Source organism: Nelumbo lutea, chromosome 2, assembly GCF_056320005.1.
Source record: "Nelumbo lutea isolate HS-2025 chromosome 2, American lotus-T2T, whole genome shotgun sequence".
NCBI classification, from domain to species: domain Eukaryota; kingdom Viridiplantae; phylum Streptophyta; class Magnoliopsida; order Proteales; family Nelumbonaceae; genus Nelumbo; species Nelumbo lutea.
Window position 1 is genome coordinate 15,882,978 of NC_142685.1, and position 119,311 is coordinate 16,002,288.

Here is a 119,311-nt window from a genome sequence, read left to right on the forward strand (position 1 = left end):
TTATATATATGCACTAAGTTTAATTTCCATTGTTGTGCCAAAGAAAAAAAGTTTAATTTCCATTAAATTTCAAATTAATTATTATACAAATCCAATTAAATACACACACAATAAAGGTTGAGCTTGGGACGGCCTTGAGATTGATACAGCTGGGTTAGGTGAGCAGCTACCCTAAGGCTACCTAGCTCATTCATATGAAATTATGAATCTTAATATCTTATTAGGTACCACGCCTCCAATCTCCATGAGGACCGCATGCACAAAAAACATATATATTCCTTGCCTTTGCTGTACACATAACACAACGAAGGGAAAGTAAGTCGTCAATTCTTAGAGTTGCGTAATGATAAGCATGGTTTTTAAAACTGAATCGGAAAAACGGGGAATTAATGAGGTGGTTGGTCCTGTTTTTCTTTAAAATCGGATTTTTGTTAAAAAAACATTGATTTAATCAGTAAACTATTGATCTGAACAGTTAAATCATTCAATAGTTTTGAATATTTTTTATTTTTTATCAGAAGGAGCCATTATTACTGAACCCCTAACTGGTTCATTGTTCAGGTCGATTTTAAAAACCTTAATAATAAGAAAGATCCCTTCTTCACTTCATGGATATAGATATGTAGGTACGTTGTTAATTTAGTTTTCATGGTGATGGGTCTCATATATGGTGTGAATGCTAGAGGCCTTGAATTGCTTATTAGCCAGCCAACCCACTGGCGTCAAGTTCCAGCCATTCCTATTCCGTCAAGTTTCAGTAGTGGAATCTCTACCCTCGCACGAAAGAGACCCTATCCTTTCCGGCCCTTGCAAGATATATATATACATTAATGATCATGCGGGTTCAACAATATGAGCACTGGTGGCTGGAAAGAAATCCTGGATTAAGGGATCGTAAGAATTTTCCCATGGCTAAAATATTAGTTATCTTGCGGGCACTGTAGAATCACAGAAATGACGTGATCTTCAAGGGTAAGTCTCCAGACCCTCTAGAGGTCAGAAGACTGGCGGATAAGTATGTTTCAGATACAGAGGATTACTATTGGCTTGAGTTCCAGTGTCTAAATGATCACTCTTCTCTTTCTACCCACCAGTTCTCTTTCAACTCTCACTCGCTAGCAATAGTAGACCGGTCTTGGAACTCAAATACTTGCTATCAGCCTCTACAAGTTTGTACTTATTGTCTTATACACATAATGCTTGCATTGCAGAATATGACAACAATGTTGTGCCATTAACATCCCAGAAGCTGAAATCTGGGCAGTCATCAAAGGCCTAAGAAGACTCATTTTGTTGGGAATCAGTCAAGCTACTCTACTATCAGATGTAAAGGAGGTTCTGCTAAAGCTCAAAGGAATCACTGGAAACATTAGATGGAACGAACAGGCTCTGATGATGGAGCACAAGTATCTTCTTACTTTTTTTTGTTTATTTAAAATTAATGCATGTAAACAGGAAGGATGTTAGCCCCTCTCATGCTATAGCGATGAGGGCAAATGTATATAGAACTCAGTTTTTGATCCCCGGGGCCTCTGCCTCAGAGAGATCACTCATATTTTTGTAAAAGAGGTCTGATTTTGATGTTTCTAATGGATCCCTTGCTTAAAACAAAAAAAAAGAAAAAAAACAATATGAGCACCAGGTTGTTTCCAACCGTAGAATGATGTTGCATAGAATTTCGAGTTCACATCTCCGCCCCACAATGCCCCACAGCACATCCTGCCGTGTCTTGAGAGCATCTCTTGATGATGACATCATTGATTCTAGTACTATCATTGAGAGATGTTCCTAATACACGGCTGGAATGTGCTGTGGGGCGGAGATGTGAACTCTAGAATTTCATAAGCATGTTCCCTTTGCTCCATAAATTTGTGGAGGTTGGATTAGTTGAACAATGGTTTAGGTTGCATTTGGCATTCTTTATTTTAAGGATTTATCTCTTTTTGCAATTAAAAACTTAGTGTTTAAAGAGATATTTTAACAGAAAAAAAAATGAAGTCTTAGTACCTTTGGTAAAGCTCCACACCTGTTATACAATGCATATGGTCCTAACCATTAAATCTCTTATGCTTTTGGATTTGCTCCTCACACACAACCTCATAACACTTTCAACTGTGTATTTAGAAAATGGAATATCTCTCGACTTGTATGTTGTCATTTATTAAGTGATATTCTTAATACATAGTTGTGATGTTCTATGAAATTGGTGTGAAGAGCAAATTCGGATTCATCTCCTTAACGTTTATGAATGATGTACTCTAATCAATATCTTAGGCAAATCATGACATCTTTGGGCTGTAACATATGTATTCACTATCCTGCTTTCTATCATCTTTAGGCAAATCATAACATCTATCATCAGTGAAAGAACTATCATACTCGAAGAAGGGAGAGAAACAAATGTATTTTGAGGCATTGAAGAAGAGAGGATGATCATTTTTATTTCATCTTCCCAAACCCCTAAGAGTTTTCTTGACTTCTTATAGAGAATAATATGAACATACCGTTATATAGAGTTAATTAACTGATATATAGTTCTTCCCTATGAATTCAAATCAACCCCCCACAACGGCCCACAGTAGATCTCCGTTGCGTATTGGGAACATCTCTTGATATCATCAGGAGATGTTCCCAATACGCAACGGAGATCTGCTGTGGGACGTTGCGGGGGGCAGTCTTGTGAAGCCTGATTCGCTCTCCTTCCCTATATTTTACTATATTTTGTTTGATAGTAATAGTAAACTTTCAAAGCGGTGCTCCTCCATTTTGAGTAAAGTTTGGGAGTTTTAACTAAGTTTCTTGTGCATGACATGTAACCACAGCTGTGGGGTAAAAGAGCAATTGTAATAAATAAAAAAGACATAAATAACTAATTGGACTAACACATGTCATGCACATATAGCCTTAAAACAGCCTAGGATGTTTTTTCCAAACAGCCAAACTTTTCTCACCAAACTAGTAAATGATCCCATACTAAGTACGGGAATCAATAATGTTATATTTACAATATAGAATCAATAATGTTAAATTCATATTTATTAATATTTTAAATAATTATTAAAATTTTAATAAATATTTATTTCAAAAAATAGTTTTTCTATATAATTATTAGAATATTGATAGTTTTCTTTTGTTATGATAAGTAAAGGGCTAATGATTAATTGAGATTGATAAAATGTAGGTAAAAGCGCTTGTGGATAACTATTTTTGCATTTTTGCATTTTTAAGGAATGGGTTAAAAATGGTGATAGTGGGTTGTGGGCTTTAACAATAACTTCTCAGAAAATGCCACATATTTAGCTTTCTAGAAAAACGAGAAGGCCATGTATCTAAATGATGGGGGGTAGCCTGATAGTGGATTGTAAATTTTAACAAGAATTTCTCAAAGATTGTCACATGTCTAACTTTTTAGAAAATGAAAAGGCCACTTGTCAATGGTGATAGTGGATTATCTCCCACCCCTAAATATAACACTTCTTCAAAAATTTAATTAACCACAATATTTATGAGCACGTATGATATATATATATATATCCCACTGCATCAGCATAATTTATGATACATCACAATATTTGAATTGAATTGCATGTTTTAGCTCCCACCCAAAATAATAAATAAATAAAATAAAAGAAGGCAAACAAACAAAAAGAGCTTGATAAATTGAATTGCTGGGCAAATTCAATTTCCAATTGTAATTGATAAAAAACTTTACCAATAATTAATCTTTGGTTTGCTAAAATGATGCACTTTGGATCAACAAAAGAAAATTCAATTTCCAATTGTAATTGATAAAAAACTTTACCAATAATTAATCTTTGGTTTGCTAAAATGATGCATTTTGGATCAACAAAAGAAACTAAAGAAAGACAAAAAAAAAAGGAAATAAATTGAAGATCATTCGTTAACAAAGACAACATAGGAACGGATATACGGAGGAATAAAAGATAAGAGGATAATGAAATTGAAGCATACAGTCAACCAATCGGGGTGAAAGGTTAAGATATCTATCAGAAAAAAATCTGGTTGTCTACACTTGATAACTCGATATCAACAGGACCCTCCCCACATGACATACAGAGACTCCTTGTAATAGTATATATTATCGGCTGCATCTGCATTGCTGGGTTGAGAGGCCTTTTGACAGCCCAAGCTGTGTTGAACATGGACAGCCAAAGTTCTCTCACCTATTAGATGATCCTTGGACTAATAAATTTAGATACTAGCAATTATAATATTTGAAAAATCTGTAAACATCTTCCCTAATTAATCCAAGTTGATAAGATTGTAAACACCAAACTATTTTTGGCATGGTTTTTAAAACCGGATCGGACCGGAAAACCGGTAACCGGTCAGCCATCCGGGTTTGGTTTTACTAAAAACCAAAAAATTGAAAAAAAACGTTGACCCGGGCAATCGGATTGCTAAACCATTCGACCTGGGCAGCGGTTTGCGGGTTAATATTTTTATTTTTAATGCTTTAAATAAAAAAACAAAAAATAAAATACCAATTATATCCCACGATTTTGAATCCCAATCCCCAATCCCTTATTCGGTTTAGCCTTTAGGGTTCCCAAATTCCCTCCTCACTCCTTAGTCCTCTCAAGTCTCAACCCTCACACCCTACCATCTGTGGCAGCCATCAACTCTGGCATTTGATGGCAACACACACCGACAGCGACCAACGAGGCGAAGAGTTTCCAAGCACTTGCAGCGGCGAAGAATACCCAAACACTTGTAGTGGCGGACGGCGAACGACTTGCAGTAGTGGTAACTTGTAGTAGCAGACGACGAACAACTTGTAGCAACGACAACTTGTAGCAACGACAGATTACCCGAGCCCACCAGCGACGAATCCCTAAAGGTATAATTTTTTTCTGATTTTTTTTGTGATTTAATTGATTTTTTGAATTCTTTAGACCTACTAGAATGGTAATATATATGCTTGTTTAGTAAGCATGAATTAATTTTTCTAGAGATTTTTTTCTTTGGTAGGATTTCTAGAGACAACTTGAGATTGAAAGAAAATGACTAGTGACACTTAACTCCTTAATCCTTATTTTTACTGACTGATGAGGGATCTCTTGATTCAACTGAACCAATCAATTTTCTTTCTTTTTTTTCTTCACGAAATATGTTTTGATATGAAATTTATGTTTTCTTCTCAAAATATGTTCAGATAATTTTTTTTTGAACTGATATGCTTTTTTCTTCTAAAAAAAACAGGTGCTCATTACATATTCTTGCTTACATATTTTTTCTATAATTTTTGGAAAATTTTATATAATTTTTGGAAAATTTTATATATTTTTTGGATTTTTTTCTGTATTTTCTATATTTTCTGTATTTTATTATATTTATATTTAGATATTATTTTTTTCATATGTTGTTCTTTTTCCTATATTTTTCTATGTATTTTTTGTATTTTATTTAAAGTTTTATTTTACTTTTTATTATATATAAGTATTTTTTGTTTATTTATTTATTTATGACATCACGAATTGAACCACTCAACCCGAACGATTGAACCGCTGAATCGGAAAACGGTGCCCTGACCGATTCGGTTTTAAAAACCATGATTTTTGACACAAAAAGTCGATTTATGCAGTTACATAGAGTAAATCATTTTTCTGAAGGGTCAAGAATCAATGATTATATTTTCTTAGGAAAACAATCTACGTATTTGATGGTTAGAAACATCAATCAAGCTGCTATTTGGTTTCAGTATCCAACTTGTCTCAAATAAACAAACTACTGATACTTCAACAACGTTTATTGACGATTAGACTGATGAGGGTTCACAAATGGATGTGAGGTATGAAAAGATGGCTTTTCAGATGTCCCAAACTAGATACAATATCTGAATCTGGACTCTTGATTTTAAGGATTTCTCAGTGCGGTTTAGACGTCCATGCATCCACCCCTTAACGAGGTAAGATGATGATGATATGCAACATCGGAATCTGGACTTTTGATTTTAAAGATTCCTTAGCGGTTTAGACGTCCATCCACCCTTCAAATTATCCCATTATATGCCTTTTTATAGTCCATTCCCCTCATAATTGTTTTATTAATTCCCTAAGACTGCGTTTGTTTGCAATGTAAAAACGTTACTGTCGGTTCCATTTTGTAGATGAGATTTATATAGTAAATCAATGTAAAAGTTATATCAATATACTACTTCAATGATCCCCTTTTTTGATGCTCACATTTTTTAATAGTTCAGAAAAATTCGAAGGGTTTGGTGTGAAACTTCAATGGAGTTTTACATTGATGAGGTTTAAGCAAATAAACGTAATTCAAATGTATTTATTCCTATCCCTTACAAACAACATTCCTCACACACTGCCTCCGTCTTTTACTCTTTAGGCTCAGTTTTGGAACAATGCAAATATATAGAGTCTAAAATGGTTCATATAAATGCAAACTTTGGTTAGTTTTGCATTGGCAAATTTATTTAATTTCTTATCAAACAAACTTTTAGTTGTAATGGATGCAAACATGAATTCCAATAAAATATATGTCTTTTTTAACAAAAGCCCACATTGAATGCAAATTTATGTCTTTTTTATCATGTACATTTACATCTCATTTTGAACGTAAATATGCATTGGAAAATGTGTTCTCTGTCATTTGTCAATGCATAATTGTATTCTTGCCAAACACCGGCAAAGCTGAACCATACAATATATATATATATATATATATATATATATATATATATATATATATATATATATATATATATATATATATATATATATACTGAATTGGGGTTTACACTTTGATGAAGGAAGATTTGGCCCGACCTCATAGTTACGCAACACGTGGCAAGGGCAACAGCTCGGCACAATAGCATGCCCAAGACACGAGCACCAAGGGGAGGAACCAACGGACCGAACTCTCCTACCAGTAGTCCGAACTCCCTACTAGGAGCCCGAACTCTCCCTTAGGCCCCAAGCCACTCAAAACACAGAAGTGACAAATTGACTGGGGTCCCCTACTATTTATAGCCACAGTAATCGAGAACCAACAGTGCAGATCAGAGCCAATCCGACGGCCCGCATTCACGCTGACCGCACGTCCCCTGAGACTGAGATGTGATTGGCGCACGTCTTTCTAAAATTGAAGAAACGTTGGTGCATGTCTTTCTGAAACTAATGATGCACCGACGCACGTCTTTCTGAAACTGACGATGCGTCGCGCACGTCTTCCTACAATTGACAACTGTTAGCACACGTCTCCTCGCCGTTCAAACGGCAGCAGCACACTTTTTTCAAAATCAAAAGACTCGCGCTTTTTTGAAATTTGAAATAAGCACGCGCCGCCACGTCTGTCAGCAAACAAGCGCCTCCCGCCTTTGGGGCACGTGAGAAGCCCAAAGAACCCCGACAACGCCGCTCGCGCTATCAAGATTCGAAGAACAGGACGAATCCACCTACCACCTCGCAAACTCCCCGCGCCAGGGCAAGACCCTTGGCGCGAGGAGTGGGGGGCAATTGATGAAAAAAGATTTGGCCTAACCTCATAGTTATGCAACACATGGCAAGGGCAACAGCTCAACACAAAAGCACGCCCAAGGCGTGAGCACCAAGGGTAGGAACCAGCGGACTGAACTCCCCTACTAGTAGTCTGAACTCCCTACTAGGAGCCTGAACTCTCCCTTAGGCTCCAAGCCACTCAAAGGATAGTAACTCGAACTGGCCTGCCTTATAGCAGTTCAGAACACACATCACCGAACTGGCCTGCCTTATAGCAGTTCGGAACACACCTCACCGAACTGGCATGCCTTATAGCAGTTCGGAACACACCTCACTGAACTAGCCTGCCTTATAGCAGTTCGGAACACACCTCACCGAACTGGCCTGCTTTATAGCAGTTCGGGACACACCTCACCGAACTGGCCTGCCTTATAGCAGTTCAGGACTCACCTCACTGAACTGGCCAGAACTATGGCAATGCAGGACATACCTCCGAACTCAAGACTTCACCTCGCTCACCACTCCAGCACTTCGCCTCCAAGACACCAAACTGAACAAACTGTACCATGCCTGACCCCAAGGAAGTTCGTACCCAGGGGCGGTGCACCTGACTGACTTGGGATATGATGCTTGACGACCGCACTTCAAACGACCACCTGCCACTGCCACCTGACACCGCCATCTCCAGTTACAGAGACGGCTCCGACAAGGAGCAGTGGCAGTTCTGTCCCAGTAGAAAGGATGACGCCCAAACTGGCAGAAATAGAAGTAATCATACCCGACCTGACAGAGGCCTCGGAGTGAGTGCGCGAAGTGGTTATAAAAGGCCCCTACCCCCAACAACAAGGTATGTGAACTTTGCACCATCTGATCTTTACTTTGCCTTTGAGAGAATACTAACTTGAGCTTCGGAGTTATCTCACCGGATTCCCCCCGGAGTTCCCTCATCTTCTCCATTTCAGGCTCCCCGTTGCTCCAGTTAGAGGCGAAATCGTTGACAGTTAAGACCGGCCGGATTGCGCTCCATCACACTTCATTATCATTTGTCAATGCATAATGTGTTTTCTCTTTTTTGTTTCTCTTTATTTGATGGAACTGATGTTATTAATAAATTGTTTTTTTTTCTATTTTTCTTCTTTTTTCTCCTCATATTGAACTCATAAATTTATGGAAGTAAATACGTAAAACAATCTCTTTACAGATGTTATTACATTCATATATTCAAAAAGTTAAACTGCATTCTAAGGACAAAAAAAGCAAAGAAAAAGTTAGTTTTTTTAGGCCATGTTTGGTTCAATTCTCATTCTTACCCAAGATGAAACCCTAAAATGGACAAGGATGAGTAAAAATAGGCAGAATGAGAAAATATTACTATGAACCAAACACTTTTTTCCTAAAAATGAATTTTTTTTCCAGACTGACAAATGTCTTATGTGGCTCATTTTCATTCTTCATTAAAAAAAACCATGCTGGTATACATAAATCACCAACCTATGTCTCCAAAAGTGTTTTTGTAAAAATGAATTCTCTCACTTTTATAAAAGTGCTTTCGTAAAAGTACTTTTACTTTTTTCGTAAAAGTGCTTTCATAAAAGTACATTCTAAAAAGAATGTGGCCCATGACAAGAATTTTGTAACAATAAACTCTAATGCTATTCATTCTTGCTCATTCTGTGTGGCCTTGAGTAGTAAACCAAACATGGCATAAGAGTCTACAACCACTCTTAGATTCTCTCTCTCTCTCTCAAACATAAAGTTCAATTTTACCAAATGCCACCTAAGTTCTAAAAAGTCTTTATTTGACAACTACCCAAGAAAAATGAAAAGAATAAAGATCTCTATTTGCGTTAATGATTAGGATGGCAATTTTCCCCATTTCCCCAATCTTCGTGGGGATACGCCCCGAATGGGGCAAGGATGGAGATGATTTTCCCCCACGGGGACGGGGATGGAAAAATTTTCATCCCCGTTAGCGGGGATGGGGAGAGCACTCCCCACCCCACAGGGACCCCGATCCCCGCCTTGTGGGATCCCCACTAATATATATGTATATATGTATGCATATGTTATATATGTAAACATGTAAACATACATCCATATATTAATATTTTTTTAAATGTGGTAGAATTTTTCTAATACGATTGTAAATGTTGATTATTTTATTTTTATTTTTTTAAATAAAATAAAAAACAAAAATAAGATGATTGGCATTATAAAGAATCACAAGGAATGGGGATCCCTGCCGGGATAGGATCCCCATGGGGATAGGGATGGGGATAACCTTGTCCCCGTTAGCGGGGATGAGGATGGGGATTTTCTGGGAAAGGGGATGGGGAGAGGCTCCTTGTCCCTGCCCTGCCCTGTTGCCATTCCTATTAATGAGAATTTTGCCCCTTCAATAATTTATGAGGTAATTGGTGAGGAAAATTTTATTTAACCCCATCATCATCGAAGCCTTACCCCAATTATACACGGAATCAATAGGCTCAGTTTGGAAAGAATACAAATACAAATACATAGGTCTAAGTTTGGAAAGAGCACAAATGTAAATATATACAATGCAAATACATATAAAATAATACCAAATATAATGTTTTACACTCTACATATTTTCATTTATACTACTTCCAAACTAAGCCTAGAATGCAAAACCTTACATTTTGTATTATTTAGCATGTATTTGTTATTTGCACTCCTTTCAAACTGAGCATAAAAAAACATCTTAGAAGATCACATAGAAAGCCAATTTTTTTTTCTAACAAAAATTAATATTTTGAAACTTGACTATTAATTAATTTTAAATCTCAATACCAAAATATTTTAATCAACTATTCTTTATAGGGGGCATCTATTCTGTCATGTCCAATTTATCAAATATCATATCACCGACCCTTGATGGTAAGGGTGCGATCACTACGATGGTAACAAAATTCAAAGTTAAAAATATATAAGTGGAAAGCTTAGAAATAAATTTGGACAAACTTGTCCTTTTCTCACAAAATATCCATTTATATTACTATCCCTTTAATTAATTTATAATAAAAATAATGAGGGAGAAAATATATAGAATTCCATGCACTTTATGGAATAAAATTAATCTACACATGTCGAACATTTTGCACCATAGTTGATTCTATCAAATAAAATTGAAATTTAACTTAAAATCATAAAATTTCACAATTTTTTCTTTTTCTTTTTTAACTGAAGTTTAGTTATATGGTTGAACGAGGCATCCCAAGCAGGCGGGTCGGAGTTTTGAATTGAACGGGTGGGTCCAAATCCATAATCCACTGATAAAGTGATAAAATGTTCAATTGGATTCATAAATGGTAATGGGTGGTAAACTAGTAATATTCCTTGAATTAAACGGGTATTATTCAAGTTCCCTGCCTCCCGGGAAAAGAACCTTGAGAATCAAAATTCAAAAAAAAAAAAAAAAAAGAGAGAAAGAAAACAGAGAGAGAGAACGTTAACATTCCTTTCGGCTTTGCCATGCGTGCGACTCCCGCAGCTTCTCAATCGTCCACCCCATCCTTTTTTCCTTTTTCTGCTAGTTTTCTTTTCATTCTTTAATGTCTTCCCGATCAGCAGATTCCCTTAAAAACCATCTTTTGGCGATCGCCCAACTTTCTTCTTCATTGATTTCGAAGACAAGAATCTGTTTCTCACTCTATCCAGCTCTTTCTTTCTCTCTCAGAGATTCTCTTTTTCTATCTCTTTCTCTACCTATATTGCTTTTAACGATGCCTTGTTCCTTAGCTCTACATTCTATTATTTACCAACTTCTTGTTCCTCTTCCTCTTCTTCTTCTTCTTCTTCTTCTTCTTCTTAATTCCCTTATTGTACGGTCGAGGTTTCTACCGATCCGATACTTGGGCTTCAATTTTCATGGCTTCTTCAGGGGTGAACCATCTCGCTCAACCCTGCGTCCATGGTATGCTTCTTTTTTTTCTCGTCTTCATCATTGGTCTTATTATTGTTTCTCTTCCTTTATTTATGGTCATTTCTTTATTTGATTGATTGTATTTGCACCTTTAACATGTTTGGCAAAACGCATCAGTAATGTTGTTTCGTGGAAGTTTATTATTATTGTTGTTGTTGTCAATGAGTTTAGGACGATAACAGTACTGAAAGCGAGGTTTATACTTTATTCTCTCAGTTTGAACAAAGTTCATTGATTCAGGTTGTTATGTTTTTGAAACTTAAAGTCCAGAGTTGGCTAAGTTAGTTGTGGTAGGGACGTAATTGATATTGTTTGGCAATTGATCGGTACTTTTATTCCAAGAGTGACAACAGATTATGTTTCTCTCCATTTTCTTTTCTTCTATGGCTTTCTGAACTTTGATCATTCAAAACAGGGCATTTTGTCTCTTCATACGTTGAGAAGAAGTCTCGCCTCATGAAGTGGATTAGTAAGATATTTAAGGTGGGCTCAAAACAAGGGTCACTGAATGGACGACCTCCACGGTTCCTCGGTGAGGAAAACATGGCTTTTCATAATCCAAATAGATCCATGGTAATTTCACATGATTTTTGAATTTTATGTTGCTCCATCATTTCATTTTTATTTGTTATTAATGCTATAAAATGGTGATGATGACAATAATAATGGAAACGGGTAATATTTTTGAAGGAAAAAAACTTATCAAAAAAAATATTTTTGAAGGAAAAAAATAATGACAACGGGTATTCATTACACTGTTTTTCAAGATAAAGAGAAAAGATTTAGTCAGATCCTTTCTACCTTATGGACTTGAAAATCTTGCAATTTTTATGAGATCTTTTCCTTTTTTCCCTTTTCATTAGGTCCAAAATAACTTTTTCCATACAGTATTTCAATCTAAGTGGTGTGGAGAAATGATACATCTATGCTTCATAAAGACTCCTAAAAAAATATGATTTATGTATAAATGGATCCTACATTCTGTGTATAAATGGTTAGAGAATGAAAACCTATTCAGGGACCTCATCTAACAGCCTTGAGATGGTACCAGAGCCTGTTTGACCAAGTGGTCTAGTGTTTGATCCTTGTCACCCCCATTATAATTAATTAAAATTTCACCACAAGGTAAGGGTGGGCCTGTGCTTGTTCACGCTTCAAGCCCCAGCATGAGGGAGCATGTTAGAGAATAAAATCCTATTCAGGGACCTCACCTAACAGCTTAAGCTTTTAAGTTGAATGGTTCCTTGAGAATAACTACTTTGTTACTGTTGAAAATAACTTACTGCTCTCTCTCTCTCTCTCTCTCTCTTATTGGAGTCGGTTGTTTTCAAATAATATGACTTGATTCTGTATAAGCTTACAGGATGAACATTCCAGATCTGAACATGAGGAACTGGACCGTGCAGTTGCACTTTCTCTTGCTGAAGACTTGAAAAGACCAAATGGTAAGTCCCCATTTCCCAAAGGTGAAACTTTATTAATGAAGTTATTGACTTCAAATATGAGTTTTGCTCTCTCCCTCTCATGTTCTCTGTTGCTCATATTCCTTCTCTTTTTTTCTTTTTTCTTGTCATAACATTATAATGGATATATGATTTCTTCAGGATACAGAAGACGCACAAACAATGATGAAGATCTAGCTAGAGCACTCCAAGATAGTTTGAATATGCCTTCATATCCTCCATATGCTCCTCCACAAATTTTCCCTGGAGGATATAGGTTAGTTTCATCAAACCTTTCTTCGTTTTGTCCCTTATATTTTTATCATACTTATAAAATATAGAGTCAATTCATGGCCCGGATTAATTAATACATTTCCTAGGTACACTGAGTCAACATTTCAGAGGTCTTTTCTAGCATTAGTAACATATTTAAAAAACCATTGCAGCCAACTTGTGGTTTGGTCTAATTGAGATACTTTTCAAGCCTTCCAATAGGTTATCTGCATTTTCTACATGTACAAGTTTATCTCTGGTGCATCCCGGTTCTCACAGTTTTTTGCATGAATTGGTCAATTGCCTAGATCAGCAATGACCTGATGGAGTAATGTCTTTTTCTTTCCCTTTTTTTTTTAATTTTTTAAATTCCTAGGAGATATAAGAATGAGTTCTTTTATGGCTATGTTTACTGTGGTATGGTAAACTTTTAGATGTCTTATCTTCTAGATACAGTTTATAAAAATGAAAAAGAATACGGATATACATATTTGGTGCAGCGGTTGGGTTGCTCCATTGTGATCTGGGTGACCAGGGTTCAAATCTTGGAAATAGCCTCTCTGTATGTGCAGGGGTAAGGCTACATACATCTGCCCCTCACCAGACCCCACATTGGTGGGAGCCTTGTGCACTGGGCTGCCCTTTTGTATTAGGATAATAGTAGTAAATTACTTTCTATAATAGAAATAGTCAATAAGTTTCATGCTTCATCAAGTGTCAATGTTGATTCACCTATGCCACAATCTTATAACTAGCAGAAGTGGTGGAAGCTTTGGAGGGTATTCTTGTTGCTAAGGGATGTGGTTTTTCTAAGATTGTGCTTGAAGCTGATTGTCTCCAATTAATTGCTGGCCTTTCAAAGAGCACTGCTGAGTGGCCAAAGGACTCTATCTTTTTTATTCAAGACCTTTTACCTTCTAGTATGGGTGTGGAATTAAAGTTCTCCTTTGAGATCCAGAAATGAAGCAGCTCATGTAGCAGCCAAACACGGTTTTTCTTGTAATGAGGAATAACGTGTTCATCCACCGGAGTAGATTTTTGATCATTTAGTTAAGGATAGGTTGGTTAGTTTGAATGTGTAGCTGTTGGTTCTTGTAGTGGGTCTTCTTGTGTGAGGTTGCTGCTGTTGTTGGGTCGTGTTTGTAATGTAGCTTTTGTCTTGTGTCTTGTTGGTTGTTGTCTTCTGTTTGTGTTACTTTTCTTAATGAATTGACTTTTCTGCCAAAAAAAATCCTGACATTTGTTTTGATTGTTCATGGCAGTATGCATACACATATACCTGTCAGATATTGTGGTGGCTGCAACCGTGAAATAGGCTTTGGGAAATATTTAGGATGTATGCAAAATTTTTGGCACCCGGAATGCTTTCGCTGTCATGCATGTAATTATCCAATTACTGAGCATGAGGTACTTTATTAATCATTGGGTTTTGGCCCCCTTTTTGTCTTTATGATTTTGTTTCTTTTCAGGAACTATGGATTCTCGAATTATCCTGCCTTTTTTGTTACATCAACTAGGCTTTTATACTGTAGAAGATAAAATACTAAACATTCATGATATCTTGCTCTTACATTTTCTTTTTCCAAATCAAGTTTTCTTTGTCAGGAAGGAATCCATACCACAAGTCTTGTTTCAAAGAATTGCATCATCCCAAGTGTGAAGTCTGCTATCAATTTGTAAGTAAAACTCCAATCCTTATGGTTACTTATGAAATGGGATGGAAGAAATCTCTACCCCTAAACCCAACTTTCATGGATTCTAGTATGCATGTCTTTTATGTAATTGTCTTTCTATCAATTCCACTGTCCCTCCTAAGCAGAAAAAGAAGATCTGCAGTAAACAAAAATGCATTTATGATGATGAAAGAAAAGCAGAATAATTCATGGAAATTATGTGAACAATGGTACCCAGACCATTACACCATCCTTATGTTCCATGTTCAAATCACTGATTGACTTTTCAGGAAAAAAACACATCAATCAAGTGAGTGGGAAAATGCTTAAAAAATTTACAAATTGTGTATTCATGATTCAAAAAGGAAACCACTCTCATCTCTCCTCCTCTCTTATGCCAATGACAACTCAGATACAAGTGCAATTATTTAATTATACTTAACAATTGACTAGAACATAAATGGTAATTACATTTATGCCCTTGATGCAATCCAACCAAAACACATACATACAGTATAAGTAATTAAACATAAACCAGGACACAAGCGGACTGCACATGCAATGATGCATACGGCAAGCAAAGGGCAATCAATTGTATGATGGTAAAGCATTGAAAGAACTTTACAGTTTCTTGGGACTTATGCCTATTTAACTTTCAGGTGTTGGTTTTAATGAATAGAAGTTTTTTTTTTTTTTTTTTTTTGAGAAATGAGGTTAACTTGATTAAGAAAACAGAGAGTACATGAGATGATCAAGGTTTAAAATGTTGATGTCAATGGAAATGTGGCTTACCAAAATATAGGACATATGTCGGAAATGTCGAGGGGAAATATTGTAAAAATTAGAAACATTGTGGAAATATTATGAAATATCTGGAAATATGCAAATATATTTTGTAAAATGATAAAAGAAGCATTAATACATATTTCTAGACTATTATCAATAACAAAATAGTAAATGACGATTTACTGTTTTATTATGCATTTTGATGTTTTTACAAGGTTATCTGATATTTTCTTTTCTTATTTTTAATTCTGAATTATAAATTCTAATATATTTATTTCACACTAGTAAATAGAAATACATTTATTCTGATTTTTTAAATATTAAAGTTATAATACATTATGTTTTATTATAAATTTAATAAACCGATTCTCCTTTTTGTAGTATTAAGATTATGATAAATTCTGATTTCTTATAAAATTTAATGAATTTATTATGATTTTTAATACTAAATTTATAATAAATTATGATTTGGTATAAAATTTATTAAATTTATTCTGATTTTTTATATTAAATGTAGAATATGGTTTATTATAAAATTTAATAAACATTTTCTGATTTTAATAAATATTTTAAAAAATACTAACTAGTTAATATTTTATTACTTGAAAAATATTTTATGTTTTATATTATAAAGTAATTAATTTATTCTTTTGTTTTTATATTTTGTTAATTCTTTTTATAAATATTTTATTTTAAATATTAAATAGAAATTATTAATGGAATAATCAACATTAATATACTGTATTATATTAATATAATATACTAATATATTATATTTTTAATGTACATTAGTAGACATCTTGTCGACATAATAGGAAAAACTGTATTTGTTTTGGTTATTTGGACCGATTTTGTCAACATTTCCGAAATATAGGAAATGTCGACCGACATAATGTAGTTTTTATATTACCATCCATTTTCATGTCGGTGAGCCTTGACATCGACATATGTTAGATGACATTAGCGACATTTGGTGACATTTGAAACCATTGAGATGATGTACAATCAGGCTACACACAGGTTACAAAGGCATATTCCTATCACTGTACAAAAAATCCGTGTGTGTACCAGATTTAGCCAAACTATCAGCTACAGGGTTTAATTCCCTAGGAATCCAGCAAAAGTTTACAGATAAGGATTTTAACAGATCTCTAGCCTCGTTTAAATAGTGGGCCAATCTCCAAGGTCCTCCTTCCCTCTCCCCTAAGGATTTTGCTGGAGTCTCCTTTGAATGTTAGATCAGTGAAGCCTAGATATCTCGTGATACGAATCCCATTAAAGCAGCTAAATTTTCTGCTGTTGTGTAGTCTGCAACCCCAATTGGTCCACTAAAGACCCATATAGGGTGACCATCCCTTCTCTTAAACAAACCACCAATTCCTGCTATTCCCGGGTTTCCAGAAGCACTTCCATCAAAATATAAAGTCACTTCCTTCTCCTCTCTTTGATGGGGGAGGCTCTTCCCTCTTGAAGGACTGGGAGAGGAGAACAACACTTCCACCATATTCTGCTGAAGCACTAGAACCAAGGGCCATTATCTAATGATTACCAACTATCCTCGGTGTTGGGAAGGGTAGACTGGATACGAACCTAACTTTTTGCCTTTTTTTGGCACAAAGTGGCTGCTCTTACATTCTCACACTCGTCAGCCTGAGATTTTACCATAGCACCAAGCAATAGTAACATCAGTATTGGAGTTATAGCACTGTGAATCTCTAGTATACAGAAGATGTTTGCTTGTTTCATATATTGTGATTAATCTCTTTCTAAGTAATGTACTGGAATTAAGGGCCATATCCAGACAATGATCTCAGCTATCATGGGTGTTGGGAGTAGACTGGATATGGACCTAACCTTTGGCATGTTTTTTGTACAAAGTGGCTGCTCTTGGACTTGAACCCATGTTCTCATGCTTTTTAGATTGAGATTTTACCATGCACCAAGCAATGATAACTTGAATTGACTGACTAGTCAATTGAGGCCAATACTTAACTGACTTGTCAGTTAATATTCACAATGTGATCACTTTGGAGGATTGGTTTACTTAGTCAGCCATAATTTTATTTTATAGCTTTATTTGTTTCTTTATCCATAGCATAGTACCATATCTGCTTCAATTTTGTTATGTGCATGCTAGTTTCTTTAAGCATTTATGGTATGATACATGGTTGGTTAATTGTAAGTAAATGGAAATAAATCATATAATAAGAGAAGGAAGTTGTGGAATTTATTTATTTTTTACACAGTATAAAGTTATTGTATAGTTTTATTTGTTTATTTTTATCCATAATTATTTAACATAGTATAATATATGCTTTAATTCTGTTATATGCATACTTGTTGCTTTAAGAATTTGTGATGGTACATTGGTTGTATGCAAATAGAAATTACACATATAAAAAGAGAGGAGGGTGGAGAATTGCCACAAACAAGGGTCACATTGAATATTTAGGTTTTATATTCTTTCTTTAAAAAAAGGTTATATTTATTTTCTATATTTTCTAAACAAAGATTGTAAACTAAAAGTTATTTATCATTCTTTTATTGTACATTTGCAGTTTATGTTGACTTCCATACGAGATTGTCTTGATATCTTCTATTTAGAACACCAACTACTCAATTAGTCATTACCTCACCATGCTAAAAACACGTAATTATATATTATCGATGCGTATTATAAGTTTATGATTGTTGTAATGCGTATTTTTCCAGAGATGCTCCAAACTTTTGGACCTTTTCAATCTTGGGAGTCCAATAGTTTGATTCCTTTTTCAGATCCATCTCTTACTACTGGGCATTTAGTTGTAAATTTCAGAATGTAACATGTTATTACATATTGCACTGTATATTGGTATTAGTTGTAAGTGTTACATGGTAGTAAACAGCACATCTGACAATAGCTTTCTAATAACAAATCCAAGCCATGCTAACATATTTGTGGAATATGCTTTTGAGTCGTTATGAAAACTGATTTTGGAAGTGGTATTACCTTGAGGTCAGAGTTCTTATGATTTATCCTATCTTTTCAGATTCCAACAAATGGTGCTGGTTTGATTGAATATAGATCTCATCCATTTTGGTGCCAAAAATATTGTCCTTCACATGAGTACGATAATACAGCCCGTTGCTGTAGTTGTGAACGGTTGGAGGTATGATGAATATTTGTTAATGAGGCATAGTCAAATAAAATCCTTTTAATATAGGTTCTGATAAATAAAAGAGTAAATTGAGTCTGTAAAATTTATCCATTACAATACTTAACAAAAAAATGTGTCCTTTCCAGTGAATATAATTGAAACAGAGGCAAGGACATATTAGGGATTGAAATGGCTTAATTTTTTTCTTTTCTCTCTTTGTTAAATTTCATATGGTAGATCAGTTTTGCATGATGAACTTATTAGTTTACAATCTAGGGAAAACTAAGATGAATGAATTTCACTGAGCTTAGATTCCAAATGCCCACCCAGTAATTACAGTGATTTAATTGTTTTCCTTCTTAGCATATTTTCCTTGGTAAACTTTTTGACAAAGGTATTTTTTACTGAATTGTTATTATTTAAAAGCAGAATGATTTCCTTGCAATTATTTTCTTATATATTTTTCTTTTGGGATGAAGTCATGGAACGCAAGATACATTTCTTTGGGGGATGGACGGAGTTTGTGTTTTGAATGCATGGAGACTGCCATTATGGACACTGGTGACTGTCAACCCCTTTACCATTCTATCAGAGACTACTATGAAGGGATGAACATGAAAATTGATCAACAAATTCCCATGCTGTTGGTTGAAAGACAAGCCCTCAATGAAGCTATTGAAGGAGAGAAAAATGTAATTAATCACCTCTTTCTCTATTATTCACATATTCCTTTTATGGAATAGCCCCCTCTTTACTCAAAATGTGCTCTTGTTTGCAGGGCTATCATCACATGCCAGAGACAAGGGGTTTATGCCTTTCTGAGGAGCAAACTGTTAGCAGTGTATGATCAGATATCTATTTACTAAAACATATTTTATCTTCATTGAATAAATTAGTGAATCTTTATCAATGTACTTTTTTTCTTCTTAACATCTGCAGATACAAAAAAGGCCAAGAATTGGGGGTAACCGCCTTTTAGGTATGAAAACACAACAACAGAAGCTGACCCGAAAATGCGAGGTTACAGCGATTCTCGTTTTGTATGGCCTCCCAAGGTAGTAGCTTAAAACAGTTTTGTCTATTGGACCCTTTAATCATCACGTGTTTGAAGTTTGGGGTGTAGTTTCCTCCCTTAAAGTAGCAAATCCATATAATCGAGGTTAGCATAGTAGACATGCATGTTGTGCTTTTTGAATTGATATTATATGATGACCCCCTAATGAATAATTCTTCAATGTGCAAGTAAATTAGGGTAGATTTTAAAGCAGGTTTCAATGTTTTCATACATGGATCATTAGTTGACATGTTAAAGGGTTAGGTTGATGGTTCAACTTCTGGCTAAACCTTGGATCCATAACTCATAATAATCTCTATGTAGAAATACAAATATTGATAAAAAGGAAAATTTACCACGCACACCTATTTTGCATACTAAAAACATACATGAATATGTTTCAATTGGACAGTTAGCTGACGAACTGTCTAGATTGAATGGTTCAACCCTATAGATTCCTGAAATGGGCCCCAGGTTGGATCAAATGGCTTGGTGCAATTACTAAGATGACATGGATAGGATTCCCTGTATTCAGGTTTCTCTTGCTGTCTTAGTGACACATTAGACTAGGTTGTCTTGGCACAATTGCTGAGCTGAAAAAGGTATGGCTTGAGGTGTTAGTCCAACATTACTGAGTGATGCATTTGCCTGGTGCCATTATTGAGTGCACACTGGGTTCTATGTCTTGTATTGTATACAGTTTTTAATCATATACCATGAGGCATGACACATGAATTTAATAACATTCGAATTGTATGTCTTGCATACAATTGCAATTGTAGCATTTTCTGGAAAACTTGATTTAGTTTTGTTACTTTATTTTCTCCCAACTAGATTGCAAGATGACTTGAGGAAGTTATAGTCATCAAGGCCTACCCAATTTTGTTTTGTATGAGGATCTCTTTTATTTGTTCAAGAACACGAAAACGAAAAAAGGTTCCATAAATACATTGGTCTTTTGTAATTTTCCGTGGTCTTATAGTTCCATTGACAAGGTACAAGCATCTATTCATAGAAAATGACAGCTTTTGACAGAAGCCGTTACAGTTTGGTACCTCTACTGCGTGCAGATTACTAACTGGTTCCATTCTTGCTCATGAATTGATGCATGGGTGGTTACGCCTCAAAGGTACTGTTTCTACTTTCTACCTTTCTGTGCTTGGAAGCAGTTTCTTGGTTTCTATTTTTCATGATTTTTGTTTTAAATTAATGCAGGATACCGTAATCTAAGCCCAGTGGTGGAGGAAGGCATCTGTCAAGTGCTCTCTTACATGTGGCTTGAGTCCGAGGTCATGCCTGGGTCAAGAAACATGCCATCTACATCAACTGCTTCATCATCATCAACATCATCATCATCCAAAAAAGGTGGAAAATCTGAAACAGAGAAGAAGCTAGGTGAATTTTTCATGAATCAGATTGCTCAGGATACATCCACAGCCTATGGGGAAGGATTCAGAATTGCCAATGCATCTGTCAATAGGTATGGACTGCGTAACACCCTGAATCATATTCGCATGACAGGGGCTTTTCCTGTGTAAAAATGACTGCAGCTCATATTTGTGGGAGGTTTTAATCCCTTTGGAGATAGTTTGTACTGTTTTTACTTTGAGCTGATCATGGAAGCTAGGATTAGCTCCCCCGTCATTTTTCATGGGGCGATTTGTTGTTGGTTTATTTGTTAAATAGGGGTTTCCATAATGTAATAAAGTACATATTTATATGACTTCTGAAAGGGATTCTTCTTCATCTTCTTTGCATTTATTGTACTCATTATACATACTCATAGATGCACACTCAGTTCTTACAACACATTGAAAGTACAACTGGAAGAGCAGGGTTAGACATGCTATGTAAACTTATTGACCTTGGACGCTCTTAGGAACATGGCCTTGTACGTTGTTTGTTCCATGTCTACAGATATATTCCATGGTGGCTCTTTATACCAGCATCATGATGATCATCTCAGCAGCATGCACCAAACCATTGTCTTCACTATACCTTGAAGATGATGCTTGTTGAAACTGCCTTAAGTTGTGGGACGTGAAAGAGGTTTAGAGTTTTGACCATGTTCTATATTGATTACTATGTGGACGGCCCATGACAGATAGATGTATTAAGCATTAGTCAAGATGAGGTGAGTGATAGAGAAAGCAGAGTGCAGAAATCCCAGCAGCTTCACGACTGAAACCACCGTGGTAACCTGGGATTGCTAGGGGGTGTACTGAAGTTGAGGATGATTATCCATTTTATAGTGATTTAAGTGGGTCCAACCGTCCAAATTATCAATTGTCTGTTGGAGCACGAAGGTTACAAATCAATAACTGATGAGTGAAGACTTGGATGCTAGAAACATGTTAAAATTATCTAACGGTATTTGTTACAGTTTGAGAAAGGTCCTGGCAAAGTAGGCATTGAAACATATAAATGTTAAAATTAAGTTGCATTAATAAATAAAACCTCATCAACCCAAATAGCCGATTGGGGCGAGAAAGCACCACTTCATCCCTCCAAATGTCGCCGAACCCTCCTCACACCCACCTCACGGCATTTGCAGCTGTGCATTGGGAACATCTCCCATGAATGAAAGCATACAAGTACAGTAGATGTTCTCTTGTACAGCTGCAACGTGCTATGATGTGAGGACTGAGGAGGATTCTGTGAGTAGGAAATCCGAACACCTAGTTAGGAAAAGGAACCTGCACAATCCATAATAGTTTGTCCAACAGTGGCATCCATTATGGATAATCGAGATGGCAAATCCGATAAAGAAAACGAAAGTGACATCCCACTTGGTTATTGTTGTCAAATCATCTCATTATCCTTCTCAATCAAATTTATCCTCCAACTTCGATCAATCAATCTGGTTATATATCAGAATTGAATTTGAACCAACCCCACGAAGGAATAGTTCGAGTACAGCCTGCCCATAATAACCCTTGCTTCCTGAACCTTTTCCATTAATTAATTGAACGATACACGTTTCTTAATCTTTCAAACAATAGAATTCCTTCGAGAATCCTGACTCCTCTCACATTACAGTTGCACTCGTCATTATCCATGAGTACTCGTCAAATTCCTCAGCACTTTGTTTACCTTTTTAGTCATTTTATTTTGAAGTGCTCACTTTACAAGTTCATCTTCTTGAAAGTGGTTGGTTCAAATCATTTCAACGTTAACTTTCCAAATGGAGAGATGCTTCTTCTTTCATGGGTTTTGAATTTAAATCCGAAAAGTAGAATGACATTCATATATATTATGATTCAGCCTGCCCTTGAGTTCTGTTATTTTGATAACAGCCAAGAAGAGAGAAGAAGAAAGAAGAAAGAAAGAGAGAGAAAGAGAGAGAGGGAGAGAGAGAGAAAAGAAGAGAAGAAAAGTCTAGTTCGAATGAGATAAAAATTACCTCTCCCATTTGGCCAGACATGTTTTATATTACTAATATAATGGAAAAGACACATGTGCCCTTACTTAAGTGAGGGACTAGTTCTAATATAATGTCATAGATCAACAACCTCAACATATGTATAAAGATAGAAATACCCTTACACTAACACTCCCTCTCAAGTTGGTGAGTATATATCATATAATCCCAGCTTGTTGCATATGTAGTCTATTCTTTCCGACTCAATCCTTCAATAAATAAGTCTGCCCATTGGTTCCCTGTGTTAAAATACATAGTGTCTATTACTCCATTCAGATCCTTCTCTCTCACAAAGTGATAGTCAACCTCTATGTGCTTGGTTCTTTCATGAAACACTAGATTAGAATAAATATGAACTGCAGCCTAATTGTCACAATAGAGCTTCATTGGAGTGTTAACATTGTATCATATCTCCTGTAGAAGGTTTTTTATCTACACTAATTCACAAGTAGTATGTGTCATAGCTCTATATTTTGCCTTTGCATTGCTTGTCGCCACGATTGTCTGCTTCTTACTTTTCCATGTCACCAGATTACCCCCAAGAAAAGTGCAATAGCCTATGGTAAACCTCCTATCAGACATAGAACCGGCCCAGTCAGCATCATTATATCCTTCTATTTCAAGTTTTCCACCACTTTTGTATATCAAACCACGACTGGGAACCCCTTTTAAATACCTCACAATTCTTAGAACCACATCCCAATGAGGAACCAAAGGTTTCTGCATTAACCAACTTACCACACTAATCGCGGATGAAATATCTGGCCGAATAATGGTTAGGTAGTTCAATTTACCTACAAGTCGTCGGTATCTGCCAGGGTCTTCAAACACTTCACCCGTATCACTACTCAGCTTAGTATTTGTTTCCATAGGTGTTTCAACTGGTTTAGCACCTAACAAACATGTTTCCTCCAGCAAATCAAGTACATATTTCCTCTTACACAAATTAATACCATGCTTAGACCTTGCTACTTCTATCCCCAAGAAATATTTCAATTTACCAAGGTCCTTTGTTTGAAAATGTTCCTATAGAAAAGTCTTCAACCTGTCAATACCCATTTTATCATTTCCGATAATAACAATATCATCTACATACACCATCAGTAGGATTTTTCCTACTTGAGAATCATAACTGAAGACAGAATGATCAACTTGGCACCGTTTCATACCAAACTTCTTTACCACCTCACTGAACTTACCAAACCATGCTCAATGAGACTGTTTAAGCCCATAAATAGCCTTATTTAATCTGCATATCTTACCATCCTCCCCCTAAACAACAAACCCTGGTGGTTGCTCCATATAGATCTCATTGAGCAAATCACCATACAAGAAAGCATTCTTGATATCAAGCTGATAGATGGACCAATCATAAATAGCAGCAAGAGATATCACAACACGAACCGAGCCTATCTTAGCAACCGGGGAGAAGGTCTCTGTGTAGTCAATACCATAGTTTGGGAGTACCCTTTTGCAACCAATTGAGCTTTCAGACGCTCTATACTACCATAAGGTAAATACTTAACAGTATAAACCTACTTACAACTGATAGCCTGCTTCCTAGGAGGAAGAGTGGTGAGGTCCCATGTATGATTATGAGTTAGAGCTGAGAGTTCTTCTTCCATTGCACGACACCACCTTGGAGAGGCAAGGGTTTTCTAGACATCCTTAGGGACAACAACTGAGGATAACAAAGAGATAAACTGGCGATGGGAAGCAGAAATGTGAGTGAGTGAAACATAATTAGAAATATGATGAACGGTACAAGTGCGTTTACTTTTCTACAAGGTAATGGAAAGACCAAGATCAGATACTGGGTTTGGGGCTGGTGTGGAAACAACTATTGGATCTGTCAACGTTGATGGAGCTGCAGGAGTAGCAGCCGGTACATTCAGGCGATGTGTATACACTTGACGGATAGGTGGCCGTTCAACAGGTGGTGGCACTGGAGGTAAGGACTTGGTCACAACTGGAACAAGGGGAATAGAATCCACAACTGGAAGTGGAAGAGGAGGAAGAAGCATCACTGGACCCTAAGAAAAATGGAGTAGATTCAAAGAATGTAACATCAACACACACAAAGGAACGTCGAGAACTATGATGATAACACTTATACCCTTTCTAGGTCCAGGAGTATCCAAGGAAGATGCACTTAATGGATCATGCATCTAACTTGTTTTTCCCGGGGCCCAGATTATAGAAGAAACAAGCACACCCAAAAACCCGAGGAGAAAAAGGAAACAGAGACAAGGTGGGAAACAAGGTAGTGAATGGGGAATGACCATCAAGGATAGACATGGGCATTCAATTAGTCAAGAAGCAAGAAGTAAGCACTGCATCACTCCAAAAGGGTTTGGGAACATTCATGTGATGCATGGGGGATCGAGCTGTTTCCAAAATATGACGATTCTTTCTCTCAGCCACCCCATTTTGTTGTGGGGTGTAGGTACATGAAGCCTGATGTATAATGTCATATTGGTCCAAGTATTCTTGAAATGATGAAGAGAAATATTCACAACCATTATCGAAACAAAAAATTTTAATGTGAACACCAAATTGGTTGTGAATCTTAGTATAAAATTTTTGAAAAATGGTAAACAATTCACTCATTTCTTTCATTAAATAGAGCCATGTCATCCTTGAATAATCATCAACAAAAATGACAAAATATCTATATCTATTGTATGACATCACTTTATAAGGACCCCAAACATCTGAATAAACTAAAGAAAAATGACTCTACACACAGTTATCAACCCTAGGACTAAAAGGAACATGATGATGTTTCCCCAACTGACACAACTCACAATCTAAAACAGAAAGTTGACTCAACAAAGGAACCAAAGATTTCAAAAACTTTCAGCGGAGGGTGACCAAATGAATAGTGCCACTAGAGATGAGAGAGAGATGACTGGAGAGTTGTTGATGTTCTTCCACCACCGTCAAGATAATACAATCCACCAGTTTCATGCCCTCCACCAATCTTCATCCCCGTCTTAAGATCCTGAAAAACACACGAAGAAGGGTAAAAAGTAATAGAGTTATTGAGTGACTTTGTGAACTTACTAACAGGCATAAGGTTAAACGGAAATTTAGGGACATACAAAACTGAGGATAAAGATAAGGGGGTCATGTTAACATTGCCAACACCACAAATGGAAGATGTGAAACCATTAGCAAGTGTAACAGATTGTGATGTTGAACAATTAGAGAGGGAAGAAAACACACCTGGAGTTCCAGTCATGTGATCGAAGGCTCCAGAGTAAATAACCTAGGGATTGGGTGTGGATGCCAAACAAACCATACCTGAGTGTGCGAAAGTAGCCATGTTCTACTGAAATGAGGATTGGACAAACCTCTCATACTCATCACGGGGAACACTCACCATCTCCTTCTCGAGAACATCTGTGGATGTAGGAGACATCTGATTAGTTGAACGACTCTCTTGTCTGAAATTGGTGTCACTAGTCATGGCATGATTGACCCAAGTTGAGGGTGGACCGTGCAAGTCATAGCAATAATTAATGGTATACCCATCCATACCACAATGAGTACATCTCCTCGAACCCGAGCCACGTCGTCTGCCACGGGCTCCCCCTAAATCTCTACCTCCAGTACGACCACCACCACGGTTTTATGTAGGTCCACCACCACCACTCCGGACATATACCGGACCACTGCTACCACCACGGCCAGACTGAGCTCCCTGAGCTCCACCTCTAACACCATGGCCCCTTGCAAAGGTTGGTCTATCAGAAACATTAGAGTTTTCAGTAGATTCAATGGAAGTCCTCCGAAGTCGAGCAAACACCTCTTCTAAGGAAGGGAGAGCTGACCCTCCTAGTATCTGAGCTCACATTGGTTCATACTCAGATTTCAGTCCCACCAAAAATTGAATCACATCAAGTTGTTATCTTTGTTGTTGTTGAATTTTGACATTAGAAGTGAGGGGGTGATAAACATTCAACTTATTACGAATGTTTCTCATACTAGCATAGTACTCCTCAAGACTCTGATTGCCTTGTTGCAAATTAAAGTATTCCTGATACAGCTGAAATATCTGGTTGTATTGTCTTGACCAGTATACAACTTCTTAGCATGGTCTCACACATCTTTGGTAGTGTCAAGAAACACGAATTTTAAACTAATCATGGGTTCCATAATGTTCCATAACCACGTGATAATTTGTGCATCCTCTTGTTCCCAGTCATCATACTTATGAGAATGAGTGGAGGGTTTATCCTCCCTTATGTGCTTCACCTTCTTATTTGCCTTCAGAAAACTTCTATAAATTTAGCCCAATGTATATAATTCTCTCCATTCAATTTAATGGAGGTCATTTGAACATTCAGGTAGTCAGTAGATATCATCACATAAGATTTGTTATCACTGCTATTTGCCATTGCTGAATTTTGTTATTACTGAATTCAGCACACTGCACACTACTTGATCACACTAATTACACTAGTTTCAGCACTTGTTATTGCTAAAGATTGCACTCTTTACACCACAAACCCTACCCCATGACTACCTGAAATCTCACCATAGTATATGAGGACCACTCCCCCTTTGAATCACACAAAAAAAACAACATAAACCCTAGCACACTACAGTCTGAAATCCCACCATACAATCTGAAACATACTTCCTATTTGATTCATAACAAAAATATGCATAGAAATATTTTACCTTATCACTCGAAAAACAAACCACACAAAAAGAAAATCAGACCACACAAGACACCCACTACACCACACGAATCAGCCATTTTCTCTTCATCAATTAGGGGAGGGCTTCTTAGAAACCACAATAATCGACCATGAACAGCACAACTGGAGGCATAGAGACTTCCAAGGGAAGAGGGCGACCACTCCTTTTCAGCCCTTTCCCTTATCTCTAACTGATGGTAGAGAAATCAAGAGAAAACCCTAGATTGAGTGCGCAGAAACAGAAATCTGGGCAGATCCGAGTTGCTTAGTTGTGCTCTGATACTATATTATGATTCAGCCTACCCTTGAGTTCTGTTAGTCTGATAACAACCAAGAAGAAAGAAGAAAGAAAGAAAGAGAGAAAAGAGGAGAAAATGAGAGAAGAAAAGTCCGGTTCGAATGAGAGAAAAATTATCCTCTCCCATTCGGCCAAACATGTTTTATATTACTAACATAATGGAAAAGACACATGTGCCCTTACTTAAGTGAGGGACACTAATTCTAATATAATATTACAGATCAACAACCTGAATATAAGTATAAAGATAGAAATACCCTATACTAACAATGTACTTAATGGATGACATAAGAAAAGTGTACACGATGATCATTATAACTAAAGCATGTTGGCAACTATAATGGCAAAAGAGATGCAAACTTGATAATTCTCTTTAAATAAAACGGAAGTGGTCACCTAGAGAGATGATTCAGAGAGCATGTTCTTATTCTTGGAAGATTGGTGAGCTATGGGCGTGTAATGTGGACTTCATCCAATGTTTAATTGTTTGCAGCATGTCATTGGAGATACCAGGTATTTAGATGGTCTTTTCTCGAATGGAGATTAGGCAAAATTTTCTACAGTGCACCTATGAGATGTATTCTCCATCTAACACCCAACAAAAAGTTTGATTTGAACCTTTTATTAAAGATAAAATAATATGAACCCTATTAGTTTCAAGGCATTGTCTAATTTAATTCTATAAAATAAAATAAATAAGTCATTCCAATTCAAACCCAACCTGAAAATCCAATTCAAAATCAATTGGATTGACATAGAAAAAAAATTAAAGAATTATGTTAAAATTAGAATTGAGATTTTAAGAAATCAAATTGGGTGATGATTAAAATAAATAATTATTAATGTTACTCTGCGCACCCAATAACATTTTCTCTGAAAAAACTTGGTGGGCGGGGGAAGTATTAGGCCATTAAGCCAATCTGGCTGTGGGTATAGGAGATGGGCTACCCTTAGATATAGCTATAGGGATGGAAAAAGTTCTGGGGACCCACACGGCCCCACCCAATAACTTGGCTCCGCCCCTGAATGGAGATGCCGTAGAAACTGTCAGATTGGAAAAACAAGAGGTTTTCAGAAAGCATCAGTGCTAGTTGGACCCAATACAACATGTTCACATGAATAATTGCTCTATGACAAATTTCGAGATCAATAGTCTGTTGAGGATATGCCAAGTTTCAAGCCTAACATTTGTTAACAATCACCTAATTAAGAAGTTCCAATCCAATTTTCATATCCAAAATTGTTTGACTTTGACATCCAATTGTAGGCTCGGGCCAATACCACACACGCGCATGGTGGAAGGCGGCGTGCAGAGCGGATCCAATGAAAGAGTCACGCAGAGCAAAGTCTGGCGCGTGACACGAGACCAATAGTTCGACTGCACATGGCAGCCTAAGATGATCATGCCCTCAAGGCCGGATCACATCCTGGCCGTCTGCGTCCTACCTCCAAGCGGTTTCAAGTATAAATAGGGGGTGCCCTTTAAAGGTGGTCATCTAGACTCTTGACTGCTAAGAACTTTTTGGCCTCCCTTGTAGCCTTTTCTGAGCATCCCAACCTCAGACCTCATCACACCCGTACTAACTTGATTGTTAGAGTCTTCGCCTCGAGCTAGCACCTAGGGCCTCTGATGTTTTCTCTCCCTCCACTGGTCTGCCTTACCAGCCCTCAGCCACAGCGGACCTCAGACTCATCAATCAGCCATCAGCTCATAAACAAATTTACCTTATTGCCCTCAGCCCATCTTAGGCAGCAACAATTGGTGCCATCTGTGGGAACATCGCTAAGACTTCCCTCGATTGAACTTACACTCTAAAAACTTGTCTTAAAAAACTAATGCCTAAACTTCAGCCGAGATGGCGAGAAACACCAGGAATGCTCGGAACTTTGTCACGATGGACCAATTCCAAGTGGTCCTTAATCGGCTCGACAACCTCGCACAGAGGTTAGACGAGGTGGGGTGCCCAGTAGAGGGCTGCCCTCAGGGTGGCCACCCCACTAGAAGCCTAGGAAACCATGGCAAACGATTGCCTCTAGACTTGCTAGTCATCGGCCCAGTTGGATCCAATAGGGCCAACCCCTTAGAGTCCAATAGTAGCCGACATGTCAATCAACCGCCGAGGACCTCTCAACCCCCTAGCCAACAAGGGGATGAATCAACACAGTCTCGCGATCACCGCCAAGACCAAGGACACCGCCACCAACGAGAAAGCCCCAAAAACGAAGGTGGGTAATCGGGCCACCACAACCCCCCCTTCAAGGGTTGAGGGCTGACACTACACCTCTTCCTCTTATGTGTCGAACCTCCAAGACCTCTTGAACAATATGCGAGCAAGAAGGAACGGAAACATACCCACATCGAACATTTCCTCTCCCTCCACAGGTCTGACCTACCAGCCTTCGGCTCATTAGCGAATTCGCCTTCTTTCCCTCAGCCCATCCTACGCAGTTACACATTCTATATGCGAATAAGATTAATTGATATTTTCCAATCTACACCGACTTGAGAAGTCAATTTAGATGCTTGATTTTGCAGAAACTGATTATATACATATTCGTCATTTAATCATGAATTCGTAATTACTTTTTTTTTTTTCGCAAAAGCCAACAGATTTTATGGTAAATCTCTCTCTCTCAGTCAAAGGGACGATCAAATATATTGGAGAATCTCCTCGTCTACCCATATTTATCCTATCAATTTTTAATTTTTATTATTTAATTATTTATAAGAAAATTTCCAAATGTTTACACAATTAGTTAAGTTATTACTTTTGTATTAATTTAATAATATACCATTTTCACCAAAACAGCAAACCAATCATTAAACTACAAGTTACAACTATCTCCCAATCCAAGTTCGGACCTCCCAATAATTTCCCTATTTATTTGAAAATTCAAATATCCAGAGAATCAATTTGGGAGACTACCATACTCCATTACATGTAAATTTAGATACACATGAACCATAAGGCTTACCTTTTAGTTTTTTTTTCAGCTCAAAATTAAAACTTGGTAGAAATTCTACAGAATTGAAAAAAAAAAACCACAAAAAACAGCTTCCACGTACGTATCCAAGTACTCCAAAATGTGGATAAATAGCGTCTGTGTAGTGTACCATCAAAAACAGTCCTCTATGCATTAACAGTCGATGTATTCTCACCTTTCTCTTACCAGTTACCACTCAAAGTATCCTTATACATCTGTCGGAAGATACCGGCACTGTATGATCTACACATCACAGAACAAAGCCACCATTGTACATACAATTTACATATTGCATGGGTTACACGACACTACATGCCATTATCACTGTATATTCACATTGCGGAGTAACAGGACAACACCCCACTGACCGATGAGGAGACAGTACTTGACTCAACAACTGTCTCAGTACATTCTTCTCGAAAAGGTATTTACGGTGGCATCTGTTCATCAAGTGCAAGTGGCATTCCAAAGAGATTGTACAGCGCAGCAATTTGCAGTCACCTGTCTGGAACCAACAGTAATGGATGACTAGTACCTTTCTTTCGGGAAAGTGGGGTGGGGACCTTCAGAGCAGTTGAACCTTATATCAAATCATCCATGTTTTTACATCAAATCATCTTTTATAATCTCCATTTTCTTTCAAATGTTGTGCAACTTACCTACAAAACTTGCTCTTCTCAATCCCCAATTTTCCTTATGACATGATACAAAGCAGAGAAAAAAGAAAACAGTTCTGCCAACATATCCTCACCACATCAATCTTTATTATAAATCTCAGTACTGTGAGCTCCACTTTCAGGAATAAGAAGCAAAAAGACTCCCCAGGAATTGAAAAACACAAATTGGGCCAAAAAATGTTGTGATGAAAATGGTCATCAATGAATACTGATGTTTCCAAGTAGTGTCAACAACTAAATATGCTGGATACACTTGATATGATTCAATTGTTTTCCCTATTTATCTATACACAAGAAATTGTGGTTTCATGGCAGCAATCACAAAATTTACCACCATGGGATTCCTCAAAGAACGCCAAAAAAACTCTTCGTCTACCTACCTATCTTTAACAAAGTCGGACGTTTCCACTGTATGGTGAAAGAGCATTCGAGGCATAGTGACCAAAGATCATGCTGAAAAGGAGGCCCCAGAAGCCACAACACCTATTCATTGGAGGGAGTGTCTGACAAAAGCATCTTCATGGTCTCGTATGTCATGAAGACAATACCCACACTTGGCACAACCTTGTAGTACTCTGGCAGAATCCCCCTGTAAAGGCCTCTTAGGCCTTCTGTCCGGATAATGTGCCTGAATGTCCCAAACAGGCCAGTCTTATAGACACGGGCTCGACCAGCTGCACCTTCCAACTGCATCCGCCGCCTCACAAGATCCAAAGGGAATGTTGCTGCATGTCATCAGCAGACAAGTGTCAAAAAGTGAACGAACAAGCCACATGTTAGAACCAATCAAAGAAAAAACAACCCACGTGTTACATTACAATTTGTAAACCACCAAATGTTATTATTGATTCACTTCAAAGTTTGAATATTGTATGTAAATCTTGAAGGTGCTGGTAGTGCACAGTTTGTGCCCACACCGTAAATCAAATTGCATTGCCAAGAATGAGTCGCCATAAAATTTTGTAGGTTCTTAGCTTTGGTTCAGTAGCTCAGTTTTCTTTGTTCCTCTTTTTAAGTGGAGCGGGGGAATTCAGAAGCAGGACTTAATGATTCATTCCTACGTTAGGGCTGGCTAGAAAATACATTTATCAAGGGCTACTGCTGCAGCAATGTGCATATAATTTTTAGTACAGCACAACACATCTAAGCTGGAAATTTGTGCCCACACTAGTCATATTAGCATGACTGTTAAATTGGTGATTGGTGTAAACTGCAAAGTTAACATCGGAGATTACAACCAGAAACTATTAACTCAAGAATGCGATGAACCCCAGGAAGCAACTCAACATTATGAGGCAACTAATGGTGGGTAAAAGGCACTCATAATGCAAGAAATGCCTGAGGTGCTCAGCAGATGGACTTCTTGCCCCTTTACCAGAGTAGCAAACTCAACTGCCCCTAGTGTTGCTTCCTGCCATGCCCAAGTCAAAAATCCCCAGTACCTAAATACACATTTGGCATATAACTGAGTTATTCCTAGCTGCATAAGAGAATATTACACAATCAATTCATGCAAACAATAGAAAGCATGAATATATAAAAAAAAACAATAGAAAACATGAAGCTCCAGAAATGAAAAGTTCAACACCAATAAAAAAAAGAGAAGTTCACATATTTATATAATACCACAATTCTGCGGATTCTAACTTCTAGAATTTGACAGATCTACCAATCAACTACCTAATGCAGTAATGCTAGATTCTAACTGAAAACTTAAGATTTGGAATTGAACCTAGCAAACATAATGGGACACAAAGGTTAGATCAGCAAAGCATAACATGGCATATGCAAATAGTACACTACACATGGACCACACAAGTGAAAAAGATCAATGAAAAGAAAGTTTTGATGTGGAGCAGAGTTGTGTTAGGACAAATCACCCTTATTTGGTCAAGCTTCATACTGGTACCAGTGGGGGACATAGATTTCCTCATTAACAATCCTCAGGTAGCATAACATACAGAATCCAAACTCTAAATTCAACCATAGTCAAATTCTAAGAACATAAAATAAGAACCCAAACATCAGAGGCCAAAATATCAAGAGAATCAGAAAGAATGACCACTAGCCTTATGAACTGACAAATTAGACATAATTATGCTACAAATAATATGTTTCACTAATCCGACCAACTTAAACGAACACAGCACATTGACCAGGTTGGCATCTATTTAAATCTTCAAGAAAAAAAAAAAGTAATGACAATGACCAAGTATATGATATTTTGTCCCTTCTGATCAGTAAAATAGCAATCTTCAACAACAGCAGTACTAAACAGTTTATCAATCTCATTATTTTTAAGATAAAATCAGGGTAAGAGGTTTTAGACCACTTACCTGTTGATGATGCAATGCCTGAAAGACTGCCACAAGCAAGGCTGACAAGAATAGCAGAATCTTGGGGCCTGATGACAATAAAATAAGAATAAGACTGGCAGACAATGTAAGAGACTATGAATACAACTTTGAATATAAGATCACTCAATAAGTAGAATTTAATTATGACTTAATAATCACCTCTGTGACTGCCAAGAATATCTCAATGTCTCATAGACTGAAAAACTGATTGCTATGCTGGGTCCCACTCCCTGCATCACAAAGAGTCATAATTAAATCAGAGCTAAATAAGAAAAATAAGGATTATGCTATGAAGAAAAGCACAAGAGAAGCAGTATACCAATAATGTTGCTCCAAGACCTTTATACAAGCCAAAAACACCCTCCTCCTGGCTAATAGTACGAAGTGCATGCCAGATGCCTCTGTAGTAAATTATATTTGTCTGAAAAAATAGAATGTAAATGCTGAGGTTAATGTCAAGAGAAGCTAATTCAAAGGCATTTTACATTCCACACTTACAGAAACACAAAGAAGGGCAGATTATACTAAATAGTAAATACAGTAAAAGATCAAACTTGAAATTTTTTTATCAATAAAACTTCGACTATATTAATAATATGTGGAAAAACAGAACAAGTTTAATTTGATGACCATGACATCAGTCCCAATACCAACACTATGTTACAGAGATGCCCAGAACAATTGCTGCCTTTCTGCCCCATGTTTAGCAAGAAAGCTAGCCCATTTTCACTCCTAACCCATTGAAGCTAGCCCATGACATCAGTCCCAATAACAGCCTCTGGAACTTTTTCTTGTGCATCTTATTTCAAAGCGTCAGTTGATCCAATAGGTCCGTTAGGGCAGCCTTTTCTGATTAAGGAAGTCTGGTGCAAACCGATTCCTCTGAAGGTTGGGAGCTTTTGTTGGGAAACAATCCTGGATAGAGTTAACACTTGCGGTCTCCTTCAAAGAAAGAGGCCTACGAGTTGTTTATCTCTCCACTGGTGTGTTCTATGCAAGGCTGAAGGTGAGACTAGTTGCCATTTACTGATTTCCTGCTCTGTTACGAATAACATTTGGGAATGGTGTTCATCTTTGTTTGGTCACAGTTGGTCTCCTCCACCAAATGTACAAAGCCTCTTTGCTCTTTCCTTGTTTAGTTGGTCGAAAAAAAGAGAAAGAGTTATGTGGAGATGTCTCAAGGTTGTTGTTTGCTGGACAATTTGGGAAGAAAGAAACGGGAGAATTTTCTACGATAGGGAAAGAAGACTGCCAAAAATTCTGGAGCTGATTCAGATCAGAGCAGTTCATTGGCTGAAGTCTCTGGGTCTCTTTAAAGATTTTTCAATGGATGATGATCTGCTCAGAAATTGGAAGGAAATTGCAAGTTCAGATCTGGTCAAAGACACTTCCTTTCCTGCTTGGACTACTCCTAGAGGGTTTGTTAAACTTAATTTTGATGGAAGCAACATGGGTAATCCAGGTCCTTCAGGTATTGGGGGTGTCTTAAGGAATGAGGCAGGAGTGATAAATGCTCTGTTTTCGGGACCAATCGGTTTGGGTGATTCTCTGAAAGCTGAGATTTCAGCCGTTATTGAAGGAACTCAAAGGGCAATCGATCTGAATATCACAAATTTAGTCATAGAGGGCGATTCTAAATTGGTAGTGGACTGGCTGAGAAATGATTCTGCTAACTTTTGGAACTACAACAATGAGAAGAGGAAATTCAAATGGTTAACAAAAAACATTGAGGTGAAGGTAAACTGGGTTAAGAGGAGTGCTAACTCCTTTCCTGTTCGGTTAGATAAACAAGGGGTTTATAGGGACTCTTTGTTTTGGGCTATCTTGTAACTGTCTTCTTGTTTTGTTGTTCTGTATGGTGAGATAAGAGTGTTTATCTCCCTACTCTTGTACCTGTGTTTTTATCTCCATTTTTAATAAAATCTGCAAGTTATTGATAAGAAAATAGGGATGAGTGCAAGTTGTTATCCATCCCACTACCACCTTGGAATCCCCTTCCACCATGATGTGTCTGATATTCAGTGTTTCACCTAGAGGGCTGCAATTGAATCAAGCTCGATTCTAATCGAGTTCAAACTTGACCAATAAAAAGTTTGGCTCATGCAAACATACATATATATACATATGCATATTATGCATTAAGAATATACTATGTATCTATATGTATAACCTAAAAGCAAAAGGCTGTACAGTCGATTGTTGTGCATTTGTCAATTGGAATCTTTTTTTTATATAACTTAAATGAAATCTTATAATCGTTACTTCGTCATGCTTTTAACCACTACCATTACAAATTTAATTAATTACAATCATGCCATTGAATAAAACAAAAAAACAATCATAACATGTCCGTTCTCCTTTTTTCATATTTGATACTAAACATGTAATTATTTACAATGGTGCCACTGCCAACAATTTACAACAATGCCACTAAACTTTTACCTTTTTCATATTTGTTAAATTGTCTTTATCTCACTTTATTTACAATAGCGTCGTGTTGAGCCGTGCTGTGTGGGCCGTGCTTCTCTCCCCTGGATACTTTAGGGGGTCGGCCCGACACAGCACTCGGCTCGAGCCCAAACAGGCCTACGTTGTGCCACAAGTAGGGCTGGTCTGCGGACCAAGTCTTAGACCAAGCTAGGCCACAAACCAGGTTAATCCATGTTTTCTAAAAATTTTGAGAAAAATAATGAAAAAGTTAACAAAAATAAAAAAAAAATAGATTAAAAATTAAAAAAGATGTTAAAATTTTACTTTATATGAACTTTAATGTATACAATTGTTCATACATGCAACAATAAAATGAAATAATATAATAAAAATATATATTATATAACTATTGTATAATATATGGCCCGAACCTGCACGGACCCGTGCCGTGCCACGGGCCAAGTCGGGCCACAAACCGGGCTAAGCCATGTTTTTTTTTATTTTGAAAAAAAATAATGAAAACTTTAACATAAATTAAAAAAATAGACAATTTTTAAAAAGATCTTAAATTTTTATTTAGCACAAGTCCACATGGGCCCGTGCCGTGCCGTGGGCCAAGTCTTAGGTCAGGCCAGGCCATGAACTGGGCTAAGCCTGTTCATGGGCTTGGTAGACGGATAGTTCAACTCGACCCATTAACAGTGCTAAATTAATTAATTAAATAATTTGAGATAGCCTTTACCAATCTTGTGTTGATAATACATAAAGATTTATTTATTTATTTATTTTACTAAATTATTTAATTAGTTAATAATTTAATAATCTAACAAATAATTATTGCTAGCAAAGTAAGACATGGAATCATGTATATATTTATATATATTTACACTCCCACTTGATTGTCTATTTATCTCATTTATTTTACTAAATTTATTTATTTATTAAATTAAATTAATTATTATTTAACTATTTACAAGTTTTCCACTATATAAAACAAAAATACAATGACAAAAGTCATCTCTCCCTCTTTCACTCTATTGCCTGATGGCAGTGATTATTTATTTATTTATTTATTGTTTTATTTTATTAAATTAAATATATTATTATCCATAAGATTTTATTTATTTTAAATAGATCTTTTTTCCAATAAACTTTTAATTAAAAAAATTACCTTTCGCAAACTTTTTCCTATATAATAATTTACCTTTGACAAGCCACTTACCATCATGTTTTGTCCCTACAACACAGGGCAATATATTTTTATATTCTATATCAGATAAAAATACACTATATATTATAAAAAATATCATATATTTAAAATATACAATTTTTTTTGAGCTTTCAAGCCAAACTCAAGCTCATTGAATATTTAATTGAATCAAGCTCGAGCAGGAAAATATAGTTCGAGTCGAACTCGATCTCAAACTTGAACCTAGTAGTATTTTAGTTGAGTCGAGCCAAGACATGCCAAAGTCCGGCTTGATTGCACCCCTAATAAACTATTAACAAGTCTACATTATTTCCAATGCATGTTCGACACGGACACTTAATCCACACTTAGAAGAGTCCATACAGCACTACTGACAAACTGGGATTGCCCAAACTGCACCCACCAAAATTCAGTTTCATGTCTTATGGTTTAGTGGAACTCATTCCACTACATGTAATGAACCAGAGCTGCAAGAAGATGCCACAAACCACCAGCCCCTAACATATCATCTGTGGAGAAAAGGGGCAAAAGTATCTAGTGTTTTTCAACCAATGCAGTACTCAAGTTAAATGCTTTACATGATGGCTTCCTTGATTCTTGCCTTTTTTTTTAATATCCTTCCATTCCTTTCTTCCCGAAGTGTTCCCTCCTCTTTCAAAAGGAAAAGGAAGGGATTAGGTATTAAAGTTCACCATGCTTTTTCAGATGGGAATCAACATCAAGACCCTACATCTCATGAGCTACCATTCTCCCAACATATACCACAGTATACAGGAAGGAGTAGACAAGGGTCGACTGTGGTAATTGACAAAAATCAACATTTTAAGGACATTGATGCATCAGGGTAAAAAAAGCCCAAAAAATTGAACATGAGGAGAGGGGAGGGGAGAATTTCACCACCAAATTAGTCCATGTTATGGTTAGAATTTTTTTCTTTTTCTTTTTTTTTTTTTTTTTTTTTTTGGGGGGGGGGGGGGGGGGGGGGAGAGAGAGAGGTACCACATCATAATTATATTTAGGGTAAAGGTTTTTCTCTTCATTTTGGTCCAATTTGCAGGTTGGTGACCAGTAATTTATACTTCTGCAATCAATTGCTTTTTTCTCTTGGAAAACAAATATTTCATTTGCCTACTAGAGACGTAGAGGGATTTCATATCCAGGTGAGATTTTGTAACCTAGATGTTGATGCCTAGGGTTATCTTAGAGGTGTTGACTCTAGCATGTCATCTTTCTATTTTTTTTTTTTTTTGACCAGCGTCATCTTTTTTTTTATAAATGTCATCTTTCTTAATTTTCCTTAATACTTATTTATTTTCATCTATTTTTATATTCCATGTCTGATTCAAATTCCACTGAAAACCATGTTTCACAAACTTCTGGGTTTGCCTGTTGGGGCCAAGTGTACCTTTAGTGGTATTTGAGACCACCTGATGAGAGCTTGAGAGGAGGTCATCATTGTGGAAACCAGAAATTGAAGCATCTCTATAAAGGGCAAAACTCGAAAGTGATCATAAACACTTTAACAAGCCCCCCCGGACCACTATTTCTACCTATTCTTTATCACTACAATGGTGGTAAATATATTACAAAGCTTATAGAGAGTTCCTATGAAGGGGTTCAACAGAAAGCACAGATTTCATCAAGTAGAATATGAAAAAATTTGCACACTTAAGGCAATACATGTCTCTGAATTTGAAATCTGAATTTTATGAAAACAACTTTACTCAAGATGCGGTTGTGGTGCTACAATTTATAGGCTGCAAGCTGGTGGAGGCAGCTTATTGAAGCCAAGTTTGGCTCTCAAAATGGAAACTGGTCTCCAGGCCAGGCAACATCTTTGCCTATGACTGCTGAATTTTGAAGGGCATGATACAATCAATTCATCAAGGGTATCATGCAAGGTAGGAAATGGAGCAAGGATTTGTTTTTGGTTGGACTCCTGGTGTGGTAATAGGTCATGTAATGCTTGCTCAACATTCTGAAATGGGGATAATAGTAATACCTTATTTCCACGTAAACTTACAGGATTAGAAGTTAGGTGTAGTGGCAAACCTTTTCTTAAAGTTTCAACATCAGCATCCAATAGTTGCACGAAGTTATTGAAGAATTTGGAAATGGGAGAGATCAGGCATATTCCTGGTTAAGTATTTCTACAGACAGATACTCCAGCAGTCATTGTTACTTTTGCACACAAACCTGTATGGGGAGGGACCTCCAGTGCCAACCTAGAATTGCTGATAGACTCTAAGTGACGAAGCTTCTTCGAGGGAGCTCCTTCCTCCAGAAACAGAGTTACGAAAGAGAGAGAGAGAGGGAGAGGAAGAGAGAGAGAAGACGAAGAAGAAGAGAGAAGACTAAGTTGGTTATGCTTTTTCTGCTCATTCAGTTCTACCCGTAGGCCTTATATAGACTTTTCCTCCTAATCAGTTCATGACCAGGTGCTTATGCATGTGGGTGGTTAAGACGTGGCCTGCGGTTGTAAACAAATCACAGGGGAGGTTTGCAATGCTTTGTATGTGCCGCTCCTGCTGCTGCATGGGCCTCATGACCCGCATGGGCCTGGGACTGGTGACCCGATGGCGGATTACCTACCTGGGTTCTATCATTCCCCCACCCTTAAGAATGACCTTGGCCTCAAGGTCAAGATGGGGAAACTGCTCCTGCAACTTACTGAAGTCTTCCCAAGTGGCATCTTCTGTGGGCAGGTTCGTCCACTGAACAAGGGCTTGCTTCACCACTTTGTGACCAATCTTCATCCAGCAGATATCTGAGATGACATTGGGCTCAACAATCAGCTGCCCTTCACTAGTAAACTCAGGTAATAGTGGCTTCACCAAGGCTGCATCTGTTCGACATGGCTTGAGGAGCAAGACATGAAATAATGGGTGGAGTCGGGCAGTACTTGGCAAGTCTAATTTGTAAGCCACTGCTCCCACTCTCCCTGAGATGTGGAAGGGACCAAAGAAACGAGGTGAGAACTTCTGCCATGCTCGTTTTGCCAGAGATGACTGCCTGTAAGGTTGTAGTTTCAGGTAGACTAAGTCCCCCACCTGGTATGTTTCTTATCATACTGCATGTTCATGTAATTCTAGGCTTTGAGTAAGTGATTCTTGAGTGATTGAAGTGCTTCGTCCTTAGCTTCGAGTTGTTGTTCAACCTCTGCAACTGATGATGTGCCCTTCTCATAGGGTAACACGGAGGGTGGGTCCCTTCCATACAAGATCTTGAATGGGGTGGTCCCAGTAGGAACATGATAGGCGGTATTATAACAGAATTCAGCCCACGGAAGCCATTGTAGCCACTGGGTAGGCTTTTCTCCCACTAAACACCTGAGGTAGGGTTCTAGACAGCGGTTAACCACTTCCGATTGCCCGTCAGTCTACGGGTGGTAGCTGGTGGAATGGTAAGTGTGAGTACCCTGTGCCTGAAAGTATTCTTTCCAGAATCGGCTCACGAAGGTTGGGTCCCAATCCGTGATGATAGTTGTTGGAGTACCATGGAGTTTAGCCAATGTAGACCTGAGCTACTTGAGATGCTGTGTAGGGGTGGGAAAGCGCAGCAAAGTGCACATACTTGTTCAATCTATCCACAACCAGTATAACAGATTTCCCCCCCAGACTTAGGCAACCCCGTGATAAAATTCATAGTCACCTCGTCCCACACCTGATTTGGAATGGGTAAGGGCTGTAGCAACCCAGCTGGGGTTTGGGCCTGGTATTTCTGGGTCTGGCATACAAAGCAACTCGCAACAAAATCCTGCAACACTTTCTTCATTCCCCGCCAATAGAAGTGTGCTGCTATGCACTTATAAGTTCTGATCATCCCCGAATGACCTCCCTCTACTATCTCATGGAGCAACTACAAGAGATCTGTGTGAAAGCCAATTTGGGTGCTATCACTAGTCGCCCTTTGTAGAACAAGTCTGAACCCACTAGGGAGTACCCTGACACTCAGCTTGCCCCTGATCCTAACTGTTCCTGAATCAGTTTCAATTCATCGTCTTGTTGAGCTTCTTCCTTGATGCACTCAAACAAGGGGTGGAGAGGTCTGTAAACTGTCAAAGAGTTCAATTCTTCTCTTGTCGATAGAGCATCAGCAGCTGTATTGGAAGGGCCAGGTTTGTATTCAATGGCAAAATCAAAGCCCATTAACTTGCTGGCCCACTTCTGTTGTTCAAGGTTAAGAATCCTTTGTTCCATCAAACGTTTGAGACTCCTTTGATCAGTCCTGACTGTGAATTTTCACCCCAACAAATAAGCTCTCCGTTTGTGCACCGAGAGCACCAAGGCCATCAACTCTTTGTCATAAATAGACTTTAATTGGGCCTAGGCTGATAGGAACTTACTGAAATAAGCAAATAGGGTGTCCCTCTTGCATCAGGATTGCACCAATTCTTCTGCTCGACGCATCACACTCCACCACAAATGGCTTGGAAAAGTCAGGTAAGGCCAGGGTAGGTGGTGTCGTCACCGCCTTCTTGAGGGATTCAAATGCCACCTCCGCTTGTTCTGACTAGACCTGTTCATGGGCCGGGCCGGGCTTTTACTCATCATTAATGGAAATACGCTAGGCCCGAGCTCGAGCCCGGCCCGACCAACGGGCCTATAACTTGGGCCCGAACCCAACCCTGATAAAAAGCCCGAAGCCCGACCTAATAAAAAATATTACAATTTTCCCTATTCAAATTAGAATTAAAAATCCAAATGGTTTTTTTTCCTATTTAAATGAACATTGGGCCTACAAGATGGTTTTTTTCCCTTTCTTTTACGTTTTAAAACACGGTTTTACATTCTTAAATCAAAAAATTTATTCAAATGGACATAATCACATAACCCTTTTTAAGTCTAATTTTAGGTCGGGTCGGGCCGGGCTATTTTGACAAAACCCGAGCCTGGCTCGAATTTATTGTGGGCCGGGTTTTTTGGCCCGAGTTTAAGCCCGCGGGCCTATAAACATGTTCAAGCCCGTCGCGGGCCGGCCCGGCCACCGGGCCCATGAACAGGTCTAGTTTTGACCAAGTAAAGGTGTCCTTCTGCAGAGCTGTAAGAGGGGTGGCTAGGGAGGCACAACCTTTTATGAACCTTCTGTAGTAACCGGTGACACCCAGAAAACCCAGCAAACTCTTGATGGTCTTGGGTCGAGCCCACTGAGTCATTGCCACAATTTTCTCAAGATTAGTCATTAAAGCCCCACGCGAAATTAAGTGCCCCAAATACTGAATCTGTGTTTGGCCAAAAGTGCACTTGGAAGGTTGGCGAATAATTGATGTCACCAGAGAATCCCAAGGGTTACTCCAAATGTTCTAAATGGGAAGCCCAATCACTACTATAGACCAAGATATCATTAAAGAACACCCAGATAAAGCACCTGAGGTAGGGCCAGAAGATATCATTCATGAGGCTCTGAAAAGTGGAAGGCGCATTAGTCAACCCAAAAGGCATGACCAGAAATTCACAGTGGCCATCATGGGTCTTGAAGGCCATTTTGTGGATGTCTTCTGGATGGACACGGATCTTATGGTAGCCGGATCGTAAGTCCAATTTGGAAAAATAAACAGCATGCTTCGACTCATCAAATAGCTCGTCTATTAATGGAATTGGAAATCTGTCCTTCATAGTGATGCTATTGAGGGCCCGATAATCAACACAGAAATGCCATGTTCCATCCTTCTTCTTGACGAGAAGGACTGTAAGGCCTGACATTGGTGGGTTGGGCCCCCGACTGAATAGGAATGTGGTGATCTTGAGTGCGTACAGGTGGTAGGCCGTTTGGTTCTCCAAAGACATCTAGATATGCTGCTAGGAGTTGTTGTGAAATGGGGTCTTCTGTCAACTTGTGGGTTTCGTCATCCCAATAAAAATTGGGCCCTACGCCCAATGAACCCAAATAGACCAGGGTCGCTGAGTTGGAGTGAAGGCTGTAATTGACAACATGCTGGGCCGAATCGACTGCTGGTTCAGTTGGTCCAATCCCCTTTAAATGACATTGCTTCCCATTCATCCAGAAATCCATAGTCAAAAGGGTCCAATCACATACTGTTGGCCCAAGGAGTTTAAGCTATTGGATCCCCAAGACTAAGTCAGTCCCACTGAAATCCAAGGGATACAGGTCCACACTGAACACAAGGCCCTGAATTCTAAGGCCCACGGCCTTGCACAGCCCATCACAAGGTATCTACTATTCATTAGCCGCCTTAACAGCAAAGGGAGTAACCACCTGTACCTCTAGGCCCATTTGTCGAGCTAGGTCCGAAGTGATAAAGTTAAGGGAACTCCAACTATCAATTAAGATGCACACTTTTCTACCTTTAAGAACACACCATGCACTCTAATAGTCTCAGTCGAGTGGAGCCCAGTTAGGGCGTGGAGTGAGATCTTTGGGTTTTCTTCAACAAAATCTTCCACCTTGTCAAGGACCATGGGTCCAGTATCCACATCTTCATTCTCATTCGGTCTGTTAATAATTTGAAGAAGGGACATCTATTGGGCCTTGCACTTATGTCCCAGAGAAAATTTCTCCTCACAGTTATAGCACAAGCCTTTTTCCCGATGGGCCTACATCTTGGCCTAGGTGAGTTTTCTCACAATGAGGGCCGACAAGGGGTGTGGTCGAGCCGGGGTTAGCTCGGTTTTGGATGTCAAGGGTTTGGGAGTTAGCCCGAGAATTCCCAACAGTGGGTTCCTCCGAGCCCGGGCCAACTTGTCTTCATGCAGACGGGCTAGGCTCACCGCGGCCAGAACAGTAAGGGGTTGCAGGGCTTTCACTTCTAGTCTAATATCTTCCCTCAAGCTACCAATAAAGCAACCGATGAGAGCATGTTCTAGCCATCCATGCACTCTCATGGCTAGCCGTTCGAATTCAACATGATATTCTCGAACGGAGCCAGTTTGTTTTACTCTAGATAAAGCTTCGTCAAAATTTTCGAAGCTGGAAGGACTAAACCGTATTTGCAAGGCCTCCACGAAGTCTAACCAAGACAATTGTGGGTGTGAACAGCGGTACCATTGGTACTAGAGACTAGCCTCTCCATCAAGATAGATGGAGGCAATCTGCACTCTTTGACCGACCGGAATTTCATGAAAATCAAAATATCGTTCTACGCGATAGATCCAAGGAGAAGGATCGTCACCTGAATACGTGGGAAATACCAATTTGAGGCTACGAAGGTTAAAGGTGTCGCTTAGTTGAAGAGCATCGATGCTCGATCCCTCCTGGTCTGCCTCCTTGTTGGGCCAGGATGACATTCGCTCAAGCTGAGATACCACCGCAGAGAGGGCATCCTTCATACTTCTCAGTTCACCCTCCATCTTGTCAATCCTGTCTTCTTGTGATTGGTTGCGAGTTGTGTTCATGGCAGATCAGGGGCTCTGATACCAATTGATAGACTCTAAGTGACAAAGCTCCTTCCTCCAAAAATAGAGTTACGAGAGAAAGAGAGGTAGAGGGAGAGGAAGAGGACGAAGAAGAAGAGAGAAGACTAAGTTGGTTATGCTTTTTCTGCTCATTCAGTTCTACCCGTAGGCCTTATATAGGCTTTTCCTCTTAATCAGCTCATCATGACCACACGCTTATGCATGTGGGTGGTTAAGACGTGGCCTACGGTTGTAAATGAATCGCAGGGGAGGCTTGCAATGCTTTGCATGTGCCGCTCCAATTGGACCCAAGTATAATGCAGAAATGACCCCATTCTCATCCCTGAAAACACCTCCAATCCCTGACTTTCCAAGGTTCCCTCTACTACTGCCATCAAAATTCAGTTTTAAGAATCCAACAGGTGGGGGGGTCCAAGGCACACTCATTACTGATTTGCTCTGCGAACAATTTGCAATTTCTCCCCACTTCCTCAGCATATCATTCACTGTGTAATCTGTAAATAGCACTAAGGATTTCAGCCATTGTACGACCCTAATATGAATTGTGGCTCTCAGTTCACAAACCCCCCCCCCTCGACTTCTGAGAAGATCCTGGAGTTTCTTTCTTCCCATAGTAACCAACATACTGCAGCCCTCAGTCCCTTCCACATAATCGTTCCTCTTTTCATTGTCCACCTAAAAAAAAGGGGAGAATAGACTCTGCATGTGTGATGGGGGATTCCAACTACACCCAAAGAGAGAAAAGGCCCACTCCCAAACAGACTTTGCATATTGGCTAGATACTAGTAAGTGGAAACCAGTTTCCCCCTCCGCTTTGCAGAGAACACACCAATGAAGACACAAGCAAGTATTAGGTCTCTCTTTTTGGAGCAAACTACCAGTATTAATTCTTTCCAGATAGGCTTCCCAACAAAAACTACCAACCCTTTGAGGAATTGGTCTGCACCAAACCTCCTAAGTCGGACCCTTCCCAAGAACAATTAAGGAGGCTTTGACAGGTTGCTGCTTGCTACATGAAAAGGCTTAACATGAGGGGGAAACATGCATGGTAACTCAATTTCCTTAATGGTAATACGGTCACTGTGGATGGAAATTAATATTAGTACTTTTATAGAAAAGGAAAAAGAGAATCTTTGACAGAATGACGGAACAGTATTCCAACAAGATGAAGTTTTGAATAATGTAGTAGGGAGGGTTCAAATCTAGCATTTGGTGAACAGGGTATCTACAGGATGTTCCTATTCATTCATACTTCTCTTTGGATATCCTTTTCTGATTTCTTGCCAATCATTTATGTGTTGCTCTAAATTGGAGACATGCCAATCTATAGTCATTCACTGTTTAGAAGTTTCTTCTTTGTAAATTTCAAGATTAATGCAGTGTTTTAAATACTGAACCAGACATCTCTTGCGTCCAAGGTCTCCAGGTTGACAGTTTTTTACCAAAGTCAATGGTTTTTTGGAGATTAACGGGTAGGGTGCTCAGCACAAACTGAAACCGACCCAAAAAAATCTGGTTAACCAGACTTATTGGTTCAGTTTCAGTTTGTTGTTTTTCAAAAACCAGTGGTATTGGTTCGGTTTCAATTAACCTAGAAGAAAAGCTGGTGGTTAATGTGTGTGTGTTTAATACATGTATATTATATTATCCAAGATATTATATATAAATATATTATATATTAAAACATATATTTTTAGTATTTCTATTATATACTTTTTTTATGAATATTTATATTATATACTTGTGTATTTATTTACAAGTTATAACATATATTTTATATGTATAAAACCAAAATGGACCAGTTGGCGATGTATTTAGGACCTTTGGGGGTTGGTGACTCTCAAAAAGCTGAGCTGTCAGCACTGCTACAAGGTCTAAATCTTGCTAAGCAAACAGATTTTAAAAACCTAGAGGTTGAAGGGGACACACAATTGGTGATCTCTTGGATTACCAACAGGGGTAATGTTCCTTGGATTTATAGGCACTCCCTAAGGGAGATTGAAAGCTTGGCAAGGGAGCTCGACGCATCTTTTACATGGATTAGGAGGGCTGGCAATGGGATGGCAGACTCATTAGCCAAACAAGGGGTCTACAGGCAGCAGCTTTTTTGAGCTGTATTGTAATATTGGCAATGATCGTCTTTCTGTGTGTTACTATAATTCTTTAACCTGTTCACTCAATTATTAATAATAAAATTCTTCTTCTTGCTGATAAAAAGAGAGACCAAAATTCAGGTTTAGAGTAAAACAGACCCATTCTACTCTCCAGGTAATAGTTTGATCAGCTGAACCACCCAGGTATGACAGGTTGAAAACACTGCATCAGCATATGATAAACATCCTCATTCTTTTCTAGCACATTAGTTGGAGATGCTTTTTTTCTCCATGGTAGGACTTGTTATCAGCAACCATATTCTCTGAACTCCACCTTACTTGGAATCCGAGATCTTTCAGTGAAGGAATTTTACTATTTTTCACAATCAATGGAAAATGTGCATTAAGCGTCAGTAAGTGTATATGAAGTGTGACTCCCCAAGATCCCTCATATTGGACTATAACAACGCCGTGAAACAATAACTGATCTTTTTATCCTGTTAGTCGATGCAATGACTAGTCAGTGCCTAAGCAGACTAGTCTATAAAAAAAAATATGTTTTTTGTTAATAATAAGAAATTAATAAATTAGCATAAACTACAATTTTACAAGGGAAGAATGACTGAACATTTAGTTTACAGTCTTGGTTTGTTATCATCACCATCCATGCCTTATCCCAACTATATGGGGTCGGCTACCTACAGTCTCTTTTTGTTATTAAAAATAAATAAAGCACTTAGGCTGGATAGGCTAGGCTAAGGAATCACAGCCTGTGGTTGGAAGAAAACTTGAAACAACGCCCCTGTTTTCTTTTATCCTATGTTTCTATTCTATATACTATTAACCAATCATATTCCATCACAAATATCAAAAGCAACAGCATGAATATAAGGCAGACTAGTGCACGAGGTTCTTGCCAAATGCAGGGTCTGGAGAGGGAGAGATGTTGTTGACTAGTCGACCTAGTTGATGCTTAGTTTGTCCTAATGATGACTAGCCGACCTTGATGCTTAGTTGTCCTAGGCTGCCATGTCACAAGTATCAACCGACTAGTTAGTGATGCAGTCAGCCTGATCCTCAATTAATGCTTTGAAAACACTCTAGGACTCCTCTTGAACAATAGAAACATCTACCACAAAGTTTCCATTAAGAAAGAATGCATAATATTTGAAACTTGTGCTCTGTCTGTTTGCAGCGCAAACAGATTTGAACTGGTGCAAATGCATGGGAGTGCAAATTCTTGTTCACCTTTGCTTCAGGTTTCACTTTGCTTCATTTGTTTGAGATGCAAATGGGACATTACAAATGAAATGAATGGATCTGCAAGCAGTCCCCACTTTATATGGGAAAAAAAGAACTGGGTGGAAGGTGGTGCAAATTCTGCATTAGGTTTTGCTGTTTTGAGATGCAAACTGCTTATGAGTAAAACTGAGACTATAAGTACAAATTTTGTATCAGATTGAGACACAAATCGTAGTGTCAAACAAATGCTTGCAAAATTGAACTGGATGTAGAATTTGCACCTGGTTTGGATATGCACTGCAGACAAAGGGAACATTATTCTTTTAACATTGCTCCACTAAAGTAAAAAATTCTTTTCAAATAGATCCAACAATAACTAAAGGCTCACTAGAATCTTGGAAAACCACAAACTAACCATACTTTATCCCCAATATATTGGAAATACATTAAATCAAGATTTTTATTTCTAAGATAAATTGAAAACACACTTTGGTGTTCCATTCGATTCCAGGGGATCTATATAGATACTTTTCGTGACACACAGTGAATGATTTTCATAAATCTTAGAGTTAATCTATATACTCATTGAATAATTCCAAGTCCACAGCTATTTCAGCCAAGCTCTTCATCAAATGAGTTCGACCAACATCTCTAAAGGATTAAAATTGGTTTAGGTATGTTCAGTTTATGCCAACACCTGAAATTGTTGAATTTTGCCTGCTTTATCTTTCTTCGTGCCAAACTATTTATGATTGCTCTCATATTTGGATACCCACACGAAGATCTCCGTATTTTTCAACCCACTAAAACTCATCTCAAAGTTCCTCCTTGAACCCTAGATTCCATAATTTTTAGGTTTTTTGTGCAAGACATGCTCCAAATCCTTTGTTGATCAGCAACACAGAAAAGATTTCATTGATTAGAAAAAATCATGTTACAAGTTGTGAAAAAAGAGCCCAGTTTTATAAAGCTGACCCAATCCAAATTTACAATTGCTCCAAACCCTACAAACTTGGTCACCCTCTTCAACTATCCATTCAAACATTACCTACAAAATTTCATTTAAAAATTCCAATCCTACACATGTTCTCTAAATTTCAAAGTTTTTCATCATTTTGGAACAAATTTGCAATTCTTGTAGTTAAGCCTTGAAACACTTCCTAAACTAATCAATCTCTATCCTACTTAAAATCAAATTGGTAAGCCGTTAAGTGTCATGGAAAAAGACACCAATGCCCTTCAAATGTCATTTAATTTTCTTTATCAACCATCTGCAAATCGACAACAACTATAGAGAGGGAGGCTGAGCACCTACAGACAGTTGAACTGTCGACCCAGAAACCGGTGGTCAGAACGGCTCCGTTCTGGGTCGTTTTTTAAAACAAATTTTGTATTACCTCTGTTATCCTTTTCACATGACATGGTTTCACAAAAGAAGCAAAGGCAAAGCCAAACTATCTCTCCAATTGAGTCAAGTCCAGACCGTCAGACACTTACATAGAAGGGACGTGAAGATCGATGACTACACCCATAACTAGAAATTGTCGTTTAAGCTGACCAGAAACTCTGTTTCTGTTCCTGTTTTTTGACCCTTTTAATAGTTTTGACTTTTTTTTTTACGCTTAACAGTTAATTTCTTATTCATTTTCTTCTTGGAAAGGAAAGTTTTTTCAAGTGGGAGTCTTTGACACGGATCTTTTGGTGATTTATGAAGAAGAATTCAAGATAGATAATTTGCTTGGAACTCAGTTGAGGTCTTTAGCCTCCTCTTGATTGAGAATGTATTCTTTGAGCTGGGTTCTAGAAAAGTGGCTGTTTTGATTATTTGAGAAACTGAGATTTCAGAAAGACAGAAAGGAGGACTTTTCTTTAGCTTCAGTTGGAATTTTCTCAGTTTCTAGACATGGGTTTTGTTTATTTAAACCTTGAGATTGGAAATTTGAGATTTTAGTCTTGCAGAGCTGCCGAGCTGGGATTTGAGTAATAATAGAAACTGAATATAATCAAGCATTTAGAGTCTGAGTTTGATCAATTTTCACAGTAACGAGAAGTAGGTCTTGGGATATTAGACATGGGTTCTGTGAATTCTATAAGTTTCAAGTCATTATAAAGCTATGAAGATTGGGAAGAGCTAATCTTTAAATCAAAGCTTGAGGGTTTCTGTGTGTTCTGGAAGTGGAGCTTCTGCATCAGAGACCTGAAGATTTTGATTGAGCTTTAGAAAATTTGTTGAACTCTAAGTCTACATGAATTGTAACTGTCTTCCTTTGGCTCTTGCCTTGATGGGTTTTCGTCATGAAATGATGGTCTGGACTGTTGAGAGCCTGGGCTCTGTTTCATTTTCTTGAGAAAGAATATGATGAACAGTGTGTTTTATTTCCAAGGGTAATTTTTACATTTTTAAAAGTTAAATTGCACATGATGTCATGTGATATACATAACTGACGGTCCATTAACGGTAGGTACTAGATTGTCGCATTTCGAAAGTTCGGGTACTAGATTGTCACGTTTTAAAGTTTGGGTACTAAATTGGCACTCGACCTAAAGTACAGAGTACCCATCGGGAATTTTCCCTATAAAATAAAAGGAACAACTTTGCTACAACCCTATACAGATATTACCTGAGCTGCAAGACGTGTTCTAACAAGATCCAAAGGATATGTAATAGATGCAGCTGTTATCCCTGCCAAACCACCACCTACTAATCGCACACAAAGGTCTGCACTCAAGTTTTCTCTATGATGTTCTAGTCCTGGAATTGACTGTAGTAACTGCAAGAAATATGCAAAATATATTAATAAGAAATTATGCAATACTAACAATACAAATTTAGTTGAGGCATAAACAGGTATGAACAAAGTGTGCTGACATTCTTGTAGCGCTCATAAGCATAAAAGCTGACAGATGAGTATGGAAGACGGTGAGCAATTGTAACCAGGTTCCCTTTCCAGAATGCTCTAAAACCTTCTTCATAGATGATACGTGAAGCTTCATGCCATATGCTAGCCTTGCTCAATGCTGCAACATCAGAGTGCATACCTTGCACCTAAACAGATCATATGGTGTGAAATAAATAGCTGAAATAAGGGAAAATGCTTTCTGCAAGCGATCCACAATTACAAAAAATATATCAGGGGAGGCTGAAGATATCATTTCAAGCTTAGACAAGGGAATTTGAAACTGAACAGAGTCATAATATGCAAATATGTCCACATTATGTTCATATATAGCATCCTAAATATCATTGAACTTTGAACAGAACTAAAATGCAGGATAACCCACGTTAACTTTTTTTAATAAATTAATCAACTTCTTGAAAAGGTAACATAGTAGTGTTTCACATTACCTATTGGAAAAAATAAATTAATATTCTCCTTAGTACCATATAGATGCCCCACCCAGGGGCTTATGTATTTTATGTTGATTTCTATTTTTTCATCTTTTATTCTACATATCTATTTCTAATTCTGACTTTCATTGTTTGACTTGGTAAAATGGCATGGTTGTGGTAAGCTTTATTAATTTATTTCAGGGACAATTGCTTAGCGCAATGGTAAAATCTCAGTCTGACAAGTGTGAGAATGTAGGTTCAAGTCTGAGAGCAATCACTTTGTGCAAAAATTGACGAAGTTAGGTCCATATCTAGTCTATCCCTCCTATGCCCCTGCAAAGTCAGGACCAACATTGGGTAATAACTGTCATTTTTTATTTTTTATTTTTTATTTTTGTTTCTTTCAATCATTCCCCCTCCCTTTTCTTGTTTACTGGGAACAGGCTTGGACTGGAAACTTTTATATCATGACTCTCTCACACTCAGAATGGAAATTCAGGCTGTTACCATCTCTTTCATGGATGCCAACTTTAATCCTTGAATGAAAGCTAACAGTTCTGCTCTTAGAGAGTTCTCATGCCCTACTAGTCCTGAATCTGAGCTGAAAACTACCACTGTCGTCTCTCACCATTCTTCCTATACCGAAGGAACCAAGATTACCTACACTACATACATCAATTTACATTTCAAATATTCCCTCTCTGGATTTCACTCCTCTAGAGTCCACTATGACACTCTTCGCAAGACAATGCCCTATGTGCTATTCTCATTGTAATTAGCTCTGCCAGGGATGGTACTTTTTTCTTTGTTTTTCAAAATATTCTTGCATCCCTTCCCTCCTAGACTCCATAATATGGCTGCCCTTGCAAATGCCACATAACTTCCACTCTCTTAGTACAACAAGAAATCATTTTTTATCATTAACAAGAGATCAAATTTGCCAAAAATAGATAAGTTATGTTTGGAGGGGATGTCCAAGATGCACCAAAAGGACAGAAAAAAAAAATAGTGCCATACCCAAGTAACAACTGGATAAGTCAACAAATGGTGGTCTGTGCTTTCTCCACTCCTAAAAAAATAGGATGATATATGAGGGGACAAGCACAAGGTTTCCCATTTCCTCTGCTGCCTTTCACATGTGTTAATAATTTGGAGAGTGGCCTTCTAGTAGAACATTTTAAACCCTTGGTAGAGAAGGATCTGTCGATATGGCTCTAATGGACAAAGGTAAGGAGGGTGCATTGGTTTGGTAAAGAGATCTAAAAGAGACAGGAGAGAGAGAGAGAGAGAGAGAGAGAAATAAGATCAGGTTTCCACGTTCTCATTCTCCACAATGATGCAAGGAAACACATGTTTTAGGTCATTCAGGAGGGGGGGGTTTTTTTTTGATCAGCAACATGAAAAGACTCATTAGATTATGTGAACAACGAGGAGTTGTGGGTAGACATAAAGTCCACCTAAACCCCACTAATTACAATACAGACCCAAGCTTGACCCAACAAAGAAATTCATTAGTTACAAACAAGCCCCAAAAGAACCAAGGGATTGCCCACTAGCTACAACATAGCCCAGAACAGAGATTGCCTTTGGACTCCTTGCTTGGCTAGACCATCAGCAATGCTATTAGCAGACCTCCTAATCCATCTTATGTGAATTTCCATTCTCCTCCCTTATTACCCCACCAATGCCCAATGGGCCAGGGTTTCCCAAACAGCTCCTATCAAAGTTTAGTTTCTTTCACCCTACATCCGGAGGGGACCAAAATTCAGTTACAATAGGTCTTATAGAAGCCATATTTGCAATTGTTCCCCATGAAGGCAACAGGAGGTTTAAAATTTCCATTCAGGAGGTTTAAAATTTCAAGGTTTCATAATCTCTCAATCCCCTTCTAAGGCCCAAATTCCAAAAGAGTCCCAAACTGGCAAAGGATACCAGCTAAAGGATCATGCCTAATGTGTTGGGTTGATAAGCGGAATACAGGGACTCCTAAAAGTGGTGACTCTTGCAATTTCAAAGTCCCACTCATTTGGATTTATGCCATGAATGCTTCTGATCACCGAATGCCATAATGCCTTACTTTCTTCAGAGAACCCCCATAGCCATTTCCCAGGAGAGCGATATTTTTTGTCTGCTGATCTCCAAATTCCTAAACCCCTTACCCCCTTCCCCCTTGCTTGCACTCACCTTCTTCCAACTAGTCAAATGATCTTTCTTATCTTTCCCTGAATCCCAAAAAAGGGATCTTGTAATCTTTTCAGTCCCTTTAGGCTTCCTCAACAGAACATTTACAAGTATGTAAAGTCCGTACAAAAAGAGATGGAAGATACAGTGTTCATCCATATTCAAAACATCACTATCATAAAAAATAATATCCCCACCCCGACCTTGTATGAAGAAAAGTGCTGGTATTTAAAGTGGAGAAGTATCTTATGGCAGAAAGCCCGCCCAATTATAGTTCTCACATTAACGGTCAAAATGTTCCAGCTGATAAAGTTTTCAACATATGCTTAAAGGAGAACTAACCTAATAGTCACAGGAACCCTTTTACTTACTCAACCTAGAACCTTTCAGCTTGCTGAACTCTCCTTCCTTCAGGTGTCTTGCTCTCTGCCCTCATTATACATGCTTCAAATTCCAGAATTTCCATTTTTCACTTAACAAACCAAACATTCTCCAATGATCTATGGTATTTTAGACTTTAGAGCTCTTCACTGGGCACTGGCCATAAAAGCTCAACAACTCATGCTCCTTGTATCTTGATCAAACAGACGTGTCCATATCACTTTCAGTCATGGATGCCAAACATACGTCCTATGAAGTGTATCATTAGGAAAATGATAGACTGCAGTTATTTTGACCAGGCATGCCACCATAGGGGCACTTAGAATTAAAATTTTTAAGAAGTATGGGCAATGTTCAAACTAAAAACAGCTCTACAAAGCCATTTTAGGTTGCATTAACTTGAAGACCGTAATAAGGATGATTTTCTGATAAGAAACCCCAACCGTGCAACCACCTCAAGTAACCTAAAACCAAGGGTAGTTCAAGGTGCACTCCCTGGACAAAGAGGGTTCCTTGTCCTTCTAGTTCCCGAATAATAACGAACATATGTGCATATCCAGATAGAAGAATCAGAAAAGGAATCACCTTCCCATTACGATAACAAACTGTGAAACCTATCAAAACATTGACGTGTTCTATCGAATCCTAAATTTGCAAACAGCATTTCACCAATCACCTAAGGAATCACCTTCCCATTACGATAACAAACTGTGAAACCTATCAAAACATTGACGTGTTCTATCGAATCCTAAATTTGCAAACAGCATTTCACCAATCACCTAACCCCCTCCCTCCCGACCCCTCAACCTCTAGGAAAAGAGGGATCTTTACAACATCGAAACCAACTACCAAGAAAATTGAGAAAATAGGCATATACATTTAAGGAAAAATTATACCTAACCATCTAAATTTAGGAAAAGGACTTAAGAACGGTTGGAGAAACCGACCTGAAATAGGATGGTAAGTCGAGCAAGTGGGGCCGTGCAAGTTTTACTGACGGCGCCAGCAATGCCTCCAGCAAGAAGCTGAGAAACCGTTCCTATCTGCGATTGCTGGTGCAAGGATTGCTGATGTTGATGCTGATGCTGATTCTGCTGATGCGCGAACTTCCGAGCACCGCCGTCTCTCGAGGCGCCGTGGCCAGAATTTAGAGCTCTCTGCCCTCCCTCGACGACGACCCCAACCCGCGCTTCCGTTTGCATAGCCGCTCTCTTCCTCTCCCTTTCTGTGTCCTCCTTCGGCTTCGGAATCTCCCCAACCAAAAAGCAAAACCCTAGAGATACAGAGCAATCTGTTCCTGTCGCATAGATATCTGGACCGAATAAAGATTCAGAAAACCTATAGAAAATCTAACCGGAAACATTAGCTCAAGCTCGGAGTTTCCTTCTGCTTCCTTTTTTCCTGGATTTCAACAAGTTTCGGGGAAACGGAGCAAGTTAGCGTGTAAGATTTTCCTCCTCTGCTTGTGGTTTCAACGAAACAGAGAAAGTCGAGACGAGACGAGACGAGGCCTTTTTTTCCAAGTAATTTGTTTGCTTCCTTCGTTTTTGTAGCGTTTCTGATTTTTCTTTTCTTTTGTTTTATTTCCCTTTTTTAATTTTCCCTCTTCGCAAGTTGAGATGAGTAGAGAAAAGAGAAGCCGAAGCCCAAAGCCCTACGCGTACACGCTACAATCCGAACCGACACCCAGCTTTAAGAGGGAGCGAGAGAGAGATCCTTTCCTTTGACGCTTTCTTTTTTTGGAGGAAATGCTGTTACGTCAGAGCTATGATCAGTATGATGGTCCTGATCCAGCATGATGTACAGTTGATTGCGCGACACGTGTAGTAGCTGTTTTTGTTTTAGGTTTTCTGCATAGATCATTCTCATTGGACGACTGGGACTTATGAGGGTTGTATATCACGAGCCCGAAGTGGGAGTATCTAATGTTTTCCTTGTTTGTATACAGTTTGGAATATTCTTTCTTGCCAGAGAAAAACCCATTTGGATTCTATAGTGATTGGCGAAAGGACGATGGTAACCATGGTTGATTTGGGTGCGTTTGGGAGCGCTTGTTTGGATTCTTGTTTATTAGAAGCCAAAAGCACTCAACTGGACATTTGAGTTAAAAAACTCAATAGAAAAAAAAAAAGAAAAAACACCTTTTTACCCCAAAAAGCTAAAAATTTTGGACTTTTATGCTTTTTTTTTTTTTACGTTTTGGAGAAAAAGCCTTTTAGAATGTCAAACCAAGTGCTCAAATGTGTTTATCTAAATAAACACCAACTCAAAATAAAAAACAAAAAAACAAAAAGGTGTTTGTTTAAAAGCCCGTTTAGAGAAAAAGCACTCCACAACACAGCCTTGGTGAGGGTGATAACTCTGATGAACAATGATTCGAACCAAGCACTTAAAGCAGCATAACTCTAGAGACTGAGACCTATAACTGTGCAACCGTACACCGGTAACATTTTCCATTACTGGAATCCAATAGTACCTACGAGACAAGGCCAGCCCGACTGCCCGAGCACCGAGTCTGTGTCGAAATTAAAAATTAGGGCAGTTGCGTTTTAATGTTTTATTGTGGAAACCTAGATTTCCTATGTACTTTCTATCCACCGTGAATTATAGTCATACATTTGTCAATTCATAGGAAAAATGAGTAGGAAATCCTCTAGAATGAAAATAGCCTTCATGGCTCCACGCTCATGCATCTCATGCCGAGAATAAGAACTTAATTTGCATTTGATAAATTTAAAATTTGAAAAGTTCTTATTCTCGGCATGAGATGTTTTAATGTTTTAGTAAAGGGTTGAAATAATACGAATAATAAATAATAAATTAATAATTAAAAATTACTAATTAATAAATGAAATGATTAAAATTAAAAAATAATTAATGACTATAAAATATTAAAATAATTAATAAATTAAACAAATAAAAATTAAAAAAATTAAATAATTAAAATTCATTAATTAATAAATAATACAAGTAAAACTAATTAAAATAATTAATATTTAATAAAAATATTAAAATAATTAACAATTAATAATAAGTAAAAAAATCATTTATAATTAATAATTATTATTAATTATTGATCCCTCCGGCCTCACCTTCTTGATAGCAAATGATGTTATTGAGAGAGAGAGAGAGAGAGATCAAATGGGATAGGAGTATTTTTTATTTTAAGCGGCATCTTAAATGTATTTGAATGTATTAAATGACGAGCCTGTGTCTTACAATTTCATATCTGAAAAAACTTTTCATTGCATCTGAAAAATAGATATTTCAAACTTCATACGTCTAAAAAGTGTTATCACACACCAATTTAGATTAAACATTGAGGCCCATAAGTTATGAGCCATAAGTATGATCTCTCACACAAAAGTCACAAAGACTGATTGATACTTTATACCATAAAAATAATATAATAATAAAATAGAAAGACTGATGGATACAAGTTGAAATTTGGTTGTATCGTGGGTTTACATTGCTCCTTTGTGACGAATGACGATAACAGTGATCAATCACATTCAGAAGTTGAATATTTTCTTCTTTTTTTTATTATACAAAACCAAAATGAATGCTGTGCCACCAAACGGGCTTGGGCCGTAAGGGCCCACGACAAAGGAGCTTCTAGATGCTCCATTAGCCAACTCATATGCAACTATAATTGGCTTGAATGATTAGTTGGTGAGAGGTGCATATTCTATATCTATGAGGAGGAAATCCGGATTCCTTTCCGATGTTGTACATTGTTTAGTTTTAAGGAGAATTCGGATTAGCTGAATTTGATAGGTTGACAGGGCGGGGACTATATAAAAGACAGGGTTAAAGCTTGATGTATCGAGAGGATTGGGAAACCACTAATCATTGAGTACTGAAAGCAATGGAACCAATGTGCATGATGAATTTAATTTACTTGAAGTTCTTAAAAATAAAATAAAACTGATGTGGTATGACACAATAGCGTATACATCATGTTTAATTATTTCGAGTCGCCATGGCTTCCAAGTAACGCTATGGCGGAATGTAGCGTACCTTGTTTCCTTTTTTTTTTGATAAAAGAGAAGAGGGGCTATAAGGAACATATCTATCTCTATATATGAAAGAGACAGAGTTTCACTCCCATGTTTGGAATTTCATGCTCATTTTAATTATTATATATTTGAAATTATCCCTTTTATTTATTTAATTTTCCATTTTAATAATTTACACGGTGTATTCCTTCTATATATCTCTGTTCTTACCACACATCTAGCATGCGTGCTGCCTATATAATAATAAATATATAGTCATACAAAGGTCAAAAAGAGTTTTATGCCCAAGTTTATTCAATTTCAATCGTATTTTTATTTAGAATTCATCTTCTTTAACAAATCCCTTCTATCCTTGCAATGTTTTAAACCATTATTGACACAGGTGGTAGAACCCCAGATAGTTAGACTGATCTAAGGTTGTCAATTGGAGTGAATTTGGTCCAATCTGATCCAGTCTAGTGTGAGTTCATTACAAATGGATCAAGTCTAATCTAATCCAGTGAATATTTTGGACTATTTTGGATCGGTCAAATTCAATGTCTAAAATGTTCAATTTGTTTAATTTCGTTTTAATTTAGATTGGTTTCAACCCAAACCAAATTAATCCATTGACACCCTTAGGGTACGTTTGGTTTATGTGATTGAGATGCAAGAATGGGAATATCCCCCATTATATTCTTATTTTTGGGTGTTTGTTCGTCGAGATGGGAAGGGAAACCGCGTGATGCCAGTTCCCAAAATCAAGGATGCGGAGTCACATCGAAATGGTGCAACTCCGGTCAGTCTCTAGCAACGTTCTTGATGAAGAATAGCTCTCCGGCAACATTCACCGGTCCCCTCATGCCGCCGGCTATGGAGAAGGAAAATGCCAAAGTTCTCTCTATTCGATGCAAAGAATAATTCTCTGTATGCTGCCTTATTTGCTTCTATTGCTAAAATCACTAGCAGAGGCATCAAGATCTGGTGGGTCGACTGATTTCTACATCGGCAACTTGATTAACTTGACATTGAATAGCGAAATCCATTACGAAGGTGTTCTCTACAATATTAACACTTAAGAATCCAACATCTGATTGAGAAATGGTACCCTTCTGATTTATGGGGGTTTTGCTTTTCTCTTTATCTGTGGCCACTATTGTAAGGTTTTGTGTTTTGGGGTTTTAATTTTCTTGGCTGCCATTGTTTTTGTTTATAGGACAATTTGTATGAATCGAAATGTTGTTTTTTTCTTGTTTACACCCAAACTGAACTTGATTTTATCCGTTTGTAGCCCCACACCCATTGAACACAAGCTGGGAAAAAGTTTTCAAAGATTAGGTAACCGAAGCAAATTAAGATTGTGTAGCACTGTTAGGGAAGATTGTTTGTGAAATCTCTTCTTCTTGTTATGCAAATTTTTCTCAACAATCAAACACAATATGACATGAATGAGAAAATAAAATTTCCCTTTCTGTCCCATCTTTTCTCATCCTATACTTTCTCATCTCATCATTTCTAGGCAACCAAACAGACTGTTAGACTGATCCACCAACAAACTAGAAAACCCTATATCCCAGCCATATTTCCTTATTTCATGCTACATAATTTCTTTTGTTGTCCTTGTAAACCCTAGTATTTTCTTTGTATTTTTTTTTTTGAAATATTTCTTTTGTTACGTTCTGCAATTTTCATCTGTTTTGTAATTATCCCCCCTCTCTCTCCTACATTTTATTGATGCAGATTTAATTCTATCCAATCTATTTAAAATCTGAATGTGATTATATTATAATATCAATTGATTTTAGTATAATATATATAACTTTATATATTATATTATATAAATTTACATATCTATAACAGATTTAACATTTTATATATATATATATATATAAGTTAGAAAAAATAATTAAAATTTTAAATATTTTATTTATTTTAAAACTGAAAGTGGAGTTGGATTAAATGTGAATCCAATCTGAGTCTGATAGGATTTGAATTCGATTAAAGATTTTCAAATCCGACAAGATTTTTAGTTAAACTTGGATTCTGATTTTGGTTTTCATTAATCAGATTGGATATGGATGTTGATGAATCCAATCTTTTTAAAATCTGAACTATTTTGAATTTTGTTTCTGATATCATTTGGCTCTTTAGGTTACATAGTCTTAATTATTGACAATACTGACCATAGCTCACACCCAAAATATGAATGGGATATGATAGGTCTTTAATTCCATGATGAACAAACACATTAGGAAAAAGAATTGGATATCATTTGCAATTAAAGAACATGAGCTAGTTTTTTAATCCAGATTAAAAAATACAAATTAATTTTCTTGTTGTAGTCATACTTATAAAACGACCTTTCTTGAATCATGAGTTGAACTAAGTTTTGGACTTCAAGTAATCTTCACATCGGGTTTGATTATTGATTTATTGGTTTAGTTGTTTAACACTCAATGTGCTTCAAAAGATGAACATTTTTTTGAAAAAAGATAATTTTGTTAAATATGTTATAGGCCACTTGGGGTGGAGTTTGGTCCACATTTAACATAAACGAGGCCCCAATCCAAGCCCAATCTATATATATAAAAAAAACTTGGATGGGTCGGGCTAGGCTTCATTTGGACCTACCCATGGTGATCAAATGAATCTTCTATCTGATTGACTGATTAAGGGTGCAATTCAGGTTGTCCTGAGTCAGCATTTGAAACATTGCTTCAGTCTCGGGCCCTCATGTAGAAAATAATTAAAATTTTCACAGTTGAAGATTGATATACTCAGTATCCAAACTATCTATTTCAGTTGGTGTTTTTGCCTATAGGTGCAACTTGGGTGGGTTAGGCCACGTTTAAGATCAACCCAGTCCCAACCCTAAGTTTTGGGCATAAGGCCTAATTTCAGTTTGAGCCCAGGGCAAAGCTTAATCTCCATAACCTAGGCCCAGCCCAAACTAAAACTTGAAAGCCTATGTATGTATGTTTTGTTTGTTTGTTTGCTTGAATAGTTGGATAGATGATTGGGCTAGACTTCAGAATAGGTGAAGGTTGGGTTGGGATCAGGCCAGCCTTGGGCTAGCCAATGGCTAGGCCCAGCCCTAACAAATAAAAGCCGGAGGTTTTGCCAATATTTTCAAAACTGGAGCAGACTGGAAAAACTGGGAAATGGCATTTCAGCCCAGAACTGCCTTTTGGGCAAAAATAATTGATTTGGTCAGTGAACCACTGACCCAGGTAGTTGAATCATCTACCCATCGACCCAGACAACGGTTTTTGGCCGGTTTTTTTCTTTTACTTTTTTTTGTCAGAATGGAACGTCTGTTCGGTTTGAACAGTCACCTAGGAGCCGGACCCCAGAACGGTTTTCTGCCCAATTTAGTTTAAAAAACCTTGAACTTTACACCCAAGGACCAAAAATCCAAAGCCAGCCAGTGTACAATTTAGGATTGGGTCAGTTAAAGCTGTAAGTTCTAACTGCTCAAGTTGCACACTTAAGCAATGGCACTGAAAGCCCTCATTTACTACAAGAAGACTGCCGCGGACTCCCCCCTCCCCCCAAAATATGTTCAAGGTGGCAGATAAGAGATAATCTTGCAAGTTATAACGTAGACTTGGGCAATCAGAAATAAAGCCCAGTAACCCTATGATTCAGCCGGCCCGGCCAGGTGTGGTTCAATTGTTGACTACAGTGAAATTAATGGTGTGAAGGATGGGACTAGATGGAGCCTTACGGACCACATAAACATACCAACAAAAATACTTACCACTAACATCTCCCCCTGTCATGAGGGGATGAACCCACCTAGTGTTGAGTGTCGAAAACACACGTTAATCCATGTCGGAGGAATGAAGTAAAAAGAGCAAATCACCCAAACCATTTACTTTGTTTGGGTTGTGCGAAATTCAGTTTTAGCAAGTTAATTCAATTCAATGTAGGTGTAGGTCGTTGTCAGATGTGGATTACTTTACTTGATTAAGGGACTCCAAAGTCTAAATTAACTCAAGGCTTATCGCATCGGAATTAGTAACCTTACCTGACTCCACAATCCACATGGCTTGGAATTTATATCCAGATTATTCCAGATGCATCTGGACAAGCGTAAGCCAGTGGCTGTCTACGGTCTACACTCTACTGTCTGGCTCCCGTCATTTTTTCAGTGTGGATATATGCATGCCACGCTAATTGAAACTTCTTTCCTTATCAGGCACTACCTACCTACCTACGAGTACGAGTCTTTAAGTCTCAAGTCTTAAACAACATCAACATGGTGTTGGAAATGGGTGCCAACTGCCAACATATTATGTAGCTGCGGTGGGGGGGGTGGTTGTAGTTCATCATGGAACGTACTCATCGTGCCCTCCCAGAGTCCCAGCCTGAGCCAACCCCCAGAACGACAACCATAGGCCTGTCGGCCTGTGTCAGGCGACTCTGGCTCAAATACCTGTGCATTCACATGCCCAGATGGAGATCGATGCACCACCCTCTAGCCTCTGTGACTAAGACTCTCAGAGATAATTCAAACGCAACAGTAATATACACAACACACCATGAGCAATGGCCAATGAGGATGACCCTTTTGCGTCCTTCTGCAGCCTCAATCTCATACCCTTCTTCCCAAAAATCCCAACTCCCAACCAATGCAAACTACTTGACCATAAATAATACGTTTATATTACCAGAGTTCGAATGAGGTTGAACCTTATAAACGCATGCATTTCCTTCCTATTACAAACTACGTGCTACGTGATTGATGACTTCTTTTAATTAACATCAGGATTCTGATTCAGAACCACCATCATTAACCGTCCCAAATATCAAATGAACGATTTGGAACAATGATATTTCCGCTGCCCCTGGACGATTTCTTTGCACACAACTTTCTTGATCTTCGATACAACTCAAATTTTATTACATACATACATATAGTAATTAATATAAAAATGACGTGAATAAGCATTAATACATACAAAAGTTACGAACTCGTCACGTACACAGAAGGCAACAAATCTAATTTCTTTGGCCCTCTCCACATGAATTGAATAAACCTGCGTAGCATTGAACTCTGTGCCCTTTTCTTCTTATCCCCCTCTATTCTGAATTATATATATATATATATATATATATATTTTTTTCTGGGCTTCTTCCTTCTTCCATGTTTAGTTGCTGTTTATCCGTCTGGCCAAAAAAGCAAAAGAAAAGAAAAGAAAAGAAAAGACCGTGTAAACATGATGAGATACCGATAAAATAGCGTAAACAATCATTACAAAGCTCCCTTCCCATAGAATTAAAAAACATTGAAAGAAATGAGAGAAAGCAGACTCCTATGTATTTTTCAATTAAGTACAGTTAAAAAAAACCAACACTCAACCACCCATGCAAATATTCAATGGTGACAGCAATTATGAGTGAACTTAAGTCCCCGGGGATTGTCCTAAAAAGACAAACTCAAAAGCTGTTCTACCTAAAAAAATGGGCATTTTAGGAAAAAACAAGGCATGTTATCTGAAGAAAAGGTAATAAATCACCAACATCCATCATCATTTCAAGGACTTATTTGGACACGTCGGCCCACTTGAACCCTAGAGATTCTTCTTTTTTCTCTCTTGGGCAGCCATTAAAAATCTCATGAGATATCATACAAATGTAGTTCACCACACCTTGAACAGGTGACGGCCCAAAATCGACAACGCTACGAGGTCCCTTGAATTCTGGTTCTGGGTCACCAACCAAATGGGCCCACCATTCATCACAAAAATCAAAAGAGAAATCCTTCTTAAAGAACAGCTCTAAATGCACCATGTGTAGTACGTACCTTGTTTCACGAGGAGAGAGCAATCTTCCAATGACCTCGCTCTCTTTTTACTCACCTTTGCTCGATTAAAAAACACACTTCAGTGAGTTTTGTTAGGTCGTCTTTTTTAGGTAGAGTTCCGAAATCAGTCTTTCAGCCAACGAAATCATGCAGCAGTTGTCCCCCAATGTCCTTCCCAAACTGGCGGTTTTGAGCTTCAAAACCCCCCATCACATATCCCTCATTGTTTGCTTCAAGACCAAAACGGTGTGCTATGTTCATCGTGAAAGGTTCAGACAGACCAATTCCATTATTCTGCTGGAGACCCAAAGTTAGAGAAACACCACTGTTTATGCCCACTGTGCTCATACTAACCCCTACTTGATTTGGTATATTGTGATATGAAAAGTTCATTGGTACATCACTTCTGTTGAGCACATGGGGAAGATCATTTCTGGTACGTTTTAATGGGGGATCCTGTGTCTTCTGCACCGAACTATTTTGAGGTTGTTTGTCTGTGGAGAGTGAATTTTCTGGAGGTGGATGATCTACTAGTTTTTCAGTATTCCGGTCTTCCGTTTCTGATGCCTTCTGAGCTTGTCGTGTTTCAAGCATGTGTATCTCTTCCACCATTGGCTTCCAGAGTCTAACTCTTGCATTGATGAACCAGTTGGACACCTGTGCCAAAAGTGAAAATTTTAACCACTAAACCTGAGACAAAATCTTTAAATCATACGGCTGCAATACCAACTAGTTAATGATGACAAGTATTTCAAACGCCATAGAAATGTAAACTCTTCTCAATGATGCCCAACCTTCTTCAATTAGTGATGAGGAGCAGAGCCCGAAACTATAGCTCAGGCTCAGTTTGGAATGAGTACAAATACAAATATGTCGAGTACAAAACCTTATATTTTGTATTATTTTTATATGTATTTGTATTTGTACTCTTTCCAAACTGACCCTCTGGAACAAAAACCTTAAGAGGTCCAAGGGAAATGTACTGCAAACAAGATGTGGGTTGGGGGGAGCAAAGGCATGACCACCTGAGAGGTTTGACTGTATTGAGTGTTATGGACCAGCAGATCATTTGGGGTTGGGAAAGAGGTCCAACTGTGCCTTCTCCTTGTATGTATTTACAATTTTACATGGATATGCATGTCTAATAAATACACACACACACATATATGTATATATATGGATATCCATGTCTAATAAATACATACATACATATGTATGTATACCAGTTCAATGGTCTCCATTAAACAACAACCAAGGAATCTTATACTTGGAAACCCGGTTTGGAGCTCAAAGTGAGTCTAGAAGTTCCTCCCCCCCCCGAATCTTATAACCAATTAACCCTTAACCACACTACAAAGTGGGCCATATGGAAGATATTGACACTAGGAATAATAACCATGTCTGATGTGGCCTTATCCAATGGTTTGCCTATCTGAATCAGCCACAAATCCCTCCATATGGAAAAATGCGTGGGTTCATGCAGGGAAGCTCCACGCTATTGAATCTTGTACTAGAGAGAGAGAGAGAGAGACCAAGAGTAACAGTTGCAAGACAAGTATGACTAGTAATAAAATTATAAGGTAATGGCTGCCATTATGTATGCACCTGGCTCCTTGACAGACCCGTCTGCTTAGCCAACATCTGCTTGTCGGTATCAGTTGGGTAACTGAAACAGGAAACATAAAGTCTGTATCATATTATAGAATAAGGCCAGTATAACCACCCCTCCCAACATATAAAAATATCCAAATTTAAATTTCACTGGCTTTGCAAGTGAAATCAGCTCAGGATCACACAAAAAGCTAAACAACATATCACTTACGGGCGTAAGAAATGCTCAAACAACCATGCTCTGAGCACAGCTACTGCACGTTCAGGAAGGCCTCTTTGGGGTCTCCAAATATGTTGGTGTTCAACAATGCCAGAGTTGTTGACTGGCCTTTGGCATTGAAAGGCTCTATCGCTAGATCCAAACCTTGGAGCTTCATCTTTCTCATAGCATCCCTCTCCAAGACCTTTGCTCATGATACAGATTTGGTCAGTAATGGCATTCTTCAAGCACTTGAAATGCTTTGACATCGTTTTGAGAGCAAATGACGTGTATGGAGATGCATTCCCAAGGCCTGGAACAGATTCAAATGATGCAACGACCACTTGCATTTGTTGGTAATACTGCTTGTACCTTCTGTATACCTGATGCCCAGTGAAAGGAAAAATGTTAAGGAACAGAAGCTCTTTAAAAGTATCGAAAGTTGAGGACATTGTCAAAACCAATTGCACAACCATGCTTACATGCTAGTTCTTAAATATTTTGGATGAATTAAAAGAAAACACCTTAACCATATGCATAAATTGTCAGTACAGGTGCAACTTGGGACAGGAAGGGTCACAATTAGATACATTACAACTTATCATCTCTCTCCATAGGAGTATGGGGGGAACAGAAGCAGAGTAAGGAAAGTTGCACTGTATATCCTTCTCAGTAAACATTTCCTAACATCACAGCAGCAGGACAACCACGAGAAAGGAAGTGTCAAGACAAATCTATTTTATCTGAGTCACAGTGATTATTATGAACCCAAATAGATCATCAAAGAAACCTGCCTAATGTTCAAAATAGGCAGCTATGTGGAAATGGCAACTTAATATGTCAAATGGATCTTGGCAAAGATGCAAAAAAGAGATTTTTAATGGTAAAAAATAATGAACACCTAAGAACTAAGAAGTAAGCCGCTAACTTAAACTACATTAATTGAGACTACGAAATCATGTATACGGGTGAGAAGAGAAGGCTCAAAACCTTTATTGTAAAAATTTACATCGGAACATACTAATAAAGGTTCCATGTATGCAGTGTTCGCACAAATACTTGATGCATTGCACTTCAAATACTACCCCACTAACCTAAAATTTCATATCTTCATCTTTTGTCACCAAATCAAAGATTGAAAACAAAAATTATGAAAGGAGAAGTGAAGGTTTGAGAAAACATACCAACTCCTACAACATTTTAAAATTCAATCTATTAGTTTGAGAAAACATACAACATTTTAAAATTCAATCTATTAGGGGGAGAACAAGAAAGATGTTTATGTTACAGTAATTAAGCAAACATGTAACAATAAAGAAATTTATACAAAGTGGTACACATCTCAAGACACCATTTTCTCACCATCATTGGGTAAGAAATTTCAGAATTATTACAGAAATATGACCTACAAAATTAAATATTATGTCATCTTCAAGGAATAAAATAACACCATCAATTAAAGGAAAACACCAGATGTTTGCACAAAGGTCTCCTAATTTCCTCAGAACCAAAAAAAGGTTCCAGGTAAGGATTTCCTTTGAACACAAATAAATAATACACTATGACAGTTGTAGACAACCTAAGTAATATTAGTACTAAACATGACTGGTATATATTAACATTTGATATTGACTGCATCTTAATGCCTTTTGTTTTCTCTGAGGCTTGTTCAAGGAGAGAGGGAGGGGGGGGGGGGGGGGGGAAGCAAGATGGGATTTTGCATGTCTGAGTTTGTCTGCTCTTTTCCATAATATCGCCTCAATCATGCAATATAAGCCAAGGCAGTATTAAATCATATGATTGGATAAGCATTAAAACACCATTGTGTTCAAGCTTTAAAAATTACTATGCTATGAGATCAGTGCAACTTGGGCAGGTTTGGGTTGAGCATTTACTAAAATTTTACGGGTCCCAGACAGAAGACCCAGGCCTAATGCAGTGGAAATTCTTCAAATAGGGTTCCAATTTGCACCACCACATGTAAGACCAGACCTGAAACTAAAACAGACATCCACTTTCTAAAATCTGAGAGGCCAAAAATAGTTTTCCATGTCAAGAAGCATTTCAGATTACAGCAAATTTCTCCAATGCTGCATGAAAGGATACTCAAAATTATTAAAGCCATTATTACTGACGAGAGAAGTTTCAACCATTGCAGGTGCAAGAGGCAGCAACTTTATATCCTGTTTCCTTTTTATCAGTCAACAGTACATCTTGCTACTACATAAAGAGTTCTATATTGTGACACACCCTCCTAATACACTTGCTCACAAACCTCAAAGGAAAATGTCAAAAGCATAGATCACTAATAAACTTAAGAATACTTCAGAAACTCATTAATGAGCAAAAAGTTCCTTACTAAATGATGGTCCCAGAAATCAGGGTCTTGGGAGGGTAGACTGGATACAAACCTATGACATTTTTACCACAAAGTGGCTGCTCTCAGAATTCTAACAACGTTCCACTGTCAGCTGGAGATTTTACCATTGCAACAAGCAATGGCCCCTAGAAACTAACCAACGAGAATATATACAAATACTGAGTCTACCTGTTACATGAAACAAAACCAGAAGACAAATTCTAAACAGGCATGCAGGATATCAAGAGGATAAAGCAATTCTACAAGGAAAAGAAGTCATCACCCCATATTGGGTCCACCTATATGGGGTCTTGAGAGGGGTAGACTGAATAAACTTTAGGATTTTTTGCACAAAGTGGCCACTCTCAGACAGACTCAAACCCGCATTCTTATGCTTGTCAGCCTGAGATTTTACCATTACACCCAGTTTTTCCAACACATAACATTCAAATAAAGAAACCATTTACCAACCAAGGGCTAGCTTGTTCGTGTGTTAGCTGGTTTGTTCCAGTGTTGACATGGAATGAAATCCCACAACCAGCACTTTGGGAAAAAAGGGGTAAGGGGGAAGTTATTAATGGTGCATAGCACAGAATACCAAAAATATATAAATAAACCATTTTTTTTCCAATCTGCAGACCTCTGAAAAGTGATACAAAACAATATGAATGGAAAGTGCACATCTAAAGTAATCAATAGTGAAACTAAACAGTATATCATGTGTAATGCATTGAAAAATAAGTGATATATTGGCTCTTTGCTCGTGAGACACACAAGTTCCATCAAATACTTGAAAAAAAATCATTTTCACTACTTGATTCAGCAACCCTATAAAATTGAATTCCTGGTTAAAAACTCTTTCTAATGAACGATTTCATTTAATTTAGTGCAAGTTTTATGGAATGACACTCCAGATATTGTTCTCCCCGTTATAAATAACAAAGGAAATTCATATTGTTCTCTTTTACAGGTCAAGATGTCCAGTCCTAATAAGCATTATATGAAAGAAGTGTGGTCAAGCTTAAGATGGAAATAAATGCTCATCATGTTCATGTCAAAATACTTCCGTGGGATACAAAATTTTTCTACTTGTCAGCATTCTAATAAGTCAGACATTATGCATCTTGTCAAAATACTAATATTCCATAAGCAAGACCAACTAGAATTTGAACAGAAAAATCTAAATTGCAATGCCCTCCTTCAAACTTCATAATTTGACTTATTTATGGTTGATATACAGAAAAGTTGACATGTGCAGAATTTATTCTACCCTCATTTGACAGAAGTACTTCTAGCACGATCACATCACAATCTATAAGCTTGATATTCTGCAGTTTTTAATTTATTTATTTTTGTCATGGCATGCCACTTGCTTGCTCAAATTCATGAAGAGTTATCAGCATCCCCATGGCAGAACTTAGAAGCAAAACCATGTCACAAAAGGAATGCATGCAGATGGAGGAATTATGAAAGTTCTTTTTCCTCTCACGAATTTGGCAACTTGACCAACATAAGCGATATAAAGGTAATAATTTGACTGGTGGGAATTGTCATGTTTAAAGATTAGACATATCCTGCCAGGGAATAAGCATCAAGAGCGGAGGTAGAGATAGATCATAGAAGAACTGTACTACATTAGTCCCAGCTCGCCCACCATTAGAAAAACCATGAAAAGAGAACCAGACACAAATTTGATCCAACACTCTTTTGGGTTGAAAAACCATAATGCTTTCCATGTACGTTTTTTCTTTGGAGTAAAAAATCTTTTCATGTGGATTCCTCCAGCTACTTTATGCACATAACACTTCCAAACCTGGCGTCAGTATCACCCGTGAGTTCTATTTCTAAGGTTGTTATACGCTTTTCTAGAACCAAACTTTGTGCATATATTCCTCCAATGTCACCTTTCCCAAAATGATGAGAGTTTTCTGCGATCTCCATGACCAAACCCCTTCTAACTTGAACACAAGCAATTGTTTATAGCCGGAAACTACGTATTAAAAGGATATTTGTATTCCTTTCTTTACTTTATATTACTTTTCCATTTTGTTAGGCTGCAAAAGCATTTCCAACTAATTCAACACAAACATAGAGTTACATTCCTTTGTTTTCTTCTTCTATATTACTTCCTTTTTTGGTTGACAATCAAATTCCATGTATATTTTACTCGTCAATTAAATTAGACACTGTAGCTTGTACAGTAACACAATACAAGCTTGGGAAGGACTCGACCAAAGTGAGTTCGGAGAAGAAAAACTTGGACAATTGAAGTAAGCGAAAGGGTCAAATTGGAGAAAGAAACTGAATTTGAGTTATCTGAATATAACTCAAAGCCTAGCACGAAAAGCAAGATATGAAAAAGAAAACAATCCACAAAGCATACCTCATCAAGCATCGATATTAGTCTCGTTTTCTTCCTCCGGTGCTCGCTACGATCTCCACAACCGAGTGGATCGTCAACACTAATTCCCGCTGCGCTCAAGTTTTCCATGGTAGAATCCATCAAAGATGAGTCTCCGCAGCTTCTTTCCGCATAAATTCCCCGGCCGACACCACAAAACTCCTCCAAGAGCAGTTGCGCAGGCTTCAAGAACCTCGATCCCTTCAAAATCGAAGCATAGCCCGTAAACGGGCCGAGAGGGGCTGAACAGCGAAGGATATCGTTCGACGTCGAAGCACCACCAGTCCCAGCACCAATCCCTCGAACTACAAACCCTCCGATACCCTTGTCACCGAACATAGCGGACTCGTATCGTTGCAAGTTCAATTCTAGAGGAAGATTCTGCTGGCGAGTGTTGTGGGTAGACAGGGACAAGGACAACCCTTGCCCCGTCGTCGTCGAATCGGGGGTCAAAGACAAGGGCTCCGGCTTAAAAGTCACCACCTCGCCACTATGAAACGAATGGTCAAAATCTCTAAGGTTGTGCGTGGTATAAAGAAATGGGTTGCTGTTGATATCTTGGATGGAGCTTGGGTTCAATGCAAGAGAAGACTGTGGATCCAAGTAAGGATGATGAGACGAAGACGACGAAGAGGCGTTCATAAACCCACCAACATAGCCAATCAAATTCCCTCCTTCTTCCTTAACAACACAAGCTGGGTTTTGCTTACAACCCTCCCCAGCTCCACCAAGTGGGGGGTGGTTCTGGTGGTGAAACTCGGAAGTGTCAGCGTTAGCGCAAGTTAGCATCTCGGATGTCAGGAGAGATGGATCGTAAAGAGGAAGTAAACCTGCGCACCCTTGAAGGGAGGTTGCTGCTGCTTCTTCGCAAGTGGGATGGTTTTGACCGACAACCCTAAGCTTGTCTCTTCTACTTTGCTGAGGGACGTGAAAGGGTTCGAAACCCTCCGCCATGATTGAAGCTTACCTTTGAGAGAGAAAGACAGAGGGGGAGAGAGGATAGACAAACAAGTATAGGCAGAATTCAGTGGAAAGAGAGAAGGCTGAGAGTAGAGATGAAGAACAAGAAAAAAGAGTTAAAGGGAGGTGATGGTGACGATGAAAGGAAAGGTTATCATGATCTTCCGAGCTGCAGAAACGGCAGACTGGCGCAGGTTAGCTGCAGAGAGAGAGAGAGAGGGAGAGAGTCAGGAGTCGACGACGTAGAGTGGGATTTTGGGGGAGTGAGGGAGAGAGGCGACTGGCGAGGGGAAGCAGATTTGTGGTTGTTCAGTCACAACTGACCAATAACAACAAGAACACAACCCATAATCCATACAATACGAACACGCCTTTCCAGTCTCCACTCTCCTCCAATGAGAGGCTTTGGGTGCATAGGGTTTCGAGAAACCGGGATGATCACCGGCTATTTCCGGTAAAAATCATGTTAACTGCATTTTCTTATTTCTGACAAGATTTGCTTTGCTTTTGTCGTTGTAGAACTGTGGAAGACTGGAAGTAAGTAATAGTGGTGGCAGTAGCACTTCTTTATTTCTTTATTATTAAAAATTTTAATTTCTTTCTTTCTTTTTCCTTTAATTAAAAATAAAAAAATAAAGTTTTTTTTGTTTTATTTTATTTTAGGGCTGATGCCTGAGGATCGATGAGTTGATGACGCACGTGAGAAGGCGGGAGCCAGGATGGTGTTAAATCGGAAAACTCAATTGCCAATTGCCAATTCCAAAACGGCGCCTTTCTTTACCTTCCACCACCATCTCACGTAACGAGGTAAAAATCATATTTTTTTCTTTTCACTTTCAATTTTTAATATTTACTCCAAGTAAATACTAAATAGTAAACATAAATCCGTATCGGATCCGCATCATTGGATTTCGAGTTTTAGCGGAGTGCGATCTTTTCTTAACTGACCAAAATGACCCTGAGACGTACGTAGTCGTCTAAAATGAACAAACATCATCAAAACTAAACTTTAATTATTACAAACTAAATAATATTTTTCTTGGTGATAATTATTAATTAAAGACTAAAGGGTAAAGACTCTCATATAAAATAGTATTCATGGCCCTTGTCCACCCACTGGGCCCGCTTGATCCACACCTCAAATCAAGGAGTTCAAGATAAAAAAATCAAATTTGACGTGGATGATTTGATTGGTTATGATTGTTGTTAGGTTCAATGGATCAGAAGATTTTAAGGAGTTGAGAGGTAGTAGTAATAGCTAATAAATATGGAAATTAGTATAGTACCGGGGCATTTTGGTCGGTAGAATTGACTTAATAATCATGTTTTACTGCTACTTCCGAGAAAACAAAAGGAATTAATTAACCACCAGGGACATTTATATCCACGTGGCTTCATCTGACACATTAATCAGTTCAAATTACGTCATCATCGTGTCGTACCACACATCTCTACTCTCTGTACTGTGCCACAAAGAGAGAGATCTTTTGCTTGAGAGAGCGCCCGAGTTTACCGTCGCTCGACGAAACGGAGGTTCCCAGTTTTTAATTAAAGAGAAAAACCGTACTCAGGAAAAAAAATACACACAGACCCCCAAAAAAGTACTTTTAAAAAAAAAAAGCGTTACTTAATTATATTTTAATTTTGGAAAATTTCAGAAAAATAGATATTCTTCTTTCACTCACGAGAAAGAAGAAGCTTGAAAGTGAGGGACTGTTGTGTTGGGTGCGTCATCTTTATGCGTGAAAAGATCTCCTATGCGGTACTACTCCCTGCCACAGCCTCCAGTTCAAAATATTTATTTATTTAATCAAAACTAATTTTGCATAAAATAAATATAAAAAAGGACTGGTGTACCGGGTTTAAATATGTTAATTAATTTGGACTGGAAGCCTGGGAGGGAAAAAAAAATAAAAGGCAATTTAAAAAAAATATTTCTGAATTTAATGGTAATAAGTCAAAAGCGCCATATTGTTCCTTCCCAATGAGAACTGTGAAGTACTATCGAGTCTTGACACTCGGTACTACAATGGACTCGTAATGAGAATCTGGGCATTGGAGGACCAAACAATATTTGTCCCCAGACTACAAATATTGGATTGGGAGTTGGGCCAGGCCAGCCGGTGGACGTATAAATATGAATGATCATCCGGCCCAACTATAATTGTCTTCTCCTAGTTTATACCATTAGATTAGAATCTTTTATCTAGATCGGATTCCCATTTTGTGAACGCTGCGGCTCATTTGTGACGTGAAAAGGCCTGGCCCAATGGTTTTCGCGGGAGGAAGATAAACCTTGACTACTCTCCCACTCCCTGGTGGACCCTACCATGCCATGGGTTGGTACCTGCTAAGCTTATTAGGGCCATGAATGTTTGCTTTTCTTTTCCTGGTTGGCAGCGGAACGAGGAACACCGTGAATCAATTCACCAAAATTGGGGCAAATGAATTGAACCAAAAAAGCATCTCATGGTACACGTAACAACGGTAGGCAAGGGCCCATCTTTTTTGGGCTTCTATTGGAAGTGGGCCGGATTAGTGGGTTAGACTGCCTTTTTTTTGGGGGGGTGGTAAATTAAACTCATGTTATTTATCTGATATGGAGGCTTTTTCCGTAATATTAACTTCCTAATAAAGCCTCCAAAGTCTATTAAATCAACACTCTATAATTGATCAAATCGTAATAGATTTTTGCAGCCTAATTGTGAGACAGATCCCATCAAATTACGAACCTAAAATAAGAAAATTTCTGCTTGTACCTAGGAGGAACTCTCTGTAATGACAGTATTAATTGATGTATTATTTTAATAAGGTCATTTACTAAGACGCCCCCTATAGTTTCACGTAAATATAGACCTACTCTATAATTTGTGTATTATTACGATACCCACTCTACTTTGCAACCACTTTATTCAATGCATGTTCTCTGAGGCTCAGTTTGAAAAGAATATAAATTCAAATATTTACAATATAAATATATACAAAATAATATAAAATATAAGATTTTGTGCTCTACATATTTATATTTGTACTCCTTTCAGATGGAGCCTAAGGAACAGTTTATATATGCATTTGGGAATAGTTTTTTGTTCTAAAAATACCCCATAAAAGTCATATATATATATATATATATATATAACCCTCCCCACACATTATTTTGTTTTGAAAATAAAACAAGAAGAAAAAAGACAAAAATACAAAAGAAAAATAAGACAAAGACAAAGGAAGATAATAGAAATAAAAATAGATAACAACGAAAAATGCTTATTTTATCTGAAATCAAGATTTTGATCATATTTTTTGTTTTTATTTAATTATTTTGGCCTGACAGATGTTAGGATCAAAATTGTCATTTTACACTTCCATCCAAGAGAACCGGCAATAAGTGGTTAGACTTGCACAGTAGAGGGAGGGGGTGTCTTACTGAATGACCCTATTAGGTGGGGTACAAATTTTATCCATAAAAGATTGAACCACAATAGTTATAATATGAGGATGAAGTTGCAGTATTTGTTGCTTGATTCCCTTCCACACCTTTTTCTATTAATAAGCCCAATTTAACCCTGAATTTCAGTTTGTCATGGTCTGTTAAAAAGGAAAAGAGTGTACAAGAAAATTGTCGTCTTTGATGTATAGTCCAGTACCCGCACCATACCCCTCCATATTTTTAGTGAGTGTCCTCCATCTGAGTACGTTGTCTTTGCCAGATGCATAATTAGTCCTAACTAATATAAACACACATAAACAACAAAACTGATAGTAGAGGAAAATAGAAATCTGTGTTGTCCTAACCAAATGAATCGACCAGTGTTAAGAAATCCAGACTGGAAATCGACCCCCCTCCCCTCTGAAGCTGGCAACTTATGGGTTGAATGGTCCAGCTGTTCAGTCTTCAGACCAATAACTCATTTCTTTCAAGTTTTAAGCACCAAAAAAAAAAGGTAAAAAGTTGAAATTCAAAAGAAAAGCAAAAATAAGAGAGCCCATAATTCAAAAGGTATCCTAAACTAATTTTATGTCAATAGAAGCATAAAAAATGGATAAGTAATTAGGAGGGAGTCAGGATTTTTTCTCTCGGGGACCATAAGCTAATAAACGTGGATTAAGAGGCCAAAAGTTTATAAACATAAAAAATAACCAACATCTAAATAAAATATTAATGTGGATTAACCTGTTCATTGCTGGATTGGGTTTAGTTTTTGTCAAAATTTAAATGAATCCAGCCTAAAACCCAAACTTAATATAGTGCAAAATCAGACCTAAAACCTAGCCCGTAAACAGGTCAAATGGGGATTGTGAGGATTTTTAAGACATGATGGTTTGGGGGGTATCCCCTCCGCTACCCAAATGGATCTCTATGGCCATGGCTTGGATATCTACTGTCCAGCTCATTTTGGAAGGAGTAATATTGTTTGTAATTCCTCACATGTGGCCTTGTTCTTAGTCCACTCCAGTTCTATACCTTATCATGGCCTGGACCATAGCAATCATTGGTTTCTTTATTTTTTTTTTCCCTTTATTTATTTTTTTAATACCTTTCATATAAAATAAAAGCTAAAGAAGAAAAAAGGAACATTCTTTCTCCCAATTAGCACCATTCCCTTGGTTCTCTTGGTACAATTCTTTTTCTTTTTCTCTTTATTTCTTTTTTCAGGGAGGGAGGGAACTGCCAAGTGTAAATAAGCTAGAAGAGAAGGATCCCTTTGCCAAAGACCCAAAGCAGCTGGTTGGCATTTAAATAAAAAAAAGGCTGGTTGGTATTTGAAAGGACTAGAGAGTGGACTAACAGAATTGCATCTGATGTTCACAAATTAAATAAATTACAAGAGATGGGTCCCCCTTTGCTAGCTTTGCAGTTAAAATTCGAGAAGGAATTAAAAAAAATAATAAAATAGTAATTAATTAATTAAAAGGGACTTTAGTTACACACCTGATCAACTATGATTCAGCAAATGATAAAAACAAATAGTGATTTGACAGTTTGTCATCAATAATATACATTTTTTATGGCTAAGGACTAAGGAGGTGGTATTAGTATAGTCTATGGTATTCCAAATATTCATAAAGAGATGACACCATTTTTTATTAATAAATAAATATGTGCATAACATTTTAATAAATCCGGTGACCGTTTTTGGATCAAAGTAGAAGCCAATGTGTAATATTAAATTAAATAAAGATAAATAGTTGCCACAGAGAAGGGGTTGGTGTGGCTTGCTTGGAGGTGCTAGTAGTACAATACTGATATTGAGAAGACATGCAGGCACGTGCATGGCCATGCCTTGTCGAGGGAGATTTTGTTGCTCCATTTTGAGCATCTATCGGCCATCTCTCGTACTAAGGGCTTTTCTCCTTTGTGAAATTTTTTTTGATCAACCTGCTCCATATAGCATCGGATGTCAGTTGTTCGCCTTAACACAGACAATGGCAGTGACAACTGAGCCTAACTCATCCAATCAGGGCCGTTAGCCCACATGGGGCTGCTCCATTTCAAGCTTGAATTATTGATATGGCTCTCTCCCTCTCTCTCTTTATATTTCATTCATTCTCCAATGAATCAAGTTATCCTTTTATTATTTTGCCCACCACCAAAAACAATGACTTCATTTTTTTTTTCCTTTTGTTTTTTGCTTATCATTGCCTCTTTCTTGGTCATGGAGGTTTTCGTGGGTTGTTCCATCAGAGAGTTCCTTAACGCTTTAACCCATCTCATCATAGAAATCAATTATTTGTCCATTTCCTTTGAATCCTTGAAATTATCCACTAACTGGGCCCGACTGGCCCGACCGGACTAGACTAGTGCTGAACCAATAAGAAGGCAGGAATTGACGGTGGAAGAGCAATCGCCTTAAAATTTTATTAAAAAACCGCTAATATCAAATACAAAGGGGATGACATAGCCCTGTCTTACCCTCTAATCAACTTCAAAATGTATTATTACAATACTTATACTCTCCAAAATTAATTAAAGTGAGAATAGATTAGCCCTAAAATATAGGTTACTAATTTGCAATTTACTCTTTTTTAATCATATATATTTCAATTTTCATTAATACAACTTTAAATCACAGTATTCCAACTACAAGCACTGATCAGAAAGAGGAAGAAAAAGGTTGCTAAGGTTTGGTCTATGGGGACATGAGATGATTACAAGTGATCATTCATGGTATTGTCCCAAATGAAGAAGTGAAAGTGTTAAATATTCTTGTTCCACACACTTTTAGTTAGTGCTTCATGTTTTATGGAAAGCCATGGCCATCTATAATCTATGCAAAACGCTAAGACCTAATGACTTGCCAAATTTAGAATGTGGTCTTTCTTATAGTGCGGAGTTCTTCTCGAGAAAGGCCAACATTTAGTAAAAATAAACAAGGAAAAGCTAGCTCAAACTCTAAGCTATGTAGGCTGTGGCAGAATCACCCAAAGCAGCATCACCTTTTCTCTTTCACTTTTCCTTTTTAAATGATGCCACAATTTATTTATACAGGGGCAAGGCACTTCAGCACTTCAGCCAAGGGAACGCTCCCTTGCCTAGGAATGGCAACGGGGTGGGTGACTCCAATTCTGAAATTAAATTCATCCTCGTCCTTGATTCCTATTAGGATAAAATTTGTCTTCTATCCCCGATTTTCAATGGGGATGGATTCCCTGTGGGAATCCGAATTTTTGTATTTTCTTAGATTTTACTTAAAATAAATAATTTTTTTAATATGTATAATCAGGGTTGGGGTGGGGCGAGGCATTTAACCTCTATCTCTAATTCCGATCCTGATTGGGGATTCCTATTAGTTCTCGTCTCATCCCCATCCCACCGAAACAATCCTCATCCCCAACCCTATTGGGCCGGAGAAATCGGGTCCCGTTAGGATGGAAAAATTGACATCCCTACCCAGTCATTACAAGCCTCATTTAAACAGTCTTTATAACCTTGCATTAGAATATCTTCCCATGAAATAACACATAGAAATAAAATAAAACACAAAAATAGAAAAATGTTCCCAATGCAAGACTGTAATCCATGACCTTTAAGGAGAGAGGAGCCGAGGAGGAAAGTGCAGGTGGCTAATTATGAAGTAATGGAATTAAGAGACTGTTGGTTGCTGGCTGAACTCCAGCCAGTTTTAGAGAGGACATAAAATGATAAAATCATTTTGGCTATTGGTCATACATTAAACGGTTCACTTATTTGGTTCGACCATTCAATTAATTCAAATAAGCTTTAACAATTTATATTATATGTTTTAGCACCTGCAATGAAATTAATTTGGCATCCAAAAAACCAATTTGTTTTGGGTTGCATCTTCTTGTTCCAAACGATCTGACTATCTGGTCCAATCGAGTCCGACAATAGTTACGGGCTGGATTAAGCATTTTCATTAATGCCATGGAGAAACAATTGAGCATAAAATGGTCAACCATGATAGACAAATCGGTTAGAATTCCACTAATATCAGAAACCTTGTGACCAACGATCTTAAATCTTTGTAACATTTGACATCAGAGCACGGGAAAGAATAAAAGAAAAGGAAAGAAAGGAAATAAGCAATTTAATGTGAACCCTAATAACTGAGGAAAATAAAAAACATGTTTGGATTTTCTAATTAACAGGGAACCCACGTGGGTAAAAAATATTGAGTAATAAAATGGAATTATAAACGTGATAGCAAATAAGGTATTATAGATCAAAATTCATTAGTGGATTTTGATTAGTCAAAACTCTTTCTATATTATATCTTTCCCGTATCATAGATTTACCCAAAAATATTATATATAAAAGAGATCGTAAATTTCCTTCCCCAAACAAAATTTATTAGGTTCGGTTTGAAAGGAGTATAGATACAAATATGACATGTACAATGCCAAGCCTTGTATTTTATATTTTTAAACATGTATTTTTACTGTATGTATTTATATTTACACTCTTACCAAGTTGAGCCTTAATCTCCGTTTGCTGTAAGAGTAAAATGGGTTTTTTTTTTTTTTTTCAGACTGGAATATGTGAACAATATTTTCACCCCTTTAACAATCAACACTGTGTTAAAAATCTTTGGCATCCATTTACAGAGAAACAAATAAAACCTTAAGAATTATACACCACCATTAATACCTTAGAAAATGGATATACTGTGGCTAACAATTGGATTTCTCTCCAGAACCACAATTTAGGCATATGATGGTGGCGATGGGGGATATAAAGACAAATCATTGCCTTTTATTTTATTAGTTGAGTGGAATTTGAAAGTAATAAAAATATTATCTAATCTTTCATAATTTAATTATGACATGACACTGAGTAGAATGAGGAAATAGGATTCATGTAATTGACCCCATATAGTTGGGAATCTGTCCATTAGATTAATCCAGATCCTATTCCTAAATACAATGAAAAGGAAGGAGAAAAAAAAGCCTGGTCTAAAGGTCGATGGGATTCGTGTTTGGTCAATAAATTGCAAATTCTGTAATATAAACAATTAATTATTTTTTCAGGATAATAATGGTTTCTATATTATAGATATGCTTCAAAGCAATTAAACTTCTTTTTCTTTTTGTTTCTGGATTGATTCCTAATATGTTAATGATTTACTGAGACAAAAGAAAAAAAACAAAAAAAAGCAAAAAAAAAAAAAAATCCTAATATATATGATGTTACCAGGAGGTCTCCAAAAATAAAATGACAAAGTGATAAAGTTGCTAAAAAGGGATGGAATGATCTGGCAAGGAATTTGCAGAACCACGTCTTTGAATTGAAGCAACCAGACTGTCAACCCGATTAGATGCATTCCAAAGAACCGAATTAGACTGCTCGGTCCTCCATAAAAACATGGACCACCAAACTCAAGATCATCTTAAAAGTTAAAAGCAATGTTTTGCCACGTGGAGTGGGGAGAGTGGGTATTCGGATGAAACCAAAAGCTTCAAAATAAATATTTCGAAAAGACTTCGTTCCATGGTCATCAAGTGTCATGTCTCACTTGTTGGATCATTTCAATATATATATATTGATTTCTAAGATGTTTTCGTCCAACTCTTCGGTATGCTTTTATGAAAAAGTGTTTTTTTTTTTCATAAAAAAAAAATTAAGAAGGTGGCTCAGTGCCTCTACTCTTCAAGCCAATTTTCGATGGAAAACAAACTTGAGAAGTAACCACTGTAATTGCAATTTCCCCTTTGTAGATATAGAGATGCAAACTTTTGAAGAAGAACCTAACTGCTAACTAAAAGGTGCTTTACATTACTTTTATCCCGTGTCAAATATCAAGAAACAACAGGTATGCACTCTGCAACACTTTGTGGGTCTGGAGCACCCTTTCGTAGGATTTGATGGTTATGACCTGTGGGCCATAAAGTCCAAACAATCCAAAGCCCAAGCTCAATATTTAGCCTTGTGTTTGGGTTAAAGGCTTCAAATTCAATTTGGCTCCACGTCAGCCACCATACCTAAAAACGTTTCGAGAAAAAAAAAAAGTTAAAATGACATTTTATTAGATGGGCCAATTTTTGAGAAAACAGTGATGTGTTTTTTGCCTTTTTTTTTGAAAAAATATAAATTCAAGTCCAGTTTTGTGATAAATATATATATATATATATATATATATATATATAAGTAGTTCATTTAATATTACAGACAAATATGCCTTCTTGCACCCGTTCCTTGGTTGTGAAGAAAAAGAAAATTGGTGAAGATCTCTTATGGATGCCCATTCTTGGCATATTTCATTTCTATGAGATATGATGAATTTCCTATGGTTCTGAAGATTTCAATTTATACTCTATCACACTCTTCAATTCCTTTACATAATAAGCTTTTGGTTCTAGTTTCGTGAATCAAATAAATCATTTTAAATTCAGATTATTCTTGTATCAATTTTTTTTAATTGTCACATCATGTTTGCTAATTAATAATGCTCTCAACTAAAAGGAATTCAAATTAAATGGCATCTGAGTATCAATTGACCCCAAAGCATCCCATTTATTCCGTACTCCAAAGCACCGAATTAAAGCGTGGGGTTTTGCTTTGGATCCAAGCTTAACAACTTGAATATATACCAACAAAAGGTTAGGGACCCAAAAGCGTCCTTACTCTTTGGGAGCACTGTTAAGTGTTAACGCTTTTCTAATTTCTATCTGTTTCTATCCAAACATACCACTGTTAACTAGTTATAAAACTAATTATATATGGTTTGATGGGTTTCAGGGCAGCTCAGACTCCATAAAACAAGTGGAACGTTTATGTTGCATAAGTTTTTATTTATTTATTTTTTGACGCCAGTTTGGCAACATAAGTTTGAGTTTAGAACATGTTTTACAGTTTATATTGCATCTTGCATGTAAATGTAAATATTAGAAATTACTCCAAACAACCCAAGAGCAGCAGAAGTGTTTTTCTTTTGTTTTTGGTAGAGAATGGCATTTTGGGAATACCAGAAGTTGAAATGTCTTATTGTTTTCCCTAACCTCTTGGTTCTGACCCAATCTCTCAAGATATGGGCTGATACCATCTTGCTTTCAGTGATCGGAGTATGTGTGGGTGTGAATGCAGATTAAGGAGAGAGAATCCTTATGCTGTGTTTGGTTGACTATGGCAGTGCAAATGTTTTGAATGTAAATTTTGATTTATTTTGTTTTAAATTTTACTTTACTTTGTTTGGTTGCAGTATAAATGAAGTAAAATAAGACCTAAAGCAGAATAATGTAAAATACAAAACAAAATTAAACCAAAATTTGCATTGTTTTAATTTATACTCCCATACATTTGTACTAATATAAATAAAACTACACTGCAACCAAACACAGCTTTACGGATGGGGCTTTCTTTGAATAAACACATAATGGAAACAGTTCTTATGGTTTCTGGCCACTTCTTAAAAAGGAGGGCTTATTCTAATAAGTGTTTATGAGTGTTTGGTGAAAAAACAATTATTTCAAATAGGGGTAATATAAGTGTTTTCAAAATGAAGTGGTGGGTCAAGATAGGCCAGAAAGGAAATAAACACTTACTGAATAAGTACTTAACAATAAGTCAAAAATTTAGATTTATTTTTAAGTGCTTATTCAGAAATAAACACTTATTTAGACTTACTTCTCAAAGGCAAATAAATTCTTATTAGTGTGGTCCTGGCCCAAAATAAATGCTCATTTTAATAAGTACTTATTTTTAAGCAATCCCAAACCTATACTTATACAACGATGGGTCCTATTTAAGATGACATATGAAAAAAAAAAAAAATCAGCACATTCAAATGTATTTGACCCGTCTAAATATTTGCTCTAAAAACACCTATTTTAATAAGAATCTAGCAAATATTTCGCCCAATAAACCTTCATGATAGGGCCTATTGTCTCTAGTGGGTTCTGATCAAAGATTGCATGTTTTGGGGCCCAATATAACAAACATGCGCATGGTTCTCCAGAGGCCCATACCCAAGCTTTTACACTTTCACTATTCAAATAGGGTTGTGATAGACGCTTAAAAGAGTATGAAAATGGGTATAGACTGAGCCTTAATTGGGTCCAACTGTCCAATTAAATTATTATGCCTGAACATTTCTAATAATCATTATAAGATTTGACTGAGAAGGGGGAATAGCTCAGTAACAGTAATTCTTTGAGGGAGGGGGATGGGCTACTCCCCCATTGTGTAGCCCCATGAAGAAGAAAAGAAAAACGTACGGGTGTCAATGGACCGGTAAAGTGTTCATATGATTGGATTGGACCTGTAATGGATTCGTTTAGAAGGAGTGCAAAACCTTATATTTTGTATGTATTTTTACTTTTTTTAAAATAAGCCTTAAGCTGTGTTTGGTTGCAATGTAAATAAATTTGTATTGATGCAAAATTATAGCAATGCAAATGATTCAAGTGTAAATTTTGACTTATTTTTGTTTCAAATTTTAACTTATTTTGCTTGAATGAAACACAAATAAAGTAAATTAAGACATGCGGCGGAATAAAATAAAATCCAAAATAAAATTAAACAAGAAATTGCATTTTTTTTTTATCATTTGCATTCCTATGCATTTATGCTAGTGCAAATAAAATTGCACGGCAACCTAACTCAGCCTTATGTACATTTATGACAAAGGCATAGCCGCAGTGTCATAATTTCAATGTTTCCATTACAGGGTAATTAAAGGAAGTTTTTTTTTTTTTTTTTTGTAAAAAGGAAGGAATGTATTTGCATATATTTGAAATGTGAGAGAAGGGCTTTTTTTTTTCTTTTTTTTTTCGTAAATCAAAGTACAGGGAGGCAAACTAGATTTGAGTGTAGATGTGGACTTTTCAGGATATCAGTGAAAGTGTGATATTCCCCTTTGTTTGTACCACCGATTTTCCTTTTGATTCCATTGTTTGAGAGAAGTTCAGACAACATGATCATCTTCTCCCAAAAATAGATACAACTTATAAAAAAGAATGAATAAGAAGAAAGTAGATACAATTATGTCTGCAAATTCAACTATTATCTATATAAAATATGTCACTTTTAAATGCACATCCATAATTTACCTTTATCTTGATAAGGAAGCACTGAAAGCTCTTTTCCTGATCGTCAGAGGCTATTCTTAGAATAGTGTTGTAAGACTCAAAAAACCAGTCATTTAATCGGGACCCAGAAAGACCACCGGTTCTTAGTTTTCACAGTCCGGCCGAGTCTTATAACATTGCTTAGAATACTAGAGTTAAGGGTCCTAAAGAGGCTGAATGGACGATAACGATGGCATCACTAGAAACCCTCGTAACTAACTATAATGCCGCTGGTCCTAGCTATGATGTTGAATTGAGAACTGTGAAAAGAAGTTAGGTATATATTAAGCTATAGGAGAAATTCTTGATCAGTATCTTGTATTTTGGCTCAAGTGACAATTTGGTTTCCAAACTCGAACTTTCAAAATGTAACAATCCAGTACCTGTCGTTAGCAAATCCGTTAATCAGCCGTTAAATGACATTTGAAAAGTCAAAAATGTCCTAAGAATGCCATCTAATTCTCTTTATCAACCATAAAAAAATTGACAATAAAATGAACAGCCCCAAATTCTAAATTCTTCTAAATAGTCACCAACTTTTTTGAATAGAAGATGCTAGGATTTGGGACTATTCATTTTTTTGTCATCGTTTGGATGGTTGATAAAGAGAAGTAGATGACATTCAAAGGGCATTTTTGACTTTTCAAATGTCACTTAATAGCTGATTAACGGACTGGTTAATGGCAGGTACTAGATTGTCACATTTTGAAAGTTCGGGTACTGGATTGTCACATTTTAAAGTTCGGGGATCAAATTATCACTCGAGCCAAAGTACAAGGTACTGATTGGGAACTTTCCCCAAGCTAAACTAGCGGGAACGACAAAATAGAAAAATGACATTTGGAGATATAATAATAAATTATATTTTTTATTAAATAAAATAATTATAACTATATTACTACAAATAATAAATAATTAGTGGGCCCATTTAGGGTCATCAATGGGGTAAGCTCTAGGTAGAACCGGTTTTGAACCAATTATTTAATTGGTATAAAATTATAGGTCTCATTATATTGAAAACAATACTTATTTATTAAATAATAACTTAAATTTTAAAAATTGATAATATAACCTTAAAATATGATAAAAACACTAAATTATTTTTATATTAATAAGTTAAAAATTTTTAACTAATATTATCTAATTTATTATCTATCAAAGTCACTATTTTAAACACAAAAAATGATAAAAAATATAAGAAAGTTAAAAAATTATATATTTCATAAATTAACCAATTCTAGATCTGAATCAATTCTAGACAGGTAAGAATGAAAACCGATTCAATTAGTAATTGAGACAAAATCATGGAATTAGAGCTGTTGTAATTATGTTCAATCAATTTAGCTCCACTAGGTAGACCTAAACCATTGGTTCAACACTAGTTTTTTTTAATAGATTATTATTTTTATAATAATTTATTAAATAAAATAAAATAAAATAAATAAATGAATAAATAAAAGTTTATTGGGATGGGATTAGTATAGGCTATCTTGAACTAGATCCGACTCATTAACAACCCATATTGGGCTCAAGGGGAGAGAATAATTTGTTAGTAAATTATTTTTAAATAAAGAAATAATTTAGTAAAATAAATAAATATTTAGATAATAATAATAAAATAAATGAATAAATAAATAAATAAATAAAGTTGAGATAGGGAATAGGAGGAGAGAAAAAGAGAGAGAATTAGGCGAGAGAGAAGAGGGATGCCATTTTATTTTATATGATGGCATAATCATAAATAAATATATGTGGCACTCCTATAATTTTCAAATGTCACACAGTCAATTACATAGGGAGGTTTGTCTTATATGTGACATTCCTATAAGTTTCAAATATTGTAGAGGCAATGATATAGTGGGGTAAAGATGATACATTTGTCTTATATGCAACACTTCTGTAATTTTTGAATACCATAGAGACAATTATAGGAGACGTGCGACTAGTCACGTCTTGGTCTTAGGAGACGTGCGGTCAGTGCGACTGTGGGTCATTGGATTTGCTTTGATCAGAACCGTTGATTCTCGGTTACTGTGGGTATAAATAGTGGAGGACCCCAGTCGCTGTCATTATCCCGCGTTTTGCTTCTTGAGCTTGCGTCCAAGTTTCAGCTCGCGTTCACGTTCCCGTAGTCCGTTTGCTTTTTTCCGGGTGAGTACTTTCCTGAGATCCTTTTTCTCCTTCCGATGTCTAGCTCAGATAGCTCAGACAGTTCTTCATGGGGGTCAGATGCAGGTTCTACGAACCGAGTTGCATCCCCCGACAATCCTAGTGAACCAGAGATAGAACTCGAGGAAGAGTTCAAACCCATAGGCCGAGTCACCTTGGGTGGTTTGACGTTGAACAAGTTTGGGCCCTCGACCATGACGCCTAAGGGGCTTCACTCCCTTATTATCCAGTTTAACTTGCCTGGGGGGTATACCTATTTTATACCTTCGGGCAGTTTCCCTTGGGAACACGGTCCTGATGACATCGTGATATTCTGGGAGCAACTCGCTGCTGGTTTGCGCCTGCCTTTTCACCCACTTATATTCGAGGTCATGAACCACTTTGGCGTTACTGTCGGCCAGCTTCACCCGAATTCTATTCGTAACTTGGTGGGGACAATCTTCCTATTTTGCGAACAGATCTTGCCCTTAGACTTGGAGATTTTTTCTTCCATTCTGATGCTTAAGAAGCAAGCGGGTCTCCTTCCCTGGTGTAGGCGGGCGTATTACCTGTCTCCTCGCCCGGGTTTTAAGATTTTACACAATCTTCCCAACAAGGTCTCGGCGTGGAAACGGGACTACTTCGGGGTGCAAAGTGCATTGGGGTGGCCATTCCAAACCGAGTGGGGGATGGCTGCCCTTGATGTCATTTTACGCTTGATAAGGAGACGGAGAAGAACCTCCAGCAATGGGCACGACTTGGGCTAAAATGCCATCAGTATCTGATGGAGGCCAAGCTCATCGCGGTCGGTCTGAGTTCGGGTAGGTTCCTACTCAGAGGCTATCTTTTGTTTTGCTCTGTTATTTCGTTTTTCCTGATGCCCAGCTCTTTTGCAGGTGTGATGGACTCAAAGAAGACTCGTGGTGGGAACCTGTTTCATGCCATGAAGAGGAGGAAGCGAGTTGCCAAATGGACTCGTGCCGAGCTGCCCCGAGATGCGGAGCTCGAGGTACTAGACTACCCGTCAGTGGATCCGCCAATGGAGCCCGAGATGGCCCCTCCAATGCAAGAAGCGGCAGGGGCCCCTTATGCCGAGGCTACTTACACGGGGGCTCCCGCTTAATCTGGGTCTGCTTATACGCGAGCTGGGCCCTCATGCTCGGGAGCCCAAGGCGAGTTCAGGAGCATGTTGTCGCCGAACCATGCTCTTCAGAAGAGTAAGGAGGCCATTTACCCTGAGGAGGTCGCGGCATGGACCGATCTTCCTTTGAACCAGGTGGCTTGTCGTACTGCCACTAATGTCATGGTGGTAAGTCAGCAACTTCTTTGTCGGGATCTTTGCTTTCATTTTTCTTGCTATCGTTCTTTTGATCATTTGTTATTTTTCCTTTTGGTAGGCGAATTCTTCTATCCATGCCTTGGTGGCTCAAGTGGAAAGGAGCTCGAGGCAGGCGCGAGCTGCCGAAGAGGCTTCCCGCACTGTCGAGGCGGCTTCCCGAGCTGCTGAGGTGGCTTCTCGCGCTGCACAGACCAGGCTGGCGAGGTATCGGAGAGATATCAAGGCCATGGGAGTTGTGGTGAAGCACATGGTGGACCTGAGACTGGACTTATAGCATCAGGTTGAATACCTTCAAGAGGATATTAGGGAGAGGACGGAGATCTTTTCTCAAGGCATCGAGGATGCCAAGAAGAAGGTCGTCGATGAATATATCGCCTCGCCGCGCTTTGACATGATGGTGGGCTTGTACAGAAGGGGCTTTAAACTGAGCCGGTGGATAATCTGGAATACGTACCCCAAACTCAACAGATGGCCAACGCTGCTGACGATGAGCCAGATTCTGAAGACGAGGTAGGACCTTCGGGTGTCGTTGAAGTGCCTTCTGATGGTGAAGAAGTACCTCTGGGCCTGTGAGTTCGCTTTTCTCTTTTTTTTTTTTTGGAAATGTACACTCCCTTATTTTGCAATGGAATGACTCTTTTGGTTAAGTGTTGGTCGTTCTCTCTCCCGAACTAACAGTATTTGCCGAACTGAAAAAATGTCTGGGTTACTGCACTCATGTGGCCTTTTTGCCTTCGTGCTGAGGTCCTTGTTAACTCGGCATTCTAGCCTTAAGGCTCTGGTAGCGACTTAGTCCACTTCGTTTAGTGATCTATAGATAGTATCGTCTCAAGTTAACGGCGTTCCACGTTCGGGGTACTTGTTTGCCCTCTAAAGTTTCGAGCTCGTATGCCCCCCGAGTGCTCTCTTTATTCGGTAGGGCCCTTCCCAATTTGGTCCAAGTTTGCCAATGCCGGGCTCGGGTGCCATGATCTTACAGAGAACTAGGTCACCGGCGCAGAAGTTTCGCTTCTTTACTCTGGCATTATAGTACCGAGCTACTCTTTGCTAGTAGGCTGTGGTCCGGATGTGTGCGAGGTCTCTTACCTCGTCCAATAGGTCGTGGTTGGTATGTAACTCGTCTTCGTTTGTCTGATTGTCATATGCTTCAATTTGTAGTGTAGGTATTTCGATCTCCGCTGGGATTACCGCTTCAGTGCCGTAGGTGAGGTTAAAGGGGGTTTCTTCTATGGTGGTTTTTTTCGTGGTTCGGTGAGCCCATAGAACACTTGGTAGCTCATTCGCCCACAACCCTTTTGCCCGGTCTAGTCACGCTTTCAGTTCGTGGAGGATAGCTCTGTTCATTACTTATGTCTGACCATTTTCCTGCGGGTGTGCGACCGATGTGAAGTTCTGCTAAATTCTCATATCTTGGCACTATTCCTGAAACTTGATATCCTCGAACTGCTTGCCATTGTCGGAGATCAATACCCAAGGTAACCAGAAGCGACATACTTTGTTCTTCCAAAATAAGTTCTGTACGTTTCGGCTGTAACTGTCGCCAGAGGTTCGGCTTCTATCCACTTTGTGAAGTAATCTATCGCCACCACTAGGAACTTCCTCCCACCTGTTGCTGGCGGGAATGGTCCAGGAGGTCGATGCCCCATTGCGCAAAGGGCCATGGACTGGTGAGGTACTTGAAGTCGGCGGCAGGCTGATGGTGGATATTGGCATGCTTCTAAAACTTGTCGCATTTTCTGACGAGCTCGACGACCTCTGCCTTCATCGTTGGCCAGTAGTACCCTTGTCGAAGTGCCTTTTGGGCGAGGGCCCTGCCTCCCAAGTGTCCGCCGCACAGACCTTCATGAGTGTCGCGGAGTATGAGCTTGGCTTCGGCAAGTCACAAGCAACGCAGGTAGGGGAGCGTGTAGGACCGCCATTACAGTCGTTCGTCTATTATGACGTATTTGGCTGCCTGGCACTGTACCCTCTTGTCTGCATTGTGGTCCGCGGGGAGGGTTCCATCTAGCAAGAAGCCCACGAATGGGTTGATCCAGCTCGGCTCTGCTTCAAGGACAGGAGCGACCTCCTCTGCCCCTAGCAGTTCGTGGCTTATATTGAAGGTCATATTCGCTGAGCTCGATGGCCCACTTCATCAGCCGACCGGAAATCTCGGGCTTGAGTAAAACTTGCCTCAGAGGTTTGTTAGTTAAGACGATGACATTGTGAGCCTAGAAATATGGGCAGAGTTTCCGAGATGTGATTACCAGTGCATACGCTAGCTTTTCTATTTGCGGGTATCTCATCTCTGCTTCCTGCAGAATTTTACTAACATAATAGATGGGCCGCTGGACCCGATCTACTTCTTTTATTAGTATCGAACTGATCATCTCGTCGCTTGCCGAGAGGTACAGTTCTAAGACCTCGCCCTCCTCGGGCCTGGCTAAGATTAGCACACTAGCGAGGTAGCTTTTTAGCTCATCTAACGCAAGCTGGCAGTCCCGGGTCCATTCGAACCCTTTGCCTTTGATTGCCTTAAAGAAAGGTAGACAACGGTCTGCCGATTTGGACATGAAGTGGCTCAGAGCGGCTATGCGGCCATTTAGCCTTTGAACCTCTTTTACTTTTCGGGGTGGTCTCATATCTAGGATGGCTTTTATCTTATCCGGGTTGGCCTCAATACCGCATCGGTTGACAATGTACCCTAGGAACTTACCCGAGGTGACACCGAAGACACATTTGTTTGGGTTCAGTTTCATGCTAAATCGACGCAGAATTTGGAAGACAAAATCTAAGTCTTGTATTAACTCTTGTGAAAACTGCGTCTTGATGACCATGTCGTCTACATAACATTCTATTTTCGTGCCAATTAAGGACCAAAATAGATTATGCACAAGTCTTTGGAAGGTTGCCCCAGCATTCTTCAGTCCGAAGGGCATGACCTTGTAGCAGTACAGGTCGAATTCAGCTATGAAGCTGGTTTTTTCCTCATCGGACTGGTCCATCCTGATTTGGTTGTAGCCTGAGTGGGCATCCAAGAAGCTTAGCAACTCATGTATCGAGGTCGCGTCCACTAGGCAGTCAATTCTGGGGAGGGGGAAGCAATCTTTCAGGCATGCTCAGTTTAGGTCGATGTAGTTGACGCACATGCGCCACTTGCCGTTTGCCTTTTTCACCAGCACTGGGTTGGCTACCCAGCTTGGGTAATGAGCTTCCCTTATGAAGTCCGCTGCGAGGAGCTTTTCGACCTCCTTGTCGACCGCCCTCCAGCGCTCCGTGGCTAAATTGCATTTCTTCTGTCTAATGGGTCTAACTACAGGGTCAGTATTAAGTTTGTGATTTATAAGGCTAGGGTCAATACCGGGCATGTCGGTCGTGGACCATGCAAAAATGTCTAAATTTTGAAGTAAGAAACTCGTCAGTTTGGTTCGTAGAGGCTCCTTAACAGAAGCACCGATCTGTAGCGTTTGAGCTGGGTCCGTAGCCGAAGTTGGGATTGCGATTGTTTCTTCTGTGGGTGAAGCTCGTTCCTCACCATGCTCCGTAGGCCGCTCCAGATCGAGGTCGTCGGCCGCCTTGGTTTTTCCCTTCAGGGCGGCAACATAACACTTGCAGTACTCGAGCTGGTCGCCCCGCGCTACCCCCACACCAAAGTCTGTAGGGAACTTCATTGCCAAATAGTAGGTGGAGACCACTGCCCATAGGACATGCGTAATTGGCCGCCATATTATGGCATTGTATGGGGAGGGGGTCGCGACCACCAGGAAATCGTGGTTGAGTCTGACCGCACAAAGCCGTGTGCCGACTTCTACAGGTACTGTTATTTTCCCAAGGGGCCTGACTTCCTCTCCGCTGAAGCCCACTAGAGGAGTGTTCGCGGGCTTCAACTCGCTTCTTTGCAACTGAAGCTGGTCAAATGCCGACTTGAAGAGGATGTCTGCTGAGCTACCTGAATCCACAAGTATACGCCTGACTTCGAAGTCACTGATCCTTAGTTTTATGACAAGCACGTCATCGTGGGGGTAGTGGACACCTCGCGCATCGTCTTCCGTGAAGAAGATCGGTTCTTTCGCCTTCGGCCTCTTTGGAGGGTTCTGTTCTTCTCAGGCCGCTTTGCGAACTGACGTCCAGGCCACTGCCGAAGTACAACCTGCTACCACCGAACCTCCCACTATTACGTGGATGATTCCCTGAACTGGCCTCTCTTCCGGAGGCTGTCTTTGTGATGGTTCGGCTGGCCTGCTGCTGGATTCGGGGGCATCTCTTTCGTGCTCCCTTTGCCGACCTGTCTTATTATTATTATTATTATTATTATTATTATTATTATTATTATTATTATTATTATTATTTTTGTTATTATTATTATTATTATTATTATTATTATTATTATTATTATTATTATTATTATTATTATTATTATTATTATTATTATTATTATACTGTACAAAATTTCTCAAGTACCCGCAACGGATGAGTCCCTCTATCTCGTCTCGGAGATTATTACACTGTTCGATACTATGACCGTGATCTCTATGGAAACTACAATACAAATTTTTATTTCTCTCGTTTGGGTTCCCTTTTAGGCGAGGTGGCCATTTTACGTATGGGGCATCTTTGATCATCATCAAGATCTCAGTCCGCCTCGTGTGTTAAGGGTGTGTAGTCTGTTCGAGTTGCTAAGGGAGCTCGGGACGACTAGCTTGGCTTCGCCTCCGGGCTAGGTTTTTTCTTCTGTCATCTGGGTTGGAGGGCTTGCCTTCTCTTTTCCTTTTCTCGACCCCGCCTTCGGTCCTTTGGTTGATCTCTTCCTCTGTTCTCATGAACTTATCCGCGAGCTTGAGGAACTCGGCCATGGTCGCGGGCTGGCTGGCTACCATGTGCCATTTGAACTCCTTGTGTGTTACTCCTCTTTTGGTCGCCGCGAGCTGTACCGTGGGGTCCAGTTGCGGTATCTGTAAGCACGCGTCATTGAACCGCTTGATGTAGCCCCGGATGGACTCTCCTTCCCTCTGGACTACTCCGAAGATGCTTTTCTCGGTTCTGGGGCACCGTTTGCTGGTAACGAAGTGTGCGGTGAAGACCTACACGAACTGGGTCTAGCTTCTTATTGACCCGGGGGCCAGGTTCCTGTACCAGGTGCGAGCCACCCCTCTGAAGGTGGTGGTGAAAGCCACGCACATGCACGACTCGCTGGCCCTTGCCAGGTGCATTTGGGATTGGAAGGCATCGACGTGGTCGTTGGGGTCGAAGGACCCATCATACTTGTCTAAAGGGGGGAGTTTGAAGTCTCTGGGCATGGGGACTACAAGGAGTTCTGATGAGAGGGGGGAAGGAACTGAGAGAATAGGGGTATCTTTTACCTCGTCCGAGCTTGTCTCTTCTTTACCTCTGAGCTCGGGCAGGACACGGGTGGCAGTTCGGCGACTTCGCCGGCGCCTTCGTTGCTGAGTGGGCCTGGTACTGGCACTGCTGGCCTCTGTGTTGCCGAGCTCGATGGGCCCGGAATGTTGGTAGTTCGCTGCTAAGACGCTGAATCGGTTCTCTGTGAGCGGGAGCTCAGGCTTGGAGCGCCCAAGTGCTGACTTTGCGGGCGAGGTTCTCGACCCGCCTGCGAGCTGCGAGGCGGGGGTGAATTTTCTTTTCCTTCGGCCCGGGGATGAGACCTGGCTGTTAGGGGGGTTCTGAAGTTGGGAGGCTTCTCCTCGGTGATGGTGTCCACTCTGAGAGGAAGCCTTAACCGGCTTTGGAGCAGGGTGCCGGGGTGGAAGCTGCAGTTAGTTCATAGGCAGTTGGGGGAATTGCTGCTGATAGTGATATTGAGAGAGGTGGTATAGTTCTTGGTGCTGCTGGAGCTGATGCTGCTGGAACTGTTGCATTTGGGCTTGCATTGCCCGCATGCACTGCATTAGGTCGTCAAACTGGCTCTGGCTAGTCGCCAGGGGGACAACAGTTGGTTTAGTAAAGGTTGTCTCGACAGGGAGAGGAAGGGGGACGCTTACGGTGGGAAGGTTTACGGGCTCCATTGTTCGTGGCGCGTTCAGGTTGGGGATCCCATCCATCGGAAGGGGGATGGTGAACTGTCAGATGCACACCATGGGAACTTGAAGTTGTTCCCTGGTGGTGTTCATCTCCGTGCCACGTCCGGCATTGCTGGAAGAATCCATGAGTGTTGGGTATTTTTTGGAAAAAAAAGACGTTATGAGAGTTTTAGAGTGAGGCTTTTAGAAGCGTTCCCACAGATGACGCCAATTGATGGTGCGCAATCCGACTAGTCCTAGTTATCAAAGATCTTACCTTTTGCTGGAGAAGAAGGTGCCTGAAACGGGGAAGAAAGCAAGTATCTCCGGGGAGGGACCCAATGAGAATGCTTCGAAGCTCAAGTTAGTATCATCAAAGGCAAGATGATAAACCAAATGACGCAAAGTTCACATACCTCGTTCTTGGATGGTAGAGAGCCTTTTATAACCACTTCACACACTCACTCTTAAGCTTTTGTTAGGTCGGGTATGATTACTTGCGCTTCTGCCAGTTCGGGTCTCATCACCTCTGTTGGGGCAGAACCGCCACTGCTATCTTTGTTGGAGCTATCTCTGTAACTGGAGATGGCGGTGGCAGGTGGCGGTGGTAGGTGGTTGTTGGAATGCAATTGTCAAGCGTTAGGTCCCAAGTAATTCAGGTGCGCTGCATCTAAATACGGAGTCCTTCGGTGTCAAGAACGGTGCAGTTGTTCAGTTCGACATCCCGGAGGCGAAGTGCTGGAGTGGTATGCGAGGTGGTCTTGAGTTCGGATAGAGATGTGGCCCAAATTGCCATGGGGTGGGCCAGTTTGGGTTGTTGCCTTTTGTAAGGCTCGGGGTCCAAGGAAGAGCTCATGCTCCTTGTGGGGAGTTCGGACCGCGGGTTCCTCTTTTTGGAGTTCGCGCCTTGAGCGTACTGTTGTGTCGAGTTGTTGCCTTTCCACGTGTTGAGTGGTTACGAGGTCGGGCCAAATCTTCCTTCATCTAACACCTTATTTGTTACCACGTTTATGATTTCAATTTATTGGTTAGTTGTTTTTCCAATATCGTATCTTTTCCATATCATAGTCAAACCCTTTAAATTATAATATTTTATATATTTATAATTTATTATTATTAATATATATTGTAAATATAAAAAAACCGATGATTAATCGAACTGATAAACTTCGATTCATTTTCAATTATTGGTAATACCAGTTCAGTTTCAAAAATAATGCCCACGATTCGATAAACCAAACCGTGAACTTGTGGCTCTACCAAGTATTAAGTATTGAGATAAATAAGTATTAATGTGACTCTACCCGTACAATAACATTTTTTTTCCGATGGGTCAATTCGGGTCATCCGAAAAATTATTGAAATTAAAAAAAAGAAAAATTATATAAAAAATGTCAAAATTAAAAGAATTAACCTTAAAATTCTAAATATAAAATAAAAAATTTGAATACTTAACAATTTAAAGAGTAAATAAAAAGTAAAGTTTAAATAGAAAAATTAAAGAGTGGAAAATTCTAACAAATGTATAAATAATCCCAATTAAACTTGACAATTGGATCATCGAGTTGACTCATGACCCAACCCCCAACCCAAATTTTCTTTTCGGATTGTGTCGGACCACATCATTTTCACATTCGGGTAGCTAAATACGAGAACCTAACGATGGACTACCCTTTAGTTATAGGTATAAGGATGTGAAAGAAAAGCTTGGGGAGCCCAAGGACCCCCACGATGATATAAATCAGGTGTGTAGCCCATCTTTTCTCTGAGCTTTGAGTTCATATTTCCTTCTCCGTGGAAAGAGCAAAAGGACAGTCTGCATGAGGTTTGCGGAAAAACATGGCCACGTGATTCACGCCATGTGGTGAAGTATAAGATTTCTCTCAGTGTTGGGTGGTGCATGCGGATTTCTTATACATCCACCATTGGAACTTTGGAAGTTGGAAGCACCTTTCCCAATTTCCACCTAGGAGTGAGTGAATTCTGAAATTCTTTCTTCGGCCGCGTGGGACAATCTACTCTGACTCAGTGCCTATTTGGAAGGAGTTAACAGCAAAAGTGGATTGGTTTGGAAGAGCCTTTCAATTTCAGATTCTTCTTTTGGGTTATTTGGGTTTGCAACGTGGCTGGGTTTCGCCCAAAAAGCCTGTCACGGATTCACAGTATTGTTTAGTGAAAATACTGATGAAGGATCGACAACGAGTTAAGAATTAGGACAAGGGGTCATGATTAAAGGCCAAAATTAAAAGCATTGAAATTAGAACAATATTTATAGACGGGTGGATTTAGGGGTGGCAACGAGTTGAGCTTTTTACAAGTTGTTCGAGTTCGGTTCAGTTCGGTTTCAGTTGAGCTCGAGCTTAATTTAGTAACTCAATTATTAAATGATCCGAGTTCGAGCCTACTAGAGCTCGGCTCGTGAGTCGACTCAAATATATATATATATATATTATAATTATTAATTATTATAATTCCTAATTTTTTAAATATAAAAAATATATATATATATATATATATATATAATTTTTATTTTTATAAAATATATAATAAAATATTTTTATAAATTTAAAACGAGTCGAACCAAATTGAACTCGAACTTATGAACTCTTGACTCAAGCTGAGTTCGAACGTGATACTATTCGGCTCGGCTTGACTCGAATCCACCCTTAGGCTAGGTGGATTAGACATCAGATCAGTAGGTACGGTTGTAAAAATGTATAGTGATAAAAGAACAACGATCATGTGGAAATGAGGACCGTTAGGCAATTAACAAACAATGAGTTGGTGCAACTCTTGGTTTTTCTTTTCTTTTTCCTTTTGTCTGTTTATGAAGGTGAAACCCAGGGAAAGAAAAGGAAAAGGAAAAAAACATATACAACTTTTATCTCCCCATTCCCCACCATGGCATGGCACCATGTCTAAAGGTGAAGCATACATGGGTTGCATTAATTCAATTATTTATAAGCATTTCCGGCCTTGATATAGAAAGAACGAAAAATCAGCATAATTCTATATCTGATTTGGAAGGCTTGAAACAACCTAGTGTTTAAGAATATTTTGAAGAGCCCCCTTAAACTGCTGAACAGTTTGTGAAGCTATCAGCTTGACACCTCCACTGAAAACGACAATACATGTATTGCTGTATTGCTGCTCCCTCTAGCTTGAATCTCATGCAAAATGTGTTACAGGTTAATATAGGTCTTTTAACCCTTTAACAGGATATATATATATATATATATATATATATATATATAGTGAAGCTGTATTTTTTATGTGAAAAAAATAAAGAAAGAAAAATGATACATTAATTGTAAGTAAGCATCCATCCCCATGAGTCATGACCCCATGTCACCATGTGCCATGGTATAACACCTTAATTAAAAGGCCATTGATGATGTGTACGAGAATCAATTAAAGATGTGAATAATAAGATAGGAAAAGACAAGAACCAAAAGGACTCGAAGGACAGGCAAGAATAATCAGTTGTTGCCCGTATTAACCTTATTTCACTTAATACTTTTTTTTTCTTAATATTATTTATAATTAATACCAACTTAGCCACCCATCAGTTGATTAATGGGCCCACAATGAATTAGTTGCAAAGAGGGGCGATTATACTGTGAGGTTAAATGGGCCTTTATGGTCTTTTGGTGACACCAGCTTTTTTTTTTTTTTTAATACAAAGGGCAATACAAATTTATGCAGATATTAATATAATAATATTAGCTGTCAAGGTTACTGGAGCAAATTTATGCCAGATACTGATCGAAGGGCCCCTTCAATCCTTAGTGCTTGTTTGGGAGGGTCTGCATGCTGCAGCTTCTGACATTAGCGTAGGTCTCAGCCTCACATGAAAAATTGTGAAACCATATTTGGTGAAAATCTTAAAAAATAAAAAAAAATGTTTACATGAGATGAGAAATTAGATTTTCAGTAAAGCTATTTTTAGTAGTTTTTCTAAAGAGGCTCAGTCAATACATCCCTCCCAAACAGGCCCTTCATGTTAAATTGTAAATAGGAAGCCAGGCCCAGACCGAGTATGGTTAGGTTACTAAGTTGGACTAGATGCATAGGCCTAAGACTGGTTCAAGCATATGCAGCCGAGTTTGGATCTACTCTGGTCCCAATACATGGTGAGATGGAGCTGTGAGATGCATTCTGTGAGGAGTAGATCTCAATTCGATGCAGCCCCACAGGCACCTGGTTATAGGGGTGTCAATGGACTGGTTTTGGGTTGGACTCCCTCTAAATCAAAATCAGTTTGGATGGATTAAAAACACCAAGAAGACATATTGAATTTGAATGAACTGGATGGACCAATATGACATATTAGATTGGACCTGGTCCGTCCATAATGAATTTATATTGGATTGAGTCAATATCTAATCCATTGATAAATAGGCTAAAAGATAAGAACATAGGTATCAATAATAGATTAGATTTGAGTTGAAACTAGTCAGGTATTTAAACAAATTGAACAATCCCTGGACCAGTCCAAAATGGTCCAAAATATTTATTAGACTAGATTCGACGTCCAATTATCACATTGGACTGGATCCGAATTGACACCCTACCTGGTTATATATAGGCTATCCTACCTCTAATACATTTGTTTTATTAAAAGGAAGATATTATATATGATACAAATGTAATAAGTGATGTCAATATGTTGGTGCTCCAATACCTCATCCTTGTGTCCATCAAAAATTGAGTCCTATCCACTGCAAATTAAAGGCACAGGTTCATATGAATGAACTACGTAACAGAATATACAATAATAAAACCACACAAATATATATTATAGCCCAGTCCAGGCTGGGACTGTATTCAGGTCTACTGGCATAGAGCCAGGCAACGCTAGGCCTAGGCGTAGTCTAGCTCAAAATTTCTTATATCTTATGGTGGGCTGGGCCATCCCATATTGATCGACAACCTATTAGGGCTGCAAAATATCCAATCCCATAAAAGTTGATCATCTGTTTGTAATGGATCGAATATGGTTCAACCCATATCCTCCTTTCCAGATTAATATAATTCAATTCGATTTGATTTACAAATCTATCTATTTATTAATATTTATATTGTATCATATTTTTATTAATTTTTCATATATTTAAGTTTCATATAAATAATTTTCAATTGATTTTGTTTATAACATAAAATATAAAACCATCTTCAGTTTATTTTATCATTTTTAATTTACTTTTCTTGTACTATCTGATTGCAATTAAATTATAAACCAAATAAATTACCTACATCTTGATTCGATTTGGTCCGTTTGCAGCTCTACAACCTGTTTTGGTATCTCGCCCCTTCTATACAACCCCTCTTGCCTCAGGTCCCCTCTCCCCATCGACCACACAGAAGAAAAGAAAAGAGGAAAAATCATAAAAGGTGCTGGGATCGAAATGACACTTTACATATCACCGCTTGTTTTTTCTTTTTCTTCCTTTTTTTTTTGTGTTCTAATATGTTTTACGAATCAAAAATAGCAAAAAAATGCAATTTCCTAATGTGTATGATTTTTTACATATGTGTATATAATGAAGAGTCATTTATTAAGATAATTCTTATAGTTTTATGCATTTACTAAAACATAATATATTGAGTTTTACTAAAACACTTCTTGTATTTTGCAATCATTTACTTAATTTACACTCCACTAGATGACAATGGAAAATAATAGTTTTAATTTCAATGTCCATTTCAATAATAATCATAAGAAAATAAATTAGGTTCGACTATAATATGGAAAAGATATAAAATCGGAAAAGCATCTAACTAATCAATTGGAATTATAAATGTGATAGCAAATTAGATATTATTTGTCAAAATTTATGGGTGGGTTTTGATTGGTCAATGCTCTTTCCATACTATAATTTTTTCACATCATAGGTTTTCTCAAATAAAAAAAAAATAAAAATATCAATTTCTCCTAATCAAATACAAGCAATCAGTCTATTGGGATCTATTTGCTCAACTTTATTTTTTGCACGAATAAGTGTTAGGTGGGCTTTTGAAATAAACAATCATGGGATCATGCTCTTAAACATTTTTACTTAGTTTAGTTGATAATATTACTATTTTCAGATGAAAAAATAAATATTATTCTTGATGAGATGTTGATTAATTAAATAGGTTATAAAGTAGATGTCGACATCATCTTCCCCAAAGGACAAAACCCAATTCTATTCGAACACGTCACCTTTTCCAAATTAATTTGAAACGGACGGACTTTTGGCTCTACTAGCATATGGATGCCGAAATTTTATCAAAAACAATTAAACCGAGCTCTCTTCCCCTCCCTCCCCACTGCCCCTTCACCCTCACTGACCTCATAGCGTGAAACCATTCACCGACGACACTGCAACTAAGCCGCTTCCCGCAGTGAAAGATATTGCCGCTTCCACCCTTTCCGTTGATACCCTCGACGCTGCAACTGAACTGCTTCCCACAGTCGAAGACGACTCTGCCAACCAATTCAATTTTGGCTGACAACAATGCCTATTAAAGCTGAAATCTGATCTGGGTTCCTCCATTTTTTCTAAGAACTTTCTCCAAACAAATTATCTTTTTAGGGATCTTCCACTATAAATATGGGCCAGTAATAACAAATATAAACTGGCTCTTGACTGCAAAGCCTGGTTCTGTTTGAAATATAACTGTGATTTTGCATTTTTGTGACTTTTGGATGATTAAACATGCCATGGATGAGTTCCATTTAATGGATTAACCAGGCTGAGTTATATTGTTATTGATTCTCAATAATAATCCTTATTAAGGAAATATAAGGAAGAGTGGCAATAAAGGATTATGTCATTTACCAAATAACAACAATAACAACAAACACTTTTACTACATTTATTTGGTGACTGTAGACTTTTTAATGCGATGTGGTTAACAATTTGCCATTTCTTTCATTAAACAAATTGTAAATTAGATGTGATGTAAGCGATCTAGCGATTCTCGTGTTGATGATTCAGACGCTGATTTGGATGTTTGCCTCATCAGTGGCCGAGTTATACTGGGCCGAGTTAAGGATGGCCAAGTTGTACTATTCTACAAGAGAGGTAGGATTAGAGTGCCCGGGTTGTTTTTACCTGGGGCAGGTATTCCGATGCTTAAGTCAGTGAATGATATTGAGAGTTCTTAAGAGATGAAAGAATGCAAGAGTTTAAACGTGCATACCTTCTTAGGTGAAAATGGGGGCTTTATATAGATGTGAGTGACTTGAGTCCTCTTGCAACGGGTCTCAGGTTCTCACGAAGCCATTTCCGTTCACTCGAGAGAATAATTACGTAAATTACATAATTTACGCAAGGGTTGTGGTCCGTCCGATTAACTCTGATGTGTGATAGGGTAGGCCAGTCTAATGATCGATTCATTAGTACTCTAGAGATCTCAGACTAGCAACGGATCTTTGAGACAAGTCAACAGGATCACCCTACAGGTCACCAAAGTTGCTATTTGTAACTCGGCCGGTCTTTGAGATAGGTCGCTATTTGCTAGAAGACCTATCAACTCGGCTTGAATGAGGTGCTACGGGCCAATTTATCGAGGTGATCCACTTATTCTGCGTCGAAATATCACTTAAAGGCCACATGTCACAATAGAATTCGGATGACCAAATTATCCCTCATCAATATGCATGATTAAACTGTAAAAAATTTCACTGTGCCAACCGTGGACATTGTGATCAATTATCATCTGAAACTTATAACTTAGGCAATTTCTATGGTGCCAGATGGAAGGGTGTTTCAATCTTCAACATGCAAATCCAGAATAAAACCAAGTATTAATGGGGACAATCAGGTCTGATCGGATCACATCCCTAAACAACACTTTTGACCCGAACGATTTCGTTGGTTATTGGAAAAAACATCTATAATTAGCCAAGTTTCGTGTTATTTCTATCACCGATTTGCCTGTATTTAATTTACTGGGGAGTAGTAAGGGAGTATTCCGCAATGAAGATGAACACAATGTGTATCAGATTTTGGATGATCAAATCAATTGTCAGCAAGTATGCAATTCATAAGTTTATTTTTTTTTCTTTATTTATTTTTTTTAAACTATTAACATTACATGTTAACACTGATGAAGTGTTTTAGCAAATAGGATTGGCCAGGAATCAAAACTCTTTAACTTGTGATCAGATGAACACAATCTGGTCAAAACTTCGTCTATTTCAAATGAATTTGGAGAAGGTGACGTGTTCAAATAGGATTGGGCTGGACAGACAATGAAAATTCATAAATTATATAGTGTGTTTTAGCAAAATGAAAATTATAGAGAAATTTTTAAATAAATCCATGAAGGGGGTATTGTAATAAATGACCCTATTATGAATGAAAAACCTGTGCCACACTGATGAAGTGATGAGCAAATCAAAATATGTATTCAATTTGAATACGGAATTAATCCAACCTCAACGTCAGTCATCAGCCTAAAATGAGAGTATTCAGGAAAGAATGAATGAGGTGAGCTAAATCTGACATCCATAGTGGGCTCAACTATATTTAATTGGAATTTGGAATGGATTCGAATAAAGGGATTCATTCAATGTATGGGCATCCCTATCCATAAAGATCCCAGCTTATAAATCCACGAAGTTTGTCGACACAAACCGAAAATTAGATGGAATTGGGTCAGGAAAAATTTGTCCAAGCGACTGCTGTTCAAGTCCTTGGCAAACCAACTTCTCCCCCACTTTTCAGTCAAATGGTCGACGGCTGTTATCAGAAGGCTACTGAGGAAGTTTCCAACTCCAATCACACCCAGGTAGAAGGCTATCCCTAGACTGCGCATAGAATCAGGAACTTGATCATAGAAGTACTCTTGCAAGCCAACCAGAGTAAACCCATCTCCTATGCCGATGATAATGAACTGTGGAGTTAACCAGAAGACGCTCATTGAAATTCCACCGATTCTTCCTTCTTCCACAATTTCCTTTCGTACCACTTGTAGCCTTTTTCTTTCAACCAAGGCCGCAGCAACCATGGATACAACTGAAAACACCATTCCGATGCCGATCCTCTGTAGTATCTTTATCCCCCTCTCGTTGCCTGTTGCTCTTCGTAGTACGGGTACTAATATCTTGTCGTAGATTGTTACAGATGTGATCATTCCTATGGCTGCCACTGTGTAGATGGAAGCAGGGGGTATCTCGAAACCATGCCCAATCTTTGGGTTCATACTGCTTCCTTGTTTGATGAAAAATGTTGAGGCTTGTGCGACGCCCATTCCGAATGTCAAGCAGGTTAACCAGATGGGGATCATGTTGACCACAAGCTTCATCTCCTCGACTTTGGTTACTGTAGCTAGTCTCCATGGACTTTGTTGCTTGTCAACTGATTTGTTGCTCTGATCACCATCTTCAAGGATTGCAGCTTTGTCCAGAAACCTGTCACTCCGGCCAATTCACAAACATTTTAAGCACATAGCAATAATAAAATCAGTTCAAAACTTATATTATAGCTCACATGGATCATGAATGGATGGATGGAAGCAGCTGGAGTAGCTACGGGACAAGACAAGTCAGCTTATTGAAGCTTGCTTACCTAAGCTTATCGGTATGGCAAAGAAGCCTGCCTTGAATCTTCTCTGATTTTGGAATCTCGTAGAGTTGAGCAGGGTTGGAAGGATATGGATGATTTCTCTTGCTCAGGGCTGCTACGAATACCTGCAACATGGGTGTTAAGGGGCTTCCTTTGGGCACTCTGTATCGGTAAAACGGCCTTCCAATATAGAAGATTACTATTGTCAGGGCCATGACAACAGTGAGAATGATATCTGCAGTCCCCCAGCTAACGTTGTCTTGTACGTAAACGATAAGCGTCACGCCAAGCATGAGACCGCCACAAAGAGCTGAATTCCACCAATTGAAGTAAGACATTTTCTTTCTTCTTTCTTCTGAATGATCGTCATCGAACTGATCAGCCCCGAAGCTCTCAAGTGAAGGTTTGTGACCTCCAGTTCCTATAGAGATCAAGTAAATGGACAGGAAGAAGACCACTACGTGAAGCTTTGCTGGATTGCTACATGCTTCTGTTTTGCAGGGCTTTAAGCTTGGTATCAGCTCAGACATTGTTTTGAGGCTCAGACCCTGTTTCCCACATCCACAAAGACACTATATATGTAAGTGAGTAAGTCCACAACAACAAAAATACGACTGTACGATACGTTACGTAGAGTTGTTGTAATATTAGATTCGTAAGGCTGCAGGATATTTCTGCAATTTTAATGAAACTCCTTAATCCTTATCATATCCACTTAGCTGAAGTAGTACTACAAATTGATTGTTTAGAACCGGGCAACCAGCGGACCAACCTAGTTGGGAATCAAGCCTTAAATAATAACAGGGCTAGCTAGGGATGCGAACCCGTTTTTCCAAATTTGAATTCAAATCCGATCCACTTTTATTTTATTTTATATAAGCCCAAAGGGCGGAATCCAATCCAGTTAAGGGTGATTGGAATTCTATCTGTTTATAATTGGATTAAATATGGATCTACACTTATCTTCTTTGATGTGATCCACTGGTTTCGATGCTAAATGTTCATTAAAGAGTCGTAAGTTGTTTACTTTATCAATGTCATTTAATATGTGAATACGATTCCACTTAAATTTAAATATTAATGAATTAATTTTGAATCTAGGTATATGCAGTTTGATAGGATCCATTTGCATCCCAGATACATGCATGCCACAGTAACATTGGACGGAGCATTCAACAGTGTAATTGAACTGGCCAACTAAGTCAAAGAGCCGTTGAGAATTTATTGCATCTCTTATCTTATCATTAGTAGGGGTGCAAGTGAGGCCGGGTTAGGTCTGGTTGAGGTCAATACTAACCTTAATTCAACCTAAAACTCCTCAATCCTAATCCAATTCAAAGTTGACTTCAAATTAGATTAGATTCGATTTGGGCCCAGCCTGGCCTTTCCCCGTTTTTTTTTTTTAATTGTTTTAGTCTTTAATTAAGAGGCAAAACTCAACATATATTGATTATATTTTTAAGTTTTAATAATTTAACAATGGATATGACATTAATGTAGAATAGATTGGAGAAACATGGATTTATCTAGCCAACCTCATATAGTTGGGATAAGGCTTGGATGGTGATTATGAAAGTGGACATTGCCCAACAGATTAGGCCTAAGTTTTGGAGGTATAGGCTCAATTTGGGCTAAAAAAACTCAAGCCCGACGGGTTAACCTTGCTCCCATTGACAATATTTGACTCTTGGAAATTAAGTTAACTTAATGTCTAGATAATTACCATAGAAGAACCTAATCTTCTTTTGAGTGAAAGTATATAGCATGAATGGGTAAGAAGAAGAAGAAGATTACCAAGAAGTAGATAAATGATGAAACCAAAACAGTGGAGAATCTCCCCCAGTAGGAATCTGCGAGAAATCCTCCCATTAGAGGCATCATGGTTGTCACACCCGACCAATAGTTTACATTCTTTGCCGCCGTTTTGAGATCTTGATGAAGCACTTTAGTCAGGTATATGATGAGGTTTGTTGCTATTCCAAAGTAACTCAGCCTCTCACTAAATTCAATTGCTAGCCCAGAAAACAAACGACCAACAACACAATGTTAATTAAATATACAGATAGTTACGAGAAACATAATTTTGCCAAGAAAATTGAGCAGTACTCAACTTTAATTATATTCATGGTCCTTAATTTTTCTCTTACTTGCATGATCATGACCGTTTGGTGGCAACCGATGCCATAGTATAATTGTATTGCTACGTACACCAGACAGAGTCCAAGCAAAATGAATTTAGTTGATATGACTTCATCTTTACAACAGCAAGATTGGTTATTTGAAGCTTATATATCTAGGTTTTGGATACAGGAGGAAAGAGCCACCCATTGGTCGAGTAGACCGTTCCATATTTTTCTGGGGCTAATATCGAGTATAATATTGTACGTCTGCCCCTTTCTTCTTCTGAAGAAGATTCCTAATTTAAGTGAAGACTTAAATTAGAAACAGGGTTTTTAATTTTTATTTTGGGTAAAATCAACAAAGTTTTGTTGGTGGAGCTGGTTTTGGAATCTCTCTCTCTCTCTTCAAATGCTTCAACAGTTTCTATTGCTATTAAAGCTAGCTTATCCCCTTATGAAAATGGCTCAACTTATCATCAGTCAATACTGATGTAGGCGCATCCAGCTGGGCAAATGGCGAGCCTATGCACGTCAGGCGGTGAAGCATAGAGTGGAACCAATCGGGTGACGGGCAGAGCCAATGTCAGCACCTTGCGTTGGATCAATCAGGGTGCACGTTAGGCTGGGCTTGGCAGGCCTTGTGGAGTCAATCGCATGTTCTCACTTGGCGCTCCCAGATGATCACACCCTCGGTACGGATTGCATCTAGGCCGTTGTCCGAGGTCACCTGCTCCCTGGCGGCCTCAAGTATAAATAGGAGGTAACCCCCTCCAGGTAAAGAAAAATACTCCAACTCTCTAACTCACTCTTGAGATTGCTTGTTCTCCTGCGACCTGGTTTGGGTGTTCGCACCTTAGACCTCATCCACCTCGTACCCTCTTATTAATTTAACCATCGGAATCCTCGCCTTAGGTCTTCACTCGAGGTCTCTGACATTCTCCTTCCCTACAGAACTGATACCGAGATACTCATTCACCTCGAGTACCAGACACAACGGATATCAGACCAAGGACCACAAATATCTCTGATCTCAAACTCCACTCCTCAACCACATCTGTCATCGGACTTCCAGTACCTCGAGTCTATTTGGACTTAGGGGTGAGTTGACATTGTTGACCTGGGCCAATCCGAGCATCAACAAATACCATCACCATCAAAGGGTTAAAGACAAATTTGGGATGGTTAAAAATCCCGTTTTCATCATATATATCAGTCGACCTGGAATTTTACTGTTCAGCATACATTCTGAGTCCTACTTCATTCATATATGGGGCATTTGGAATCCACATGAATTATTTCATTCAAGGGATATCAATATAAATTGCAATTAAAATCTCTATTTTATTATTTGAAAGTTAGGTAGAATTAATTTATTAAAAGATGCAAAAGGAAAAATGCTATGGAAAACTTAATTAATTTCAGTCTACATGGATTATGAACATCCATCAATTAATGCTCATATGCTCTTGCCTGCCTAGTGAAATTGTTCTGCAGAAAGAACAGACAAGACGTGAAATGAGAATCATACCGGTTAATTAAAATAGTAAAGCAATGAGAATCACAATTGAAGGTGTGGAATCGATATGATCATCAGTGAATTCATTCTCTATGTGTTGTGGGTTATGGTACTAATTCTTACCTATTATGAAGAGAGAGGCTTTCCAAACACCAGTCGAAGCTCGGCGAGGAATCCCTCCCTTGTGATCCACAGACGAATCATACACCCATTTTTCCTGATTATCATCAATTTCTTCAGATTTCCCCCTCTTTCTCTCCTCCATTCTAGTTTCCATATATCTTATTGCAAAGTGAAAGAATAAAGATGCCTCACTAAACTAATTAATTAAACGACAAGGCATATGCAGAGACCATATATAAGACGAGATCTCAAAGATGGGGTAGATGATGAAGGGATCGATAGCGTTATACAACTTATATAGGGAGAATTCCTTTATTGAGTCCTCCATCTAGATTTAGTTTTCTTTCTGCTTCTCGTGACAGAATTCAAGTTTAGATTAAGAGAAAATTGGCTGGCCATGATTGTGACTTTGTGAGAGAGAGAAAACTTTCTTTTCTTGCACTTAGATTAGATGTCTATACTCGATGGCTATGAGTGGTGGTGTAGTAAGGGATAGTATTCTTTGCCGACTAACAATGACAGGGTTCTGTTGTGTTGATGAAGCAATTAATGTCAAAAGGTGATCGTATCCTTACCGCACTATGAAATTGTTGTCTTATCTCTAATGCCTTAATGCCTTAGAAATGAGAAATGACGTAACTGATGATAGACACATGTCTCTCTCCAACTCTTGATCTAAAAGAGAAAATGAAAATAAAAAGGAAGCTTATTTCAATCTTGCAAAAGTTGATCTTTTAGCAGAAATGAAAGGTGAAAAGCTTTGGTACAATTAGGGTTCAATTTAACAATTGTTGTTGTCACCACCTTATTTATCTCCAAATGCATTCTTAGTTTATTGTGTCGTTGTTTTCTTTATTTTCCTTTAATTTTCCCTTATTAATAGAAAATGATTTCATGGGGTATGTGGTGGTTCGGGCACGGCCAAATTTTGATAAAGGTAGGTCTTGGGTCTGGTGTGAGACAGGATACGACACAAGTAGTACCACCTAACTTGCCACCTGTCCTATAAATTAAGAATTGGGACTCAGAGTTGAATATATGGATCCCAAACATCAACCAAAAAGGGGTCTTGTTGCCTTTCTTTCTGACGCCAAGGAGATCTCCCACGTTCCTTTCTTTTCCGTTAGCCCGGGCCAAATGAAGTGTCCAAACTATAAAACACCACCCTTTAATCTAACTATACTATATAAGAGTCGACCATGTCATATCAATTATATGTATTATTGGTGCGACTCGTCTGTGATAAAGGGGGTGATCCACCCTTCATTCAATCGACTACTGGTCACTGCTAGTAAAATCAGGCCTGTTCACCCTTTGTGGAACCAATTGATGGAGCGATGAGCTGATCGTGATTACTAGCTGTGGAATCAATAATGATCTGCCACACCAGTTGTATACTCCGCTTGTAGCAGATCCTTCCCCATTTTAACATGTTTTGCTTTCGTAATGCTTGCGTTTGAAGGTTTCAACAATTGTGCTTGAGAAAAGCTGGAAGCCATATTTATTATATTATTGTGATAAAATGTCATTATTTTTATTTGAAGCTCTCTTTTGATAGTGGTTTGCAGTGGCAGATCCTTTGAAGTTGAACTGGATTTCCTTGCAAACTAATTTAATCAGAAAATTTGTCAGTCATTGCTGTGGTGAGTAGGCCAGTTTTTGAGATTGGATTTAAATAATCCACATGTTTAATTCTCCAATAATAAACCCCTCCTCTCTCTCCAGAGTCAAAACTGTGAACTAATTACGGCTGCAAATTGTATCCATTTGTCTTAATTCTAAATCAAATTTGATGGTGATCCGAATTCAATCCTTTTGTAATTGGATAGGGATCCGCCTTTATCCATTACTTTATATAATGGTGAAATGTTGGGTTGTCGAGCCTGAGAACATGAGTTCAAATTTGAAAGCAGTAATTTTTTGTATGAAAAATTGACAAAGGTTAGGATTATATCCAGTCTATCGCTGCCAAGGCCCTAGATAGTTTGGACCAATTTTGTGTAATAGTCTTATTTCTTTTTATAGATCCACCTCTACATGATTTCTGTTTTTTATTTTTATGGGTGCAAATCGGGTTGGCCCCGAGTATGCATTTTTTACTGCTTCAGGCCAAGTCCATTCACATTTTGACAAAAAACCCCAAACCGAACCTGCTCAAGTTGCACCTGGCCCTATCTGCAGTTTTTATAATATGCTTACATCTACATAAGCGTATTTATTGGTGAAGTTGATTGTTCAAGTCTCATTGGATCGGAGTTATTTCATTTCTGTAAGGAAGAAAAAACTTTATTAATGATAAGAAAGAAAAGGGGGCATGAGACCTTACCCTCAAAATTGAATGAGTAGAAGTTTTATACATAGTTTCAAAAACGATAAAATTCTTACAGGTTTGATTAGAATATCGAGGGTGATAACCTTTGTTTATTCTCGACCATTTCTCAACTGTTTCTGGTCGACTAATCTCTTGGGCCTTCTAAGATTAGAATATCAAAATAACTTTTTTATATTTTATTTATAATATGATATTTTAATAATTCCTATTTAATTTATTGATTAACAGTATTCGATATCCAAATTCAATCGACAGCTAGATTCAATGGAACAGGTTTGATTAGAATCTGAATACCCAATTTGATCCTAGCTCACATCAATAGAGCGTAAATCAGTATGGCCAAATGCTAAAAGTATCGATCAAATGCAGATTTAGGTTGTGTTTTAGTACTATTGCCATTTTTTCTCGTAACTTGTAAGTTGGTTAATACAAATTTTATGAAAATATTATATATATATTTTATTATTATTATAAATGCTTTAAATTATCAGTACAAACATTTTTTCTATAAAAACAACAATGATACCAAACACAACTTTAGCTGCAAATCATCAGTAATAGAAGCCACAACTTTTCATGGTGACCCGGCCCCACCACTCGTTAACCACACTATCATTAGCATGTCCAAGAAAATGAAGACAATACCATATGCATTTTGCTATTTTTCTTGGCGACCCAAAAGAAATCCTAATGTTTCATTGTATGTGCTGGGCCCAGCCCCAGCACTCACTACCATTGAATTTCTAGTTGGGGACATTATTAATAATCTAATTATGGTAATAGTAGGTATGCTTCCTTAATTTTAGTCTCATTGACTCTTGAGTATTGAACAGCGATAACTATGACGAAATTTCTCCTTTATTCAACATTAAATTAATTTGTTCAATTGATTTCTCTTTGCTCCATTTCCTTACTTGATAGTTGTCTTAGTTGGAGAAGAGATAAATGTAGTCCCATCGTCTTGTCAACCTTTTCTATCGGACGCGTGTAGAATATGTAAGAAACCATGAACCATGTTTGATTGCTTAGTAGTTGGAACTAGGAAGTTAGCCAGTGGAATCAATAATACATCATAGAGAGAAAGAAAGTTAGTGGAATTAATAATACATGAGAGAGAGAGAGAGCGCGCGCGCACTATCTCTTTGGTGTATTATTAATTTCACTAGCTAACTTCCTACTTCCTTAGTTCCAACTACTAAGCAAGCAAACATGGTTCTTAGGGTGTTATGAATTATATACATAATAAAACTTCACTATGATACTGGAATAATTTATAACCAATTATCCAAAATTGACTTATTGGTATCATACAGAGGGTTAGGCACAGCTAAGGGCTTGGTGTTTATCCAAAACTAAATGATAAAACCTGACCTATGACATGGACATATAGTTCGCCATATAAATGACAAACGGACCCTATCAAAAAGTAAGATAAAACTTAAAGCTCTAGGAATGACATCAGATGAAACATCGCAAGAATGAACATAGTTGGCGACCCAATCTGCAGCTTTGTTGCCTTCACGATATACATGATGATACTCCACTGGCCGTTCCAATCTTTTGACCAGCAACCTGCAGCCTTCGATGATGGATTTCAATCTCCAGGGGGGTTCCGGCACAGTCCATGCTTCAGCAAGATTAATGACCACATTGTGAGTCGCCCTCAATGATGATTTCCTTGTTGATGAAGTTAATGACCACATTGTGAGCTTCCGGCACAGTCCATGCTTCAGCAAGATTAATGAAAGAATTTCCAATTCTATATGCCTTGCATTCCGATACTTGGCCTTTGAAATCCCTAACTAAACAAGCAATTGTGCACTGACCATTGATGCAAGAGGCATTAAAGTTTTCTTTGTTCTGATCAAATTCTATGTTTGATGTGAATTCCAGAAAGGCATTTTTCGCTCTTTCCATGATAATCGCTGGAGGGACGTTTTTATCATTAAAAACACTATCATTCCCATTCTTCCAAAGGATCCATAACATAAAATCCAATCCATTTGGTCTGCTAATCAAACTCTTCCACCAATTTACTATTGTGTTGCTATTCTCTTTGGCTCCACCTATTGAAATCACTCGTCATGGCCCAAATTTATTTAGCTAAGTTACATTTTACAAAACTGTGGTTAGAATCCTCTTCTTCTTCTCCACAAATACTGCACGTTCCATCGATATCAAATCCCCTATCAATAAGCCTTCTTTTAGTAGAGAATTTATTATAAGCTGAAAATTTTAAATATAAAATGCCTCCACCAGTAAGAATTCAGATATGCTCTAACCTCAGAGTACGTTTCAGCCGTGCATTGAAAACATTTCCCATGAATAAAAATTTATAGCTACAGTTGCATATGTACAGCTGAAACGTGCTATGACGTCGGTGTAAAGCATTCTCTGTCAAAGGGCAAATCCAATCTCTTCCGGTAATGATTCTTCTTAGATAGAAGATTAGAAATCGACTTTTAAATTCAATATACGTCACAGTTCATCAAATTCACCAAATCCCCACTACATTTTCTCTGTCAAGCTATTGACAATGAACTGCAATTAATTTTGATCTTTGTGATTAATGGAAGTTGCTTCACGGCATTCAATATAAAAAAATTAAATAAAAAATATTCATGTATTTCATGGTTTTCAAAACTGGATCGGACCGGACGGTTGGACCAGAAAAACCGAGAACCGATCCCTTGATCGGTTTCGTTTTCCTCTAAAACCGTTTTTTCCCAAAACTATTGATTTTGATCAGTGAACCACTGAACTGACCGATTAATCATTCAAACCGTTCGAACGATTTTAACTATTTTTCATTTTTATAATTTTTTTTTTGTCAGAACTGACCGGCCATTCGAGTCGAACGGTCAGACTGTTCAAACCAGTACCGGACCCTGACTGGTTCAATCACCGGTTCATTTTTAAAAACCATAATGTATTCTAAACAATTCATTAGGCTTCTAGGTTCTAAGCATCTTCTATACAAAAGTTTTAAGGCATCCCTATTTCTCTCAATTAAAGCACACCTAAATTTCAGGATGAGCATTCCATTTGTTTTGGTTAAAATTGAATTGAATAAATTGAAACCGAATCAACTAATATTCTAAGAGGAAAAATTAAAACCAAATCGAATTAAAAAATGTCGAAATAACCAAAAAAAAAAAAAAACAACCGAAACTGAAATTGACTTTTCAGTTTCAACCGAAAAATGGTCGCCCCAGAGCTCAGTTTGCTCTACACCTTGAAAGCACTCGATCACCAACTCACCAGGCTCAACCATATTCTAGATAAAGAAGTATATGAACTAGTTGGAGAGATGCTTCCTCCTTGCACCAAATATTCCCACAGGCCCACTGGCCCAGTGAGCCTACCCAACTACGAATATGAAAAAAAAAAAAAAAAAGTATACACAAATGGTGTAAACAAAGTCTTATGAGCACTGAATCCCATCTCCCCAATTACTCAATATCATATATTCAAAAGGGAAATCAACAAGTGCTAAAGGAAAACTCTCGTCCCGATAGTGCCAAATTCATGTAAGCTCATCCATTAATAAGTTCATGAATTCCACCAAACTCTACGCTCCACCATGTACACCACTACCACCAAACTGCTCCACCATGAACACCCTACCATCAAACTGAACATCCTTTAAGATTTTCAAATCAGTAAAAATGATCTCTTGAGATTTCAATGTTGCCTTTTCACCAAACATAAGAACCAAGATAAAGCACTAAAGAACAAGTCAATGGGTATATTACAAAAAATACCAAATTCTAGCCGTATTTATCCAAACAAAAGGAAAAATGAACAAAAATCCTCAATTTTGTTTATTAATTTCCCAGATGATCAAAAGCTAAACTATAATATGAAAACATGACTCATTTTAGTTTCATCAAATCAAATGTGGTGGCACATTGATGATGGCTCGGAAGCCGGGCCTTGGGCATGTCATTAAATTCGAATTATATAATATTTTTTATTATATGACATATTTATATATAAAATATTATAAATTTATATAAATATAAAATATCACATATATAATTAATGTTATTTTTGTATTAAAAAAATTATTAAAAGTAGTACATAAAATATGAATAATTTTTAATTATTTTAGAAGTTGAAAATATAAAACAATTGTATACTCTTATGTGAATCTATTAGGGTCATTTACTAGAACACATCTTATAGTTTTATATATTTACTTAAACATACCTTATAGTTTTTATTTTATTAAAACATCCCATATATTTTACAACTTTTTACTTAATCAACTTTAATTAAGGAGTGTTTGTTTTGCCATTAGGCCCATGATTTTTTATTCCAAAAATACCCTTAACACTTTTTTTTTACAAAAAAAAAAGCCAAATGTAGCCAATAGAGTGGTTGCCCGTATCTTATAAAGGGCAAAAATGATATTTTATTTTTATTTTTTTGATTAAATTTATTTAAATGAACATTATGATCAACACTATCATCTAATGGAAGATTGATTAAATCCATTGCAAATTATAAGTGATGTTTTAGTAAAATTTTAACTATAAGGTAGATTTAAGTAAATCCTTGAAACTATAAGGGGTATTTTAGTAAATATCCCTTTCTATTATTTAGCTTTCGTTTGATAAATCTCATGCATCTAATGGGTCCCCACTAGTATTTATATATAAAATATTATAAATTTATATAAATATAAAATATCACATATATAACTATGTAATTCTCTAGTATATGTATATATCGTGTAACCTAAAATGAATGTATATGTAAACATGCAATTTGTAAATTTTACAAACCTAGCTGGGCTTGAAGTATGGGCCAGAGCCTGGCCTGTAAATTTTCAGCCCTCATGCGGGGGCCATGCTTGAACACAAAACCCAGGCTTAAGCCTAGAAATTTGCAAATTGGGCCAAGGTGAATTAGTAATGGTCAACTAAGGGAGCGTTCTACAGCATGAATTGTTTTTCTTGTTGCTAGTTGTAAAAACAAATCAAAACTATCTTGTTTGAAAATAAATTGTTTCTTAAAACAAAAGCATAAGAAATATGTTCTTGGTTGTGTATGTGTTTTTTTTTTTTTTCAAAACTGAAACTAAAAACATGTTCTTGATTATGGTTTTAAAAGTTTGTTTTCGTTTGATTATTCAACATCAAGTTCCATAAATCATATAACTTCTATATTAGAAAAATTGTTTTTATTTTAAAAATCAATATTTTGTTAGTTTCAAAAACATGTATTGTTTTTTAAACAAAATCAACTTGTTTTTCCCTTTAAAAACAAAAATAGAGTTCAAGAATATGTTTTTTATTTTTTTATTTTTGTTTTGTTGATGTGATGATCCAAAAACAAAAAAACATTCATATTGTAGAACAACGCTAAGAGTGTTAACAAGAAGAATTAATTAGATAAGACAATAAGTGACAAAGGACCAGATTTTGGTTGGAACCAATTTAAATTAAAACTAATTTGAACAAATTGAATGGTCCAAACATTAAATTTAAATATTCATTGGATTGGAGCTGGTCCAGGTCCAGGTCCATATGTAATGGACTCATATTGCCTATTTGACATTTTGTTTTTGGGTAGAGCCTGTCCATTTAGCCCTAGGTTAGGCCCAACGGGATCTATCAATCATGGCCCATGTGCATACAAATAATGTACTTCATCATGGATTGATATCAAGATTCGTCCTAGTTCTGCTGTTCAATTGTTGGTAAAGAAGTCGGAATATTGTGTTAGTATGTAGGTGGGTCTAGCTCTGTCTCTGTGCTGTTCTTGCTTTTCCTGAGTATTTGTATTTCTTGTCCGTATCTGTTTTGCTTTATGTGTAGGTGTAGCTTCTTGTAAGCCGGGTTGTGGATTCTATAAACAAGCAAATCACAGTCGGTGTTTGGACATTGGTCAGAACCGGCAACGAAAGCTCTGGCCTCCGAGGCATCATCATTGTTTTCTCAGTAATTTTCATGATACAAGAGAGGTTGTTGAAATGTCAAAGCCAACAGCCTAGTAATTTTCATGATGCAAGAAATAATGCATGTTTCTTGCCTTATGGTTTTTGTTTTAACCCGCCCATTTGGAGTTGGAGCGATGATAATGGGGCCCTCTTCCTTTTGTAGTTGTCCTTACAAGTGAACAGTATACTTGATGGAGCACAATCTGGCCGATCTTAGCTGTCAACAATCTTGACTCTGGCTGGAGCAGAAGGTGCTTGAAACGGGGAAGAAGGCGAGTATCTCCGGGGAGGAACCCGGTGAGAGTGCTCCGAATCTCAAGTTAGTATCTTCTCAAAGGCAAGATAATAAACCAGATGGCACAAAGTTATCACATACCTCCTTCTTGGGGGGGAAGAGAGCCTTTTATAGCCACTTCGCGCACTCACTCCCAAGCTCCTGTCAGGTCGGGTATCATTACCTCTGCACTTCTGCCAGTTCGGGTGTCATCACCTCTGCTGGGGCAGACAACCGCCACTGCTCTCTTTGTCGGAGCTGTCTCTATGACTGGAGGTGGCGGTGGCAGGTGGCCGTTGAAGTGCGGCTGTCAACTGTCAGATCCTAAGTCAGTCAGGTGTGCCGCCTCAAGATACAGACTCCTTTGGTGTCAGGTACGGTTGTTCAGTTTGGCGGCCTGGAGCCGAAGTGTTGGAGTGGTGTGCGAGGTGAAGTCTTGAGTTCGGGTAGAGGTGTGGCCCGAACTGCCCTGGGGCGGGCCAGTTCGGGTTGTTGCCCTTTGTGCTCCTCGTAAGGCTTGGGGTCAAAGGGAGAGTCCGGGCTCCTTTTGGGGAGCTCGGACCGCTGGTTCCTCCTCTCGGAGCTCGTGCCTTGAGCGTACTGCCGTGCCGAGCTGTTGCTTCTGCCACGTGTTGGGTGGCCAAGAGGTTGGGCCAAATCTTCATTCATCAAATGCCCCCCACTCCTCGCGCTAAGGGGCTTACCCTGGCGCTGGGAGTTCGCGAGGTGGCGGGTGGATTTGACCCGTACTCCAAACTGGTTTACTGATAGTGCGAAGTGTGCATTCGTCAGGAGATTTCTGGGTTTCTTGAGTGCCAAAAAAGTCAGGGAACGCGCCAGTCCGTCTTTAAATGCTGGGAGACATGACAGCGCGCATTATTTCAAAATTTAAAAATCGCGCGGCTGGGAGACGTGACAGCGGGCGTTATTTCAAATTTGAAAAATGCGCCGCTGCTGCCTTCAATGCAGGGAGACGTGCGCCGACGCTGCTTCAGTTTCAAAATACGTGCGACCAGTCACGTCTTGGTCTTACGAGGCGCGCGGTTAGCTTGATTGTGGGCCGTTGGATTTGGCTCGATCAAAACCATTGGTTTTCGTTCACTGTGGGTATAAATAGTGGGGGACCCCCAGTCGCTTTCCATTGCCATTCTCCTGCGTTTGCTTCTTGAGCTCGTGCCCAAGTTCCAGCTCGCGTCCATGTTTTTAGATTGCGTCAACCTTCCGTAGTTCGCTTGCTTTTTCCGGGTGAGTTAGTGCTTTCTTCTTGGTATTCTTTTCCTCCTGATGTCTAGCTCGGATAGCTCAGACAGTTCTTCGAGGGGGTCAGATGCAGGTTCTATGAACCAAGCTGCAACCCCCGACAGCCTTAGTGAACCCGAGATAGAGCTCGAGGAAGAGTTTGAACCCGTAGGCCAAGTCACCTCGGGTAGTTTGGCGTTCTCCTCCCGTCGAAGTCGGATGTTGGACAAGTTTGGGCCCTCAACCATGATGCCTGAGAGGCTTTACTCCCTTATCACCCAGTTTAACCTGCCTAGGGAGTATACCTACTTTATACCCTCGGGCGACTTCCCTTGGGAACACGGTCCTGACGAGATCGTGATATTCTGAGAGCAGCTCGCCACTGGGTTGCGCCTACCTTTCCACCCCCTCATCATCGAGGTTATGAACCACTTCGGTGTTACCGTTGGTCAACTCCACCTGAATTCTATCCGAAATTTGGTTGGGACTATCTCCCTCTTCTGCGAACAGATTTTTCCTTTAGACCTTGAGATCTTTTCCTCCATTATAATGCTTAAGAAGCAATCGGGTCCCCTTCCCGGGCGTAGGCGGGCGTACTACCTGTCTCCTCGCCCTGGTTTCAAGCTTTTACATGATCTTCCCAACAAGGTCCCGGCGTGGAAACGAGACTACTTTGGGGTGCGAAGTGCAATGGGGTGGCTGTTCCAAACCAGGTGCGGTACGGCTGCCCCCGATGCCGGTGTTACGCTAGATAGGGATACGGCGAAGGGCCTCCAGGAATGGGCCCAGCTTGGGCTAAAATGCCACCATTATCTGACGGAGGCCAAGCTCATCCAGGTTGGCCTGAGTTCGGGTAGGTTCCTTGCTCAGAGGCTTGCCTTTTGTTTTGCTTTTCGTTCTTTTGTTTTCTTGATGCTGAGCTCTTTGTGCAAGTGTGATGGACGTAGAGAAGACTCGTGGTGGGAACCTGTTTCATGCCATGAAGAGGAGGAAGCGAGTTGCCAAAAAGACTCGTGTCGAATTTCCCCAAGATGCAGAGCCCGAGGTGCCAGGCTACCCGCCAACGGATCCGCCTAGGGAGCCCGAGATGGCCCCTCCCGTACAAGAAGCAGCAAGGGCCCCTTATGCCGAGGCTGCTTATACGGGGGCTCCTTACACTGAGACCGCTTATATGCGAGCTGGGCCTTCAGGCTCGGAAGGCCAAGGCGATTTCAGGAGTGTGTTGTCGCTGAACCACGCTCTTCAAAAAAGTAGGGAGGCCATTTACCCCGAGGAGGTCGCTGCTTGGACCGGGCTTCCTTTGAACCATATAGCCGAGCGTGCTGCCTCTCATGCCATGGTGGTAAGTCAGTGACTTCTTGTCGGGCTCCTTGTCATTACCTTTCTCGATGTTGCTCATTCTCGTTATTTTTTCTTTTGGTAGGTGAACTCCTCCATCCATGCCTTAGTGGCCCAAGCAGAGAGGAGCTCGAGGCAGGCACGAGCTGTTGAAGAGGCTTTCCGCGCTGCCGAAGCAGCTTCTCGTGCTGCACAGGCCAGGCTGGCGAGGTCTTAGAGAGACACCGAGGCCATGGGAGTGGTGGTGAAGCATATAGCGGACCTGAGGCTGGACTTGCAGCATCAGGTCGAATACCTTCAAAAGGATATTAGGGAGAGGACAGAGATCATTTCTCAGGGCATCGAGGATGCCAAGAAGAAGGCCGTTGAAGACTATATCGCCTCACCACGCTTTGACGACTTGATGGTGGGCTCGTATAAAAGGGTTTTTAAACTGAGCTGGTGGATGATCAGGAATATGTAGCCCGAGCTCGACATCAACGCCATAACTACTTCGCGCATTACTCAGGAGATGGCCAACGCGGTTGATGGTGAACCGGATTCCGAGGATGAGGCAGGATCCTCAGGTATCGTCGACGTGCCTTTCGAGGGTGAGGACTGAGATTGTCGGACAATTAGAATGTAAACAATGTATATATATATATATATATATTGGAATGTAAACAGTGTTTTGTAATGAAACGTTCTTTTGACTAAGTTGTTGTCACCCTCTTTTTCCCGAACTAACTATATTGCTGAACTAACCATATGCTTCTGATAATGAGATGCTGAGGTCCTTATTAGGTCGTTATCATTTTGCCTTTGCGTGTCCATGAAGAGGTGACTAAGTCTTATGGTGCCGATGTCCTTGTTAGGTCGTCATTCTAACCCTTAGGCTCTGATAGCGACTCCTAGTCCACTTCATTTGGTAATTTATAGGTAGTATCGTCTTAAGTTAATGACGTTCCATGCTTGGGGTACTTGTTTGCCCTCTAATGTTTCGAGCTCGTATGCTCCCCCGAGTGCCCTCTTTACTCGGTAGGGCCCTTCCCAATTCGGTCCAAGTTTGC

General features: G+C 38.4%; 4 protein-coding genes across 6 annotated transcripts; 1 reads left to right on the forward strand and 3 right to left on the reverse strand.

Moving 5' to 3' along the window:
• The first annotated feature begins 10,952 nt into the window (after window positions 1–10,952).
• Window positions 10,953–21,543, forward strand: LOC148868813 (protein DA1-related 2-like). 2 transcript variants are annotated; one of them, XM_088967886.1, is made up of 12 exons: window positions 10,953–11,412; window positions 11,837–11,994; window positions 12,785–12,866; window positions 13,026–13,140; window positions 14,399–14,543; window positions 14,729–14,812; window positions 18,625–18,744; window positions 19,212–19,424; window positions 19,511–19,573; window positions 19,672–19,787; window positions 20,857–20,915; window positions 21,002–21,543. In XM_088967886.1, exons 1-12 carry the CDS (start codon window positions 11,367–11,369, stop codon window positions 21,322–21,324), a joined length of 1,524 nt encoding a protein of 507 aa, XP_088824012.1. In that variant the 5' UTR covers window positions 10,953–11,366; the 3' UTR covers window positions 21,325–21,543. The 2 variants fall into 2 exon arrangements, with proteins under 2 accessions (XP_088824012.1, XP_088824013.1); XM_088967887.1 differs by having other exon boundaries at window positions 10,962–11,412; window positions 12,778–12,866.
• A 10,498-nt stretch (window positions 21,544–32,041) lies between these two features.
• Window positions 32,042–56,140, reverse strand: LOC148868814 (uncharacterized). The gene is made up of 7 exons (XM_088971941.1): window positions 55,422–56,140; window positions 51,451–51,627; window positions 51,203–51,352; window positions 34,553–34,654; window positions 34,393–34,463; window positions 34,213–34,280; window positions 32,042–32,601 (listed from the first exon to the last, which is right to left on the reverse strand). Exons 1-7 carry the CDS (start codon window positions 55,674–55,676, stop codon window positions 32,360–32,362), a joined length of 1,065 nt encoding a protein of 354 aa, XP_088828067.1. The 5' UTR covers window positions 55,677–56,140; the 3' UTR covers window positions 32,042–32,359.
• A 7,170-nt stretch (window positions 56,141–63,310) lies between these two features.
• LOC148868815 (BEL1-like homeodomain protein 9) lies at window positions 63,311–72,183 on the reverse strand. Of its 2 annotated transcripts, XR_016107035.1 has the most exons (5): window positions 70,834–72,183; window positions 66,104–66,474; window positions 65,887–65,947; window positions 64,282–64,938; window positions 63,311–63,644 (listed from the first exon to the last, which is right to left on the reverse strand). XR_016107035.1 is itself a non-coding variant. In XM_088968810.1 (4 exons), the coding sequence occupies exons 1-4, from the start codon at window positions 71,803–71,805 to the stop codon at window positions 64,414–64,416; spliced, it is 1,929 nt and encodes a 642-aa protein (XP_088824936.1). In that variant the 5' UTR covers window positions 71,806–72,180; the 3' UTR covers window positions 63,670–64,413. The 2 variants fall into 2 exon arrangements, 1 of the variants encoding a protein (XP_088824936.1); XM_088968810.1 differs by lacking the exon at window positions 63,311–63,644 and having other exon boundaries at window positions 63,670–64,938; window positions 70,834–72,180.
• Window positions 72,184–102,375: 30,192 nt separating this feature from the next.
• On the reverse strand, window positions 102,376–107,480 carry LOC148868816 (protein NRT1/ PTR FAMILY 5.6-like). Its single transcript, XM_088969879.1, has 4 exons — window positions 107,133–107,480; window positions 105,168–105,385; window positions 103,377–103,921; window positions 102,376–103,219 (listed from the first exon to the last, which is right to left on the reverse strand). Exons 1-4 carry the CDS (start codon window positions 107,284–107,286, stop codon window positions 102,376–102,378), a joined length of 1,761 nt encoding a protein of 586 aa, XP_088826005.1. The 5' UTR covers window positions 107,287–107,480.
• Window positions 107,481–119,311: the final 11,831 nt, after the last annotated feature.

Bases quoted from the DNA above. Each gene is read 5' to 3' on its own strand.
- LOC148868814 (XM_088971941.1), bottom strand. From the start codon at position 55,676: ATGCAAACGGAAGCGCGGGTTGGGGTCGTCGTCGAGGGAGGGCAGAGA. The intron at 51,628-55,421 runs GTCGGTTTCTCC...TGATCTGTTTAG, and splicing joins GACTTACCATCCTATTTCAG to GTGCAAGGTATGCACTCTGA. The intron at 51,353-51,450 runs GTCAGCACACTT...TATTTCTTGCAG, and splicing joins CTTATGAGCGCTACAAGAAT to TTACTACAGTCAATTCCAGG.
- LOC148868816 (XM_088969879.1), bottom strand. From the start codon at position 107,286: ATGGAAACTAGAATGGAGGAGAGAAAGAGGGGGAAATCTGAAGAAATT. The intron at 103,922-105,167 runs GTAATCTTCTTC...TGTGGGAAACAG, and splicing joins CATCATTTATCTACTTCTTG to GGTCTGAGCCTCAAAACAAT. The intron at 103,220-103,376 runs GTAAGCAAGCTT...CCGGAGTGACAG, and splicing joins TGCCATACCGATAAGCTTAG to GTTTCTGGACAAAGCTGCAA.
- LOC148868813 (XM_088967886.1), top strand. From the start codon at position 11,367: ATGGCTTCTTCAGGGGTGAACCATCTCGCTCAACCCTGCGTCCATG. The intron at 13,141-14,398 runs GTTAGTTTCATC...TGTTCATGGCAG, and splicing joins ATTTTCCCTGGAGGATATAG to TATGCATACACATATACCTG. The intron at 18,745-19,211 runs GTATGATGAATA...TTTGGGATGAAG, and splicing joins GTAGTTGTGAACGGTTGGAG to TCATGGAACGCAAGATACAT.
- LOC148868815 (XM_088968810.1), bottom strand. From the start codon at position 71,805: ATGGCGGAGGGTTTCGAACCCTTTCACGTCCCTCAGCAAAGTAGAAGA. The intron at 66,475-70,833 runs GTATGCTTTGTG...ACTGGGCATCAG, and splicing joins TAATATCGATGCTTGATGAG to GTATACAGAAGGTACAAGCA. The intron at 65,948-66,103 runs GTAAGTGATATG...TTCCTGTTTCAG, and splicing joins TTTGAGCATTTCTTACGCCC to TTACCCAACTGATACCGACA.